At 35.5% G+C, this 127,167-nt stretch overlaps 1 protein-coding gene and 1 pseudogene across 4 annotated transcripts; one reads left to right on the forward strand and one right to left on the reverse strand.

Moving 5' to 3' along the window:
* Positions 1 to 6,842: 6,842 nt before the first annotated feature.
* Positions 6,843 to 9,121, forward strand: LOC130458138 (NADH dehydrogenase [ubiquinone] iron-sulfur protein 6, mitochondrial-like; annotated as a pseudogene).
* Positions 9,122 to 56,214: 47,093 nt separating this feature from the next.
* Positions 56,215 to 120,255, reverse strand: PGGT1B (protein geranylgeranyltransferase type I subunit beta). 4 transcript variants are annotated; one of them, XM_056825044.1, is made up of 10 exons: positions 118,389 to 119,726; positions 116,625 to 116,694; positions 114,530 to 114,648; positions 103,855 to 103,922; positions 98,469 to 98,620; positions 88,132 to 88,264; positions 70,243 to 70,288; positions 66,213 to 66,397; positions 64,997 to 65,105; positions 56,215 to 58,896 (listed from the first exon to the last, which is right to left on the reverse strand). In XM_056825044.1, the coding sequence occupies exons 2-10, from the start codon at positions 116,639 to 116,641 to the stop codon at positions 58,715 to 58,717; spliced, it is 1,011 nt and encodes a 336-aa protein (XP_056681022.1). In that variant the 5' UTR covers positions 116,642 to 116,694; positions 118,389 to 119,726; the 3' UTR covers positions 56,215 to 58,714. The 4 variants fall into 4 exon arrangements, with proteins under 4 accessions (XP_056681022.1, XP_001370206.1, XP_007486670.1 ...); XM_001370169.4 differs by lacking the exons at positions 116,625 to 116,694; positions 118,389 to 119,726 and adding an exon at positions 119,770 to 120,255; XM_007486608.3 differs by having other exon boundaries at positions 116,625 to 119,726.
* Positions 120,256 to 127,167: the final 6,912 nt, after the last annotated feature.

A 127,167-nucleotide genomic window follows, 5' to 3' on the forward strand; every position in this document is an offset into this window, starting at 1 on the left:
CAACAAGATCAGCACAATGACACCATAGACCTTCAGTTTGATAGGCAGCCTACTACTTCTCTCTTCCAGATTTTCCTTGGGAGCCTCCCAAACACTAAGCTATCTCTAACAATATATGTGGCAATCTCATCTTCTATGTGACATCCTGGAAAGTATACTGCCAAGGTAAGTGACCTTATCCACAACATTTCTTTATTTGCTATAACCAATGGTTCCATGTAGGATGGTACTCTATTTTCTTGGTATTCATTGTTAGGCCAAAATGAGTACAAGTGGCAGAGAATCAATCTATAGTCTGCTTTATCAGCCTCAGAGACTGCACTGAATGCACAATCGTCTATAAACAAAAAGTAGAGCACCAACTCCCTCCACTTTAGTCTTGACTTGTAGCCTTTTCAAGTTAAATAATTTCCCCTAAGTGTGGTAGTGACTTTCATGCCATTTTTGTTCTTCTTGAAGGTGTCCAACAACATTGCTGAAAACATCATACCATGGGAGTAAGCACATAGCCCTGCTTCACTCCACTGATGACTAGAAAAGTATGAGAGCTTTATCCATTATCCAGAACCCATGCAAGTATGCTGTCATGCATACAATGTTGATGAAATTCTCCAGGCAACCATATTTTAACATGATCTTCCACAAGCCTTCACAAATGACAGAATCAAAGGTCTTGATCAGATCAACAAACATTGTACATAGACTTCTCTTTAAATCACAATTTGCTCTTGGCCCAGGTGAGAATTCAGTGAGATTACAAAGCATTCTGGGGAAGTGGAGCAAGGACTTCTGGGGATTGAAGTCCTGGATTCAAGTCTCCATTTTTACAGTTCTTATCTGGAAATCGTGGATTTTTAATATAATGCTCCTGGAAGTATTCATTTTATGATTTCACCTGAAGGTGGCTGATAGATTCTTTCTATTTCTACTTTGTCTTCTGGGTCTGAAAGATATGGGCAGGTTTGGGTTTGTTGTTGGTTTTTTTAAGATTTCTTGAAATAGGATGCCTATGCTTTTTTCTTTTGGACATGGCTTTCAGGTAGTTTAATGATTCTTTTTTTTCCTCCTTTATGTTTTTCAGTACAATTGTTTTTGATATAACATACTTTACATGTTTTATTTTTCCAATCTTATAACATTATCTTGATGTTTCTCATAGGATGACTGACTTTAATTTGATCCATTCTAATTTTCAGGGAGTTTGCTGCTTAGGTAAAGTTTTGTACCTCTTGTGTCAAATAATCTCATTCTTTTTCTATTTTTCTTCTACCTTTCTCATTTAATTTATAAAAGCATTTTAAACTTTAAACTCTTGCTTCATCATCTCAAAGAAATGAATTCTAGCTAAATTTATGCCCAAGCTGTGCTTTTCGTTGTGGTTTTGCTTGTAGATATTTTGAGGTCATTCTCTTCATTTAGGTTTCGGACTAGAGCTTCCCTCTTAGCATAATAGATTTTTGTGGTAGAATTCCATTTTTAGGGGTGGTGGGGCTTATTATTCTAGCCTACTTCTTGACTTCAGGCTTTATGTTGGCATCAGGTTCTATACACATCTGTGGTAAATATCAGGACTAGTCTTGTTTTCTTGATGCATTTGAAGATCTAGAATATCAGGTATGATTCAAACTGTCAAGTTCTTTCAGAGTGCTCTGATCCAGAGCAAGTTTGATCTCTAATTCCTTGTCTGGTCTCTGCAAATACCTGACCTGGGTTTGGGTCTGAGCAACATTAGCTTGACCCACTTGGCCTATTTGGAGTTTCATTAGACTACTGCTAGATTCAGCAACTATCAGTCAACAGAAAAGCTCTGATCTGAGATTCTTGAACTGATTGCAGACTGGGCTAGAAGCTGGAACTGAGACCCTACTCCCATTCCTTGAGAATGAGCTACACAGTCGCTGTTGGTTTCCATTATATTTCCTAGGTCAATGATGGCAACCCTTTTAGAGATGGAGTGCTGGGCCCTGCCCCCACCCCACCCTGCCCAGACCAAGTGCCATGCCCTCCCACCCTCCAGAGACCATGTACTGTGCTTACCATACCCTAGGTACACCCCATCCACCCCTACTCCATAGGGGAGGGAGAAAGTATTCCCATTGCACTGCTGGATAGAGGGGTAGGTAAAGTGAGGGATATCCTCAGCTAGTGTAGAGTGGGGGAGGTGAGTTGCCCAAGCACTCTATTCCCCTCCAGCTTTGCCACCTGTGAGCTATCCACCTTACCCCCTATTTACTCCCACTGGACTGCTGGACAGAAGACTCAGTAATATGAAAAAATGTCATCAGACCTGGTGGAGAGGGGGAAGGGAGCAGCTCTGACCAAGTCCCTCTGCCTTTCTAATAATGAACTCTGGGGTTGGGGGCAGGGGAGGGAAGGAAGGGTAGTGAAGTGACTACAGAGAGTGCTCTATGTGCCATTTTGAGCATCTGTGCCATAGGTTCACCATCATCATCCTAGGGCCAAATGTTGGAGGGGGCTGCTCCCACTGTGCCTTGGGACATTTCTCCCATCACCCACCCCTCTGCTCAGTGGCCCAATGGGAATACTTCTTCTCTCCCTGTCTGAGGTAAAATGCTAGAGGAGCTCACATGTAGTGTGAGGGTTGCAGTTTGAGCACTCAAACTGTCCTAGGGCTTGTGAATGTTACTCATCCTAAAATGTCACCCCTAGGTTTAAGTCCCTTTTTCAATTTTCCCTGAAGCTTTATCCAGAGCTGTGTAATAAGTTTGCCAATTGGCACATGTTCTTACACCCTACACAGGTTTAGACCTTTCTTTTCTGCATCTGGGACCTCTCCTTGCTCCCTGTTGCACAGATTCTTTGTGTGCTAGAATTATTTATCTGGGACACTCGTGGCCAGTCCCTATCTCCAGTATGTGCAGACCTCTCTATTTTACCTAGAAAAAATTATTTGTTAATTTTTTTTGTCATGGATTTCCCACCCAGGCTTTGGTGCATTTTCCAGATCTGTTTGGACATGTGTATATATGGGGTAGGGAAATGGTTCTGTACTTTTTTCTGCAACTACTATTTTAACTCCACCTTACTCCAAGATTTTTTAATTTCAAATGACTTAGACATATATATATGTGTGTGTATATATGTGTATATATATAACTTCCTGATTTGGAAATGGTCTTCTACAAGTAAAGTATTAACACTTGAAGATGAAGATTTAGCTAAGGCAATATTAAGGAACTCAAAGGAAATTGAAATCCCTTGTCCCTCTGCCTTTTTTTTAAAACTATTCCTCTATAGTATTATTTTCAGTATATTTGCTCTATTTTTCTTTATTCCTCTCTCTCTTCTTCAGCTGTACTTTTGAACTTTTCTGTTATGGCCTCAGGAACTTCATAACAGTAACCTTATCATTCTGCAAAATTGTATGAACCTCCGAAATCATATCTCATCAATAACCTCTGACTCCTGGAGGCTTCTTATTGAAGGACAAAATAAAGAACTCCTCTCCAAACCCCCAGGTAAGGAAATTACCCAGGCCAGTCATCTCTTCATTTCTCCTCTGGTTTCATTCCTTTGGACTTCCTATCATGTCCCTTACTGGGTATATTCTTTGCCTCCTCACTTTTTGGCTTTATTCTGTATATTTTTTCCCTCCCCTTGAGAATTGACCTGTCTTTATTTTCTATATTTGCATTGTGAGTGTTTAGCATAGTGCTTGGTACATAGCAAGTGCCTAACAAATGTTTATAAACTGACTGGCTCCTCTTTCAACTCCATTCCTGACTCTAGACAACTTCTGGAGCAACCTTATCACCCTGGAAGATCCCATTGCCCTGAAGCCCCCTCTTTTGATTGGTGAGTTCTTCTAATAACCTCCATTCTAATGAATTGCCTAGGCCATACATGTATACTCCTTCAAATTCACCAGCTCCTGTCCTCTGATTTTGGTTCCCTTTTATGTATTGTCTCCCCACAGTTAATAAAATCCTTGAGAGTAGTCTTTCTTTTTTGCTTATATTTTTGTATTTGCAGTGCTTATCATAGTGTTTAGCACCTAGTAATCACTTAACAAATGCTTGATAATTTGACTTTCCTCTTCTAATTTAATTTCTACTCCTATCTACATGGGTGTAGCCCCCAGTAGTGAGAGTAGGCCCCAGTAAAATCAAAACCATGGTCTGGCCAGAATCACTCCTCACATGAGGCCCCCAAACCCTCCCTGATGTACTTGGTAAATGATTGGCTGTTCTGGACATCACAGGAAGTGACGAAAAGGAATGGTCTTTTAAAATGCCAAGAACTTCCTATGAAGACGTCTTTTGCCTAGAACTTGATCTTGAAGGACCTCCAGCTTGAGTCCTAGGACTGCTCTTGAACTTTTCCCTTAGAACTACCATGTGGAGTAAATAAAAAAGGCTGACTCCTTTTCTGGATTTTCTGAAGGACTGGCCTCAGGAGAGACCTACTCTATTGAGAGAGGCTTTGTGAATCCCCAGGACCTCAGCTCAAGGCTGAGATCCCTCAGGCTAAAGACTAATTAACCCTGCCTGAGTTGACAGGGGTTGGAACAAAATACTTAGTGTGTAGGTTAGATATCTTACCCTATCCTCTCTCTGATTTTCTTACTTTCACTCTTTCTATATTTTATAATTAAATTGCTAAAAAAATAATTTTGGAATTGATTAAAATTCCTGGGGACCCTACTCTTAAATAATCCAGTCCAACCTTTTATATTAACCCCTTACATTCTGGCCCTTACAGTACCTATTCAGATCCTTAGCAAATCTTTACAGTTTTAGATAGATAGAGTTATATAAAGTTATATGAAGTTCTGATCTATTCTCCCTCCCTTTCTATTCACTCTAAGAAGCTGTCTGCATAGTTCTTAGTCACCATAGGCCCTTCTGTAATCCCAATATACATCCTTCTCACCCTGGCTCAGTGACCCACGAAGCTACTTCTCAGAGTCAGATTCTGTCATAATAGTCCCCAACATGCTGTAAGTTTGCAGCCAGCAGATGCAGAAATTTTTCCAGTTAAGAAGTACTCTTCTCTTTCTGTTAGGCAGAAAGCATTGTGGGGGGGGTGGGGAGGGGGGGAGCAAGAAGAGCATTTTACAGCTAGGAGTAAAACTATGAGATCTATTTACACTGCCTTTAGAGTAGGTCCCTTTAGGAGATCAGAGGGCTGAAAACCAGAAAGGAGATTTAAAACTACTCATAGATAAGGCAGTCTCTCAGAAATGGCAGAATTCAAAATGACAAAAGTTTTTCTTTCACTCCCCTCTTCCAGAAGCAGCTAGCTATTCTACATTTCCTTTTTTTCTCCAGCCAGAAAAACCAGTCCTGCCCACAGTTAGTAATAATCAAAGAATATCTTCCAAAAGGTCTTAATGACTTTTCAGAGAATTGCTATGAGATTGCTCTTGAGCAAAAACAACAACAACAAAAAAAAAACAACCCCATAGTTTCTCAAAAGAAAACTGTAGAAGAAAAGTGTGTTTGTTTTAGGAAATCTATTGGAGCATGAAAAGTAATTTAGAACTAAAATTTATAAAATGTCATCCATGTTTAGAAAAAATTAATCCCCTCTTCTGACTAATTCTTGAAATGTAAAAAAGGCTGTTCAAATTATCCCAGACAATTCCAATTTTCTTATCCCATAAACATTCTTTTATTTTCTCTTCCTTCATTATTAACAAGCCTTCTTTTTTCCACAGATTTCTTTAGTAGGGCAGCTATGATTTGCAACAATTGATTATTATGCCAGGATGAAAAGAAGAATCTAGTCCATAATTTTATGTTCTATGTTGTCAAATTATGCATGAATAGATGCAGGATGTATATGTTCTGTCTGTGTTATCAGTCTATGTTCTATGTTCCATGACATGTCTACGTTGTCTATATGCTGTCTGTCTGTAATCACAATGGGAGGGTTACATTTTGGAAAAAATAAACCTCTCACTTCCTTTTCCATTTGTTCTAGAGGAATGGGGGAAAGAGACAGAGGCTGTTTGGGAAATTCAAGAAACAGCATTTTAATGGAATTTTGAATCTCCTAATCTCTAAGATAATTTAATTGGTTACACATAAAGGACAAATATACAAAATTGTCAAACATTTCTTCTCTCTCCTCCTCACTGGCCCTGAGGGGTAGAGGGCAGAGATGATAAAGACCAGAAAGGGATAATTTGATCCCACAATTACAAGATGCCAACAGAGAACAAAGGCAAAAATATATGTTCAGCACTTTTTCTTCCCTCCTTTCATAAGTAGAAAGAGAGGGAGAAGATATCAGAACTATATATATATATATATATATATATATATATATATATATATATATATATGTGTGTGTGTGTGTGTGTGTGTGTGTGTGTGTGTGTACATATATACATATATATATGTAACTTTAAAGATTTGCTGAGGATCTGAATAGGTACTGATGGTACAGTGTAAATTCATTTATTTGTGATAATTGGCTACCAGTTAAAAATAGAATTTCAGCTAAATTTAAGAATGTACAAAACTTTTAGTGAAAATAATTGTTTAGTATTTGCAATGTATAATAAGTACAGATTTGAAATAGTAGATTTACCAAAAATGCTTGTCAAAATGAATTTGAGAATTGTCAAAAAAAGAGTATAAAGTATATAAGAATTTCATATCAATTTATTAAAAGATGTGATATAATATGAAGATTTTACATGATCTAAATTTTGAGTAGACATATGAACATGTAAAATTGTTATTTTAAAACATGTACCATTATATTAAGCAACAGGTAAAAATACATTTAACATCAGGGTTTCAAAAATTGGAAGAAATTTGGATAGCAATGTATTTGATTAAGATACAAAAATTATTTTAAAAGCATGTGCAATGTATGAGAAGAAATTCATGATCAACATGAAATTTGTAAAAATGTAACTATATAGAACACTTGCCTGTAAAACTCATAGGGTACAGTGACCACTGAAGCATGTAAATGCTCAAGAAACTTGTGCCAACTAAAGCTCTGTAAAATGCAAAAACAAATAAAAAGTTAATATCAACTTTATAACATCTATAATATTGTTCAAAAAATACATTTATTCCTAATTCACCACACAATTGGAATGCAAATTTAAATTAAAAAGGGGAAACTGCAAATATTACTAATAAATAGTAAACAAATTTAAAATATCAAAAAGAATTGGTTCAAATGAAATATCTTAGAATCACTTGTGAAAATTAAAAGGAATTGTAGAGAAAAAGAGACATTTAATACAAAGAAAAATTGTTTAGAAATTTCCTAAGGTGTTCTAAATTTTCAAAACTTTCCAAAATTACTATTTTATTAAATTTCAAAGTTTAAAAATGATGATACATCCTATACAAAAATTTGGTTCAACTTAAGTGGTTATCCTTATTCCAAAAACAAAATTACAAAAATAAAAATTAACATCTATTGTGGCAGCTTAAAACTAAGCTTTAAGATACTAAATCTTAGTCAAATAATGCCTATTGTGTTGATTGTCTGACCATCCCCCAAAAGGTTATTTAAATTAGAACCGAGATACAAATGTAAACATTAAAGATATTAAGGAAAAAAGAAGTACAAATATTATTAATCTGCTATTGTGAAATGCCATTGAAGATTAATATGCATTAAAATGCAATTTGTTAATGAGTAATTATGGTAAAAATGAAGTATGTATGCAGCTATACCCATAAAGAAATTTTATTTTTCACCTGAATTGGATAGGGACAAATGTGATATGCAATCAGTGTAAATGAATAATACATTTGATTATAAAAATTTGATCAACCCAGAAATCACATAGGATTTGGAATAAAGATTATTGATTATAGACAATTAAATGACAAATTTATTAACCCCTTTCTTACAGTAAATGTAAAACCTAAGGTGTTAATTAGCAGCCTCATTGAATCTTGATATGGTATGAAAAATAATACTGCAACTGTAAGCAGTCACAAATATAGGATTTTTGACAAAATTGTATATTGAGTGTTACCAAAACATGTATTTTGTGCAAATATGATTCTGAAAAAAATGAAAATATGAGGGTCATCCCGGGGAAGATGGCAGCGTCTGTGGGTGGCGTTTGTGACCTTCGGCCGCCTTCTGGGCCGCAGCCTCAGGGCCGCCAGATGTTTAAGTGTACAGATGTCGCCCACGGGGAAGAAAATTACCCACACGGGCCAGGTTTATGATGAAGATGATTATAGGAGGATTCGCTTTGTTGGTCGCCAGAAAGAGGTAAATGAAAACTTTGCAATTGATTTGATAGCAGAGCAACCAGTGAGCCAAGTGGAAAGTCGAGTGATATCACGTGATGGTGGAGAGGAGGTCTGGGTCATCCAAAAGGGTATATAAACTTGGATAGAGACTAAAACTGGGACTTGTGGGTATTGTGGACTTCAGTTTAAACAACATCATCATCACTGAAACCAGTTATATTCTTTGGACCTTGTTTCTGCATGTAAGAATTTTGGTATTTAAAAAAAAATGTATTTAAGAATCACAAAACATAAGCCTTGTTTAAAATATATTCTATGAATAGAACATAATTGTTGAGTATAAGTTTAAAGTGACTTTTTCCCCATGAAATACAGCCCTTGAATTGCATTTTTTTTTATGAACTGATGGTCAAGTCTTTTATCACATTGGCTTGGTCTCTTTTAAGAAAAATCAAAAGCTTTCTGTTAGCAAATATTAAAATAAAGTTACTTTAATCTGTTTATATATTGAATTGTTGGTGATAGTTTAGTGATTATAAAGACAACCTTACATAGATTACAAAATGAACTGAACTCTAAGTCAGAAAACTGAATTTGCCTTTCAGTTTTGATACTAGCTTTATAGTCATAGATAAGTCACGTAATCTCTCAGAGTTTATCTGTAAAATTGAATGATTTTTTCTTGTGATATCAAATATGAACATTTCAATATTAAGAATCGAAAAGAGTTGTAATTAAACTATTATGTATAGTTTATATATGTTTATGCCTGGCACATAGTAGGTGCTTAATAAAAATATCGATTGATTGTATGTATTAAATTTAATGATAGTAAGAAAACTTCTGCTTGTCTTTGTCCCCTTTTGAACTTCTGATCTTTTCTGTATATCTTAAAATATAAAATGTTTTACTGATAATCTTTTTTTTTCTTGCATCATTAAGACAATTATTCAGTTTCTATCCCTACTAAGGGGAAGCCCTTCCTTGTGACAAAAAGCTGTAGCCAAACAAACATCAATATATTGGCCATATCTGAAAAAAATGTGTCTTCTTTTGTACCATTATTCCATCACTTGTTTCAAGATGCAAAGAAATAAAGAATGCTGCACAAATCTTTGTCATTCCTGTATAAATGCCATGCTAATTTTCTGTCTTATTTTAATTTTAGTAGATGTGTTGCTTAAATTGAGTACTAAAATGGAAATATTAATGCTTACACAGTTTATAACACTATTGACAATAAGAAGGTTCAATGGCTGAGATGGCGACGCAGCAAAGCTCTGTGGAGTGCTCAGGGCATGTTGGAGCACAAAAGACAACACGGCCATCCAGTGCAGCTGAGGAAGTCTCCAGACGTAACGATTTTTCGTGCCACTGGACCCAGGCTTCCAACGCCAAGAGAGTGGGACTGTCTCTGTGCATCGACTTTTCCACTTAAATCTCCTTCACGCACAAGTGTCTTTGTGCACACTCATCTACCATAGATGAAAACGCACAAAGACAGTCGTCAACCTCAGTTACCGAGAGGCTACTACTACTACTACTACTACTACTACTACTACTACTACTACTACTACTACTACTACTACTATCTAGGGTTGTTGTGAGAAAAGCATTTTGTAAACCTTCAAGTGTTATGTTAGTTTACTTAGACATTACTCTGAAAAGCATATATACATAAAATTTATATGCACAACTTCTTTTACCCACTATTATCAGTCACAATTTTTTTAAACCCTTTCCTTCCATTTTAGAATCAATACGTTGTGTTGCTTTCATGGCTGAAGAGCAGTAAGGGATATAGGTTAAGTGACTTGCCCAGGGTCACACAATCATTGTCTGAGGCCAGATTTGAACCCAGGACTTTCCTTTCTAGGCCTGGCTCAATCCACTGAGCCACCTAACTAACTGCCTCCTTATTGGTCAAAATTTGATGACAACATCATTTTAGCTGATGTGGAACTGGAGAGCCAGTCAATGGTACTGCCTAAGTCTATGATTTTTTTCAATATGTCTGTAACATATTCCAAGTAGTCTAGGGATGCTGAGAGACTGTACCCTCATGTAGTGAATAAGTATCAGACAGATCCTAAAATGAGCTATTATGACTCTAATATAGGCCCACCATCCATTGTTGTTGTTTTTTGTTTATTTTTTAATTAAATATTTAATTTTTTTCTAATATATATGTAAAAGTAACTGTTTTTAAAAATTTTGAATTCCAAATTCTTCCCTTCTTCCCTAACACGGCAAGCAATTTAATATATTGATTATACATGTACATCATGTAAAACATTTCCATATTAGTCAGGTTGTAAATGACAACAAAGGCAAAAACCCCCAAGCAAGAAAAATTATCTTGAAAAAGAAAATACACTTCAATGTGCATTTAGACTCCCATCAATTCTTTCTGTGGAGGTGGATAGCATAAGTCCTTCAGAATTGTCTTAAGTCATTGTATTGCTGAGAATAGCCAAGTCGTTCACAGTAGATTATATAGCACTGCAATTGCTTTGTATCATGTTCTGGTTCTGCACATTTCATTTTACATCAGTTCTTATAAGTCTTTGCAGGTTTTTCTTTTTTTTTAATTAATTTATTTGGTCAATTTGGAACATTTTCCCTTGGTTACAAGAATCACATTGTTTCCCTCCCTCCCCTCCTCCCACCCTTCCCTCAGCCAATGGGCAATTTCATTGGGTATTACTTGTGTCCTTGATCAAAACCTATTTCCATGTTGTTGGTGTTCTTTGCAGATTTTTCTGAGAGCATCCTGCTCATCATTTCTTTTAGCACAAAAGTATTCCATCACAATCATACACCACACCTGGTTTAGCCATTGATTGGACATCCCCATGGTTTTCAATTCTTTACTACCACAAAAGGAGCCACTACAAATATTTTTGTACACTCTACATGTGCTGACAGGTCATGAGAAAAGGATTATGGTGGGGACGGCTGGCTTGGAGATTTTATATGATAATTCAGTATTGCAGATGTCAAGATCCACTATTGGGGACCTATCTAGGCTTAACATAGGAGAACCTAATTCAGGTACTTTGTATGGTATTTGGGTGACTTGTGTGTATTCTATTAAAAGTGGAAAGGAGATTTCCCTATGTTGCAATGCTCATGGAATCTTGAAGCAGAAACTTGGGACATACTTTCCAAAACTAAGTTTAGATATTACTAAATATGAGCAGAAAACTAATTCAAGAGCTGTTAAATAGCATGATCACAGAGAGCTATCTTTTCTAGGTGGTCATTTTTCTTTCTTTCTTTTTTTATTCACAACACATTTCTCTGGAGTCATCCAAGCAGTGTACAAGTAGCTGCTTTAGAAGAGACCTTGACATTGAGGAAGGCATTGAGGCGTCTCAGTTTCAAGAAATTATAACTTAGGACCACCAAAGTACTAGGGATACTTTCAGTGAACTGTTGGATTTTGGGGAATTACTAGGAGTTGAAAGTAATTGAGGGTACCTTTTTTATTTTATGATATTCAGACCTCATTTCAAAGGCTACCCATGCAAGTGATATTAGGATCTGTAGAGATTTGTCTTACATACACAACATGAAATTTGATTGTTATTGTTTCTCCTTTTTTTAGAAGTATTTTATTTGGTATATTTGGGATATTCCCTGGCAACCAAAAATAATTTAGATTAGGTCACAAGTCTAAAATTATCCTTATAGAAGATAGTCAAAATATTTTGAATGTCATTTTTCATTGTTTTTGAGCTATTTAACATAAAGATCCAACAAGCTAGATAACTATATGAATTTTAAGACAACTCTTAAAATGAAAAGAATTGCTCATACTATCTTTAAGGCTGGAAATCATGGGATACCATTACTAATTCATTAACAGACACTAACTGGCCAAACAAATGCATTTTTAGAATATCTTGCTGCACTTTTGCACAGAAGTAGAGATTTAAATTTTTGTCAGAAGAAATCAGGTTTTGTCACTGTGGTTCTTATGTGTTAATGTGTTGATTTATGTCTTCAGTTCTTAACATTTTAAATGCTTTTATTCCCATTTTAAGTACTTGATTTTTAAAATACTCTGATCAAAAAATTATTTCATATCTTATGGAATATTGTAAGTTTTTTCTTAATTTCCATGTAACTAAATTCTTGCTTTGTTTGGTAGTTTTTTTTAAAGTAGACATTTGAGACATTTGTTAATTGAATTGTGTGTTTCAAAGAAGAAAAACCTAAATCTATCTAAAAGTAATATCAGGCAAAACTTGGAATTTACCAAAAGAAGAGTACCTTGTGACATTCAAACTACAGGGCCTAAAATTCTCTTATTCTCACTTTTTTTTTTCATAAAAAGGTAATATTCATGTAATTTTCTAAAAGCAAAAGAATCAGTAATTCATCCTTATAACTAATTACCATTACTTGAGTAAACTTCTGAATCATACCTCTCCCACAAAGTCACTGGTCTACCCCTTTTCCCAGGGAGCATATCTAAATGTAGGCAAGGTTGTGTGTGTGTGTGTGTGTGTGTGTGTGTGTGTGTGTGTTTGTGTGTGTAAATGATTTGTGGTGACAAAACTACAAGTTTTATATCAAAGAGATAAAAAGGAAAGAATCTGTACAAAAATATTTGTAGCTGCTTTTTTTGGTGGTAAAGAATTGGAAACTAGAGGGATATCCCTCAGTTGGTGAAGGGTGGAACAAACAGTGGTGTATGGTGGTGATGGAGTACTCTTGTGCTATAAGGAATGATGAACTGCTTGATTTCTGTAAGAATGGAAAGACCCACATGAACTGATGCAGAGTGAAATGAGCAGAACCAAGAGAATATTGCACACTGAAACTGAAACACTTTGGAACCATCAAATGTAATAGACTTTTCAGCTAGATTGTCCTGGATCATGCAATGATCCAGGACAATCTTGATGGACTTTAAAGAAAGAAAGTATCCACCTCAAGGGAAAGAAGTGTAGGAGTAGAAATGGAGAAGAAAAACATGATTTATCATTTGTTTATACAGGTATATGATTTGAAGGTTTGGTTTTAAAAGATTACTCTTTTACAAAAATGAATAATATGGAGAAATGTTTTGAGTGATAATACATGTATAACCCAGTAGAATTGCTTAACAGCTTCAGAAGAGGGGAGGGAGAGAACATGAATCCTGTAACCATGGAAAAATTCTTATAAATTATTTTTAAAATATTTTAAAAATAAAATTATACCCTGAAGAATAAAATTAAATTCCTTGTTTTAAAAAAATGGAAAATATGCATTTAAATGTAAACTATGTATAGAAGCAATTTGTTAGGAATCAATCATGTTTACTTATATAATTTGTATTGTACACCAAAAGTTTAAGGTAAATTGGTTATGACAGTGTATGAAAAATATTATATTATATATTAAGATAATGTTGATTCTCTTCCAAGTTACTGACCAGCCCCTGGACCAGCCATCATTAATCAAGATGATGTTAATGGAAATTTAACTCCCAGCAAAGTTGTTAATCCTTTTTTTCTGTATAAATTGGGAAGAATTGTCAGATAGTTTAAGCATTGTTAGTGAGTATTGAAACTTAGAAAAAACTGGAAAATTATTGGAAAGAATAGTTGGTTATCATGACTTACAAAATCAAAACTTTTCATTGTATATGTAAATCTTGAAAACTTCTCGCCTCCAATTAGGGAGATTTCTTGTTTAAGATAAAAGTCATTGGAATTGCAGCTAATATTAATTTTGAGTTTTGAATTCAGGTATAGCTGTCTGATAGATAATTGAACTATATCCACCATTCAAAAGGAAAGACATGACTGATTAATAACCCTGTCTCTTATATTAAGTCAAACAATGTTTAATTCTTTCCTTGCTTTTTTTCTCTCAAAACAAATTGTTATAATCTAAGCAAAGTGAAAATAAATGAAGCTCCAGAATTTTTAATGTGAATAGCAATCAAAAATGTTCCACCAGGCTGGCAGAGTCAAAATAGTGGCCTAGAAGGAGCAGAAGTTCAGACCTTTGAAAACCCTTCCTTATCAATCACAAGCTGAATGCTCCCAGGGGACTGAAAACCAAACTTAACAAGACAGAGCCAAGGAACCCTCCTGCTGGACTTAATTCAAAAGGTATGCCCCTGCAAAGCCAGAATCCGAGAACACTCGGGTTTAAGGGGAAGACAGAAGGAAGGTCCTAGGACCCATCGCCCCTCCCACCCAGAGCGCTGAGATTCCAGCAGCAGTGGGAACTTCTGGGCAGGCAAAGGTGCTGGTCTGAAGGGAAAAGTTTGAGAGTAGGACGGTGCCAAGTTCAGAGCATCCAACACAGACGGCGGGGAAGGAGCTAGAGAGGGAGCATAGACCTGGCAGCCTGACCAGAGCTTTGGAGATCCTCCATATTTGCTCCAGCCTTCCAGGAAGTTTAGGACTCAGAGCACACCCAGCCCAAGTAAGCTGAACATAATCCCATCAAAAGTCTCCAGAACTTAGGGAAGCCCAGGCTCCCCACCCATCCTCATTGACTGCTAGACTTTAAGCCAATCAAAAGCCTCCAGAGGAAAAGGAAGCTCAAACCCCCAGCAACCCTCCCCCAGATACTATACTGAGAGATCTTCTGTTAAAGCTCCAAGAGGGGAGACTGACAGAAGCCCCCAAAAAACAAACAAAAAAAAATGAGAGGAACAAGAGCACAGACAAATACGGGGAGTAAAGAAGGGGTAAATTTGAGCAAACAACAGAAAAAGAAGAAAGAAAGTACAATAGACAGCTTCTACTCAGCAAATGGAACAGAGTGGGAGAGATCAGCAAATGATAAATCAGAAATCCCAGCAAATTGGATACAGGCTGTGGAAGAATTCAAAACACAACTAAGAGAGGCTGAAGACAATTGGGAAAAGAACTTAAAAATTAAGATAAGTCATCTGGAAACAGAGGCACTTGAACTAAAACGAGAAAATAGTGTCTTGAAAGCCAACATCAACCAGCTAGAAAATGAGGTAAAGAAGATGAAAGATGAGGTAAAGGAGATGAAAGATGATCTTCAAAGAAAATCAGACCAGAAGGAAAAGGATGACCAAAAAGCCAGAGATGAAATCCAATCTTTAAGAACCAGAATACAACAACTGGAATTAAGTGACCTCACAAGGCAGCAGGACACTATAAAACAAAACAAAAAAATGAAAAAATTGAAGAAAATGTGAAGCATCTCATTCACAAAACAGATGATTTAGAAAATCATTCGAGAAGAGACAATTTAAGAATAATTGGACTACCAGAAGACCATGACAAAAGAAAAAGCCTGGACATAATACTACAGGAAATTATTCAGGAAAACTGTCCCAATATCCTAATCCCAATATTATACATACTATTCGACAGAATATGCCAAGAAGGGGTTCTACCAAATTCTTTTTATGACACAAACATGGTACTGATCCCAAAGCCAGGCAGGTTAAAAACAGAGAAAGAAAACTATAGGCCAATCTCCCTAATGAATATAGATGCAAAAATCTTAAATAGGATACTAGCAAAAAGACTCCAGCAAGTCATCACAAGGGTTATCCACTATGATCAGGTAGGATTCAAACCAAGAATGCAAGGATGGTTCAATATTAGGAAAACCATCCACATAATTGACCATATAAACAAGCAAACAGACAAAAATCACATGATTATCTCAATATATGCAGAAAAAGCCTTTGACAAAATACAACACCCATTCCTATTGAAAACACTAGAAAGTATAGGAATAGAAGAGCCTTTCCTAAAAATAATAAACAGTATATACCTAAAACCATCAGCAAACGTCATTTGCAATGGGGAAAAATTCGAAGCCTTCCCAATAAGATCAGGAGTCAAACAAGGATGCTCATTATCACCTTTATTATTTAATATTGTACTAAAAACACTAGCAGTAGCAATTAGAGAAGAAAAAGAAATTGAAGGTATTAAAATTGGCAATGAGGAGACCAAGTTGTCACTCTTTGCAGATGATATGATGATTTACTTAAAGAATCCCAGGGAATCAACCAAAAAGCTAATCAAAATAATCAACAACTTTAGCAAAGTTGCAGGATACAAAATAAACTCACATAAGTCATCAGCATTTCTATATATCTCCAACCCAGTTCAGCAGCAAGAATTAGAAAGAGAAATTCCATTTAAAGTCACCCGAGACAATATAAAAGACTTAGGAATCTATCTGCCGAGACAAACACAGGAACTATATGAACGTAACTACAAAACACTCTCCACACAATTAAAACTAGATCTAAACAATTGGAAAAACATTGATTTCTCATGGGTGGGACGAGCTAACATAATAAAAATGACCATCCTACCCAAACTTATCTATCTATTTAGTGCCATACCCATTGAACTGCCAAAAAACTATTTTACTGAATTAGAGAAAACCATAACAAAGTTCATTTGGAAGAATAAAGGATCAAGGACATCCAGGGAAATAATGAAAAAAAATACAAAGGAAGGTGACCTTGCAGTCCCAGACCTCAAACTATATTACAAAGCAGGAGTCATCAAAACAATTTGGTACTGGCTAAGAAACAGAAAGCAGGATCAGTGGAATAGACTTGGGGTTAATGACCTCAGCAAGACAGTCTATGACAAACCCAAAGATCCCAGCTTTTGAGATAAAAATCCAGTATTTGATAAAAACTGCTGGGAAAATTGGAAGACAGTGTGGGAAAGATTAGGTTTGGATCAACACCTCACACTCTACACCAAAATAAACTCAGAATGGGTGAATGACTTGAATATAAAGAAGAAAACTATAAGTAAATTTGGTGAACACAGAATAGTATACATGTCAGACCTTTGGGAAGGGAAAGATTTTAAAACCAACAAGACTTAGAAAGAGTCACAAAATGCAAAATAAATAATTTTGACTACATCAAATTAAAAATATTTTGTACAAACAAAACCAATGTAACTAAAATTAGAAGGAAAGCAACAAATCGGGAAACAATCTTCATAACAAAAACCTCTGACAAAGGTCTAATTACTCAAATCTATGAAGGGCTAAACCAGTTGTACAAAACATCAAGCCATTCTCCAATTGAAAAATGGGCAAGGGACATGAATAGGCAATTTTCAGTTAAAGAAATCAAGACTATTAATAAGCACATGAAAAAGGGTTCTAAATCTCTTATAATCAGAGAGATGCAAATCAAAACAACTCTGAGGTATCACCTCACACCTAGCAGATTGTTTAACATGACAGCGAAGGAGAGTAATGAATTCTGGAGGGGATGTGGCAAAGTAGGGACATTAATGCATTGCTGGTGGAGTTGTGAATTGATCCAACCATTCTGGAAGGCAATTTGGAACTATGCCCAAAGGGCGATAAAAGACTGTCTGCCCTTTGATCCAGTCATAGCACTGCTGGGTTTGTACCCCAAAGAGATAATAAGGAAAAAGACTTGTACAAGAATATTCATAGCTGTACTCTTTGTGGTGGCCAAAAGTTGGAAAATGAGGGGATGCCCTTCAATTGGGGAATGGCTGAATAAATTGTGGTATATGTTGGTGATGCAATACTATTGTGCTAAAGGAAATAATAAAGTGGAGGAATTCCATGGAGACTGGAACAACCTCCAAGAAGTGATACAGAATGAGAGGAGCAGAACCAGGAGAACATTGTACACAAAGACTGACACATTGTGGTACAAGAGAACATAATGAACTTCTCCAGTACTGGCTTTACAATGTCCCTGAACAATCTTCAGTGATGTATGGGGAAAAAAAAAACTATCCTCAAGCAGAAGACAAACTGAGGGAGTAAAAACACTGAGAAAAAGCAACTGCTTGACTACAGAGGTTGAGGGGACATGATCGAGGAGAGAAGCTAAATGAGCACCCTAATGCAAATACCAACAAGGAAATGGGATCAGAGCAAGGACACATGTGATACCCAGTGGAATCAGGCATCGGCTAGGGCAGGGGTGGCGGGGGTGTGGGGCGGGGGGAGGAAAAGTAAGTGATCTGTTTCCAATGAATGATGTATGAAAATGACCAAATAAAATAATGTTTTAAAAACTAAAAACAAATAAAATAAAATAAAAGGAAATTTTAAAAAATTGAGACAGAAAATGAAAGATGAGACAAAGAAGATGAAAGATGACTTCCAATAAAAATCAGATCAGAAGGAGAAGGATGACCAAAAAGCCAGGGGTGCAATTCCATTTTTAAAAACCAGAATACAACAATTAGTGGTAGTCTCTCGGTGACCGAGAATGATTATTGTCCTTGTGCAGTTTCATCTACGGTGTACCCTCATGTGACTTTGGAGTCCAAAGGCTGAGGCGCAAAGTTTGTGGCACATGGGGCATGGGACTCCAGTTGTTACGGGAGGTGCAGTTTTGACCTGGTGTCAGCGTTCACGCGCAGTGGCAAGATGTTGACGTTACTCATCTTCAAAGGTGGTGGCGGCATGGTTAATGTGGGTTCGCCAGCTGCTTCTGTCAGAGGCAGCAAGTTCTAGTTGCTTTGGTGTAATGCCAGCCCACTTCAAGTTTGACTTTAGCTGATCCTTGAATCTTTTCTTTGGTCGGCCTTGTTTCCTGAGTCCAGCTGACAGTTCACCATAGAATACCTGTCTTGGTATTTGCTGTGGGTCCATGTGGATGACGTGTCCAGATCATTGAAAGTGTTGACATTAGAAAGCTGCGTGCCGTTGATTGTAATGCACGGCTGGTTAGATGGCCTCCCTGGTGCAGGTTGGAACAACACCTCTGTTTTGCTGAGACTGATAATCAGGCCAAACAGTTTTGTTGCGGTGGAGAACCTGTCCACAATGATTTGAAGATGATTTTCTTGGTGGGCCATGAGAGCACAGTCATCTGCAAAGAGAGCTTCCAGGATGAGTTTCTCTGTTATCTTTGTTTTTGCAGTCAGGCGGCAAAGGTCAAATAGTGAGCCATCCAGTCGGTATTTGATGTAGACGCCCAGGTCTAGATCCATCACAGCATGTCGTAATACTTGGGTGAAAAATAGGTTGAATAGCAACGGAGCGAGGACACAGCCTTGTTTCACGCCATTGGAGATGATGAAGCAATCAGAAGTCTCTCCACCAGATAGGACTTCCCCTGTCATGTCGACATGAAAGAGCTGGATCAGTTTTATGAATTTTGCTGGGCAACCGAGTTTGCTGAGGATCACCCACAGTGCAGCCCTATTCACTGTGTTGAACGCCTTTGTCAGGTCTATGAAGACAATGTAGAGACTTAGGTTCTGCTCAAGGCATTTTTCCTGCATTTGCCTCACCATGAAGACCATGTCGATGGTGCTGCGATCTGGTCGGAAGCCACATTGTGATTCAGGCAGGTTCTGTTCTGAGACAGATGACAGGAGTCTGTTGAGTATAACAAGGGCGAGGATCTTTCCAGCAGTGGAGAGTAGTGAGATGCCTCTGTAGTTGTCACAGGCTGCTCGTGAGCCTTTGTTCTTGTATAGGGCCACGATGGAGGCATCTCTGAGTTCTGGGGGCATGTGTTCCTCTTCCCATATGCTAGTCAGCACTATGTGGAATGCCTGGAGCGCCTTTCCATTTAAGGCCTTGTATACCTCGGTTGGGATCCTGTCTTTACAGGGTGCCTTGCCTGCACTCATTTGTTTAATGGCTTTTTGGACTTCCTCTATTGAAGGAGGGACGTCAAGTTGTTCAATGGAGCAGTTTTGGGGGATCTGGTCAAGGGCGCTTTGGTCGACTGAAGAGGGTCAGTTGAGAAGCTGACTGAAGTGTTCTTTCCACTTGTTGCTGATGCCTTTTTTATCTTTTATGAGAGGGTCACCGTCAGAGGATAGCAAGGGAGTGGTGGTGGGTTTGAATGCCCCATAGACAGTCTTGAGGGCACTGAAAAATTGTTTGTAGTTTTTTGTATCAGCAAAATGCTGGATTTCTTCTGCCTTTTTTTCCCACCATCAGTCTTGCATCTTCCTGATAACACGCTACGCTGTGGCTTGGAGAGACTTGAATCTGTCCTTTTTAGGAGCAGAGTTTGGGTTATTTTGCCACTCCATAAAGGCTTTGTTCTTTTTTTTTCTCAATAGGCCTTCAATAGCAGTGTTGTTCTCGTCGAACCAGTCCTGGTGTTTGTGTTGTTTGGGGCCTAGGACTGCCTTTGATGTTTCCCTCACTGCGTCTTTGAACTGGTTCCATTTCTCGGTTGAGCTTCCAGTGAGTGGTCCCTTGGCAGACAGCTTGTCATCCAGGCAGGACTGGAATGTTTGCAAATAAGATGGATGTCTAAGACGACTCACATTGTAAAATGCGCGAACTGTCTGGGCGTGTTTTGGATGGTGAGGCGCAATGCGCATTTGAAGAGTCGCTCTAGCCAATCGGTGGTCTGTCCAGCATTCAGCTCCTCTCATGGCTCTGGTGATCTGTACATCCTGGATGTCTCACTGGCGTACAATGATGTAGTCAATGAGATGCCACTGTTTGATCGTGGGTGCATCCACGTTGTTTTATATTTGTTCGCCATTCTGAACACAGTGTTCATGATGGTGAATTCGAACTCTGAGCATTTGCTGAGTAGCAGTAGGCCGTTGTTGTTCATTTTGCCCACACCGTGTTTGCTGAGTACTCCTTTCCATCTTTCATGGTCCTGGCCAAAGCGGGCGTTGAAGAATCCCAGTAGTATCAGCTTGTCATTTGTGGGCACTGAGTGCAGGATGGCACTCAGGTCAGAGTAGAACTGCCCGATGGTCTCTGTGCTGGTCAGTGTTGGGGCATATGCGCTGATGATTGTGGCATACCGGTCTTTGCTGAGAGGCAAACGGATCTTCATGAGCCTCTCGCTGATGTCCTAGGCAAGTCTGGCAGCTGTTTCAGCAAACTGGTCTTGATAGCCAGGCCAACACCATGAATTCTGTCTTCATTTGTGGCTCTACCTTTCCAGAAGAAGGTGTATCCAGTGGTGGGTTCACTGAGTGATCCCTCTTCTGGTAAGCGTGTTTCACTTAAGGCTGCAATGTCGATGTTATATTGCGCCAGTTCTTTACCGATTAGAGCTGTTCTTCTCTCAGGTCTTGGGGTATTCTCTCTGTCAAGTAATGTTCTGATGTTCCATGCTCCTAGTAGGAGTTTCTTTGTATTTTGTTTCTTTTGATTTTGACCGCTTAAAGGGATGACCCACCAGCCACGGTGTGCTGACTGGGTGTTTGTAGGGCAGGCAATGTTTGGGACACCTTTTCTAGTCCCCTCCCTTGATTAGGGTGAGCCGTGCTCTCCTAGAGAGGGCTGCTCAGTCGCCCAGGATGCTGCTGAACATCCCTGTTGTCCACAGGTCCGAGCGACCACTGGTCCGTGGGCTGCCTACGTGCAGGATTGCGACTACAACTGCCAGTAGTCACCTCCACCTGTTGCGTCGCCACTCCCCCATCGCCATAGGTCTTGAAGAGGGTGGACGGGGTCAGGATAGATGAGTGTGCACAAAGATACTTGTGTGTGAAAGAGATTTCAGCGGAAAAGTCAATGAGACAGTCCCACTCTCTTGGCATTGGAAGTCTGGGTCCAGTGGCACGAAAAATCGTTATGTCTGGAGACTTCCTCAGCTGCATTGGATGGCCGTGTTGTCTTTTGTGCTCCAACACGTCCTAAGCACTCCACAGTGCTTTGCTGCGTCACCATCTCAGCCGTTGAAACTTCTAATTGGTTTCCTCCGCCTGTTCCGCCGAAGCAGTCTTCACATGTTGGATGAGCAAAGCCCTGGTTCACGAGGGGTCGATGACCCGATGGCTACCCTCACAAGGTTTAGCTGGCCTTTCGAAGCCATTGCCCGGGGTGTGGCCGCTGCCACATGCTAACAGCTACTGGGAGCCACAAGTGGGAGCTGGGTGTCAGGTGGGGGTCAGAGGCTGGGGAACTGCCCTAGAAGGGCATGACAAGCCCTCCATACCAGAGATACTACCCCTCTCTGAGCACCCCATACACCCCACAACAATTAGAAACAAGCAACTTCACAAGGCAACAGGAAACTATAAAGCAAAATCAAAAGAATGAAAAAATTTGAGAAAATTTGAAACATCCACAAAACAGAAGATTTAGAAAACAGGTCCAGGAGAGACAACTTAAGAATCATTGGTCTACCAGAAAATCATAACAAAAGAAAAAGCCTGGACATCATCATACAGGAAATTATACAAGAAAACTACCCCAACATTCTAGAACAAAAGGGGGAAAATAGAGATTGAAAGAATCCACAGATAGGCACTGTACTTAATCCCCAAATGACAATACCCAGGAATGTTATAGCCAAATTCAAGAACTATCAGACCAAGGAAAAAATATTATAAGTTGCCAAGAAGAAGTTATTCAGATACCAATGAACCACAGTGAGGATAACATGAGATCTGACTGCATCTACCCCAAAGGACTGAAAGGCATGGAATATGATATTCTGGAAAACAAGGGAACTAGGTCTACAACCAAGAATCAACTACCCAGCAAAACTGACTATATTCTTATGGGGGGAAAGTTTGGTCATTGAATAAAATAGAATGATTCCAAGCATTTGTAAAGAAATGACCAGACCTGAACAGAAAATTTGATACCCAAACATAGAACTCGAGAGAATCAACAAAAGGTAATTAAGAAAGGGAAGAAAAAAAACTTTTTTAAGGGACTCAATAAGTTAAAATGATATATAAAGTGATATGACATCCTTTCAAAATCTATGGGATGCAGCCAAGGAGAGAGGAGAAATTTCTGAGAGAAAACTCAGGGAGAAATTCATATCCTTGAGTTCATATATAAACAAATTAGAGAGGTCAGAGGTCAATGAACTGGACATGCAAATTAAAAAACTAGAAAGTAAACAAATTAAAAATCCTCAGATGAAGACTAAATTAGAGATCCTAAAAATCAAAACTGAAATTAATAAAATTGAAAGTCAAAGAACTATTAATTTAATAAATAAGACTAGAAGCTGGTACTTTGAAAAAACAAATGAAACAGACAAAGTACTGGTAAATCTAATTTTAAAAAAGGAAAGAAAACCAAATTGACAGTATCCACGATGAAAACAAAGACCTCACCTCTAATAAAGATGAAATTAAGGCAAACTATTATGCCCAATTGATATGGCAATAAATATGACAATCTAGGTGATATGGATGACTATTTGTGAAAACATAAATTGCCTAGATTAACAGAAGAAGAAATAGAATAGCTAAATAACCCCATATCAGAAAAAGAAATTGAACAGGACATCAAAGAATTCCCTAAGAAAAAGTCCCCAGGACCAGATGGATTCACAAATGAATTCTATCAAACATTCAAAGAATAACTAATTCCAATATTATACAAACTATTTGACAGAATAAACAACGAAGGAGTTCTACCAAATTCCTTTTACGACACAAATATGGTACTGATTCCAAAGCCAGGCAGGTCAAAAACAGAGAAAGAAAACTGCAGACTAATCTCCCTAATGAACATAAATGCAAAAATATTAAATTGAATATTAGCAAAAAGATTCCAGTAATTCATCACAAGGGTTATTCATTATGACCAGGTAGGATTTATACCAGGAATGCAAGGATAGTTCAATATTAGGAAAGCCATCCACATAATTCACCATTTTAACAAGCAAACCAACAAAAATCACATGACTATTTCAATAGATGCAGAAAAAGCCTTTGACAAAATACAACTCATTTGTATTGAAAACACTAGAAAGCATAGGAACAGAAAGGCGTTACCTAGAAAAAATAAACAGTATATATCTAAAACCATCATCAAACAACATCTGCAATGGGGATAAATTAGAAGTCATCCCAATGAGATCAGGAGTGAAACAAGGATGCCCATTATCACCTCTTTTATGCAATATTGTATTAGAAACACTGGCAGTCACAATTAGAGAAGAAAAAGAAATTGAAGGTATTAAAATAGGCAATGAGGAAACCAAGCTATCACTATTTGCAGATGATATGACGGGGTATTTAAAGAATCCTAGAGAATCAATTAAAAAGTTAGTAGAAATAATTAACAACTTTAGCAAAGTCGCAGGATACAAAATAAACCCACATAAGTCATCAGCATTTCTATATATTTCCAACACATCTCAGCAGCAAGAGTTAGAAAGAGAAATTCCATTTAAAATCACCCTAGACAATATAAAATACTTGGGAAATCTATCTGCCAAGACAAACACAGGAACTATATGAACTATATGAATACAACTACAAAATACTCTCCACACAATTAAAACTAGATCCAAACATTTGGAAATACATTGATTGTTCATGGGTAACTAACATAATAAAAATGACAATCCTACCCAAATTAATTTACTTATTTAGTGCCATACCCATTGAACTACCAAAAAACTTTTTTACTGAATTAGAAAAAAAAACAAAAACAGAACAAAGTTTATTTGCACTCTTTGTGATTGCAAAAAATTGGAAAATGAGGGGATGCCCTTCAATTGGGGAATGTCTGAACAAATTGTGGTATATGTTGGTGATGGAGTACTATTGTGTTCAAAGGAATAACATACTGGAGGAACTCCATGTGACTGGAATGACCTCCAGGAATTGATGCAGAGTGAGAGGAGCAGAACCAGGAGAACATTATACACACAGACTGATACACTGTGACATGATTGAATGTAATGGATTTCTCTACTTGCAGTAATGCAATAATCCAGGACAATTCTGAGGGACCTATGAGAAAGAACACTTTCTACATCCAGAGAAAGAACTGTGGGAGGAGATACACAGAAGAAAAACAATTGCTTGATCACATGGGTCTATGGGGGTATGATTGGGGATATAGACACTAAATGATCATCCTAGTGCAAATATTAATAATATGGAAGCCTCAGACACTTCCTAGCTGTGTGACCCTGGGCAAGTCACTTGACCCCCATTGCCTAGCCCTTACCACTCTTCTGCCTTGAAGCCAATACACAGTATTGACTCCAAGACGGAAGGTAAAGGTTTTAAAAAAATAAATAAATAAATAAAAATAATAATATGGAAATTTTTCTTGATCAATGACACATGTAAAACCCAGTGGAACTGCTTATTGGCTATGGGAGGTGTTAGGAGGAGGGAGCAAAAGAACATTAATCATGTAACCATGGAAAAATATTCCAAACCAATTAATTAAATACAATTTTTCAAATCTAAAAAAAATTAAATTTTAAAAAATTGTATGGGCCAGGGGCAAGACTTGAAGCCTAACCTCCTGGATATGGAAGGAAAAAAATGAGAACATGTGATGAGAGGAACATCACCCAATGTAGGATTACATACCACAACACAGTTACAAAATAGGGCTTCCTGGTTTCTTCCACATGTAAAAGACAATGTACTTCCCACTACTGTCCTCATCAATCTGGTTTTCATTAAAATAGAACTATAGGGGGCAGCTGGGTAGCTCAGTGGATTGAGAGCCAGATCTAGAGGTGGAGGTCCTAAATTAAAATCTGACCTTCCCTGCTGTGTGACCCTGGGCAAGTTACTTAACCCCCATTGCCTAGCCTTTAACACTCTTCTGCCTTGGAACCAATACACAGTACTGCTTCCAAAATGGAAGGGAAGGGCTTTTAAAAAAATAATAAAATAAATAAATAAAACTATAAAATTTAAAAAAAGATGTATGCTGTCTTCTGAGTGGGACTACCAAAGAGCATATATTCTCTCGATACCACATAGAATGTTTACAAAAATTTATCATATTCAGAGAAATGTTACAAACAAATATAAAAAAGATGAAAAGAGAATATATGTAATCCTTTATAGACTATATTACAGTAAAAATAGACATTGGTTTAGTAACTACAAACAAGGCAGAGATCCAAATGGCAACTTGACAATGAAATCTTAAATGAGTAATTCAAAGATCAAATCACAACAATAGTTATATGAAAAATTACATTGATGAAATGAATTAGGAAATTTTCTATGATTCAGTTAAAACAGTCATCTCTCAGATTAAAAAAATATTTTCTTACATATTATTAAGAAACTAGAAAAAAGAGGATTACTATAAGAAAACCAACAAATAAGTACAAAAGAATGTATTTCAACTAATGGAAGAAATAGATAAATTGGAGAAAAAAAACAGAAATTATAAGTATGAACTTCTGGTAGAGAAGCCAAGATAACAGAATACAGTCAAACAATTTCAAAGTAACATCTAAAGTTGAATTCCTGAGTGGCAGAGTCCACAGAGTGAGTCAATTTTCTTGCCCAAAACAATTTATGAGATTGGAAGGAGAGATCTGTGACATGGGAGATAGAGAGTGACCCAGAACCTATGTGGATACAAGAATGGAACTAGGTGTTGCTCACAGAAGTGGCAGAGGCTTAAGAAGCTCTCAAACTAGGGATGGTAAGGGAATCTGGCAACTGGTTAGAAAGAGACTACTGGAGACTCCTATGTTAGCACTGGATACAGGACTGAATGTTGTATGACAATCATTGCCTATACCCATTTGGGGACAACAGTTCAAGGGGGTAGAGTAATACTTTTGATATGACAAATCAGGGCCTCTGAGGAAGAAAGGCTTTCAGTCACAAGAGATCAACTACCCTGAGAAACAGTATTACTTATGATTTCAAGGGAGCAGGGATGCTGATGAGCAATATCACTTCTGGTCCCAAGGGAGCAGTAACCCCAATTGCAATTGAAAAGGATCAGCCGTTCTTCCTGGGCCAGACTAGAGCACAGAGCAGGAGACCAAACACCCCTCCCCAGATTACACTACCTTGGAAGCACTGAAAAACTTCCAAATTTCTAGAACAAACTCTGAAAACAGCAATGTTCACATCTGAGGAAGTACCACTCCACTCGTCCATACCAAGAACAGAGCCTAATTATAACATTCAGAGTCAAGAAATAGCTATAAAAATGAGCAAACCACACACACACACACACACACACACACACACACACACACACACACACACACAAAAGAACCTGAAAAAGCTACTGGGTAAGATCAAGACACAAACTCAAAAGAAGACAATGAAGCAAACATAGTTAAAACAAACAAAGCCTCAAATTAAAAAAAAAATGAATTGGACACAAGCCCAACAAGAATTCTGAGAAAAGTTAAAAATAATTTTCAAAATTAAATGAATGGTAGAGGGGGAAATAGGCAAAGAAATGATAGCATGGAAAGAAAAATATGAAAAGAGGTATTAAAAGAGGCACAAGGGAGCAGTTGGGTGCCTCAGTGGATGGAGAGCCAAACCTAGAGAAGGGAGGTCCTATGTTCAAATCTGACCCCAGACATTTCCTAGCTGAGTGACCCTGGACAAATCATTTAATCTCCATTTGCATAACCCTTACCACTCTTTTGCCTTAGAACCAATACACAGTATGGAAGGTAAGGGTTCAAAAAAAAGGCACAGAAAAGTACCAAAGAAAATAACACTGTAAAAAATTGAAAGGGTTAAATAAACAAAGAAGTAAAAAATAAAAAGCTCCCAGAGGGAAATAATTCATTTAAAATTAAAATGGGACAAGTGAAATCTAATTTAAAAAAAGATGAAAATGTGAAATATCTTGGAAAAAACAACTGACATGGAAAAGAGATCAGGTAGAGATAAGTTCAAAACTATTGGTCTACCTGATAGTCATTATAAAAAAAGAGAACCTAGACATCACATTTCAAGAAATTATGAAGTAAAACTACCCCAAATTTCTTAAATCTAGAAGGTAAAGTAGGAATTAAAGATTTTACTGATAACTTCCTGAAAGAGATCACCAAATTAAAACTCCTAGGAATATTAGAGTCAAATTTCAGAACTTCCAGGTCCAGGAGAAAATACCTCAAGTAACCAAAATGAAATAAATAATATAATGCAAAGGTACAGTCAGGATGGAATGAAATTTAGCAATTTGCATGTTAATAGAATAGAGGACTTGGAAAATGATATTCCAGAAAGTAAAAGAGGTGGGATTATGAGCAAGGATAAACTGCCCAGAAAAACTGAGTATAGCCCTTCAAAGAGGAAAAAAAAAGAGAGATCTTTAATAGAGGACTTTCAAGCATTCCTGAGGAAAAAGACCAGAACTAAATAGAAAATTTGACTTTCAAATATGACACCAAATAGAAACATAAAAAGATAAACATGAAAAAGTAGTCAAAAAGGTCTCAATAATATTAAACTATTAATATTTCTACATGGAAGGAGGATGTATATAACTTCTTAACTTTATAATTATTGGGGCAATGAGGTGGATCTTAAGTAGGTAGAGGGTATGTGAATCAGTAGATTATGTTGGGATGATGTAAAAAAAGAGGACAACTGAGAAAGGGAGGAAGCAGAAAAATGAAAAGGAGAGGAAGAGTGGGGTAAATTCTCTCACAAAAAAGAAGCACAAAAGAAACAGTTTTTAGAGTGGAAGAGGGAATGGTGGGGAGGTGGGCAACAATTATGTCTCACTTATCTAAATTAGTTCAAAGAGGGATATATATATACATGCATATATTATATATATATACTCAGTTGAATATAAAAATCTATTTTATCTTAGAGGGAAATAGAAAGCGATGGAGAAAGAGAATGTAAAATAAGAGAGGATGGATAAAGAAAGATGGTTTTCAGAATCAAAACAGACAATAAAAGAAAGAAAGAATAAAAAAGAGAGTGAGAAGAATGAAGAAAAGAAAATAGACAGTTATTAATCATAACTTTAAACATGAGTGGAAAGAACTCATCCATAAAACAGAAGCAGATAACAGAATGGATTAAAAATCAGATCCTGTTTACAAGAAATGCATATGAAGCACAGAGAGGCTGAAGCAAAATCTATTATGCTTAAATTATGCTGAATTTAAAAAGCCAGGGGTAGCAATAATTATCACAAACAAAGCAAAAGTAGAACTGGACCTAATTAAAAGAGCAAAAAAGGAAAATGACATCTTGCCAAAAGACACCATAGACAATGAAGTAATATGAATACTAAGTATATGCATCAAATGGGATGGATACAAATTCTTAAAGGAAATGTTAGATGAATAATAGGGCAAAATAGTCAGTAAACCTATACTAGTGGGACTTCAACTTTCCCCTCTTGGAGCTAGAAAAACCTAACCATAAAATAAACAAGAAAGAAATTAAGGAGATGGATAAAATCCTAAAAAAGTTCGATTTGGTAAACCTCTGGAGAAAATTGTACAGGAATAAAAAAGACTTTTTTTTTCTCAGATGTCCATGGCACCTTCACAAAAACTGACCTTGTATTAGGGCATAAAAACCTAAAAAAAATGCATATAAGTAAAAATATTAAGTGGTCTTCTTTGAGACCACAATACAATAAAAAGTACACATAAATGGTCATGGAAGCATAGGTTAAAAATTAATTAGAAACTAAACAATCTAATCCTAAAAAAATAAGTGGGTTAAAGAACAAATCATAAAATTATTAATAATTTTACAAAAAAGAATGACAATGGACAACATACTAAAATGTATGGAATACAGCTAAAGTAATATGTAAAGGAAATTTTTATATCTCAATGCTTACATTAGTAAAATAAAGAATGAACAGATCAATGAATTGGGCACCCAACCAAAAAAAAAAACTAGAAAAAGAGCAAATTAAAAATCCCTAATTAAACTCCAGATTTTAAATCTTGAAAATCAAAGGTGAGATTAATAAAACTGAAAGTAAGAAAACCATCAAATTAATAAATAAAACTAGGAGGTTTTTTACAAAACAAAAAAGTACTACAAAACAGATTAACCATTGGTCAATTTGATTAAAAGGATGAAAAAATAAAAACAAATTACCAATATAAAAAATGAATGAAGAGGAAATTAAAGCAATCATTAGGGGCTACTTTACAGTTATATACCAATAACTCTGACAATCTAAGGGAAATGAATGAATATTTATAATAATATAAATTACCCAGATTAATAGAAGAAGAAATAAAATACTTAAATAATCCCATCTTAGAAAAAGAAATTGAACAAGCCATCAATGAACTCCCTAGGGAAAAATTCCCAGGGTCAGATGGATTAAAAAATTAATTCTACCAAATCTTTAAAGAACAATTAATCCCAATAATATATAAACTATTTCAAAAAATAGACAAAAAGGAGTCCTACCAAATTCCTTTTATAACACAAGTTTTGTCTTAATACCCAAAATGAAAAGAGCAAAAACAGAAAAAGAAAACTATAATTTTCCTAAATAAATATTGATACAAAAAATGTAAATAAAATTCTTGCTAAAAATAATAGCAAAGAAATTACAGCAATATATGAGAAAGATCATATATTATAACCAGGTAAGATTTATACCAGGAACTCAGGGCTAGTTCAGTATTAGGAAAACCATCAGCATAATCATTCATAACAATAACAAAACTAACAAACACTGTATGATTATCTCAATAGTTACAGAATACAAAACACAACACCCATTCCTATTAAACACACACACACACACACACACACACACACAGACACACACACACACGAAAGCATAAGAATAAATGGAGCTATCTAAAACCACCAGCAAGCATTATCTGTAATGAGGTAAACCAGAAACTTTCCTAGTGAGATCAGATGTGAAACAATGATACCTATGATCACCATTATTATTCAATATTATACTAGAATTGCTAGCTGATAGCAAATAAGAGGGGGAAAAAGAAATTGAAGGAATTAAAATAGACAATGAAGAATAAAATATTAATCTTTTGCAGATATGTTGATATACTTAAAGAATCCTAGGGGAATCAACTAAAATTAGTTGAAATAATTAACAACCTTAAAGTTGTAGAGTATAAAATAAATATAAATCATTAGCACTTCTATATTCCCAACAAAACCCAGCAAAAAGAGATAGAAAAAGAAATTTGAGAATCTGTCTGCAAAGATAAATCGAGAAACAATATAAACCCAATTACAGAATGCTTTTCACACAAATAAAGTCAGTTCTAAACAATTGGAAAAATATTAATTGCTCATGCATGGGTAGGCCGAGCTAATATAATAAATGAAAATTCTATCTAAGTTAATTTACTTATTCAGTGCCATGCCAATCAAACTACCAAATAATAATTCTATGAAACTAGAAAAAATAATAACATCTGACAGAACAAAAGATAAAGAATGCAAGGGAATCAATGAAAAAAAATTGTGAAGGAAATTGACCTTGCAGTATCAGATCTCAAACTGTATTACAAAGCAGTAGTCATGAAAACAATCTGGTGCTAGATAATAAATTAGTGATTAAAATGAATAGATTAGTTACAAAACACATAGTAGTGAAAAATCATAATTGAATATTTGATAAATCCAAAGATCAAAAAATTGACAAGAATTCATTATTTAGCAAAAACTGCTAAGAAAAAAACAGGAAAACTGTATAGCAGAAACTAAGTATAGACCAATAATCATATCATATCGCAGGATAAAGTCAAACTGAGTATATGATTTAGACTTAAAGGGTGACACCATTAGCAAATTAGTGAAACACAGAATAGTTCATGTGTCAGATCTATGGATAAAGGGAGAATCTATGAGCAAACAAGAAATAGAGAGCATTAAAGGATATATAATGGATATTTTGATTATACTAAATTAAAAGGATATTGCACAAACAAAATCAATGCAACCAACATTTAAAGGAAAGCAGAAAGTTTGGGGAAATTTTTTACAGCAAGTATCTTTTATAAAGGTCTCATTTGTCAAATATATAGAGAATGAAGTCAAATTCATAAGAATACAAGTCATTCCCCAGATGACTGAGTTACTACGTCATACCTTTCAGATTGACTAATATAACAAAAAAGAAAAAAATGATAAATACTGGAGAGGATGTGGGAAAATTAGGACACTAATACACTATTGATGAAGCTGTGAACAGATATGACCATTCTGGAGAACAATTTTGAACCATGCCAAGAAAGTTATAAAACTGTGATTGCCCTTTAACAGAGTAATGCCACTTCTAGGTCTGGATCCTAAAGAGATTAAAGAAAGGGAGAAAGGATCCATTTATACAAAAAAAAATTTATATTAATTCTTCTTGTGGTATCAAAGAATTGGAAAACTGAGGATATCTATCAAATGGAAAATGGATAAATAAGTTATGGCATATGATAATATTGGGGTATTGTGCCATAAGAAATAACAAATAGGATGATTTCAGAAAAAAAACTAGAAAGATTTATATGAAGTTGAGTGGGTAGAACAATTAGAACATTGTACATAGTAAAAGCAGCATTGTACAATGATCAACCATAAATGACTTAACTATTATCAGCAATGCAAGAATCCAAGACAACTTCAAAAGATTAATGATGAAAAATGCTATCCATCACAGTGGAAGAAACTGATGGAATCTGAATACAGATCAAAGCATATCATTTTTCGCTTTATTTTCTGCAAGAATTTTTTCTTTTTTGTGTAATATGTCTGCTTTCACAACACAATAAATATGGAAATATGTATGTGCAATAGCACATGTATAATATATATTAGATTACTTGTCATCTCAGGGAGAGAGGAGAGAAGAAAGAGAGAAAAGAATTTGGATTGTAAAATGTCAGAAAACAAATGTTAAAATTGTTTTTCTATATGTAATTGTAGAGGAATACACTAAAATATTACTAGAGAAAAAATGTGCATGCCCTCAGATCCATCTATGTCATTCCTGGGTATATATCCCAAAGAAAAAAAATTTTTAAAGGAAAAGGACCTATTTGTACAAAAACATTTAGAGTAGCTCTTTTTGTTGTGGCAAAGAATTGGAAATCAATTCAATAGGAATTGATGTCCATCAATTGGGAAATGGTTGGACAAATTATTGTATATGTTGGTCATGGAATACTATTGTACTATAAGAAATGATAAGCAGAATGATTTCAGAAAAACCTGGAAAGACGTATATGACCTTATGCAAAATGAAGGGAGTAGAACCATTAGAACGTTGTACACAATTACAGCAATATTGTATGCTGAATGACTGTGAATGACTTAGTTATTCTTAGCAATCTTAATAATCTAAGGCAATTCCAAATGAAAAATAATAATAAATAATGATTCCAAATGAAAAATGTCATCTACCTCTAAAGAAAGAATCAGTGGTCTGAAATCAGATGTAAAGATACTATATTTCACTTTCTTTCTACATTTTTGAGTTATCTTCCACACAATTTCTAATATGGAAAAAAGTGTTTTACATTATTGCACATGTGAAAGATATAACAAATTGCTTACAATCTTAGGAAGGAGAGAAGACAGGGAGGATGGGAAGAAAGGAGAAAATTTGGAACTCAAATTTTTTTAAATGAATGTTTCTTTTACATGTAATTGTAGGAAAACAATACTTTCAGATTTAAAAAAAAATAATAGGAATAGGGACAGTATCTAAAAATTGCATTGGTATAGGCAATTCCTGGATGAGGAAGCTGCCTAGACCAGTGCAAGTTAGCACATTCTTTTCAAATTATGGTATTAATGGAGGTGCTGGGAGAACCAAGAAGTTAAATGTCTTACTTAGAAATTCATATTCAGTAATAAACCCAACCCTAAGCTTTCCTGGTGTTGAGGCTAGCTACCGTGCAGTCTAAAAGTCTGTTATGGAGATATTTCACAAGATGGCTTTAAAAAAGTAAAAAAAAAAAAGAAGTATTCTTTTGATAACTAACAGGGACAAATTCAAAGCAATTCTTTAAATCCTTCCTGGTAATCCACCAGCCTTATTTGATCTTGGTTTGGGCCAGAGAGATTCTTTGTCAAACCAGAAGTCATATTGAGTGTCTCAAGAGTATTAGGAACATACTTTTCTTTTCATCCTTTTATTTTTCTCAGGAAATCAGGATATAGCAGTTTACAACTGTTTGCTTGTTTTTTTTTCCTCAGTACCAACCTGACTTAAGAAGTCTGGCCATTTGTAGCTTATCTTTGTAAGGATCAAGAACCCTACAACCTTTATCAGAGCCTTTAACAGAGGCTAACACAACCAGAAATCCCTTTATATTTGGAAAATTTCTTCAACTTCTAGGAGGAAAATAAGGAATGATACCTTTTCCCAGATCAAGTGCAGCAACTCAGAACAATATTAGTATATTAAAATCCTGCCATAGTCTGAGAGAGGAATATATTGTTGCTTCTGAGAGTAGTGCCATTGGCAGGAACTCACTATGTTGGTATTCTACATATAACATTAAAGTTAGTTTTAATATATTGATGTTTCACTGTTTCAAGTAGTTTACTGAACTTATTGATGATAAAGTAATTCTACCTTGGTAGGTACAGTTGAACTGTTTCCTAAAGGGTACATTGTGAAACAATACACCAGTTCTTTCCAAAGAAATGATACATGAAGAGATACATAGCTTGTTACTAGATACCAAGGGATCTATATCAAATAACCAGTTCTCTTTTTAATGAGGTAGTCAATCACAATGTAGTCATCCCAGGCTTTCATTTTGGGAAACATTTCGTGAATGATGATGGAATATATTTTTACAATTCAGAAAAGTGGGATTGAGAGATATTACAATGGATTAATACAGCAGAAACCTTTAACATAAATTAATTTGTGCAATATTTTTAGGTTTTTTGATAGATCTTTTTCACATCCGTTTCTATGATTGGCCCTACATACAAACTTGCTGATTAGAAGACAGGGGATTGTGACAGCCACTTCCGTCAACACTCCTCTGTCCACTTCCCAGAACTAAGGCCCAGTTACCATGAAGCATCTCACCCAGTAGCTAAGGCCTGGTGTTTTATCAGATAGAAAAATCTTAAATGGATTGCTGCCATGAGAGGTCCTAGTCCCATGGGAGAATGAATAAAAGATAGTTTTATCATTTTATTAGATGTTGTCTTCCTCCCACAGAATATAAACCCTGGACATTAAGAAGCTTCCAGTACAGTACTTAAGATATAGGAGGCTTATTGATCATTTAACTTCCAGTTGCCACTCTGGTATTTTATTTTTACAAGATTTGTTGTTTCAAATTTGGCAGTGACTTTTATTAATTATGAGTCTCTTATAGGATTTTAGATGCAGACTTTGTCACTTGTCCATCCCCCTTTTGGCATGGTAGTGTAGTGGAAAGACAAGGGATTACATCTGCTTTCATACACAAGAATGTGGTACATAAAACCACGTTTTAAATTATGGACAGTATTGCATGGTTATTGTCCTTCACACTCAAAAAAGACTACAATGGCATGACCCTGCTGAGGTCATTCAGGGTCACAAGGGGATGAACAAACCAACTTGAGCTTGGAAGACTCTACCACAGTTAAGTACAAATAGCCTTTAAATGTACAGATTTCAAGTTTCTTCTGAGTTACTGCAATTCTGTTTTGCTCATAGAGCAGAGCACCTTTTTTGATGTGGGCACAGCATTCTGGATGAGCTTGTGGCAGTGTCTCCCATGTCTCATAATCCATTCCAAAGTTTTTCAGAGAGACCTTGAGAGTGTACTTGTATCAGTTCTTCTAAGTATGAGTGCCTGCCTTGAATGAGTTCTCTGTAAAATAATCATTTAGGCAAATGTCCATTTGGCATTCAGACAACATGGCTAGCCCATTTGAGTTGCACTATCTTGCAGAAGAGTTTAAGTGTTTGACAATTCAGCTCGAGAAAGGACCTGAGTCAGTACTGTAGATGCCTTTAGTGAGGATGAAAATAGTATTAAGGTCAGCTATTGCACTGGCAGTAAATTATTTAACTTGCGAAGACTACAAGCCAAGACTAAAGTGGAAGAACAGTTGGCACTTCATTTTTAATTTACAAATGATTATGCACTCAGTGCATCCTCTGAGGCTGAGATGCAAAAGTATGGATTGATTCTCTGCTGCTTGGGCTCATTTTGGCCTGACAACATTAAGAAAAGAGAGGTTCTTCACCAGTCAACACCACAAAATCCTGATGTGGAACAATGAGTTACAACAAATGAAGTAATTTTTAAATTTTGAATAGAGATTATGAAAGCAGCATAAAGTAGTGAACACTGAATCAGCAAAATCTGAGTTCAAAACCTGCCTTTGACACTAGCTGGTAAATTTTTATGGTCTTAGATAGATACTATTTATCATTCTAAGGAAAACTCCATTTATTCCAATGTTCTCAAGTGTTTTTTGTAGGAATGGGTGTTTTATTTTGTCAAAAGACTTTGTTTTATCTATTGAGATAATCATATTGTTTCTGTTGGTTTTGTTATTGATATGAACAACTATGCCATAATTTCCTTGTTAGTATTTTGTTTTAAATGTTTGCATAAAGTTATGGGATATGAAATAAATCCACATAAATCATCAACATTTCTATATATTACCAACAAAATTCAGCAGCAAGAGATAGAAAGGGAAATTACATTAAAATAAACTCTAGGCGATCTCAAATACCTGGGAATCTACTTCCCAAAACAAACACAGGAATTATATGAACACAATTACAAAACACTTTTCATACAAATAAAGTCAGATCTTAACAAGTAGAAAAATATTAATTGTTCATAGGCTGGTTGAGCTAATATAATGTATTTAGTGCCATACCAATCAAACTATGTAGGGTGTCCCTAATGGACTTCCCTGAGCAGCAGAGTCCCACAAGGGAAGGGGCTCACCTTTGTGATGGGACCCGAGGAGAGATAGGGAACCGAGAACCAGGGTGGAAATGAAAGACACGGACAAGTCAGTGTTTGAATAGGGCAGGCAACCCCTATGATTTTCCCCTTGGGAGGAAAATATGAGGATCAATCCAACACAAGGTAGAGGAGAAGATTAAGGTATAAAACGTAAGCTGACAAAGGCTATAGCCTAGGGAGAGGCTTTAGAGAGAGAGGGAGACAGAGAGATTGCTAGAGAAGATTGAAGATCCAAGAGGAAGTTCAAAGGAGTTGCCTTTGCTTTTATTGTTGAGGAAGCAAGAAGGTGTTTCCAATCACGTAGCAATCACATCACCGAGTATAGACAATTAAGATTGGGTGGCAACGTAGAGGGAACACTTTTGGGCGTGTAAATTGCAAACCACGCTTTCCCCAAGTACTCCAAGCCAAAATGTTAATGAGTTTGTCTTAGGCAACAGGCCACATGGCCAGGTCAAGATTACATTCACAAACATCCGAGTATAACCTTGTGTCTGAAGACACAGTAATCATACAATCATTTATATTTCATAGATGTGAATATGCTTGGGATGCTACAGACTACCAAATCATAATTATATAGAGATAGAAAAAATAATAAAATTCATCTGAAAGAATAAAAGGTCAAGAATATTAACAGAATTATTATTTTTTTAAAGCAAAGAAAAGTAGCCCAGCAGTACCAGATCTCAAACTGTATTATTATAAAGCAGTAATCATTAGAACAGTCTGGTACTGGCCAAGAAATCATGAAGGAGATTAGATACACAATATGCAGGTGTAAATGACCTTAGCAACCCAGTGTCTGATAAACCTAAAGACCCCTGATAAACCCAAAGACCCCCACTTTTGGGGTAAGAATTCACTATTTCACAAAAAACTGCTGGGAAAACTGGAAAACAACATGGCAGGAACTAGGTATAGACCAATATCTCATACCTATTAGAATTTATTGGTTGGACTTAATATTAAATTGGTAGTTGCCAGGGATTTAATTACTAAATCCCAAAATTAATTACTAAAGTAAATGGAATTTATGTAGTTTATTTACAATAGAGGGAAAATATTAAGGAATGAGAGAGAGAGAAAAAAAAAAAACTCCAGCTCCCTCTGAGCCAAGTAGAAATTCTAAGGCCCTAATCAGGGAAAGGAGTCTCAAAACAATGGGCCTTTCTAGGAGGTTCACACCTCCAGAAAGGCAATGAAACTAAGTCAGCCTTTACATTCACCATGGTGACGGTGACGGTCTAAAAGGAAAAGCAGTCTGAGGTCTCTCGCTCAAGTTCCTCCAGGAGTCTAGTTCCACAACCGAGTGTCTTCACTCCAAGTCTGAGTGTCTGTCTTCCAGTCTCTCCTCTGAATGACTCTTCTTCACTCCAAGCCCGAGAGACTGATGCTCCAGTCCAACTCTGAGTTAGAGTTTTTCCATCTATATCCCTCTTGCCTCTGTGGTCCTCTATTTAAAGACCTTTTTCTCTTGTGTCTCCTCCCCTAAATTCACATCTACCAATCACAGCAGATGCTCCTCTCCAGGACTGGCCACTCATTCACACACATGAGTCACAGACCTCCCACTCAATGTATGAAATGGGCGTTCACATCTTTTTTGGTTAGATCACACCTTTTGTAGTTCACACCTTTAGTGGTTAGTTACATTTTTGTAGATTAAAATGGGTAGATCTACTTCAAATACTAAGTTAATGCTTTTGGGGATTAAAATCTAAAAATGGACTGGGGATTACAATTCAATCTTCCCAATAAAGGAAGAGTTAAGTACCTTCATCGTTACAATCAGGGGAGAGCTACACCCAATCTTCACACACCCTATACCAAGATAAGATCAAAATGGGTATATGATTTAGATATGAAGAGTAATATCATAAGTAAATTAAGGGAACATAGAAATAGTTTATTTATTAGACCTATGGACAAGTAAAGAATTTATTCCCAAATAAGAGATAGAGGACATAACAAGATGTAAAATGAATAATTTTTATCATATTAAATTTAAAAGCTTTTGAATAAACAAGATAATGTAATCAAGATTGAAAGGAAAACAACAAACTGGAATAAAATTTTTATAACAAATTTTTCTGATAAAGGTCTAACTTCTCAAATTTATAGAGAACGAAGTCAAATTTGTAAGAATACAAGTCATTCCCCAATTATCAAATGGTGAAAGGATATGAACAAGCAATTTTCAGGTGAAGAAATCAAAGTTAGCATATGAACATGATGTGAATCATATTAAAAATCATATTAAAATGGCCTAAATCACTCTTAATTAGAGAAATATAAATTAAAACAATTCCGAGATACCAACTTATACCTATCAGGCTAGCCAATATGCCATTAAAGAAAAGTCATAAATGTTGGAGAGAATATGGCAAAATTGGGACACAAAATTGTTGGTGGAGTTGTGAACTGATCTAACCATTCTGGAGGGCAATTTGGAACTATGCCCAAATGGTCATAAAATTGTGCATACCCTTTGATCCTATACCACTACTGGCTCTATATATCAAATAGATCATAAAAAAGGGGAAAGGACCTACTTGTACAAAAATATTTATAGCAACTCTTTTTGTGGTGACACAGAATTGGAAATTGAGGGGATGTCTATCAATTGGGGAATAACTGAGCAAATTATTGTATATGTTGGTCATGGAATACTATTGTACTATAAGAAATTATAAACAGGATGATTTCAGGAAAAGTTGGAAAGATCTACATGAACTGATACAGAGTGAAATAAATAGAATCACTGTGAAATGGAACTCATGAAATAAGGAGAACATTGTAACAGCAATATTGTGGGATGATCAACAGTGAAAGACAGCTTCTCTCAATAATACAATGATCTGAGACAATTCTGAAGGAATTATAACAAAGAATGCTATCCTCTTAGCTTATTTATGGCTTTATTTTGGAGTTTTGGTTTTATATGAGTATTCTCTTACAACAATGACCAATATGGAAGTATGTTTTGCATAAGAATAAATGTATAATACAGATCAAATTGCTTACCATCTCCAAGAGGGGGGAAGGAAGGAAAAGGGGGAGATATTTAGGTTTTATAATGTTAGAAAATCTGGTGAAAATTTGTATTACATATAATTGGGAAAATAAAATATCATTGAATAAGATAAATAAATAGAATTTTATAGAATTTGGTCTATAGTTTTCTTTCTCTGTTTTTTGTTCTTCTTGGTTTAGGCATCAATACCATATTTGTGTCATGAAAGGAGTTTGATAGACTTCCTTCTTTTAAAATTTGGAACTATATAAATGTCAGTCATTACCACAAATTATATTTGTTGACTCTGAAATCTACAACAAATTGTGTTTTTTTTACTACTTTGCTCTGAAGAATAATTTTTTAAAATGCTTTTTTATGTTGTAAGAGTCTTTAAAGAACTAAGGAAGTTTTACAATTAAATCATCTTTTGAAAACATAAGTGTGAATACAAGCATAATTCTACTATCTTCAGAGGACCTGGATTCATTTCCTGTTTCTGGCATTTTTTGTAACCCTAGGCAAATCACTTACCATCCCTGGATCTCAATCGCTTTATCTACAGTGATGTTTTGGTTTAGTTGGTCTTTTCCAGGTCTAGAGATATGATCCTATCTGCCAGGCACTGTGTTCTAGGTGGTAGGGATACAAATATATGCATGAAGTATTCCCACGTTGTCCTTATAAATGGTTAGGTCCTGCTCAACAAATTTTTGCCTCACTCACTTAAGGAACACTTTATCTTATCCTATTAAGTAATTAACCATCAGTACAGTAGCTGACCTTGATGCTTTTTTCATCTTCATTGAAGGCATCTGATAACATCACTGAAAACATCATGCTAAAAAAGCATAGGAACAAACACAAAGTCCTTCTTCACTCCACTGAGGACTAGGAAAGGCATGAGAACATTGTCCATTATCCAAAACTAGTACAAACATGCCATCATAGGGCTGTTGTACAATATTGATGAGCTTCTCCAGGCAACCAGATTTTGCCATTATCTTCCACAAGGTCTCATGATTAATCAAATTGACTAATGCTATGTATTCTGCTTATTATTAAATTATTTAACTTGAAAAGGTTACAAAACAAGACTAATGTAGAAGGGTAGAAGGATAGTTGACACAAGACAATATTCTTAGATAATTATGCACTCAGTGCAGACTTTGAGACTGAGATGCAACAGAGGATGGATTGATTCTCTGCTACTTCTTCAAATTTTGGCCTGACAATAAATACCAAGAAACAAAGGTTCTCCACCAGCCAGCACCACACCATTAGATGGAGAAATTTTGAATGCTGTGGAACTCACTTACCTCAGTAGTATACTTTCCAGAGTTGTCACATAGATGATGAGGTTGACATACATCTTGCCAAAGCTAGATCAGTGTTTGAGAGGCTCAAAAAAAAAAGTTTGGGGGAGAAGTATTAGTTTGCATATCAAAAAGAAGGTTGACTGAGGTGTTGTGCTCACCTCATTATTGAATGCCTGTGAAACCTGGACAGTATACCAGCAACATGCCAGGAAACTCAATTGCTTCTATGTGAATGGTCTTAGGAAGATTCTGAAGATCTCCTGGCCAAATACTGAGGTCCTTTCCTGAGCTGAACTGCCAAGAACTTAAACTACTGCAGGGAGTACAACTCCAAATGGGCTGGCCATGTAGTTTGAATGCCAAATGCATGTTTGCTTAAAAGATTATTTGGTTTCTATTTTCCCCCTGAGAAGATATTTTTATTCTCTTTTGTAATTCCTCATGTGGTAGAGATAAGTCAATGAGATTTTACACATTTACTGATCCTAGAAGGACATTTGTTAGAAATACTTTGTAGTTTAAGCACTGATATTCAATTATGGAAAGAAGGGAGGATCTGGAAAGAAATCTATATTTAATGGAAGATGAGTAGTAAGAAAGGAAAATACTCCAATCATACAGAAATAATTTGGTCTTTGAATATTAGAACGAGTCATCAGAAAAACAGAATGGCAGATGTTTACCTTTACCTTTGACCTTTGTCCAAATTCCAGATTCAATCAGACAAAATGACTAAGCAACAAAGAATTATCTTTGTCTGAACCCTAGCACAGGGTAAGCTTTCCAGAAGAAACTGTCTTACTTACCCATTTTGTTCCCTTCTATGGAAACTTTTTTGAAGACAACAATTCTAGTCTTTTCATTATCTCCTGCTGTACAGTTCCATATTCAACCCTTCAACTTCATTTATGTAATAATGGTGATAATAGATAGCATTTATATAGTTCCTACTATCTGCAAGCACTGTGCTAAGTACTCTATAATACTCTCTTATTTGATTTTCACAAACCTGGGAAATAGGTGCTATTATTAGCTCCATTTTATAGTTAAGGAGATTGGGGCAACCTAAAATTAAGTGATTTGCTCAAGATCACACAGCTAACAAATGTCTGAGGCTGGACTGAACTTGTTTTCCTGTCACTGATATGGCTCATCCTATGCTTTTGGGATTTGTTTAAGTATGTTTGTGTTCCAAGACTTCCACCCACTTCTGTCACCTGAACTCTCAGCAGATAAATGACACTAAAAAAAGAGATGATATCCTCTAATTGTCCCTTGCACACAAAGGATCATGAGACTCTTCCATCTTACTTCCAAATGAAATTTTCCATATGTTGTTTCTCCCTTTAGAATGTGAGCTCTTTGAGAAAAGGGATTATCCATTTGTATACTGTATATGCATAATAAATGCTTAATTCATTCATTTATTTACTTTCTTCCCATAATCCTGTTGAAAAGATAAATTAAATCATCTTATTTTTACCTATCTATACCTCAATTTCTTGAACTATAAAATGAAATAAAACTATAATTATTCTACTTTCCTCCCAGGATTATTATGAGAAAAATATTTTTACAAATGTGAACTATTATTATTATCGTAAGTCAATTCTATGCTAAATATTTTTGATATGTAATACTATTAGTACTATGGAGCCAGACCAAGGAAGTGTAGTCTGAGAACCTTCTTGTGAATTAGTATTCACTGAAGAAAAGAGTTGGATTTTTTTGTCAAAGTCAATAAAGCTGGAAATAATGCTATTTCTTGTTTGCATATTTTTAGTACTTTATAATGTCTGGGCCTCACAAGTGCATTTACTGACCTAATCTAATCAATCAAATTACTCTGGTGAGACAAGAATAGGCCAATGGAAAGGTTTATGATTCCTGGCTTGTAAAGCATTTTAATTTTAGCATTAAGAAAATGATTATATGACTTGCCAAAGGTCAAAGCACATTAGTGATATAGTAGGGAGGAATGAAATCCTGTCTCAATGAATGTTCTTGCTATCACTGCTTATATAGCAAAGCTGCTTAGATGAATCCTATTTTTAATTTTATTTAATTTTTAATTTTTTTCCCCATGGTTACATAATTCTTGTTGTCTCCCTTACCTCTACCCTCCCCCCTCCCAGAGTTGACAAGCAATTCCACTGGATTATACATATAGTATCACACTGTTTCCATATCATTCATTATTGCAATAGTTATCTTTTGAAACCAAAACCCCCCAATCATTTATTCATATATTTTCTTCTGCATTTCTATTTCCATAGTTCCTTCTCCAGAGCGGGATAGCATTATTTTTTGTAAGTCTCTCAGAATTGTCCTGGATCATCACATTGCTTTTAGTAGTCAAGTCAATCATATTTGATCATCCCACAATATTTCAGTTACTGTGTATAATGTTCTCCTGGTTCTGCTTATTTTACTCTGCATCAGTTTATATAGATTGTTCCAGTTCTTAAAGAAATCTATTGAAATGAATCCTATTTTAAACTCTATTTTAAAACTATCTGCCAAAATGTCAGAATTTCCCAAGTTCCAAGTTTACTTGCTTAGTAAAATAATGAAAATAGAATAACGAAATTTCCCTCCACTAAAATACTATTCCAATGACATAGAATATTCTCAGGGGTGTCCTGGAGCCAGATCAAACTGAAAATACTACAAATTGGGCCTTGGTTTATTGTTTTGTTGACTGTCCAGACTTAACTGTTAGTAAAGCAGAGTAAGCTTAAATGTGTCAGCATCCTTTTAATTTTCCCTAGAGATGTTTGTTAAACATCTACCAGTACACTTGTGAATATTCTTTTTAAAAATATTTTTCCACTCAGTTACATTAAAAAACAATTTTAATCTTTATCTTAAATTTGAGCCTAATCTCACCCTCCATCCCTTCCTCCCCTCTCCCCCTCCCTTGTACAAACAAGTCCTTTTCCCTTTTTAAAAATCTTTTTTGGATAATTATAATTTGGGATAATTACACTTATAATGTTTTCTGTCTCTTGTTTGGTTATACTTTCTTCACTTAACCATAGATTTGACAAGTAGACTATTCCATGCTTCTCTAATTTGCTTAGCAATTTTTCTAAGCACTCTTTATGCCTAAATCATGAATCCATTTTGACCTTATCTTGGTAAAAGGTGTCAGATGCTCAATTGTTCACAATCTCTAACATACTTTCCCCCCTAGTTTTCCCAATAGTTTTTGTCAAATAGTAATTTATTGTCCCCAAAGCTGGGATCTTTGGGTTTCTCAAACATTGAATAACTATTGCCTTAGGTACTTTGTAGCTAATCTATTTTATTATGTTGATTCAGTCAATCCATAAGGAATTAATATTTTTCCAATTGGTTAGATCTGACTTTATTTGTGTGAAAAGTGTCTTATAATTGTGTTCATATAATTCCTGGATTTGCCTTGGCAGATACACTCCCAAGTATTTTATATACCTATAGTTAATTTAAGTGGAATTACTTTTTCTATCTCCTTTTGCTGGGCTCTTTTAGTAATATATGGAAATGCTGATGATTTATGTGGATTTATTTTATATACTGCAACTTTGCTAAAGTTATTAAAATTATTTCAAATAGTTTTTTAGTTAAATCTTTAGAATTCTCCAAGTATATCACTATATCATCTGCAAAGAATAATAGTTTTATTTCTTACTGCTTATTCTAATTCCTTTTCTTATCTTATTGTTATAATTAGCATTTCTAGTATAATATTGAAAAATAACAGTGAAATGGGTATCCTTATTGCACCCCTGATTTTACTGGGAAAGCATCTAGTATATCTCCATTATAGATAATTCTCCCTGATAGTTTTAGATATTGTGGGGTGCCACTCATGGACTTCCCTGACCAGCAGGGTTCCACAAGGGAAGGGGCTCATCTTTGTGATGGGACCCGAGGAGAGATAGGGAATCTGAGAACCAGGGTGAAGAATGACAGACACAGACAAATCAGTGTTTAAATAGGGTAGGCAAACCCTATGATATTTTCCTTGGAAGGAAAATAGGAGTTTTAAGGAACACAAGGTGGATGAGGAGGTTAAGGTAGAAAGTGCAGGCTGAGAGGGACTACAGCCTCAGGGAAGGAAAAGGTTTAGAGAGGGAGAGAGACAGAGAGATTGCTAGAGCAGATTGAAGATCCAAGAGGAAGTTCAAAAGGATCTATCATAAGGTTGCCTTTGCTTTTATTGATGAGGAAGCAAGGAGGTGTTTCCAATTATGTAGCAATCACATCACATAGCATAGACAATTAAGATTGGGCGGCAAGGTAGAGGGAATACCTTTGGGCGTGTAGATTGCAAACCGAGCTTTCCGGGGGGAATTGTGAGTCCAATCATGTTAATGAGTTTGTCCTAGGCAAAGGCCTCATGGACAGGTCAAGATTTCATTCACAAACATCCGGGTATAACCTTGTGTCTGAAGACACAGTAATCGTACAATCCTTTATATTTCATAGATGTGAATATGCTTGGAATGCTACAGATATATACTATTTATCATTTGAAGGAAAGCTCCAATAATTCCTATTTTTTTGTGTTTTTAATAGGAATAGATGTATTTTGTCAAAGGCTTTTTCTGCATTTATTAAGATAATCATATGATTTATTGGTTTTGTTATTGATGTAGTCAATGATGCTAAAGGATTTCCTAATATTGAACCAGGGATCATAGTATATATCATTAGCAAGATTGGTCTACAGTTTTCTTTCTGTTTGTAATCTTCCTGATTTTGGCCATATTTGTGCCTTCATCTCTTTTTCCAAATACAGTAATACCTCGGTTTTCATTGATAGACTATCATTGATTGTTTTTTTGTCAATTTTTCCACAAAAAATTTGTCTCCGTTTTCATGGGTTGCCTCAGGTTTCTTTGGCATGTCCACTTGACTATGAAGCTAATTTTGTGAAAACAAAGGCAACCTATGTGTTCTCCTGCTCAGTGTGAGCAAAAGCAAATGTCAAACTCTTTATATTCCTTTGTGGAAGAATGATGTATAAACCTTTAAAATATTTATCAGTAGTAGAGAGTTAGAAGGAGTATATATAAAGGGTATGGGAGTAAGCTGATTAGGATGACATGATATGTGAAAAAAGGAGTAAAAAAGAGGATTGTACTGAGAGAAAAGGGAAGAGAGAGTTGGAATGGGGCTTAACAATACAATATTTGCTTTATAAAAATAATTTGGTAGGATTCCTTCCCTTCCTATTTTACCAAATAGTTTATATAGTATGGGGATTTAAATGTTTGCTAGAATTCACTTGTGAATCCATCAGTATTTAACATATATGCACCAAATAGTTTAGCTTCCAAATTTTTAAAGGAGAAATTAAATGAGCTTCAGGAGGAAATAGACAATAAAACTATACTAGTGGGGGATCTCAACTTCCCCCTTTTGGATCTAGATAAATCAAACAAAAAAGCAAACAAAAAAAATTAAGGAAGTAAATGAAATTTTAGAAAACTTAGGACTAGTAGATCTCTGGAGAAAATTGAATGGGAATGGAAATGAATATGCCTTCTTTTCAGCAGTACATGGTGCCTACACAAAAACTGACCATGTATTAGGGCACAAAAACATCACAACCAAATAGAGAAAAGCAGAAATAATAAATGCATCATTTTGGGATCATAAGGCAATTAAAAGTATAATTAATAAGGGTCCATGTTAAGACAAATCAAAAATTGGAAATTTAAAAATCTAATTCTAAAAGAGGGGTGGGTCAAAAAAGAAATTATAGAAACAACAATTAAGGAGAATGACAATGAGGAGACAACATATCAACTTTATGGGATAAAGCCAAAGCAGTGCTTAGGCAAAAATGTATTTCTTCAAATACTTATAGAGAAAAAAACAGATTAAAGAATTGGGTATGCAATTAAAGAAAACTAGAAAAATTTAAGATCCAAAATTAAAGGTTAAATTGGAAATCCTAAAAACCAAAGGATAAATTAATAAAATTGAACGAGAACAATAGAAATAATAAATAAGACTAGCAGTTGGTTTTATAGGGGGGAAATAAAAATAGAAAGTACATTGGTTAATTTGATTTTTAAAAAGGGAAAAAGAGAGTAAAGCCAATATGGTGACTGAGCAGCAGCAAAAACTGAAACCACTCTGTCCAAACCAATCTAAAAAAAAAAAGCCTCAAAAAGACAGAAACAAAACAAAGGAAAGGAAAAACATCAAATAACCAAGAATAAAAAATGAAAAGAATGAATTCATCACCAATGAAGAGGAAATTAAAACAATCATTAGGAACTATTTTGCCTAATTATATGCCAATAAATCTGATAATCTAAGTGAAATGGATGAATATTTTCCCAGATTAACAAAAAAAAAAAAAGAAATGGAATGCTTAAATAATCCCAACTCAGAAAAAGAAACAGAACAACCCATCAATGAATTTCCTAAGGGGGGAGGGGAAATGTAACCATGATTAGAAGGGAAACAACAAACTGAGATAAAATTTTTATGATAAATTTCTCTGATAAAGTCTATTTTCTCAAATATATAGAGAACTAAGTCAAATTTATAAGAATACAAGTCATTCCCCAATTATTAAATGATGAAAGGATATGAACAAGCAATTTTCAGATTAAGAAATCAAAGATATCAATAATCATATAAAAATGCTCCAAATCATTCTTGATTAGAGAAATTCAAATTAAACTATTCTGAGGTGCCAACTCACACCTATCAAGTTGGCCAATATGTGAGGTAAGGAAAGTGATAAATGTTGTAGGGAATATGGCAAAATGGGACCTTAATGCATTGTTGGTGGAATTGTGAACTGATCTAACCATTCTGAAGGGCAATTTGGAACTATGCCCAAATGTCCATAAAACTGTAGATACCCTTGGACCCCTCAATAGTACTATTGAGTCTATATACTGAAGAAATCATAAAAAGGGGTGAGGGAGGAGGTCTTACTTGTACAAAAGCATTTATAGCTGCTCTTTTTGTGATGGCAAAAAATTGGAAATTGAGGGGATGTCCATCAACTGGGGAATGCCTGGACAAATTGTTATATATATATTGGTGATGAAACACCATTGTTTTAAGAAATTATAAACAGAATGATTTCAGAAAAAGCTGGAAAGATTTACATGAACTGATGCAGAGTGAAATAAGTAGAACCAGGAAAACATTCTACATAGTAACAGTAATATTGTGGGATGATCAAAGCCTACTCTCAGCCATACAACGATCTGGGACAATTCTAAAGGGACTTATGACAGAGAATGCTATCCATCTCCAGAGGAAAAAACTATTAGAGTCAGAAGCAGATCAAAGAATTTATGTTTCACATTAGTTTACTTAAGGTTTTATTGTGGGGTTTGGGTTTTATATGAGTATTCTCTTATAACAATGATTAATATGGGAATGTGTTTTGCAAGATAATACATGAATAAACTAGATGAAATTGCTAACCATCTCAGAGAAGAAAAAGAAGGGATGGAGACAATTTGGATCTTATAATTTCAGAAAACCTATTTTGAATATTACTATTTCAAATTTTTGGATACATTTCCCATTTTTTATTTTTTTTACCAAACTGCTGATTTTTCATTTTTCATTTGTTTTTGCATATTACTCTCATTTCCCCCTAATTTTTTGAAGTTCCTTTTGAGCTCCTCTATTAGATCTTTTGGAGCCTAAGAAAAATTTGTATTTTTCTTTGTTGTTTCACATGTAGCTATTTTGACAATACTGCCCTCTTATATGTCTGTGGTTTTGATTTTTTTTTAACCCTTAACTTCCACCTTAGAATCAATATTGATTCTAAGCCAGAAGAGCAATAAGGGCTAAGTAAAGTGACTTGCCCAGGGTCACACAGCTATGAAGTGTCTGAGGCCAGATTTGAATCTAGGACCTCCCATCTATGTGCTGTTTACCCTTATAGGTTTGTTTTTTTAATCTTCCTGTCACCATAGCAACTATCTTAAGTTTGATCCTTGTTTTTTATTCCTTTTTCCTAGTTTATTTTGTGATTTTTATTTTTATTTTTTTTGCTGTAATGTTGAGCTCTGCTTGTGGATTGCAGAGGGCATTCTTACATTTTTATTTACACCAGGTCTCTGTATATAGCTAATGACTTAAATAGGAGGGGGTCTCCCCATTGGTTTGCACTGGTGGGAAACTTCACTACTGAGGTATACCGAATCTCATTTGTGGATAGCTCTGCATGAAACTGAGGCCTCACTGAGGGAGCAATACCTCACCTGGCTCAATTGGTGGGTAGTCTGCACTTGTTGCTGATTCCTCAGGCTTTGCTCCCCCTCCTACCCCAGTGAGACAAACCTTTAGGGTTGTACAGAGGGGAATTTGGGAGGTCTTAAGAGGGTGTCTTCCCATTCCCCAATTGACAAATGGTCAAGATAAAGAAGTAATTTTTAAAGAAAGAAATCTAAGCTATCAAAAATCATATGAAAAAGTGTTCTAAAACACTCTTGATTAGAGAAATGTGAATTACAACTCTGAGGTACTACCTCACACCCAGTAGACTGGCCAATGTGAGAGTAAAGAAAAATGATAAATGTTGGAGGGGATGTGGTAAAATTGGGACACGAATACACTGCTGGTAACGTTGTGAATTAATCCAAATATTCTGGAGGGCAATTTGGAACTATATCCAAACTGCATACTCTTTGATCCAGTAAAACCTCTACTAGGTCTTTTTAAAAGGGGGGAAAGGTGGTGGGACCTACTTGTACAAAAATATTTATATCTGTTCTTTTTGTAGTGGCAAAGAATTGGGAATTGAGGGCATGTCCATCCATTGGGGAAGAGCTGAACAAATCATGGCATATGATAGTGATCGAATACTATTGTGCTATAAGGAATGATGATCAGGATGATTTCAGAAAAAGCTGGAAAGATCTGCATGAACTGATGCAGAGCAAAATAAGCAGAATCAGGAAAACACTATACACAGTAACAGATCAATCATGATAGACTTAGCTACTCTCAGTCATATAATGATCTGGGACAATTCTGAAGGACTTATGACAAAGGATGCCATCTACCTCCAAAGAAAGAATTGTTAGAATAGGAATACAGAATACAGAAAATCACACTATTTTGCACATTTGCTTTTATTTAGGGGTTTTGGTTTTATGTGAGTATTCTCTTACAACAAAAAATATAGAAATCTGTTCTGCATAATAATACATGTATAACCCAGATGAAATTGCTTATTATCTCCAGGAAGGGGAAGAGAAGAGAGTGAGGGAGATAGCTTGGATCTTATAACATCAGAAAACTTGTGCTGTTACTGCACGTAATTGGTAAAATAAAACATCTTTACCAAAAGGGGACCAAGGGTCTGTGTGGGTGTGTGTGTAGATTCCTTTCTCCCCTATCTTGGAAGTACTTGAATATTCTCAAAGATTATGCCCTGAAGAACAACTTCCTCCAGGTTGTCCTGTAGTTCTTTTAAGCTCAAAAGGTCTCAGGGTCAATGGATTGTTAAAGGCCTAATTAAATGACTATTTGCAAGGCAGCTAGGTGTTTCAGTAGAGCAGTTTATAGTTCCAGGAACTCATCTTCCTGGGTTGAGACACTTACTAGCTGTGTGACCCTGAGCAAGTCACTTAACCCCATTACCTCATTTTCTTCATCTGTAAAATGAGCTGGAGAAAGAAATAGCAAACCATTCCAGTATCTTTGCCAAGATAATTGAACAACAAAATTTACAAGGTATGTAATGCCATAGGACAACAAAATGTAGGGTACAAAGACAAAATGATTGTCCCAGTCCTCAAGAAGGTTCATATTCTATTGAGATCTAGCATTGTAAATTTATACATGAATTCAAGATAATGTGAGGAGGGAGCTTAAATAGCTGGTGAGAATGTAAAAAAAAAGGCTTTCCATAGAAGGCAGCCCTTGAACTGTCTTGAAAGAGAGTGTAATGAAAGAGAGTATGATGGGAGTATAGGGGGCAGCTGGGTGGCTCGGTGGATTGAGAGTCAGACCTAGAGATGGGAGGTCCTTAGTTCAAAGTGCCTCAGACACTTCCCAGCTGTGTGACCCTGGGCAAGTCACTTAACCCCCATTGCCTAGCCCTTACCACTCTTCTGCCTTGGAACCAATACACAGAATTGATTCCAAGCTGGAAGGTAAGGGTTTAAAAAAAAAAAAGGGATATACTCCAGGTTTCAAGAATAGCCTGTGCAAAAATGGGAGACACAATTTTGAGTTCAGGGAACATCTAATAGGCCAGTTTGGCTGTAATGTATAGTGAGTGCGTGAAGAAGAACAAAAATTAAATGTAGAGAAATAATGATTTGGGTTGCTAGTGGCAAGAAGGGCAAAGTAAAATAGGGCAAACCCCATTTTAAAATTCTGAATTTAAACACCAAGAATATTTCCAAATACATAGAATTCAAGACTTTATATGAAACTTCTCATCTTTAATTCATACCCCTTTTAAAAATATATATATAAATTCCATGTTACTTTCAAAACTGTCTACTTCTGTGCTTTCTTCTGAACTGCGTTTTTTTCTCTTTTGTTCACTGATTTTTAAAATTAGCGTTCCTCTACCATTCCCATTGAGCAAAGTTTAAAAATCTCCAAATTAAGATCCTTGTTACATAGCTACAGTTGAGCAAAACAGATTTCTATATTAGCCATGTCCAAAAATGTGTTTTAAGTTAATCACTTCTCTGTCAAGAGATAAGTGACATCTTTCATTTTCTTTCTTTTGTATTCATGGTTTGTCAGTAGTGATCAGATCTAGTCTTTCAATATGAGTTTTCCTGTTATTGCTTTGCAAAATACAGGATCTTCATTTCCTCTGAAGTTTGTAATTTCCCAAATTATTTTATCACAATAACATACACATATATATATGAAGCTAGGTGGTACAATGGATAATGCTGTGCCGGACTCATCTTCATAAGTTCAAATCTAGCCTCTGACATTGGCTGTGTGAACCTAGACAAGTCTCTTAACCCTGTGTGCCTTATTTCTTCATCTGTAAAAATTAGCTGGAGAAGGAAATGGCAAATTACTCAATGTGGGGCCATGAAGATTTGGACATAATTGAAGAATAAAATATCCATATGATATAATCTGTTTTTTACAAGCAGATGTTCCCCATTAAGAAGTTACTTCCTTATTTTTCAACTTTGGGCTACAATGAAAAACTGTTAAAAATATTTGTATACAAAGATCCTTTGATTTATTCAGTGTATCAGTCTACTAGAACAGATAAATTTGGGAATTTTCTGGTCATGATTCCCAATTGCTTTCCAGAATGATGGGGACCAATTCACCAGTTTTACCAAGTGCATACTAATGTAGCTGTTTTCTCACAGAACCACCATTTGTCCTTTTCCTCATTGCCAGTCAGATATAAACCTCAAGATTATTTTAATTTGCATTTAATTATTAGTAGAGTATATTTTCTAGCACACTGCTTAGCACATAGGTGCTATCTATATAAATGTTTATGCCTCCCCCCCAATATGACTGTTGATAGTATTTGTATCATCTTTATGTTGCTGTTGTTTGGAGATGTTTGCAAACCAAAATATGCTCCCTGTTTCTTTTTTGCAGGAATTCTTCAAAAATTTCTAATTTATTGATTGACCAATTTTCATTGACAATTAGGCTCAAGTTTGCAAGGCATGTTATTTTAGGCCACAGTTTGATTTTAAAATATATTAATCTGTTCTTTTTTAGTTGAAATGGTTCTCTTTATTATGACTATAAATGGTCATTTCGAATTTAAAATTTTTCTCATTTGAAAAAATACATCCTTTCAAAAATTATGATTTTTGTTGGTTTTACATAGATTTGTTAAATGTTACTCAATTTTTTACATTCACTTCCAATAACTACTTTGTGACTTGAATTAAGAAGAAACTCTTTTTACATGGGAATAATTAGGAGGACTACAGAGTACATGTGATTATTAAATGTGGATCAAAACACAGAAGTTACTAAAACAGAAAAACAAAGTATTTATCCAACTAATAACTAAGGTTTCTACTTAACCATCCCTTGCCCTACATTTTATTTTTTAAAAAACCCTTACCTCCCGTCTTGGAGTCAATACTGTGTATTGGCTCCAAGGCCGAAGAGTGGTAAGGGCTAGGCAATGGGGGTCAAGTGACTTGCCCAGGGTCACACAGCTGGGAAGTGTCTGAGGCCAGATTTTAACCCAGGACCTCCTGTCTCTAGGCCTGATCTCAATCCACTGAGCCACCCAGCTGCCCCCTTTGCCCTACATTTTAAAGGGGAGGTGTGATCCTGGATCTGGGATGTCAATTGTATAGAGAATTCATTAAGTAGAAATTCTACTGCCCTCCTTCCTATCTGTAACTCACAGCCTTGAGTTACCTGGGCACTGAGGTTAAATGACTTATTCATCATCTTACTCGTTATGTCAGAGACAAGATTTGGACCCAGAAGTTCTTGACTCAAAGGCAAGCTTCCTATTCACTGTGCCATACTGTCTCTTTTTACTTTTGAAAAAAAAATTAAGTTTCTATACTAATATTAATAAAAATAGACGATACTACTACTACCTGCCTAACTGTCAACCATTAATTTATCAAAATTAAAAAGTAAAATCTATATGCAATATGTTGTAGCAGAGAATTACAATCTATATCCTCTAAAGAAATCATGTAATTCATTAATATTTTGAGTGCTAAGAAAAAAGCCAAATATTAGTAATTGCTTAAAATTATAAATTATTTTCTCTGATTATTTTTAATAAACATCTTCACCCTCTCTGCAGACTTCAGTCTGAGAACATACTTCACCTTCTGCCTTGGAGCCAATACACAGTATTGACTTCAAGACGGAAGGTAAGGGTTTAAAAAAACAAAGAATTATATAAGTGATTTAAAACATGAGAAAAGTTCTACTAAAATCCTTCTATGGGTAACCATTCCTTTAAGGTTATATAAGTGGACATATGTACCCCCAGGTTCTACCAAACTAGAAAGGCTCCAAGAATGGGCTTAGAATCATCTGAGATGTATTAAGCAAATCCTTGATGAAAATATGAGAAGTAAACATGTAGAATTTCATAAATATTGAATGATAGCTTCAGTTAAATAACTGATTGAGAACACAGGATCTCACACTATATTTACCAACAACATAAAAGTATGTAATATATGTGTGTATTTAGCACCTTAAAAGCTTTCCCTTTAACAAAGTGTCTCTTATGCATATATTATGATAATCTAATAATCTCTAATAGATGCAATAACTGAAGATACAAAAAGTAGATTAAAGGTGGTGGAAATTACCAAAGGACACCCAAAAAATGAGTTGAATTTTCACCAAAATATTATATAAATATGAGATATTACTTTTGGTCAAGAAACAAAGAGTTCTGTAAATGGAAATCTAGCCCTAAATCCATCCATATTCTTATTGTTAATAATATATTTTAAAAATATGTTAGTCTTCTTTCTTCCTTTTCTAAGAGCAATAATATCATTAAATATCTCTTGATATAATTCTGAATGTCAATGAACATTTTGGAATAGAGGAGGTAAAACATTGAGGAGTTTCAGCTTTAACATAAATACACCAAATCCAAGATGACAGATTTAAAAGAAACGTTAGAAGTCATTAGTCAGACATCTTCATTTTACAGATAAAGAAAACAGGTCCAGAAAAGTTAAGTGGCTTGTCCAAGGTCACAAAGGGAAATAAGTAGCAATCTGGGATCTGAGCCCAAGTCCTATGACTGCAAATCAAACATTCTTTCTGGTAAACCAAAAACAAAATTAACTTGTAAGTTATTTGGAATTCAGAAATAGTATTTCCATAGAAAATATAGGTTGGGTTTCTTGGGTAGCTCTCACCAAAGCCTATTTAGTCATAATTTAGTTGAATTTTAATATTAATAACATTATAAAAACTAATATTTCCTTTAACATTATGTGTCACCAAGAAGATCTCTTCTGATTTAGTTCTTGAGATAAGAATACACCTCTTGGACATATAGGAGACTCAATGGATTAAAAGTCAGGTCTGGAGACAGGAAGTCCTGGGTTCAAATCTGACCTCAGATACTTCCTAGCTGAATGACTGTGGGAAAATCACTTAATCCCAATTGTTCTTATTGTTCTTCCTGGCTTACAAAAAACATATAATATGATTATAAGATGGCAGGTAATAATTATAAAAAAAGAATACACTTTACTCTTTCTTCCATAAATCAATAGGAGTTGGACCTCAGTAGCTCCAGTGACATTAGGAAGGAAGAGTGAAAAGCATGGAAAGTACAAGAATCCCTAGCAGCTATACTTCTGGACAGGATGATAGCTAGAGTCAAAGAGAAAGTTTCAAAGTAGAAAAAAGCAAGGAAGCTGGAATGGAAATTAATAGTTCTAGAAAATAATACAGCATCCCCATAAACAAGGGTGGTGGGATATGGAGGAAAGAGTAGGAAATTTCCAGTAAGACTTCTAGCAACAGTGGTAGTAGAGGTAAGAAAAGGAAAGGAAAAAAGAAGGAAATTCCTAGTGAGAACAGTAGGGAGTGGGTAGTAAGGGTAAAAGTGGAGCTAGGCTAGCCTTTGGTAGCAATGGCTGGAAATAATTTCTTAAAAGGGGCCAGGATTCATAGTAGTAATAATGGCTATAAGAAAAAGGTAGTAAGATATCCCTGTGTGAAACATGTGAAAAGTACTATAAATCAGGGCTTATCTGTACTTTAAAAAATAAAATAAGAAGCAATTGGAGAGAGTTGTAAGTTTTGTGCTTTCTTTAAAAATTTTGAAAACTTAAATCTCTGGTGGTAGAGAAACCGGTTTTATCATCACTATCTCTTCTAAATGTGGAATGCCTAAAAAATGCAGTTAATAATTGCAAGTCTATTTGAAGTTTTATTATATTAGCCTTTTTCTCTTCCCTCCCTATTATTTCACCACTTGTAAAGATCAAAGTGTGTATACATACATACATACATACATACACACACACAAACACACACACACACACACACACACACACACCCCCTATAACTTTATCATAATACTTTTCTTATAAAACCAACTAGAAAAAATTAGAAGTGGTTTCTATAGAATTACTTTTAGTCAAATAGTGCTCCTTTAATACATTGTTATGGAAAGTCAATATTGATGGGTCCAATAACAAAAGCAAAATTACAAAAAAAGTCATTAACAACATAAGAAATCACCACAGCTTATATTTCTAATCAAGTATAATGGGAGAATTTAAAGAGCTTTCTGAAAACCTTAAGAATTAGGCTCTTTCATCATAGAAATCTCTCAATTTTTGTCTAAGAATATTGTCAGAAGTAAAAAAAGAGAAGTTATTTTATGCGTTTTCACTAAATTTAGGAATTTTCTCCCAACTCTACCTACATACACTGAAATTAATGACTGATGTAGAAAAGCATTAGTAGATCTTGAATATTTAACTGTGATTTACCAGCAAATGCCTTAAACAGAATTTAAATGAAAGAGTTTTCTAAGAAAATAGAATCAAGTTTTACTGTTGCCATTCCTTTTCTTGACCATTTCAGGGTTTTTATTTTCCCAATTCAAAATAAAAAAGAAAATGTGATTAAGTTTTGAAAATAAGTGTGAAGGTAATAACCCAGAATTTGCTTTTTCATACAATACCATTTCTTTATATTTATAGCATGCTTTTCTGAAGGCTATTATTTAAAAGTTAATTTTGATGCCAAGTTGAGAAAACAAAATGATCAAACACTACCTGAGCATGATAAAGTAATTCTGTTTAAATAATAGTTACCCATGCAGGATATCCCCAAAGTCTTAGTGCAGTTTTAAGATGTAATAGCTTAAAACTGCACTAAGACCCTGCAAATAAAAAATATAACAGTCTGATCACATGCAGGAAAAAAATATAAGGCTTTCTAAAATATACCCTACTTTCCTAAATTCCAGTAACTAGGAAACCATTTATATAGGAAGAGGGAGTCTTACCCAATCTTAAATCTGTTTTCCTATCTTTGGGTATAGAAGAAACAAAAACTAAAGAAAAAGTGATCACCAAATAAAGATGCCAAATTATGACAGTATCTTCCTTAAAAAACAAAAAAAAAAATAACCATTTTATCAATCAACATAATTCTTAACCATCTCAAGCTCCACAGCCTCTGTGCCCTATTTCATTCTTTTCCAAAAAGCTTCATTAGCAAAAAATACAGATCATATACACACATGTACAGATGCATGTACATATACATAAATGTGTGTATTTACTAATAATAGCATTCATATTGTATCTAAGGTTTGCCAACCACTTTACAAATACTATCTCATCTTATCTTCCCTACAATCCTGTGAGTTGGATGCTATTATAATCCCCATTTTACAAATGAGGAAAGTGAGGCAGACAATAGTTAAATGACTTCCACAATCATAAGAGTTAAGTGTTGGAGGTTGGATTTGAACTCAAGTCTTCCCAATTCCAAGTCCAGTTCTGTATCCACCATGCCAGGAGCCAATGTTTATATTATAGAAAAAGTAGTTTTCAACTTCTTATGTAATGAATTAAACCAGGGAAGTACCATTTGCTGGTCCCAAATAGATTAAAGGAAAAAAAATCAATGAAAACCCAAGTGGCCAAAAATATCACAACCATAAAATTTTGAATTTCAAGTATGGCATTGTTATATATTATCAAAACTAATATCTAGTTACTTTAAAATCTTATTTTTCTAAGAAGATTATTCCATTTTCCTAGTAAGGCAAAAGGGAACAAATATTTTGAAACTAAAACCAAAATAACTGGGAACTCTTCCACATTCTGCACCTTACCTTAACAAAACTGCCTAAAGAAATTATGCTTAGTAGAAATCCCTCTCATACTGCACGTGGTTCAATTTCTATTACCCTCTTACTCTACTATGGTTCAAGTAAAAACTTCATAATTATGGTATTTTAACAATAATCTCTAAAGCTCTCACAATAATTAATGAGCCTACTTTTTGTTGGTGCAAAACTGTTACTGAATTTTTTTAAGTAGAACCTATCATTTTTAAGTAAAACACCAACTTAAAGACAGAGTAGAATACCCCATTTAAGAAATTCAGTAACAACTCTGCTTTCAAAGAATAATTCTCAGAAACATCATATAATTCCAAACCTATCTACTACAGATAAATTAAATTTTGCAAAAGGCCATTACGTAGTTTCTGGAAGGATGTTGGTGTTATATGAAGTGTAAACTTGTTTTGAAGATACTTTTTGATTAATGCACTTTGACATGGTTTGTATTGAAAACTTCTTTAAAAAATTAACAAATACACATATAATTCATTTGCCTCAAGGGATTTCTAAGAAATATAAGACACTTGAAGCATCAGATTCTACAGTGACAAGCATCAACACAAATGAAACATTCTTGAATAACAGTGCAAAGGGCTAAGTTCAAAACTACATTCCAAAGTACACCAGCATAAGATGTGATTGTATGACTCTATCCCTTAAAAAAAAATAGAGCACACTTGGTTATGCATGGCTTTTAGCCTTAGTCTAAATAATATGTTATTAATTATTGACCTTATTTCCCTCCCACAAACTCCAAATCAGTCACGTAGAAATATACATATTCTCTGAACATTGTTTAGAGTCCTTGGTTTTCCAGCTCTGATGGAGATCTTGAAGGCGTTCAGAAGTCCGTGTGCTTATATTAAGGGCAGGATGAACTTTGCAAATTCCACTTTCCTCCATCAGTGACAGACCACAGATTCCAAAGTATGCATGCAAAGCATCTAAAAATAAAACATTCATATTATGATGATTATTTATTTTGGCATATATTATAAGACTTTTAAAGTGAACACTTTACTATTCTATGTTTACCATGCTTTGATTCAGTTCAGTAAATGTGTACTACCCTTCAACTGTGTGCAAGGCAATTGAATAAAGTACTTTGACCTAAATGCAAATATTCTAGATAGGTAGATAAGACAGGTACACAAATAAAATAAAAAATAGAATATGAAGTTTAATGATATAGGTACAGAGAGACAGAATTTCTAATTTGGGGATTAGCAATAGAGAAGAGAAACAAAAGAAAATAACAATGAGGAGGAAACATCTGAAATGGGTCTTAAAAGATAGCCGAGATATCAATAAGTAGGAGGAAAATGGGGTAAGGGTGGGATGTGCAGATTTCAAGGACAGAGAGAAGAAAAGGCAAATATGGCCTGAATTTAGACTATTTGCAAATAGTGTCGATGTCCAGGAACATAAAATCCACATATGAAGCAAAGAGAGATAAAATAATTTTGTTAACCATTAAGCCTTTTAAAAAGTATTTCTTTTAAAATTTCAAATGGACTTCTGGTCAAGATGGCGGCTTAGAAGCAGCAAAAATTCAGACCTCTGAAAACCCTTCCTTACTGATCACAAACTGAATGCTCCTAGGGGACTGAAATTCAAACTTAACAACAGAGGACAGAGCCGGGGAACCCTCCTTCTGGACTCAAATCAAAAGGTACACCCCCCAAAAGCCGGAATCTTAGAACACTCGGGTCTAAGGGGAAGTCAGGAGAAAGGTTCCAGGACCCCTCCCCCAAACCCAGAGCACTGAGCCCCCAGCAGCAACGGGAACCTCAGGGCCGGCAAAGATGCTGTTCTGAAGGGTGCACCTTGAAAGCAACCTGGGCCAGGCTCAGGGTGGCCAACACAGACGGCAGGGAAGCAGCCTGAAAAGAACGGGGGGAGCCTGTAGCCCTGTGGCTGGGTCCTTCCATCAGAGGCTCACCGGATGTTTTTGCCTCAGGGCACATCCAGGCCAACCCAGTTGAACCTAATCCCAACAGGAGCCCTCAGAGCTCAGGGAGGCCAGGACCCCTACCCCTCTAGAGTGCAGGGCCTCCTGAAAGGACAGGAACCTCAGGGCAGGCAAAGGCACTGGGGTACCTTGCAGACAGTGCTGTGCCAGGCTCAGAGCATGGAAGTAAGGCAGTGGAAAAGCAGCTGGAGAGAACTGAGAGCAGTAACACCCGAAACTCCGGCAGGCAGGGGAGGGCAGACCCTGGGCTTCCCCAGGAAGACAGCGCAGCTGCGGAGAACGGACAATTTGCCTGGGGCTAAAGCCTCGGATCATCAGAAGTATACACTGAGAGCCAGCCCTCCGCACTCCTTCTGACTGGAAAGGGGAGGAAAAACCATAGAGATGGCAAACAGTGCAGAGGTGCAACAGCCTCCAAACAACAAGAAAAGCAAGAAGAAGGGGGTGACTTTGGACACATTTTATGAAGCAAAAATGCAAAATACAGAGGAGATAGAAGAGGAAACAAAAACAAATGCTCCAAAACCTTCCATAAGAAATAGAAATTCTCCACAAGCTCTTGAAGAATTTAAATTAGAAATTATCAAAGAGATGGAAGCCTTCTGGCAGGAAAAAATGGGAAACAATGCAAAAGGAACTCAGCAATCTGAGGGACCAAAATATGCAAATGCAAAAATATGCAAAATGCAAATGCAAAAACGGCTCAAAGCCTCAAAAAACAGGTTAGACAAAACTGAAAAGGAAAACCAGTCTTTAAAGGTCAGAATCAGGCAACTGGAAGACAATGATCTTGCAAAAGAGCAAGAATTAATAAAGCAAAGTCAAAAGACTAAAGAATTAGAAGATAACATAAAATATCTCACTGACAAGGTGAGAGACCTGAAAAACTGAGGAAAGAGAGACAATCTGAAAATCACTGGTCTACCAGAAAAGCCAGAAATAAACAGTAATCTTGATATCATAATACATGATATCATCAAAGAAAACTATCCAGAGATTCTAGAAAAAGGGGACAAAATATGCATTGAAAGAGTTCACACAACACCCTCTACACTAAATGCCCAAAAGACAACTCCCAGGAATGTAATTGCCAAATTCCAAAGCTTCCAAACAAAAGAAAAAATCTTACAAGAAGCCAAAAAAAAGACAACTTATATATAAAAGAACACCAATCAGGGTCACACAGGACCTAGCAATTTCCACTCTGAACGACCGTAAGGCATGGAACATGATATTCAGAAAAGTAAGAGAGCTGGGTCTTCAACCAAGAATCAACTATCCATCAAAACTGACTATATACTTCCAGGGGAAAGTATGGGCATTCAACAAAATACCAGATTTCCAAGTGTTTGTAAAGAAAAGATCAGAGCTCTGTGGAAAGTTTGACATCCAAACACAAAGAGCAAGAGGAACATGAAAAGGTAAATATAAAGGAAAGGGAAAAGGAGAAAAATGTTATCTTTTTCTTTTATTCAAACTCTCTTCTATAAGAACTACATTTATATCAAATTATATATATGAATATGTGGGGAAAATGTAATGTGTAACTCTCAAAAATTGTATGGATCATTAGAGTAGTAAGAAGAATCAGCACAGGGAAAGTTTGGGGCATCAAGATGATATGTAGAAAGGGGGGGATAGAAAGAAAAAGGGAGGGAGGAATCGTTGATGGTACTGAGATATACTCCAAGAAATAGAAAAAAAACTAAATAGAATAATCTTTCTCACACAAAGATACACATGGGAAGGGGAGGGAAAGAATTATCCTATAAGAAGGAGAGGAAGAGAGTTTTTACTTAAACCTTACTGTGAAATCAACTGAGAGGGAAGAGCATATTGATCCATTGGGATCTTGAATTTTATCTTATCCAACAGGGTAAAGGAGAAGGAAAAACCAAGGGGGGCAGGAAGGGAAGGGAACACAAAAAGGGAGGGAAGGAGAGGGGGGAGGGGAAGGGAACAAAAAGGAAGGAGCTAGAAAGGGAAACATATCAAGGGAGGGGACTAGGGGGACTGATTTAAAGTAAATCACTGGCTTAAAAAGTTATAGCTAAAGAAGAAAGGTCAGAATTGGGGGAGGATATCAAAATGCCAGGGAGTCCACAAGTGACAATCATAACTTTGAAAGTGAATGGGATGAACTCACCCATAAAGCATAGATGAATATCAGAATGGATTAGAATCCAAAACCCTACCATATGTCGTCTTCAAGAAACACACATGAGGCGGCTAGACATTCACAAGGTCAGAATTAAAGGATGGAGTAAGACCTTCTGGGCCTCAACTGATAGAAAGAAGGTAGGAGTTGCAATCATGATATCTGACAAAGCCAAAGCAAAAATAGACCTGATTAAAAGGGAGAGGGAAGGCAAATATATTTTGTTAAAAGGGACTATATAGACAATGAGGAAATACCACTAAACAACATGTATGCAACAAATGGCATAGTACCCAAATTTCTAATGGAGAAACTAGGAGAATTGAAGGAGGAAACAGACAGTAAAACCATATTAGTGGGATATCTGAACCAACCACTATCAAATTTAGATAAATCAAATCAAAAAATAAATGAGAAAGACGTAAAAGAAGTGAATGAAATATTAGAAAAATTAGAATTAATAGACATATGGAGAAAAATAAATAGGGACAAAAAGGAATACACCTTCTTCTCAGCACCACATGGCACATTCACAAAGATTGACCATACACTAGGTCACATGGCATACAAATGCAGAAAAGTAGAAATAATAAATGCAGTGTTTTCAGATTATAAAGCAATAAAAATAATAATCAGTAAGGGTACATGGAGAGCCAAATCAAAAATTAATTGGAAATTAAATAATATGATATTCCAAAATCAGTTAGTTAGAGAACAAATCATAGAAACAATTAATAATTTCATCGAGGAAAATGACAATGGTGAGACATCCTTTCAAACCTTATGGGATGCAGCCAAAGCACTACTCAGAGGAAAATTCATATCCATGAGAGCATATATTAACAAATTAGGGAGGGAAGAGATCAATGAACTGGAAATGTAAATAAAAAAACTTGAAAGCAAACAAATTAAAAACCCCCAGAAGAAAACCAAACTAGAGATCCTAAAAACTAAGGGAGAAATTAATAAAATTGAAAGTGATAGAACTATTGAACTAATAAATAAGACTAGAAGCTGGTACTTTGAAAAAAACAAACAAAATAGACAAAGTACTGGTCAATCTAATTAAAAAAAGTAAAGAAGACAAGCAAATTGACAGCATCAAAGATGAAAAGGGGGACATCACCTCCAATGAAGAGGAAATTAAGGCAATCATTAAAAACTACTTTGCCCAATTATATGGCAATAAATATACCAATCTAGGCGATATGGATGAATATTTACAAAAATATTAATTACCTAGACTAACAGAAGAAGAAATAGAATTCTTAAATAATCCCATAACAGAAAAAGAAATCCAACAGGCCATCAAACAACTTCCTAAGAAAAAATCCCCAGGGAATGATGGATTCACAAGTGAATTCTATCAAACATTCAAAGAACAGCTAATCCCAATACTATACAAACTATTTGACATAATAAGCAAAGAGGGAGTTCTACCAAATTCCTCTCATGACACAAACATGGTACTGATTCCGAAGCCAGGCAGGTCAAAAACAGAGAAAGAAAACTATATACCAATCTCCCTAATGAATAGATGCAAATATCTTAAATAGGATACTAGCAAAAAGACTCCAGCAAGTGATCAGGATCAGGAATCCGACTATGATCAAGTCGGATTCATACCAGGAATGTAGGGCTGGTTCAATATTAGGAAAACCATACACATAATTGACCATATCAACAAGCAAACCAACAAAAATCACATGATTATTTCAATAGACACAGAAAAGGTCTTTGATGAAATACAACACCCATTCCTATTAAAGACACTAGAAAGTATGCCATTAGCCAAAAGCAGGCCCATAGTTCCCATTGAAATACTAATTAGTTTATTGTTTTAAATTTTAGTTTATTGATTTAAATTTACTTGTTCTTTATTTTAAATATTGTATTTGTTCCCTTTTTGTTTTTTTACTTTAAAATAAGATATGTGTAGTGTGCATAGGGATTTGTTCATAGTTGTTTTTTTTATAGTCTGGCATTCCAAAGGTCTGAAAGACAGTGAATTGGCCCCTGTGTAAAGAATTTGGGGACCCCAGCTTTAGAATCTGGAACCAACTTACCTTTCCAAAATTATTATATATTATTCCCCTTCCAGCAAACTTGTCCTCTTACTATTCTTCACATCTAATACTTTGTCTACTCTGTGTCTACTCTGTGTCTTTGTAGTGGTTGTCCTATATATCTAGAAGGTATATCCTTTTCTAATTCAATTCAAGTACCACCTTTTTTTTTTCTGATCTCCCTTCTCCTTGCTATTAGTACAAAAGTTATTACATATAATTATTTTGAATACACACATGCGTTGTTCTTCTCTCCCTATGCCCCCATAGAATATAAACTTGTTAAGGGCAGGGATTATTTCATTGCTATCTTTGTACACCAACTGACCAACACATTGTTGGTACCTAATAAATGCTTGTTAATTCATAATCCAGGTACACTAAATACAGATATGGCTCATTTAACAGAACTCTTATTAATTCAAGAGAAAAGTTGGGGGGAAAAAAAAGGAGATGGGTTATCTTAGATGAAAAGTTATAATAACCATCAAGCTAGTAGTAGAGCTGGGTACTACAGGTCAGACCAATAAAAGCTACCATCAGATTGTGAGCTCTTTGAAAGTAAGGACTGTTTTTTGCATTTATTCACATCCTCATTATGCAGTAATTATGTGGCCCATAGTAGGCATTTAATAAATGCTAGCTAACTGACAAGATGAGTTGTCCTAAACAAAAAATCATTTAACATTTATTTCATTAGTTATATTAATATTTATCTCTGCATTTTCTGAAAAATTATAATTATTCTTAAATTCTTTATTATTTTAAAAAATTTTATAATGCTTAAATTTCTTGAAAATTTTAAGGAAAATGCCCCAATTAAAAAATAATAATTAAGAATAATTTACCTGGGTGACTATCTGGCCACTTGGCAAATCCACCTACAAGGCGATCTTGTGTTGATAAGATATAATTTCTGTTTTTCTCAAAGTTTGTATATTGGAATATTTTCAGTAGCTGAAATAAAATTATAGAAAAGACATTTACTAATAAACAATAGTTTTAATAAATTATTCTGGTACAAAATTCACATTTTTACTATTTAAAAGTTTCTTCCATTTTTGTGGCTCTAAAAAATTCTGAGGGGCCAGAAGTGAAATTACAATAGATTTTTTTCAAGGAATCAGCTCTACTCTTATTAATTAAGCCATGTTTAATCCTCATGTCTTACCTGTTCATTAACTTAACTGTTATTAATATTTAGATTTAAAACAAAACTTCAAAACTCCTTTTATATCAAACCAAATAAGAAGTTTTATTTGTTTTTAATAGCATGTTTACCTACCTAAATTTGTCACTTGTAAATTTAAATTATAACTACGCTATAAACTACACAATAAACTTATATGAATTTAAAGGTTCATCTTTTTAAATCAAAATTGATATCTTACCTAACAGAGAAACTAAAGTAAGAGGAGGGGGAAGGGTATCAATAAAAACTGGTATTCAAAATGAGTATATTTTAGGCAAGTGTAAAAGGATATATTTAGGAAAAAAATAACCCAAATTGTAGTAAGACTTAAGCACTAAATTCTGACAATTAGTAGATACCCCTTGACAATCTTGGAAGCAATATAGGAAATAATACTTCATAGAAATTCTTAGAAGCAATGTAAGATAATACTTTATACAAAGAGTAATAAATTTATGAAAAATGTTATCCAAAAGATGCCAAACTAATAATAACATAAATATTAATAGGTTCAAGAAATTTATGGATATACTAATTCATAAACAAATCTATAATATATCATTAAAGCAAGATAAGTTAGGCCCTTAAAGGTTGATAGGAGGCAAAAATGCTCTCTCATTACCTTCACAGGTACAAGTATAAATACTTGGCTGATTGTCACAGTTTGTTAGAACTATATTTCTAATAGTAAATTATTCTTTTTTTTTTTGCTTAGTTTGGACTGAGGCTCATTATCATAATTCTTGAATTTCAGTATCCTTATTATATACTGAGATATATTACATACTGAGAAAAGGCACGTGCTAAGAATCAAGAAAAACCTTTTCATATTAAGTTTTTCATTTTATTATTTTTTTTCATTCCTGTCTTACCTTTAAAGTTGCTCCCACCCAAAAAGAATAGCAGGTATCTACAGGCTTATTGGGTCGTCCATGATAACCAGTCTGTTGCCTCATTATACACCATCTCTTTATCCTGTTTAATTCTTTTTCAGAAAAAACTTCTTCTAATTTATCCATCAGACATAATGATGCAATGCCACAAAAAGTTGATCCTCCTGTTAATCATAACCAATCAACACTTTAAGCCTCAAAATAATTAATTATGAAATGTTAATAAAATGACTAGAGAAAAGGCCAGGCAATTCAAGAGAACCGACTAAAGATCAAATTAAATATAATTGTGAAAGTCATTATACTAGGTCAGAAATCTGTAATATTAATTTGAACATAGTGATCAAAGAATTTTAGAGCTGAAAGGAAATTCAAGATAAATTAAGAAAACTGAGGCCCAGAGAGTAAGGGAATTTGTTCAGGATCACACACCTAGTTAAGGGAGAAGAACTGAGGCATATATACTAGCCCATCCAACACTTGTGGCTGCTGCAGTTTTCATTTCTTAACTTGCTGCCCTTTGGCAAAGTCCCAATAGTTAGAAGAATTCAAATATAAGAACAGCCTCAAAAGCTCAAGAAGAAGGAAAGGAATTAGTTATGAAGGATTGTGAAGCTTCAGGGACAAAAAAAATTGGATGAGAGAGGGGCCTAAGCATAGTGTTAATAAAAATTAATAATGGTATAGGTATCCAGTTGAAGGAATAAAAGGTGAAAAAGAAATCCAAGTGAGAAGGCATTGTGGAGTACTATTCCCATCAAAAGATCCTCCTCTAGTTTCTTCATAACTAGCCTACACTTTTTCACCCAAGGGCTGAAATGATTTGCAGAAAAGAGTAAAACAGATCAAGATGAAGACCAGACCCAATTACCACTAGCACAATGAGGTAAACAGATCTGTCTAAACAGATTGAGTGCTGGGAGAAAGGCTTTTTTAAAAGCATCAGGTTGCATAGTTGCCTGCTGGGAGCTAAGACAGCATAATAAAGGATGCTCAGTTCACCTAAACTCTCCAAATACACAATAATAGAAAATAAAGTGCCTCAAAACAAAGAGTATTAGAGACATATCTCCCAGGGGTAAACAAAGAGAGTAACCCAGTAAATACAGCAGAGGGGGAACTGGCAGAATTCAGTTCAGCTCAAAGTGCTTCCATGTGGCCTGAGGCAATGAAACAGCAGAGCAGGAAATAACTCAACAAGCTGCCAACAGAACTGAGACAATAAAACAGTAGATGGGAAGTAGCCCAAAGCAAGAGCAGAGAGAGGTAACAGTGTAATACCAGCCCTACATGCTTCCACATGGCCTAAGGCAACAAAATAGCAGAATAGAAGAATAACCTATGCACAGGAGCCAAAGGGGAACCAGCAGCCAAATCCAGCTGGACAAAACAGCTGCAAACCTCCCCACAAGAAGCCAGCTGGGCCTCCACACTTGAAGGGCATAATGGAGAAGAGAAAAAAAGAGAAGGGGGGGGTAAATTATCACACCTAAAGAAGTGGCTAAAAGTTGATACATCAGAGAAGATGGGGGGTGTGGCAGGCAATGCCTGAACTTTCCTTTTATCAGAATTAGCTCAAAATGGGAAAACACCCACACTCAGCCAGCTATAGAGACCTAACTTACCCTATAGAAATAGCAGAAGGGGAAAGGGAATAAGAAAGGGAGGTGGGGGGAGTATAACAGAATAAAAAGGAAGAAGAATTGGGAGAGGCAGTGATCGGAAGCAAAACATTTATGAACTGGGGAAGACCAAAAGGAAAAGGATAACCATAACTGTGAATGTGAATGGGATGAACTTAACCATAAAACAGAAAAGCAGATTAAAAACCCAAATCCCACAATATGCTGTCTACAAGAACACTTTTCAAGTAGGGAAAAACACAGAGTAAAACTAAGGGGCTGGAGCAGAATCTATTATGCCGCAGCAAAAGTAAAAAAAGTAATCATAATCTCAGACAAAGCAAAAGGAAAAACTGATCTAAAAGATCAAAAGAGATAAAATGGAATTACATCTTGATAAAAAGCACCATAGACAAAGAAACAATATCAATATTAAACATGCACCAAATAGAATAGACTCAAATTAATGAAGAAGTTATAAGAAACACAGGAAGAAATAGACAGTAAAACTGTATTAGATGGGGATTTAATCTTCTCCTCCCAAAAGGAGATAGATCCAGCCAAAAAATAAATAGGAAAGAAGTTAAAGAGGTGAATAGAACCTAACAAAAATTTGATATAATAGACCTCTGGAGAAAACTTAATGAGACTAGAAAGGAATATATCTTTCTCTCAGCAGTAAATAGTACCTTCACAAAATTGACCATACCTCACAACCACCAAAAAGCACCATTTTCTTTCAGTCTCCCAAGTTTATAACCATGGTGTTATCACTGAGATGTTCCACACATTATATAGCCAATCAGTTGTCACATCTTCTCTTATAATACCTCTCATATATGTTTCTGCTCTTCACTCACAGGCTGTCATCAACTCTTAAAGGAATTACTCCAAAAGCCTTTTTGTTTTAACTCTTTCCCCACTGCCATACACACTGCTGCCAAAGTGATTTTCCTGATCATGTGTGTCACTTCCCAATACAAAAAACTCTACAACACAATGCCAAAAAAAAAAAAGCCTCTAGGATAAACTATAAACTCTTCCTCGGTTTAGTTTTTAAAGCCCATCACAACTTGGCCCCAACCTAACTTCCTAGCTTGATTTTACATTACTTCTTATCCTATACTTTATTATAACCAAACTGGCCACCTCTCTGTTCATCACACACAAGAAACCACACTTTATAGTGGTCATTCCTCAATTCCTGGAATATACTCCTTCCTCATCTCTGTCTCATAAAATCCCTCTCTTTCTTCAAAATATAACTCAAGTACTATGGAACCTTTCCTGATCCCATCCACTCCCTTTGCTAATGTTCTCCAATCCAAACTACCTTGTACTTAAAATACTTTGTATTTATCTGAACTTACTATCTTTATGTTTATTCTATTCTATATATCTTTATATACATACTTGCTTTCTCCCTGTTAGAATGTAACTTCTTGAAAGTAGAATGGTTTAATCATTAATATTTTTATCCCCAGCTGTTAGCATAAATACCTATAAATTATTGACTGTCAGATTTTAAGTTAAATCACATTTTCAGTATGAATTACAACACATCCATGCCAGGGACAATATAACCTGAGGGAAGCTTATTCTAACTACAGATGAAACTTTTTTTAAAATGTATAAATAGCTCCTTTGAGCTTTATAACTAGAAATAACTTCCCAAGTTAAAACCCAACACGCTTTAATTAGCAAATATAACAAAACTTTTGAGAAGCATATACTCTTACTTTGCAACATAACTCAAAAAGTAAAAGACAAAAAATGTTTTGTTTTCAGCCATGCTGGAAATGTACATAAGGGTCCTTAAGTATTTTTTCATCAAGATTAAGAAAACAGAATAATATTAAAGGATTTTCTTTCCTTTTTGGTTACACCGTTAATTTTTTGGCATTAAAAAGCGATCTCAAAGTATTTATATTTAAATATCAGAATTACAAATTGGAAGGAAACTTAAAATGTCACATAACCACTCAAAGCAGGGATTCTCTCAACAACATCCTTCACAAGTAGTCTAACCACTGGAGTAGCTCCAGTGACTGGGAAATATGTCAGTAAGAACTGAGACATGAACATGTTTGGTTGTCAATTAAATAAAGTCAGTGCTTGAAAAGTGGTTTTCAATTGTCATAGGGAGGTGGAGGAGGAAGCAAAAAGGAGGTAAAGCAGAAATTATGCCAAAAAGAAAAATGATGTAATGGAAAAGTAGTTTATGTCAATATCTAGAATTAAGTTCTGTGGTACATCCCATGAAAGGGCTCAAAATCCCAACATTTTTAAATCTGTTTGCATCTATTTCTCCAGGTTTCCTGCAGCATTACTCTCTTACAGGAGGAAACCCCCAATCCCACATTGTTAATCCGTTAAAGATATCTTACCATGAGATTCTAGTCCAGCTCCCTGTGCCAGTCCATTATCATAAGACTAAAAAGAAAAAATAATGTTGTTTATTGTGAAGCACAAGTTATTAAGTTATACGGTTTAGTTAATAAGTTGTAAGACTTAATGGATAGAGAATCAGACATGAAATCATGAAGTTTAGCTTCCCATACAAACTGGTTATATGACTGTGGTACAGTCACTCTCTCATTGTCTCCTATAACTCTAAGACCATATAGAACTGACCATCTACACCAGCAGAGGGAATTTCCTCCCTGGGATTATTTTATACCAGTAAAATTACAAGCTTGGACAAGACAAAATATAAGAACACTTTTTTAACATTACCAATAGACAAAATTAGGTATTAGTTTATCTTCTACAATTATTTGCCTTTGCAATTCTAAAAATAAACTACTTTTCCTTACAAATGGGGGTAATGTAGGAGGCATGGGTGGGTACCTGACTTTGTTTTGCTCCATTAACCAGTGGCAAATTGAAAAAAAGAGACTTTTCAGTGACTAAACTATGTGGGTCCAATTTTCTTTTTTAAAAATCCATTCTTGCCTCACCATCCAATTGTTAATTCTATTACCTTATGATCTGTTTGCATAGTTTACTGACAACAATGTTTTATCAGCATACCCAATATCTCACAATGGTCAAGAAAGTATTTTGAAAAACAATAAAGTTCTACATAAGCATGTACTATAATTGTTAGTTAAATGTTAAAATAACTTTTACAAAATATATATGCTATTATAACCTAAGTTTGGTGTTTTCAAAGCTTAATAACAGTCAGTGATAGATGAACATTTGCATAAATTTAAAAATGAACAAAAATTCAACAATAAGTCATACTAATAAAGTCAAATAAAATAGAACATCTTTGTAAAACAAAAGCCAAAACTCATAATTCTCCACCCCACCCCCCTTATTATCAAAGGTATCGCACACAGTAAGGACAGTGTTAAGAACAACAGATTTGGAGTCAGAGGATCTGAGTTGAAATCTCAGGTTTTGTTATTTATGACCTGTGTGACCTCAGGCAGTCACTTAGTGTCTCTACACTTAACTGACCCCTGAGGTCCATTCCAGCTTTAAATCTATGTTGTTATGAAAGTAACACCACCAACTCACAAAATAAGTCATTCTCTTCTTAACTTAGGTATGTTATAGTTAAATAAAAATATTCATAAAGACAAAATTAGCACCAATAAAGTATTTCTTTGTAGGAGTCAATCTCTATTCCATAAACCTCTATTAAAAAGCTCAAGAAAAAAATTTAAGACTCTCTGATTCAGATTTATTGCCGGATAAAAACCATAATGAAATAGCAAAGGATTAGACTTAGAACTAGAAGGGACCATATAGATATCTTCTAGTACAGCCCCCCCCCTCATTTTATAGAGGAAAATGAGGTTGAGAGAGTTCAAGTGAAATGATGGAGCTAGGATCTAAACCTAGGGGCAAGAGAATCCAAATCCAGTGCTCTTTACACTATACTAAAATATCATTGAATTTATTTACATTTTGTAAGCACAATTAAAAGTTTAAAAGCACAAATTGTTTTTTGGTCACAAAAGACTGATGAGAACAGACAGTATGTAACTTTTTATGATTTCCAGATGAGATTTGGTTATTTCACAAATTCACGGAATTTGAAGGCTAGAAGAGACCTTATAATCCAATCCTCTAATTTTTTTTTGAAGAAACAAAAGCATAGAAAATTTGCCTAAAGTCATATAATTTCTAGGTTCTGGTCCCTTCTTTGATATAGCACTGTATAGCTAATCCAGTACTTTCTAATATATATAATAGTACTGTAAACCTTAAAATTTCCCAGACCCTACTTTATAAGATTGGATTAAGACCATTCCCCATTTGGGCAGTGAACTCTACTTAAAGCAGGAATGTGAGAATTCTACTTTACCTACTTGGGTCTGCCCTAGGGGATAACTCTTTTCTGAACAATGAGAAGTACTTAAACCCATACTTTTCTTAAGCTAAGTACCTATAAAGGTCAAGCAACTTGTGAATTTACAAGGAACAAAGAACTGGAAAACTTACTCAGAGCTTTCCTGGTGTGAATTACTCAAAAATCCACACCTTCTTAGATGTGGACTAAGAATGGGCAGTCCTTTAGAAACACCTACAGTGATTGGTAGATGTAAGGACTTAGGGGAGGTAACATAGGAGATTTTGCCCTTAAAAATAAGAGCTCAGAGAAGAGCTGGAGGTGATTCTGAGGGAGCTCATTTTGAGAAGACTCATTCTGAGGAAACTGATTCTGAAACATTCAGATGGAGGAGGGAGCTGGTGAAAGTAGCTGAGATGCTGCTGGCCTGGTGTCATTAGAAATCCTTACTTACAGATCTTATGGTGAGTTATAAAAAACTGACTGATTTCTCTTTTAAGACTCAGGTCTAGGCCATATTAGCTTTGAGGCCCTTCATACTTATTCCTTTTTTACTCTCTCTCTCTTTCTTTGATTACTCATTGTATTGTTAATTAAAATCTCTATAAAACCCAATTGACTTGGGTATTTGAATAATTGGGAATATTTCCCTGGCGACCACCTTATATTTAATTTTAAACCCAAGACACTGTAGTGAAATATATTTCTGCGGTCAAACTTACTCACCCTCTCTTATGTCTATCACAATTTATATCTTCCACTATTTTAACCACTACAGTTTAAGACCTCAACCATTTTAAATCTCACAGTGCTACACACACACACACACACACACACACACACACACAGACCAGTAAGCATGTTCCAGGGTGTAAAAATCTTAGTTTGAATTACCTCATAATTTGAATTATATCAAATATAAATCTTTCTTTATAAAATTTTAAATCTGTCTTCCTTGTAGACAAGAAACGATTAACAATTTAATTGTCTTCATAAAAACTCTCTTCATATGCCTTTAACAGTCAAACCACCTCTACTGGCTAATTCACTTTCTTTTCTAACACTTACTATCACTCTTGTGGATTCTTTATAGATACTGTTTTCAAAATATCATACCTCTGAATTATCTTTATAGTTGTATAGTTTCAAATTTTATTCACCACATTCATGGATTTAGTTAAAAACAAATACTCCTACATACCAACTCCCTATACTTTCTAAACTTTACTCTGAAATGTTAAATCTTTTTTTCGTCCAAATCATCCATTTTATTGATGTAGAACAATTAAAGGGAATAAAACCCCTCTAACAAAGCATATTACATCTGCTTTGCATTTTTTAATCTCAAGAGTGCCTTTGACACTGAAAGTTTAAGTGATTTGTCCAGTGTCAGTCAATATATGTCAAGGAATCATTTTTTTCTGAACTCCAAGGATAATTCTCAAATAAATCAAAATATCTCTAGGGCCTTAAAAGCACATAAAAACCTCATGCTTGGGAAATAATGTATTTGGCAAAGTATAACTTTTTTTTCCTCCTAGTTTTACTCAACATTAAAAAAGGAAAAGGAAATTTGAAATGAAAATAGATTTCTTTCTTAATAGAACCATATAGGATTTTCAGTAAACTGCTAAAACTAGAACTAAAGAGAAAACATGCACGCACACAGACACACACCCCCTACTGTTCTCCTTAAGAGTATAACACTGTTTTGTTAATAATGCCTATAGGTTCTTGCTTTGCAAGGAACCAGCCAAAAAATAAAATGACAATCTAACCAATGAAATTTATTTTTAAAACAGCAAGACCTTTAAAAACAATTATAAATCTATAAAAATTTAATAAAGGCAAAAAAGGGGCAGATAAAAAATAACTGATTCATGATTTTAGGAAGGACAGTAAAGGCATAATGGATAAGTTAGCCTTGGAGCCAAGAAGACCTGATTTCAATTTCCACCTCTGATACATAATGGCTATATTACCCTGGATAAGTCATTTAAATCAATCAATCAACAATTGTCAAATATCTACTATGTTTCAGACACTGTGCCGAGCAATGGGGATATAAAAAGAGGCAAAAGACATTATCTGCCCTGAAAGAGCTTACAATCTAATGACTGAGACAACATGCAAATAAGTATATACAAAGCAAACTATATATATGGTAAATAGGAATTCATTAACAGTGGGAAGAAATTAGAAATAAGATTGATTGGGGAAGGATCTCTGTAGAAAGCAGGATTTTAGGTGTGTGTAATTAGAATCTGTTACCCTATAAACTACAATTCTCAGCACCCCACTTTCCTCACGTTATGTGCTAACATAGGGAGGATATAAATTTGGTGTGGCCCCACCTCTTGCTATCTTCTCTTCCTGATGCAGTTTTGGTGGAGTGGGGCTTTTAAACAGGCAAAGAGAGTTTGATCACATGGTCTTATTTTGATAGATAATTACCTTTTTTATTTCTTTACTTCCAGTGATTATTAATAAACTTTATAAAATAGAACACTTGAGTACTGGACATCAATTTAAATCCTACATTTATGGTGAACAGAAGTGGGGTTTAGAAACTTTAATTAAAAAAAACATGTTTCTCCTGCCCTCCCCCTCTGGGGAACTCCAACTGCTGCTTCTTCTGCCTCCCTCCCTAATTGCCTGGATGGTCCTTGCTGAGCCTGCCGCTCCTCAAGTTGGGGGGTTCTTACAGGAGCTTTCCACAGGGCTGGTAGAGTATGAATCCCTGTTTCTCTCACATTGCAAACAGCTGAAAAATTTGGAATCCCAGGTGTTTAAGGTGTTTAAGGCAACCCCCTCATCCACCCTCCTTGCCCCTCCCCACAGATCTCAAGCCTGTGGTAGCTAGGACTTGAAAGGCTTTCTAGATTAGCAGCTGCCTACCCCCATTTATTTCCCAGGTTGATTTTAAACTACCCCAAGGGGGCTTCCATGCTCCAGGCTGTGGGGGTGGCCCCTGGAATTTTTTGCCCCTAGGGGAGGGAAAAGGTTACTCTTCCAAAGAGGAAGTAGAATTGCAAGCATGGCCCAGTTTCCTGCCTATCTTAAGCAACTCCCATTTTGGAAGAGCATTACAGAGTTCACCCAACTCAAAGTTTTGGAGTATCTTCTCTTACTACTGTTACTGGGTGCACTGGTCCTTGGAATTAGCTTGAGTAATCCTGAGATTCAGGGGACAGATTCATCTCCCTACACCCCCTAATCATTTGGACCTGCCCAGTCTCTGCAACACATCCAAAATGGGATTCATCCACAGTATGCTCAGTGTGGGTATGGGGAACTGCAGAGGTGTAACCAAAGGAATCAAGCTAGATGATGATACTGGGGAGGGGAAGAAACCTTAAGAGTCTGAAGGTGAATTTTTAAGCCTTTTCAGACTCCATTGTTAACTCCTTCAGTTTTCTTCCCTCCAAATACTGAAGAAGTCTCTGTATCAGGATTGAAGAATGGACTCTTGAATTCAGTGCCTGTATCCTGTCACATATACTGTATTTGCTGATTGTTTGCTTTAAGATTTAATTTTGTTTGTTAAGTTCACATATTGACCTAATCGAATATGTTCTGTTACCCTATGTCACTTTCTGTTACTGTTTTGGCCATTCGCTATATGTTCTGTTACATTGTCTTTATTTGTACCTCCCCATATGACAGGACTGAAGAAAATACCATTGTAAAAGTCCACAATCAACTTGCACAAATCCTTTTCCATGGCATGCTGGGTTTGTCACCAGATCCATCAAGGTCACATGTTGCCTAAACAGCCTTTTGGGTCTTTTTGCCTTTGTTAATTGCCACATAGATGATGATGGATGGACTCTATCAAACTGGTACAACTTGTATACGACCTTTGGAAAATTTAATGAGCAAAAAAATCTCAACTGATTTTAAGGGACCTTCAGAAGTTATTTTTAGATATCAAATAGCACCACTACCTCTGACTGATCATTTGACTACCTTTGAGTTGTGTGTAACAAGAAGTAAGAGTTCATTTAATGGCTGAAGTGAAGTGCTATAGCACTATTATATTCCCCATCTTCACATTTATAAAAATGTAATGGATGAGACATCTGAAGTAATTTTCAGTATTGTAGCCCTCGCCTCCACATTGCAATAGATGGGATAGAAAAAGAAATGCCTTTTGTGGCTGTTACAGTCTCATGCCAGAGGAGGGAGGTTCATCCGGAGGTGGTAAAGATTTTTCTAGAGGGCATGGTATCCCTGAATGGCCCAGGAGAGGGAGTATTTCACATGAAGCTTAGTAGCTTCTTAATGGTTTTTTATATTTGTAATTCTTTAGCTTACTCTACCTTTCCACCAGAATGACCTAGATTCTTGGTGACATTTTGGACCCAAAAGGTTTTCATCAGCAGTACAAAGGTTTTTGTTTTTTCTAGGCTCTTCTGCCAAATTTTGGAATGATGGAAGTAATAGACTTTGTTAAAAAATATCTCATTTGCTAGATTTGGAGAACTTGTGACAAGTATCCATGAGCTTCAGTGACTATACTCATGTGAATCCTAATGATATAGGGGGTTTGTTTTGTATTGTCATTTAAATGTGCTCTTATGATTTTGGGGATTTGGGTACTTCTTGAATGTGCATTAGCTGTTCTACTTCTTTTTATAAAGCTATTACCTGGTTAAAAAAAATTATGTACAATCACACTGTGGGTCATGGCCAAGTTAAAAAAGAAATGGATCTCATTTTTGGGTGAGAAACCTTGGTATTCTACCTCTACCCGGCAAACATAGCATGTCACTGATTGTGAACTATATATTTTTTATTTAAATTTATTGTTTTTTTCCTTGTATGTGCAATAGAGTATGAGTTTTCTTTTTTTCCTCTCATTTTTTTTTTACTTGAAGCACATGTTATATGTTTTTTATTTAGCACTAAAGTAAGTTTAAACTATCCTTTTGCTCAAATATTAATGCATACCCAAAAGCTTTAGACTATGGAAACCTGCCATTGATTAATAAATGTTATAGGACTTTGATTAATGATTGTGTCTGATTTCAGGAGAAGGCATCACAAAAGAGCCACTATGCAGTGCCAGGGAAGGACAAAGTAATATGCATAGTGCCTACAAGCACAAGGTCAAGGGGACCAACCAAGCCCAGTGGGATTGACGAGATTCTGCACCAAGACAAAGGACTTGTTGGAGGTTGCAGCTATTTGACATATGTCAGACACAGGTCTTTCCCGTGCCACATTGTGACAAGTACCTAAGTTTGACTACCATTTTGACTCTCCTATCCCAGAGAGCAAAGGTAAAATCAGGACAGGAAATGCTATTTCCCATCTACTACGAAAATCTAGTCCCTTTTCTGTCTTTCACAAGTGTGGCAATTTTCTGTAGTCCTGGCTGTTGATTGGGGTAAGTCCATATTGCTACAATGGTCCTACAGGCTTGTGGGACATAAATCACTTTAATCGGGCCATGACTCAAGGGCCTATTATTGGTTTATTTTTCCTTACTTAGAATTTTTACACATAAGACTTTGATATTTAATATTTCATCCAAAAGTTACCTTTTTCTCATTTATTTGTTTTTTTTTTCTTTTGACAACTGATTCATATACCTCATAACTTAGCCATGTATTCCTGGGCAATCCAAGTGTTTAGCAACATCCTCCTCAGGGAAGATTGTATAATTGTCATAAAATTCTAGTTTTATAAAAAATTTTGTCTGAAAATAAACTTAAGATAAGAAATTTGCTACCTCCCTGAATCAAGAAAGTGAACTATTTGGAGATGGCGCAATGAAGATGCCTGCAGAAACCACACACTGCACCAAAAGATCCAGAATGAACTTTGGGATGTAGTGAAATTGAACTGTGAGAGGTTGAACGCATTTATTTTGAATGTAAACTCTTATGCCAAAGGGGACTGCCCCCAAATTGGCTTTCTGTCAATGTGCCTAGCAAACAATCACTTTGCTCTTTCCCTCTTCTATTTCCCTCTTATTTATAACTATTGTCACTTCCTCTTAGAAAGTGCAATATTGTATGCACCTTTAGCTAGAAAATCTTTAGAGGTATGAGTTATGTTTAAATGGTCCATTGGGGGAGACTAGTCTCCCAAAGGGTCAAAAGGAGATTGTGTAATTAGAATCTGTTACCCTAAAAACAACAATTCCTAGCACCCCACTCTCCTTACGTTAGCTCACATAGGGAGGATATGAATTTGGTGTAGCCCCACCTCTCACTCTCTTCTCTATCTGATGCAGCTTTGGTGGATTGCGGCTTTTAAACAGGCAAGGAGAGCTTGGTCACATGGTCTTACTTTGCTAATTACCTTTTTATTCCTATACTTCTAATGATTATTAATAATCATTATATTATTAATAAACTTTGCAAAATATAACACTTGGAGTACTGGACATTAATTTAAATCCTACAGTTGGGACTTAAAGGAAGCCAGGGAAGTCAAAAGTGGTAGCAATCTAAGAAAATAAGCTGAAGATACTCTGTCCTGAAAGTCTAGGTTTTTTCCTACTCATGATTTTATAAGGGAGAAGGAAGGAAAAAAATAATATCAATCTAAAAATATTATTATTTAAGAACTATTAAAGAATATTTAATTTCCCCCAAAAAAAATATCAAGGTTAAATCTTATTAAAGATCAGAGGAGTTAAAGCTGAAAAAGGTCATCTAGTTAAAACTCCTCTATTTATAAATAAGGAAAGTAGAATTAAGAGAGGTTAAAAGATTTGCCAGGGGCAGCTGGGTGGCTCAGTGGATTGAGAGTCAGGCCTAGAGATGGGAGGTGCTAAGTTCAAATCTGGCCTTAGACACTTCCCACTAACCCTAACCCTGGGCAAGTCACTTAAACCCCATTGCCTAGCCCTTACCACTCTTCTGCCTTGGAGCCAATACACAGTATTGGCTCCAAGACAGAAGGTAAGGGTTTAAAAAAAAGATTTGCCAAATGTTACACTCCAAGCCTCCCTTCAATACTTACAAGCAAGTCACCTACCTTCTACAAGACTCAGTTTCTTCCTTTGTAAAATGAGATAATACCTATAGTGCCTATCTCACAAAGTTGTTATGAAGTTTAATGGGATACTGTGAAAGAGAATTCATTACTCTATTATCTATTCTGAGTTAACACTAACTTAAGTACCTCACTAGTGTAAAGGGTAAATTTAAGGTACATTGACAAAAGCCAAATAGGGGGCAGTCCCCTTTTGGCATAAGAGTATACATTCAAATAAATGTTCCATGAAACTTCAGTTCAATCAACCACACTCAAAGTTCATTCAGGATCTTCTTGATATAGCATAGGTTTTCCGCATCTTTCTGTAACAGTTCATTCTCTGGATGATAGGAGTTAGCAAGCTTCTTTGATTAAAGATCTTTCTCGAACAAAAATTTCAAAATCTTGAATTTTTATTAAAATGCAATTCACCCCCCCCTTGAAGTGGATGTTAAGAAACACCCAGTTCAGCTCAGGATACAATGTTGAGTTATGGGGCTGTATGAGTCAATTATCAAAATAAGAGGGAAAAAAAACAAAGAAAAAATGGAAGAAAAAAAATTCAAAATCAGAATCAAAATATCAAAATCTCTGTATATAAAATGTTGAGTAACCAAGAATAAATTCATAATAGGCTCTTGTATTAGAGTCCAATAAATTTTTAGCAGACCCTTGTATTAGGTTCCAATTTAAAGTAATTTCTATCCCACAAGTCTGTAGGACAGAATGCAGTAATATTTCACTTACCATTTGCAGCCAAGACTATAGGAAGTTGCCATACTATAAGAGAGGAAAAGTACTAGATTTTTGTATGTGATAGGGAAGTGTCATTCCCTGGTCTGATTTTTTTTGTCATTCTCAAGGATATGGGGAGCCAGGATGATAGCCAAACTTTGGTACTTGTCTGTGAGTATTTCACAAAGAGTGTGGATAGGGAAGTCCTACGACTTAACATATATCGAGTGTTGCAACCTTGAGTCTCACACTAGGTTCAAGTCCTTTTGTAATGGCTTAGAAGTGTATCAATCCTACCTGGATTCTTTCTTTTTACCTGTGTGCTCTTTTTGGCACTATTCAGGTTAAATCTATCCTCCTTTTTGATCCCATTTCCTAGAATCAGACACAAATATTAATCACAGTCCCATAGTATTTTATCAATAAATGGCAGGTTCCCACAGGCTTTTGGGTATGCATTAATATTATAGCATGTATATATATATATATACATATATATATATGTATATATATATATACACACACTTTAAATTTATATTACTGCTGAATAAAAAAATTAATATTGATTGTATGTACCTTAAGTATAAGAAATGAACAAAAAAAGGAAAAATCAAATATTCTAATCAAAATAGAAGAAAAGCAATAATAAAATTAATGAAAAAAATTCAGGGATTCAATGTGTTCCCAAAAAACAGTATCCAATTGTCTATGGATTATTATCTCCAATGCATGTGATAGGATATAGTCAATCAATCTCAATAGGAGATGATCTCTTTACATGTGAGCAATGAATCCAAGAGTCCTTCTCTCCAATCTTTATAGATATTGGAGTAGTTAACAATATTTGGAATGGCCCTTCCCAGGAAGGATGAGTTGCTCCAGTACACTGGAAATTCTTTATATACACCTTGTCTCCTGGTTTCAGGTCATGAAGTAAGTTCTGTAATTCCTGTATATAGGAAACAATAGTAGTATCTCCCCCTAATAGTGATGTATATGCAGGGGAGAAAGGCTTAGCCTGTGTAGGTTAATGTCCAAAAAGCATCTTGAATGGTGAGATGTGTAGGTCTCCTCTAGGCCTACTTCTAAGATAAAATAGGGCCAGAGGGAGAATTTCAGGCCATTTTAAATGGGTGTCAGTGCATAATTTGCCAATCATAGTTTTAAGTTCTTTATTCATTCTTTCAATTTGGCCTGAGCTCTGAGGATGATATGGAACATGGAATTTGGGGGTTATCCCTAAGCAAGAATATATCTGATTTAGGACAGAATCAGTTAAAATGACTTCCTCTATCTGAATCAATACGTGCTGGCAGGCCAAAGCAAGGAATCTCTTTTAAAAGCACCTTAGCAACAAAAGCCACTGTGGTTCAGGCTGCAGGAAATGCTTCTGGCCATTTGGCCAATTGATCTACTATAACTAGACAATTTATGTCAGGCCTTCGGCATTGTTATGTAATCTATCTGTAGGTGCTCAAAAGGTGTGTATGCCTGAGGACACCCACCAAAAGCTTTGCCATAAAAGGCATATTAACTATATGCTTGGTAGGTAGAGCAGGCTGTACACACTTTAGAGGCTATAGTAGTTATACCAGGAGCTATCCATACTCTCTTAACAGATTCCATGATGCCCTAGGTACCAAAGTGACCATTTTTATGAATAGATTGGCAAATTTGGTGATAGAAACTTCTAGGGAGCAGGGGTTTTCCTTCAGATGACACCCATACTCCATTAATCTGTTTTGCTTTAAATTTTTGCTTCCATTTTTCCACTTCCTTTTCATTATAGGAAAGTGATAAATTTAAGTCATCAGTGGTTAATGTTAAAATTAATTCAGGTCCTTCTATGGCTGCTAACTTTGCAGCAGTATCTGCTCGGTCATTTCCTCTAGAGACAGACAGGGTCAGTGCCATCTATATGGGCAGAGCAATGAACTACAGCTAGAGCTTCAGGCAGCTGGAGAACAGAAAGAAATTCATTCATAATGTCTGCATTAGCTATAGATTTTTGAGCTGAGGTTAAAAATCCCCTCTGGAGCAATAGTATCTGGACTGAGTGACAAATGCCAAAAGCATATCTAAAATCTGTATAAATTGTTGCCTTTTTATCCTTAGCAATTATACAGGCGTGTTTCAGGGCTGAGTTCTGCACCTTGAGCACTAATATTAGAGGGCAGTGAAGCTGACCACTCAGTGGCAAATTCTGTGACTATAGCAGCTCCAGTGTAGCATATGCCATCCCTCATAAAAGAGGAACCTTCAGTAAATAAGACCAGATCTGGATTGTCTAAGGGAGTATCCAAGAGATTATCTCAAGGCTTTCTGCCATGGACACTACTGTTTCACAACTGTGTAATGGTTTTCCTGAAGTTGGTAAATCTGGAAGCAAGGTGGCAGGGTTAAGGGTTGTACAGCATAACAGAGTAATATCTTTGTTGTTTAACAAAGTTATTTCATATCTTGTAATTCACTGATCAGAGAATGCCTGTATTCTATGCCTTAGCAACAATGCTTCTACCTCATGTGGGCACATAATTATTAATGGGCATCCCAATACTAGATCAACAGTTTTTGTCACTAGTAAGGCTGTAGTGGCTACTCCTCTAAGACATGGTGGTGCTCCTGATGCTACTGGGTCCAGTTGGGCAAAATAATAAGCAATTGGACACTGAAAAGGTCCCAAAGTCTGAGTTAAAACACTTGAAGCTATCCCTCTCCGCTCATGTACATACAAAGTAAATGGCTTGTTGTAATCTGGGATGCCTAGAGCGGGGGCAGACAGGATAGCCTGTTTAAATCTGATATAGCTGACAGGTGTTCTGACTCTAATTTAAGTGGTTCAGGGACCAAATCCCTCATTAGTGTTATAAGGGGCTTAGTAATTTCCCCATAGTAAGGAATCCATTGTCTATAAAACCCTGTTGCTCCTAAAATTGCTCTCAACTGTTTCTTAGTGGTAGGAGTGCTTAAGTTTTGAATATTTTCAATTCATTTGGGAGAAATAGAGCAGGCATCCGCAGTCAGGATGAACCCCAAATATTCTACTTTAGGGAGACACCACTGAACTTTATTCTTCAAAATCTTATGCTCTCTTTTGTGTAATTCCAAAAGAAAGTGTTTACTATCTTCCTGACATGCTTCTGCATCTGTTGAAGTCAAGAGTAGATCATCTACATAGTTGATTAATTTGCTGTTTTTAAATGTTATATTATCTGTGCCTTGGCTCAAAATTTGTGCAAATAAACTCAGGCTTTCCACATAACCCTGGGGCAGACGACTCCATGTATCTTGGAACACTTCCAGGTGAAAGCAAAGATATGCCTGGAATCCTTATGAATGGGTATGGAAAAGAAGGCTGAGCACAAGTCCACTACTGTAAAGTATGTCCCTGTGCTAGGAATAGAAGAAATGATCATATGTATGTTGGAAACTACGGAGTGTCTCTTTATAACGTGATTGTTCACAGCCCTCAAATCCTGTATGAATCTATAAAGGTACTTGCCATCGGGCCTTATTTTTGGTTTTTTAACGGGTAGGATGGGTGTGTTGCATTCAGATTTAAAAAGGATTATTATTCCCTGATCAATTAAGGAATTTATTACTGGGGTAATACCCTAAATTGCCTCTTTTGAGAGAGGATACTGAGGAATGGAAGGAGGTGGACTAGATTTAAGTTTTTATCTGCACAGAAACAGCCAACTTAAGTAAGCCTACAATAGAGGAAGATGTGGCACAAAAAGACTCTGGTATATCTGCAGGTATTGCAAAGGTGGGATGCTCTTTCCCCTCCTGACTCTCTGAAAGAATTATAGGGAGTAATTTTAAAGATTCCTCAGGTACTTCCATCTGGGAACCATCTGGGGGAGCAAGTTATTGTGGTTCTGAGTTTGCATAGAAGGTCCCTCCCCAGCAAATTTAAAGAGGAGTCAAGCATCAAGAGGAAAGAATGTTGTACTTCTAAGGGTCCTACAGACACCATCCTAGAGGAAAGCTTTTTAACTCTTTGGGTTATCCCTGACATTCCCATTACATTCTCTGAGCCAATAGAATAGCAATGTAAATCAGGTGTACTCTTTAATACAGACCCAGAAGCTCCAATGTCCAAAAGACAATCATAATAGGTGTTACCCACCTTTAAGGTAGCATGAGGATCATTAGTATGGGGGGGCAATGGATAGAGACAATGGGTAGTACGACATCGGGGTCTGGAAAACCAAAGGTTGTATCCTCTGATTCCTGTGCCCCAGCCCCCCCCCCACACACACACACCTTCATAGTATTTGGGAAGTTCCTTGGGCAATCCCCTGAGGGACCCCCCTCCGAGGGGCATTATTACCCCGAGTATTTTTTTGGACGAGCACCACTTAAGTTATATTGTTGTGGAGTCATTTGGTTTGAGTTATCATTTTCAATACCTATTCCTGTAGTTTTCATTCCTAAAGTTGTGGTTTCCATTATCATTACTATATTATTCTATAATCATTATTTCTGCAGTTGTTATTAAACTGCATATTCTTTCTGACTGCCTTGAATAAATTTCTACACTCTATCATTCTGGGGCCCTTCTCATAGAATTGGCAGGTAATGGATTGATAATTAGATTCTTGGAGAGGGGCAAGTGCCATTGGCTGAGTATCATGCCCTTTTTCCAGTTTAGCAATCTTAGTTGTTAAATATGTCAATCAGTTCTCAATTTTCTCCATTAGATCATTAGTCTCTTCCTCCTTTTGTTTCCCTTTGAAACATATAGAGCGGTTTTTCATAATTCTTCAAGATCCATCTGAGGCCACCTTGGGCAATGAGTTCTAAAATAATCCCTAATCACTTTGCAAGAGATTGACAAAATGCCTTCTAATTTGTCTTATGCAATTATCTTTAGAAAGGTCAAAATCTAGGTATCGACCCCCAAACTCAATTATTCTGTCCATGAATCTGGCGGGTGTTTCTTCCTCATCTTGCTTAATTCTTTCAAATTCTGTTCACTTATCCATGCTGTCAGCATACTCTCTCATGGCAGTTAAGATGGTCTCCCTACAATGGTATAGTTGTAAATAATCCTCAGAGTTGATATAGTCCCATTTGGGATCCTGAGATGACCAGTGTGCTGCATTGCACCCCCAGGCTTTATTGACATGAGAAAATATTTTATTTTTCTCACGTTCAATTAAAAAAGCCTGGAGCAAGTTTTCAATGTCTTTGTAAGATGGATTATACTGAAAAAATATGTCTGTCATATTTTTCGTTACCATAAAGGGGTCTTGTTCATATGTAGGAACATTTCATGTGAATTCACTTATTTCTTGGGGAGTAAATGGTATATTGAGCCTTAGAGTCAGCACATTTCCGTTGAGTCCTATTTCAGGTACTTCTCTTAGAGGAAAAAGGTGTCTAGTTAAATTTGGTACCTGTGAGTCAGTTTGACTAGAAAGAGTTTCTTTAGAAGGATGAGATTTCCTTGGGCTGGAATTGGTTTCTGGTTAGGAGAAGGAACTGGAGAAACTGGTGTTTCAGAAGCTGGGGTTTCAGGAGAAGGATCTAAGTTCAGCCAAGATTTGCAAACCACAAGAGAAGCAGTCCAACAGCTGAGCTGTAGGAGAGGTGTTTTGCATCTCCATTTCGGGGGAAAGAATTTCCTCATTTAGAGGTTCAGAAGCAGGTTTGTAAGGGTCAGACATGTTTTTGGTGGGGTCAGGATTTGCCAATTGATCCTGTAAGAAGTATTTTAAATTATCCAATTGGTTTTTCACTTTTTCCTTCATTTTGGCTTCAAAATTTTTCAAGGTAGCATTTCTTGTCACAGTATTTAGGAGTATAACAATGAAATTACCTAAGAACATAAGAAATGGGAGGTATTCTGAAATCTTTAATGTCCCTAATTTATCAAAAGTCATACAAATTTCATTGAATGTAGTATTCGTTTATATATATATATATATATATATATATATATATATATATTTTTTTTTTTTTTTAATTATTTACAATTTTGGTTTTAGGTGTCTCTACTGGCAAGGGGTTAAAGTTGAGTGAAAACAAAAAGATTTGGGTGTAGTGTACTTTTTTTTTTAAAGTCTTTTAATCCAATCAAGCCCCTAGGCAAAAGGAGACAGAAAGCAAAGCCTTTTGCCTGAGGCTAAGGCTGAGTTTTTGTTTGATTTGGGAGGGGTCACAAGCTTCCTCTATTTCCCTTTCAGGGTAAAACCATTTCTCTCTTTGAGAAAAGTCTCAAAAGCTTTTTCTAGCTGGCTTCACCAGACTTTTTTATTTCTCACTTAATTTTAAAACTAGAGACAGGTTGGGAGCAGGACAAGGCCAAAACTTCCTCCAGGTTTTTCTCACCCCTAATTAAAGAGTAATCTAGGCAGTATTGTCAGTGAGGATTGGCTAATTGAGTTGTTTATTCCCTAAGGGAAGGGAAATTTGGAAACAATTTCCCTGGCTAAGGCCACTTAAGGCCCTGCCACTTTTAGGTTTAAAAAAAAAAAAACAGCTGTGTCAATTCAAATTAAGGAGAAAAGAGAAAAAAAATGTTTTATACTCACCTGATCTCGCAGCTGTGTTTTGAACTGCTGAGTTAGATGCTTAAAAGACTGACTTGAGGAGGTAATAAAGAGAGAAAGGAAAGGAAGGTTTCACAAAAATTTGAGGGTCCCGGTCACAACCTTCATGGATTAGCCAGATTGTAAGGGGTAAATTTAGGGGTTTTTTTTAACTGAATATAAATTCAGTTGGTCGCCAGGGATTAATTCAAATCCCAATAAAAATACTCGTCAGTTTGGGAATTTTATGGTGGTTTAATTAATATAGAGGGAAGGAATTATGAAGAAGAGGGAGAGAAAGAGGTATAAGAATTTTCTGGCCTAGCCTAAGCTAAGGGAAGTTCAGAGACCTCAGCCATGAGGCCTCCTGTGAGATGAGGGGCCTCCTAAGAGGATAGCATTTAGTAAAGGTAAAGGAAAAAAAGTAATTAGCCTAAACTCCAAGAGAGCTCAGGGAAGATCCCTCACCTGACCCATGCAAAGATGCCAAAATGTTGCCAGGAGCCAAACCGCTAGTCAAAGCAAATGACTCCGAGAGAGCTAGTCTCTGAGAGAGAGACCCGAGCTCAACTCCTCTGCCGCCCAAAGAGAACAGCAAGAAGAAGTGACGTGAAGATATAGACTTTTTTATATCACCTCCTGCATCTCACATGTACCAATGGTAGCTTAAGCTTGACTTAAGACAGCGCAGCAGGTCTGTCAGTTGTTTCTGATTTGTCATTTGCTAGCACATGGCTATCATAGGCCATCCTTCTCAACACTTAATACTTAAGAAGGGGTGTATACATTCCTGATTGCTAGACTAAGCAGGGTGGAGTAAATCTAAAATTCACACTAGATTATGAAGAAAGGATTAATTCTCCTTTGTTTACCTTTTCAATGAACTAGGTGGGAGAGCTTGCAAACCACGTAAGTGAATTCACACCCTCAGAAACTCAATCAGCTAGGACGAGTATTCCCCTCTCCAGAAGGTGAATTTTAGAAAATTTACACCCTGAAATAAGAACTTAAGCTTCAGAAGGTGAGAAATTGATCCCACAGACACTGCCCCCTAGGCAGTGCTAGACAATTTGGAACCTGTGACTGGTCCCTATGAAGAGGGGCAAGGACAAAAATTCATCATAAAAGTAAGCCCCAAATTCCCTCAGAGGCGATTGTCTTTGAGAAGATAGTCTGAAGAGATTGCCTTCTGGAGATAGTCTTCTAACTGGGGAAAGTCTTAAGAGAGAGACTTGCTGGAAACTGTAGCTTGGAATTCAGTTTCAACTTAAGACTGACTCTTGGACTACATCATCGGGTGAGTGAAAGGCTGACTCCTTTCCTAGTTTCCTAAGAGACTAGCTTCCATTTTGGAGGGGGCTCTGGGGTTCCTCACCACCAACCTTCCTGGTTGAGAGCTAATTAATCTCTGCCTGGATTAAGCAGACCCATAGTAAACATTTAAGTGGATAGGACAGATGACCTCTCTAACCTCTTCATATTTCTCTACTTTATTGTTTCCTCTCCATTATGTAAATATTTGTAAATAAATTTCTGACTCGAGATATAATATTGGCAACCATCTAATTTCATAAAATTATTGTACAACAATTAATTTTCACCTTTACAATACTGTAGGTAAAGAAATTTATAAAATTTATTATATAATGCCAATTGTTTCTATTAAATAGCAGAAAAAATAATTCTCCTTTAGCAAAACTTACCATACTTCTTCTAATATAGTCTATGGCTTTCTTCATGTCCATGCCTGACCAATTATTGAGCATATAGCAAATACAGGAAGCACAATAGACAAACCTCATGTCATTCTCACTACCTTCAGGTACAGCACAAAAACTGAAAGAAATAAAAGATTTTGTTCTTAGTAATGTATTGGTAATTACTACTTGCATCTTACTCCTCCTTTCATTAAAAAGGAATATTTTACTCCCTTTAAATAACAATATAGGGAGAGATTAGGTTTGGATCAACATCTCACACCCTACACCAAGAAAAACTCAGAATGGGTGAATGACCTGAATATAAAGAAGGAAACTATAAGCAAATTAGGTGAACACAGAATAGTACACTTCAGATCTTTGGGAAAGGAAAGACTTTAAAACCAACCAAGAGCTAGAAAAAAAATCACAAAATGTAAAATCAGTAATTTTGATTACATCAAATTAAAGTTTTTGTACAAATAAAAGCAATGCAACAAATATTAGAAGGGAAGCAAAAAATTGGGAAACAATCTTTGTAACAAAAACTTCTGACAAAGGTCTAATTACTCAAATTTATAAAGAGCTAAACCAATTGTACCAAAAAATCAATCCATTCTCCAATTGATAAATGGGCATGGGACATGAATAGGCAATTTTCAGCTAAAGAAATCAAAAACTATTAATAAGCACATGAAACAGTGTTCTAAATCTCTTATAATCAGAGAAATGCAAATCAAAACAACTCTGAGGTATCACCTCACACCCAGCAGATTGACTAACATGACAGCAAAGGAAAGTAATGAATGCTGGAGGGGATGTGGCAAAGTCAGGACATTAATGCATTGCTGGTGGAGTTGTGAATTGATCCAACCATTCTGGAGGGCAATTTGGAACTATGCCCAAAGGGCACTAAATGACTGTCTCCCCTTTGATCCAGTCATACCACTGCTGGGTTTGTACCCCAAAGAGATAATAAGGAAAAAGACTTGTACAATAATATTCATAGCTGTACTCTTTGTGGTGGCCAAAAATTGGAAAATGAGGGGATGCCCTGCAATTGGGGAATGGCTGAACAAATTGTGGTATATGTTGGTGATGGAATACTATTGTGCTCAAAGGAATAATAAAGTGGAGGAATTCCATGGAGACTGGAACAACCTCCAGGAATTGATGCAGAATGAAAGGAGCAGAACCAGGAAACATTGTACACAGAGACTGAAACACTATGGTACAATCAAATGTAATGGACTTCTCCATTAGTGGCAATGTAGTTATCCTGAACAACTTGGAGGAATCTACGAGAAAAACCACTATCCACATTCAGAGGAAAAACTGTGGGAGTAGAAACACAGAAGAAAAACAACTGCTTGACTACATGGGTCAAGGGGATATGGCTGGGGAGGTAGACTCTAAATGAACATAGGAATGCAAACACCAACAACATGGAAATAGGTTCTGATCAAGGACACAAGTAATACCCAATGAAATTGAGTGTCAGCTGTGGGAAGGGTGGGTGGAGGGGAGGGAGGGAAATAATGTGATTATTGTAACCAAGGAATAATGTTTTAAATTGACTAAATAAATTAATTCAAAAATAAATAAATAACAATCTATTTAGTTTACACTATTGCCTTTGCTAAATTTACCAAATCTTTACTGAGCAATAACATCATTATTCCACATTATAGCACAAACTAGCCAAATACAACATTGAACAACATAAAATAATAATTTTATCATCACTGTTCTACATTACAACATAACCTAGGAAAAGAATACTAGACTTTTCAAGAGACCTAAAAGAACACTGTTACTTATTAATTGTATAATCAGGAGCAAATCCCTTATCCTTTTCAATTTGTTTTCACATCAACAAAATAGTACACTCCCATTGATAGGAAGCAGCACAGTATAAGGCTGGGGAGTCAGGAAGATCTAGGTCCAAATTCCACTTTGAATACGTAATAGCTGTATAAATAGAGGCCCTATTTAACAACCACCACTACTACTTGGATTTGTATTACTACTTAACAGTCTATTGTGCTATTTTATTATGACTCAGTTCCTATGTGGCTTTACTTGCTGCTACTTATACTATCTCCATTCTTAATACCACCTCTGAGGAACAGTTTTATCGGTTCCTATTCAATCCATGAATAGCTGTGGAATAATTTCAGTATTATAGAAGTAGTAATCATAAAAGAGTGGCATAGATATCAATGTTTTTATGGAATTGATAAGAAAATTGCTCTTGGAAAAATTACAGTAGAAAGGGTAATGAATACAGGTAAAATCACCTGAGGTGCTACAAAGTAAACTAGACCAATACCCCAGAATAAGATAAATGTCTCTCAGGTGTAACTACATAATCAGGAGGTTTTATGGGATATATTTTTGGGAGTATCTTAGATCTTGACTTCTCATTTATATACAAGCAATGGAATATATTAAGTTTAATAATTTAAAACGACTACATAATACAAGGGAAGACAAGATGTAAGCATGTAATATTTTCCATACTAACTATGGGCTACTTTGTCTTCTGTTATTTCTAAATTAATACCTATATTTGAATAAATATATTTTTCTATACAGAGAGAGATTACTCTAAAAGTTTCAAAGAAAACTCCTATCGCACACATTTATTAGTAGCAACAGCATTAGCTAATTTGCAAAAACATTCTTATTCTTTGCTTGGCTTTTTATCTTATTCTTGCCCACTTCATCTTGTCCTGCCAACAATCCTTAGTAATAGGTTTAAACAAATCGAAAGAATGAAGTTACTATCATTCTTCAATTTTGAACATTATGGAAATTCTGGCATATTTTTCTTTCATCAGAGAAGTCCTAAGAAGGGATACACTGAGTTGGAGGATAAAAAATTGAAGATTTTCTATTCAGCAAAAAATATATTATGAGAATACTATGTATAAGGAATTGTTAGGGCTAAGCAACCATAATCTGCTATCTATCACATAAGGATATTAATGCAGATTTATCATGAGTAGAAGTTATCAGTCAATAAATATTAAGTGCTTACTATGTTGCCAGGCACTGTGTTAAATGCTGGAAACAAAAAGAACATAGTACTAGTGCTGGTATACTAAAAGAGGCAAAAGATAGTCCCTGCCTTCAAGGAGTTCACAATCTAATGGGAAAAGACAATACACAAAAAAGAAGCTGAAAAATAGGAAGTTGGGGAAGGCAGTCAGAGAAGTCCTAAAGTAGTACAGCCAGGTGAGAAATGAGACATTCTGAGTTGAGCTCCTTCCTTAAATGGAAGTTTAGAGTTCATGCTGTCACTTTCAGTCAGCGTGTCAGTGATGAGGTAGGGTACCAAAGTCAGGTGCATGAAGTTTTTGATGCAGGATGATGGGAAATTTCACCATTAATGATTTCCCTGGGGCATGGTGAAAAAGTCAGAAAAGTTCCAAAGTAGTACAACTAGGCAAGAAATTAATATATGTAAATCAGTTATTCAAAAGTAGTTATAAAGCTTACTGAATTATCTATACTCTCCCACCCAAACATCTTTATCTTAAAAAATGATTGGCTGGGAATGGGTTATGCTCTGTGACTATGGAACAAGAGACCTGACAGAGCCATAAAGACACTTTGGGCCAACTGAGGAAAAGCAGCAAAAAAGACAGGCCTGAACACTTTGGCAAGGCCATGTTTCTAGAGAACCACAGCCCTTTGTTAGGAGCCAAGGTTAACTCCAAGATAATAAGTTAAGTCATTCCTCAAAGGGGCCCCAGTAGTCTGGCCAGACTCCTCAGACAAGCAATACCTGCAAGGCTTTGCACTATTTTAGGCAAAAGACCTAAAAAGCTGTATCTTCATAGAGACATGTATACAAAAGCTAAAAACCTTTGTATTCTGTGTATGACCAAATTTGTACCTGCTGTTACCCTCTCCTCACTCCATTGGCTCATTCTGATATAACGCTTATGAGTCCTGATTGGCTTTCAATGATGTGATGCTTTTGTAAAATCACATATATATTGGACCTATATGCTCAATAAAATTGAAAACTGTTGCTTGAAGGCCTCGTTATCTCCTCAAGTCCATATATTCGGAATCTTGTTCATTCTACTGTCTGTCTTTGTTTCTCTGTTGTGTCTGTCTTCTTTGGTTTCTCTGGGCTAGATCTTGGAGAAGCCAGCCATTTTGTCCCTTTGGGCTGACTTATCAGTAGCAGCCCACAACAAAGGCTCTTGAGTGTTATTGGGGCACATAAGACCTTGGCCTCATTAACAATAGTATAACTTGCCTAGGCTGAAACTGAAATCTTAGAATTTACTCTCTCCCTCCAACAAACTGAGGAGTAATATTGAGTAGAAAACCTTTCCTAATGCCCTCCCAAACTACCTCATATTTAAGTAATTTGCTTACATTTGTATTTATTCACTTCCATTTTTTTGCTATACACAATTGTTTCCCCCCATTCAAATATAAGTTTCTACTGAGTAAGGATTCTTCATTCTTTGTACTCAGGTCTTAACACAGTGCCTGAGATATAGTAGGTACTTAATAAATGTTTATTTCTATGGAATATTTTTCATATAAAATAAGAATGTGTTTGCAAATAAACTATCTACTGTGAACTCAACTCTATATGAGATGCTAAGAGGCACCTAAGGCTTTCCTTTTCTTCCTCTATTACTCTGTGATCTCATCAGCTTCTATGGATTTAATTAATATCTCCATGCTGATGATTTTCAAATCTACCAATCCTGAAATGGCTGACCTCCAATCTCACATGTCCAGACATCTGAACTAGCTGTATAGATATCTTAAACTCAACATATCCAAAACTGAAATCACTTTCTCTCCCCCTAAAGCTCTCCCTCTACCTCCTACTTTTCTTATTACTATAGAGGGCAACACCATCCTTCCAAATCCTTCAAGCTCACAAATTAGGAGTCATTTTATAGTCTTCACAATCTCTCACCCCTCATATTCAATTTATTGCCAAGGCCTGTTGACTTCACCTTTGTAACATCTCTCAAATATGCCCCCTTTTCTCCTCTGACATTCCTACCACCTTGGTACAGGACTTCATCACCTCACACTTGGACTACTACAATAGCCTGCTGGTGAGCCAGCCTACCTCGAGTCTTTCCCCTCTCCAAGCTACCCTATTCCCATTCAGACACCAAAGTGATTTTCTTCACCCCACTCAAAAAACTCCAGTGGCTCCCTATAGCATCCAGAATTCAAAGTTTAAAACTCCTGTTTGGGATTCAAAGCTCTTTATAACCTGATCACTTCCTACCTTTCCAGATTTCTTACACTTTAATCTTCATTGAATACTCTTTATTCCAGTGACAGTGGTCTCCTGGCTATTCCATGAACAAGACTCTTCACCTCTTGACTCTAGGCATTTTCTTTGTCTGCCTGCAATACCTGGAATGCTCTCCCTCCGCATCTCACTTGCTGGCTACCCTGGCTTCCTTTAAGTCTCAACAAAAATCCCATCTTCTACAAGAAGTCTTTCCAAATTCCTCTTAATTCCAGAACCTATCCTATTTTCCTTTTTATTTTTTTTATTTATCCTGTAATACAGCTTGTTTGTACATAGTTGTTTATTGTTTCCTCCATTAGACTATAAGCTCCTTAAAGGTAGGAACTGTCTTGTGCCTCTTTTTAGATACCTACAACTAGCAAAATGCCTGAAACACTGTAAATGTTCACACAAAGAAAGAGTTTAACAAATATTTATTTGACTGACTTGCTTTTTAAGAATCAGTGAGTAATTTATATGCTTTTTGACCTGTTAGTTCATGAATATATTAAAGTTTTTTGATAACTATAATTCAAAATTATTGGTTTCCTTAATATCCCTATTTATTTTATTAAAAAATATTCTAAGAAGGGGTCTGCAGACTTTACCACTAGGGTTCCATGACACAAAAAAGGTTAAGAAACCCTCCCTGTACCAGATAAAATTGGATAATTTTCTTGTACTATTAACATGAAAAGACTCTATCCTAAATAACTAGAGATTAATTTAAAAAAATACACATTAAAACAACTCTAAGGTTTCACCATATACCCCAATTGCCCCAAGATAGCAATTTGGTAAAACATGCAATAATCAATGTCCAAGGGACTCTGCAAAGATAGGCACATTCATTAATACATTTTGTGAACTGTGAATGAACTCTTCTACAAAAGAATTTGGAACTACGATACAAAAAGGACTAAATACCATAACTGGGCTTAAGGAGGACAAAGATAAAGGTAAAGGTCCTATTCGCTCTAAAATATTTATAGCTATACATTTTTATGGCAGGAAAAAAACTGAAAACAAAGTAGATGCTAACCAATTTGGGAATAGATGGATTGTTATATAAACTTAATGGACTATTATGGTGCCATAAAAGATAAAAAATGAGGAATTCACAAAAATTTGGCAAGACATATATAAAGAATTACAAAGCAAAATAAGCACAATGACCACAGTAACATAAAAGACAAACAACACTCAAACTGCAAATTGGACTAACCATTCTGGAAAGGAATTTGGAACTAGATCTACAAAGTCACTATTCTGACTATACTCCTTGATCCAGAAATACTACTATTGGCCCATTCCTCAGAGATCAAAATTGAAAAAACAAAAACAAAAAGAAGCACAGGTACAAAAATATTTATAGTAGTTCTTTTTACAGTAGTCCCAAACTGTAAGCTAAGGGGATACCCACCTCTTGGGGAATAGTTAAGTTAATTTAAATATAATAAAATACTACTGATCCATAATAAATACAAAATGGACAGTCAAAGAGTAAACTGGGAAAATCTTTTTGAATTGAAGTAGAACAACTTACATAAGGACAATATTAAAAAAAATTTTTTTTGAAAGTCTATAGAGCTTTGCTATAACAATGATAAACCATGATGATGAGAGGGCTGAAGATGAAGCACAAAACCCTAACAGAGAGGTGAAGGGCTTAAAATAAAGAATGAGACAAGCATTCTTGGATATGGTCAATGTGGTCATTTGTTTTGCTAGAATATGCATATGACAGTTTTATTTTTATTTTTTAATGGAGGGAGATGGAAAGTGGCATAAAAAAATGCATTATCATATTTTTTAAAAGGAAAACAATACTAAAAACATTCTAACTCAAACCGACAGAGCAACCAATTTCAATCTCAGAGGATTGATGAAAATATCCCTCTTCTTAAGACATAAATGGCTAAAATGTTGGTTTACATGGTTTAACTATATTTCTTATATGGTTATATATATTAACTATATAGTCTCTCTCTCTCTCTCTCTCTCTCTCCATATATATATATATATATATATATAAAAAACAGGGTAAAAATGATGAAAAATAGAAATATAAAAAGTTTTATGGAAAGAATGCATTTAAAACATATTTGAACAACATTTGGAAATAGAGAAATGAAAACCAAATGTTTTCCCATGACATTTTAAAATGAAAAGAAATTATTAAATTGGAATTTGAATGTCCAAAGCCATTGGAGAACCATTTCATGGAATTCTAGTACCTTCATTTCCTCTACTGTAGATGGTAATTAAAGATTCTTGAGAAATGATTTCAGGGAAGGTAGGAACAATTAAGTTCCCATCCAAAGTCCTGTGAAAGAGAATTCTTTACTCTATTATCTATCCTGAGTTAACACTAACTTAAGTACCTCACTAGATTGTGGAGACAGGATTAACTCTCCTTTGACTACCTTTTGATTGAATCAACACAAGCTTGAACTAGGTGGAAGAGCTTGCAAACCACTTAGTAAATTCATGCCCTATTTAGTGCTAGGTGAGAAGACAGCAAGATACTTGGAAGAGCTCCACCCGTTTTTAAATCAGTCAGAAATCTGTAAGAGTTCAAGACCTCAGAAACTGTTCAATCAGGAAACTGAAAACCCTAGGCAGTGCTAGACAATTTTGGAAACTGTGACTGGCCCTTCTGAAGAGGAGCAGGGACAAGGAGTCACCATAAAAGCAAGCCCTGAACTTACTCTGGGAGATGGTCTTTGAGAACATAGCCTAAAGAAATTGTCTTCTGGAGATAATCTTCTAACTGGGGAGAATCTTCAGAGTGAGCTTGCTAGTGTAAACCTCAAATTTCCTTAGACTTATAATTGTTGAAAATTTCACCATTGGGATATTTCATACTTGGAAAATTTCTTACTGATAGTCTATTGGAATGGGAACTCCATTGGCATGGGAGGTTCCTTCTCTTCCCTTCTTAAGATTACTTTAGGACAGAAACCCTTTGCTGAACAATGGAAAGGACTTTGACCTATGCTTAAGCATAGAACAGGAATTTCTTTGAGTCTTGATTGATTTAGAATTGATACAATGGAGATACTTGGAATAAATCTCCACCCTATTCAGTCCTAATAGGATTGAGTAAGGGCTGCAGCCTAGATCAAAATTTAATTATTCCAATCTCTACCATACTCAAGTTAACAGGATTTAGAAAGGGCTGGAACAAAGGAGTATAGATTTAATCATTTGAAAATATGACCTTCAACAGACATGTGCAAAAGCCAGAAACCTCTGGGCGGTCCTGGGTTAAGGGAGAGCCTCCATTGACAGGGAAATTGATGAAGAGTGATTGGTAGATGTGAGGACTGAGGGGAGGCAACTTGGATGGTTTCCTTAAAGATAGGAGGGTCTGGAGACTCGAGGAGGGATTGAGTTTTTGGTCTGTGTGGTTGCTGGGCTCTGAGGAAGCTTGCTCTGAAGGAAGCTGAAGGTGGGGGCCTCTGAGACTGTTTCTCCATTTTGGACACGTGAGTGAAAGGGACTGATCTCTTTTCTTTGCCCCAGCTATCTAAGGGCTTGGGCCTTTTGGCCCAGCCTAAACAGAAGGGGTATTTAAGCCCTATTCCCTTCTCTCCCCTTTCTCTCTCTATATATATCTCTAATTCCTTTCTTGCTGCTATTGTAATTAAACTCCAAAAAAGGCTGACGGCTGACTTGAGTTTTTCATTTAGGAATTACATAGCTGATTCCTTGGCGACCTTAAATTAATATATATCAGTCTTTTAAAGTGATTCCCTTGTAACACTAGAGACTGCGGCTTGGATCATGGGCTTGGAGCTCAGCTTCAACTTAAGACTCATTACTCCTGAACTACTTCTTTGGGTGAGTGAAAGGCTGACTACTTTCCTAGTTTCCTAAGAGACTAGCTTCCATTTTGGAGGAGGCTCTGGGGTTACTCAATACCAGCCTTCCTGGTTGAGATAGGATAGACAACTTCTCTATCCCCCTCACATTTCTTTTTATTGCTTTCTCTTCATTTGTAAATAAATTTCTGACTTATGATATGATAAATATTGGCAACCACATAATTTCATAAAATTATTATCCCATTTTGATCCTAACAGTCCCCACCCTAGGACCCAATAGGTAATTAGGAAATCCTCAAGAGCAAGATGGCCTAAAAACAATGCTTTCTTTAAAAAAAAAGTCATTTAACTACTCCACTTTAATTTCTTCACCTATAAGAGGGTTTGATTAGATTAAACCTATGGTTGTTTGTAGTTTGAAAAAGTATAATATATTAGTCACAAAAGGCTTTCTTTATTTGGGAATAGCCTGTGGATAGTCAAATCTTAGAACTGTTTTCTGCAGAAAGTAAATGAAACCGTCAGAGTTTTTGCTATCAAATCGGTCTTGATAATACTATCAAAACCTTAATTCTATAACATACCAATCAATCTAATTTACTCCCCCCTTTCTACTTAAAGAAAGTTCTAGAATACATTATAGTATGTTTAAATTCATACTACTGTAATTTATTTCTGTATTTAGGTTTACTTTTTCCTACTTCACTACTAGATGTCTTTACTATACTGGTTTCCCTAGCATTTTAATAATAATAATAATAATAATTTTAGCATTTACAAAATGCTTTATGGTTTACAAAGCACTGTGTTTGCTGTATTCTCTAAAAATTGTTTATTTGTATTTTATACAAAATTTTATACTACTATCCACAGTAGACTCTTAATAAATGCCTGACATGCCAATAAGAAATTATCCACATATTTTCGTTCTGAAGAAAAATATGATTTATTTAGGTACTATTCTCTCTTGTTTGGACTAACAAGAAGACTTATTACTAATTATTACCACTAAGAGAATCAACATTTTGAATCATGAAAGGAATTAAAGAGTTAATTTTCTTTATTAGGAATTCAAGCATAGCTTGTCATTCATACCAACCTTTAGTTGGCTCAAATGAGTTTATAATGCTAAAAAAGGTTTGTTATGCTCGCTATTTCAGTTTTGTTCAAATTTGTTCAAATCAAGTAACTTATCTTTAAAACTGACAAAGAATTCATCATACCTTCCATCTTCCAGCTGAAGCGCTCTCAATCCTGCTAAGCAGGCTTCTTTATTTACTCTGCTTAAATCATCTCCAAGAATAACTAAGCATGAGAGTCCGGTATAAGTCATTGCTATATGTCCACTGTCATAAGGATGAGCTATGCCAAGATCCTAAATTTAAGATAATACAATAATAATTAGGAAATTGGTTGTCATGTATCAATAAACAATTCAAAGTAAGATAGCTAGTTAATAATCACATTAAATTTAACTTGCTAATACTTTATAGGTAAAATGCATCTTATGGGAAATCTAAGAAAAACCATAATTCTCTCATTCAAACAATAGCAATTACATGTATTCCAATATAAATTTTAAATTTATTCTGCTTAAAGTTCAATTATATTTCCTGTGATTCATTAGAATAAGAATTTATTAAAACTATAGTTAAATTGGGTTCTTTTTCTTCTGAATGAAAATGACTATACAATTAACTATTTTTTTCTAAATTTCTAATTCTAAATTTCTAAATGTTTCTAAAGTAACAAGTATTTATTCTATGAAAATCTAGTCCCTTATAATTTAATAACCTGGAAATGAGAAAAGTATTTATTCAGTATCATATGCTCCATTTACCAATTAATTTAATAATTAATGTCTGATTCCATTAAGTAATCAGATACAACACAAAGGAACAGAATAAACTGGGTTTTTTTATGTTTTTTTTATTTTTTTTTATTTTAGACAATTTGCCAAAGTATCAGCTGAATCCTGTCCCCTTAAAGTCTTAAAAGCAAAAGGCTAAAAAAGCCCAGACAAAACCATCTATTGAGGAAAAGCCATCTCTACTTTTCAATTAAGAACTGGGGAAAAAAACTCCTGGGAAAATCAGAAATAAATCTTCAATAATGTAAGTTTATGGGGCAGCTGGATGGCTCAGTGGACAGTAAGCCAGACCTAGAGATCAGAGATCTTGGCTTCAAATATGATCTCAGATACCTTTCTAGTTAATGACCCTAGGAGCAAGTCACTTAACCCCAATTTCCTAGCCTTTACAACTATTCTTCCTTGGAACCAATTTAGTACTGATTCTAAGACAGAAGGCATGGATTTTGAAAAAAAGAAGAAAAGCTGTCTGCATCAACATCTTAGATCATATCCCACAATAAGTTCCAAATGGATATTTTATCTAGATAAAAGACCATAAAATAAGGAAATTACAGGAAAATATAAGGCTATACCTTGCATAACTATAGCTGAAGGGAGAATTCTGAACAAGAGACAGATAGCAAGATGAGCCAAATGAGTATATAATTTAGATATAAAGACTGACATAAACAAATGAGAAGAATATAGAAGAAACTGCCTGGCAGATCTAAGGATAGGGAAAGTTCACAAACAAAAGAAAAGATGGAGAGGTTTACCAGGGGTGGGGAGCAAAAGGGGAGGGTGCTTCCAGTTACATAAAATTAAAAAGTTTTTGCCCAAGCAAAACCAATGTAGCTAAAATTAGAAGTGAGAAATAAAAGACAAATAAATGGCTGGTACTTAATAAATGTTTTTATTGATTGTAGCAAGTTTCTCTGATAAAAGTCTAATTTCTAAGATATAAAGGGAAGTAAATCAAATTTACAAGAATAAGCATAATTCTTCAAATGATAAATGTTCAAAGGATATGCAAAGGCAGATATCTGAGGAAGAAATTAATGATAACTAGAGAAATACAAATTTAAAAAATTTTGAAGTACCAATTTTCATCCATCAGATTGGCTAGTTAACAAAAAATGAAAATCACAAGTAGTAGCCATTCTGGAAAGCAATTTGGAACTAAGCTCAAAAAGTTTAAAAACTGTGCATACCCTCTGACTCATTGATACCAATAGAAGGTCTATATCCCAAAGCTATTGAAGAAAAAGAATACATAGGCTACTACATACAAAAATATTTATAGCACCTCTTCATGAGAGCAAACAATTGGTAACTGCCAGGTTGCCCATCAATTGGGAAACAATTGAACAAATTATGGAATATGAATGTGACAGAATACAATTGTGCTAATTATGAACTAATGCAAAGTAAAGTGAGCAGGGCAAGGAGAACAATTTATATGATAACAGCAATATAAAAGTAAAGACAAACAACTGGATCAACACAACAATCACCCATAGCTCCAAAGGACTCAAATATGAAATTATGGGTAGAGAATAAGAATGAACTCAAATGCAGCATGAGGAATTTTTTTTACTTGACTAATGAAGGAATTTATTTTGCACAACTATATATATTATTAATGGATTTTATGGGGTGGAGAAGGAAAGAGAATTCAAACCAAAAATAAAATAAAGTTGAAAAACAAAATTAGGTGATCAGAATAAAAGGTATAATTTCAATTATATAAAATTGAAAAACTTACACAAATCAAATCAGTGCTACTAGAATTAGAAATAACACAATAAAATGGGGGAAATCACTGCACCTAATGTCTAATAAAAACCTTGATATTTGAGTCTTATTGTAACAAATATATGACAAAAGTAAGGTCACAAATAGGCATTTTTCAAAAGAAGCTATCAGCAACCACATAAAAGAATATTCTGAATCACTAATAAAAGGAATGAAAAGTAAGATAACTGAAGTTTCATTCACCTCATACCCTAACTGGAAAAATAAACCAAGATGAAAACTGAAAATGTAGGAAAACATATGTATTAATTAATGCACTGCTGGAGGTACAGGTCATTGGCCCAGTTGTTCTGCAAAGCCATTTGGAATTTTACTAAAGATGCAACTAAAACTGTACTGTTATCCTCGTTAGTATATGACTACAATGCAAAAGTAACTCAGTAGATAAAGCTCTAGACCTGGGATCAGAAAGATTAGAAAGACCTGGGTTTAAATCTGGTCTCAAGACACTAGGTGATTCTAAGCAAATCATTTAATTTCTGTTTACCTTAATCTACTCGAGAAGGAAATGGCAAACCACTCCAGTATCTTTGCATTAAAATTCCATCAACCAAAGGGTCACAGAATCAGACACAAATGAACAAAACTAGACATAAACCAAGGAGGTTAAAAAAAGGAGGGTGGGGGTAGTTCCCATGACAATACAAAAATATTTCTGGTACTTTTTGGAGTAGCAAAGAACTAGAAGCAAAACTTGTAACCTAGAAACAATAAGTGAATATTTTCTGTGGTACATGAAGGTAATGAAATATTACTGAATGAAATACTACATCATCATAAATGACTACAGCTAAGTCCCAATTAGTACAAATAATGAATCACATGAAGTAGTTGCACTATTTATGGCAACTGATTCCAGCCCAATGGAATATGCAGTGCAATTTGATACGGCCAATTTATTGATTTATTTTTGTTAACTTCTTGTTTATTACAAGGGTGGGGAGGAGAATAACTAGAATAACTAGAAAGCAACATGATAGAGACAACTCTATTATTTGCAAGCCTTATTTTTCACAGAAAACTGGTTCAGTTGATATGGAAATAAAGCATGCCAAAATTAAGCAAGAATAAGTTTGGTAGAAATCACCACATTGTATTATTACACTGTTTCAAATGAGCCACCCAAATCATTTTAGGAGAGCTTCTATCTCATGAAGTCTATATTCAGCTTTTAATTTTGACTTTTGAAACTAGATTATAAGCCCATCTCGTGAGTTGATGCATCTAGGTGAAATTCAACAAGTTTCCTTTGAAAAATATTGAAATGAGTTGTTAATGTAGTATATACAATACTGGTAGCTCATATCTTTTTCCTAGTTGTCTTTTTTGACTTAAAATTATAAGAAGTTACTAGAATAAAAATCAGGAACACCTTAACTTCTTATTTTCTTTAAAGCCATAATTGAGAGAAACCTTAGGATATGGCAGACTCATAGTACCTTACAAAAACCCTTTGTTATAGGGGAAATATGCCCAGAATGAAGTAGGAGCATCTGAGAACATAAAAGGAAATCAAAACAATTATAGCAGTTGCTCTACGACAGGGGTCTCCAAACTGAGGCCCCCTGAGGCCATTTATCCAGCCCCCACTGCAATTTCAGAAAGGGCACCTCTCTCATTGGTGGTCAATGAGAGGAGCACTGTATGTGGTGGAGCCACGAAGCGCAATGTCGCTCACATACAGTACTTCTGGTGACATAATCCTTTATGTGGCACCTTGTTCCGAGATTATGTGGCTGCACAATGGAAGATGTCAGCATGGTGGGTGGTGATCTGGGGGAGGGGATGCCACGCTGTGTATACTGCTGCCTGGTATAGTGGTGGCAGTCATGGGCCTGTGCAAGGTGTGACAGGCCCATCCCAGCCAGTGCTGCAGCCTCCACTATCCCAGACAGTGGTACACAGATTTGTTCATAGTTTTTTTTATAGTCCGGCCCTCCAATGGTCTGAGGGACAGTGAACTGGTCCCCTGTGTAAAAAGTCTGGGGACCCTTGCTCTACGATAGCCATAAAGGGATGATTGAATAGTTATTAACTTTCAAATTCCTCTTGTATTATCCTGTAATGCAAAACCAAAAACATTGGTTTTGTTCTTTTTCTTTTATTTCTGTCTTATCCCCAAATTATTGTAATTTCCCTGTAGAAGTTGCAATATTGTATGTACCTCTAGTTAAAGATCTTTAGATTTGGTTGTGTGTACTGATTCCATGGGGAAACTAGGCATAAAACTCTGAGAGGTTTCTACAAGCTCATTTTCCACTGAAATCACAGAAGGGATTGTATAATTTTAATTTTGTACTCCAGGACTCAATTTCCCAGAATCTCACTTTCATTCTCACATTATGTCCTTAAGTTTTGGAGATAAGTTTCTGTAACTCCGCCCTCTCTCTCTGCTCTCCAGCGAACGTAGTTGGGAAAACTTCTCTTTACTTAGGTTTTTTTATGATTATTAATAAATCTTATAAAACATAATACTTGGAGTTATTGGATATCAATTTTAATCTTACACTCTATAATCTGATCCCATCTAGACGCCTAAAATATTACCCAAAATGACTTGACACTGTTTCCCTTACTCTTCTTCCTATAACTGAACAGTTATTTAGACATGTAAAAAATCATTGTTTACAAAAACACTGATAGAGAATTTTTTTTTCACTAAATAGCAGAAAGGGTAAATAACCACTCTCTATAAGTACTGTTAACTAATAATATCTTTGCTGGATTGTATTTACAAGGGAATAAGGAACAAAAGAAAAATCAGAAATAACCAGGTTCCAATGCGTTCCAGAAAATAATTCAGCTTTTATTGTATTAATATAACATATTAATAGATATAATCTGGTTCTAGCTAGCAAAGGATAGTTTTACAAGTTTCTCAACTTTCTTTGCACCATGTACTACTGTCCCTTTTTATCCCCCCAGCACAAAGCTAAACTAACCTTAGATGGATTGAATGGAATACCCAGGTATGAAGAGCCTCGGAAACCACAGCGATTTAAATTTGATCCTAGAAAGTAAACATACACATTTACTTAAATTAAAATGAAAACCTTATTTTTGCTAAGTAGCAAAATACAGTGAAATATGCAATCAGGGAAAAAATAGCTATCAAATGAGATGTATATGGATAGATACTTATATAATTTTTTTGTCTTACAGCTTCCATTTCAGTGGCATAGGGAAGTTCTGCAAATCCCTCATATCAATGCAGATCATCAACTACTACTTAAGAGACTTGGAGAGTTGCCACAGGCACTTAGATGTTAAATGTCTTGCCCAAAGATACATAACCAGTCAGTATATATCAGATGTGATAACCAAATAAAGTCTTAACTCTTAAGCTGGTTCTTTAGTCACCAAAACATGCTGGTCTGACATCTTTACAGATACTTTCAGAAAACATATATTCTTTTCATTTAAGCTTTTCTAATGTGAGGTTAGTATTAGCCATACAGTCCCTAGAAAAGTTGGAGAGCCCTCAGAGGAAGGCAATCATAATAGTGAAAGGCCTTGGGGCCATGCTATATGAGAACTGTAAAAGAAAGTAGAAATATTGAACTTTGAATAGAGAAACTCTGGAGGGAAGAACAGTAATTGTCTTCAAGTATCTGAAGGAGTAGTATATAGAAGACTGATGAGACTTCTCTTCCTTGGCCCCAAGGGCAAAACTAGGTGATAGTTACATCTTTTTCTAACAATAAGAGCTGTCTAAAAATAGAATGAGATGACTTTAGAGGCACTGGGTTCCCTTCTCACTAGAAGTCTATATGGTAAAGATGCATGATTACTTGTCTGGCAAGTTAAGAGGTTAAGAGGCTCAGGTATGAATTGGCCTTTGAAATCCTTTTTAACTCTGATATTTTGTGAAGTTGACAGTTAAAAACTAACATGCTTAACATAAAATACTCAACCTTATATATTCACTCATTAAAATTTCTATTAAAAATGTCATAAACATCACCCAGAAGTGAGAACTTTATTATTAACCTGTGTTAAAAGAGAAGATAGAAGGGACGGCTATAGCACAAAGAAACAAATTGGCAAGTGAGAAGAGAAAATTCAGAAGGGTCTATATATTGTTTTTAAAATAAGATAACATGAAATTTGGCTTTCCAGCTACGCTGGTTGGCATATTCACCCACACTGTGAAATCAAAGAATTCAGATTAAATCCAAATTAGCATTTTTCCTAAGATACTTTCCTCTCCCCATACCCTGAAAAGTTTTTCCTGGCAAATAATGTTTTATTATTGCCCAAATTTCTTCTTTAAAAGAAAGTTAACATTTTCTTAGGCTCTCTTCTTTGCCTGGGAATTTTACAAAAATACCTGTTAGTCCTTGTCAGGCCATTCATTTTCTTTTCTGTTCTGCTTTTCCTCATTTTGTTCCATGCCTCTGTATGATTAATTTTTAGTTTAACTAAAGAGTTTTTTTAAACTGATTCCAACTAAATATTGGCATTCATAAGTTCCAAGTAAATAGATTCTTCTAGTTTCATTACCCAGACACCTGTCAAAACATGTTTAGTAGCAATAAAAGATTTCATTTCATCAAATACCTTGGTAATGTAGGAAATAGAATACTGGAATTGGGGGCTCAGGAAGACATAAATTCAAAGCCTGCTTCACAGATGTACTTAGCTGAGTGACCCTATTAAGTCATGTCTCAGCCTCAGTTTCCTCACCTGTAAAAATGAATAAAAACAGTACCCACCTACCTCAAAGGGTTGTTTGAGGGATCTGACTATATGTAAGGCATAATATATGCAAAACCTAAAATGCTACATAAATGTTAATTATCATGACAGTGTTCACTCAATTAAAACATTTTTATATATCTACTTACATCAAAAAACTCAGCTATAGAAAAGAAGGAAAAGAGGAAATAAAGAAAAAATTTTTTTAAAAAAGGAAATCTCTGTCCTGAGAAATTTTTGCAATTTTTAACAGAGTTCACATTTTACTTAAAATTTTCCCAAAGAGAGATTAATTCCATTCAATTGAACTCAACAAGTATTTATTAAATTTCTGATATTTGCAAAATCTGACATTAAAAAACAAAAAGTTATTTAAAGGAATTTTGTATATTCTCCTGCGAATAAGGATTGTTCTTAATGTATGTATGGTCTGGGACATAATAAGCATTATGTATTAGCTATTGTGAAACACAATCCCTTCTAATGCTATCATCAAGGATGCAACATTACAAAAATTTTAAAAAGCAGTAAAGAATGTCATCAAAGAAATCTAAGATTGGAAAGGCAGACTGCATCATGTGATTAGAATGAGGTAGTGTCATTTGAAAAGCCATGTAACATAAGAGATAGATTCCCTGATATGAGTTCATAGAAGACAATTTTAATACTAGATGGGAAAGCATAAATGTGATGTGACCTTTATCAATGAAGAGACTACCTCACAACAATGAGATCACAGATCCACTTGACCTTAAGCAAAACACTATGATAGGTAGGCCAGGTAGGGTTAATATAAATCTTATGAAAAACAATGGGATTTACTCCAATTTAAAATGCCAATTTAATCATAACAATACAACAGTTTTACTCTTCAGAAATTTAACTGTTCAAATACCTAGAAAAGTGGAAAATGGCCTTTATTTTTCTTTTTTTCTTTATATCTGGTGAAGAGGACTGGTATGTTAATCATTACTGCAAACTACACAAGTTCAAGGAAATTATCTCCCAACTTAAGTACAAGGGTACCATCTACTATTCCAGTTGAAGTCATTACAGAAAAATTCAATCAGGTTACTCCAGATTAAAATTTTACTGTTAGCCATTAGGCAAGTCATTTAACTCTATTAACCTTACTTAACCTCTTCAAGCAGCTCTAGAATACTGCTTTTACTCTTTGGAATTGAGTTGTATTGCATGTAATTAGAATTGAGAGTTATCTTCATCAATAATACCACAAGTCTGAACCAAAAAATAAAAACAAATTAAAGTACTGGTCAAAATAATTCTTTTCAGCCTTGTGCACTTGCTTGATTTCTAACTTTTTTTAAGTGGCTTTCATTAAGCAAAATCATACAATTTTTAATAGTGTTCTGAGTACAGTTATTCAATGCATGTCAGGCAGTCACTATCAATACTTTTCATAAGAACCTATTTTTATGTTAAAATCAACAAAAAGCACTGTAATTACTTAATGGACTTTCTTAATATTTTAATAGTATCTAACAAGAGCTGCCACATTTTCAAGTAAAATTAGGGTAATATGAAGATGTCCATTATCACTATTATTACTGGATATAATTCTAGAAATCCAAGTTATAACAATAAATCAAGATTAACTGATAAAATAAGTATAGACAAAAAGGAAATATAGCTTTTTGAAGATAAAATGGTTTACTAAAAGGACCTAGAGATTCTAGCAAAAATTAACAAAACCAATTAATAACTTCACTAAGTAATAGAACAAAAACAATACCCACAAAAACCATTATCCTTTCTGTATATTACCAACAAAATTCATATTAAAAAAAAATTCTATTCAGAAAATATAAAGTAACTAGTCCACTTACCAAGCTACAATAGGAATTATATGGTAACTTCAAAGCACTCTTTATAGAAATAACAATTTAAGTAACTGAAGGTAGTAATTGCTTATAGTTGAGCTTTGCCAATATAATAAAAATAATAATATCTATTAAAATATCTCTTGGTCTCAATTCCTTCATCTGTAAACGAAAAGATCTCCAAATGTCTTCCGATTTCAAATTCTATAAATTTAAATTCTATATTATTATATGCATGTGATTACAAAGAAAGGAGGAAGGGAAGAAAAAGATACCTGAAAAGTTACTAATAACTTCTTTACTATTAAATATTTTCATTCATCTTTTAGCTAACTCTAAGCTTGGCTGATTTTTCCATATTTCAATATGCAAGAGAATTCAGAGTACTCCTAAATATCTTCTCTACTTTTTCCTTCCCACAAGCCTACTTATGTTCCCTAAGACCATTCTCTATGTCACAAAGGAATGTCAACTTACAACTCCTGTCCAAAAATTCTGGGACAAGTCAATGAGGGAACAAGCTCTGGATGGTTAGAATTTAGATTAAGGCTCAATTGCACAGCTAAAAGGTTGATAAAGCATAATATTATTTTAGATATTTGACGTTTTTCATATTAAGGAAGGTTTCATTTATTCCAATATCTTCTAATGTTTGTATCAAGAATGGGTATTGATTTTGTAAAATGCTTTTTCTGCATCTACTGAAATAATCATGGTTTCTATTGGTTTTATTACTGATATGGTCAATTATGCTGCTACTGAATCATTCCTGGTATAAAATCTACCTGGTCAAAATGTATAATTCCTCTGATATGTGTAATTAGAATATGTTACCCTAAAAAGCTACAATTCCCAGCACTCCACTTTCCTCACCTTAGTGCCAACTTAGGGAGGATATAAATTTGGTGTAGCCCTACCTCTCGCTCTCTCGTCTTCCTATGGGGGCTTTGGTGGAGTATAATTCTTGGAGTGTTGGAAATTAATTTAAATCTTACAGATATAATGCTATAATCTCCTTGTAAGTGTTTTTTTCATTGTGGAGATTGGTCTATAGTTTTATAGTCCCGGTTTTAGCTTTGTGTTTAGGTATCAGTCCCATATGTGTGTCATAAAAAGAGCTGGAATGGATTCCCTCTTCCCCTATTTTTCCAAACAGTTTACACAGTACTGGAGTTAGATGTTCTTTGAATGTTTGATAGAGTTTACTTGTGAATCTATCCAAACCTGGCTCCTTTTTTCAATTTCTTTATCTGTGATCAGATTAAGTGTTCTATTTCCTCTTTTATTAATCTGGGTGGTTTATATTTTTTTAACAATCCATCTATTTCACTTAGATTGTTAGATTTATTGGCAAATTGTTGAGTAATATTACTTCCAATAACTGCTTTAATTTTCTTCTTCAGTGGTTTCAATTTCATTTCACTTTCATTTTTGATACTGTTAATTTGGTTTTCTTCTTTCTTTTTTAAAAATCAAGTTAACCAATAGTTTGCTTATTTTATTTATTTCTTCATAAAACCAACTACTTGTCTTATTTATTAGTTCTTTGGTTTTCTTACTTTCAATTTTATTAATCTTTCCCTTGAATTTCAGGATTTTCAACTTGGTGTTTAATTGGGAATTTTTAATTTGTTCATTTTCTATTTTTTTTAAGTTGCATTCCCAATTCATAATCTGGTCTTTGTCTATTTTACTGATTTAGAGAGATGAATTTTCCCCTAAATACTGCTTTCGCTACACTCCATAATGTGTTTTCAATGTATTGTTTCCTGTCTTTTTTTTTTAATGAAATTGTTAATTGTTTCTCTATATTATTTTTTTTTTAATCCTTACCTTCTGTCTTGGAACCAATTGGTTCCAAGGCAGAAGAGTGGTAAGGGCTAGGCAATGGGGGTCAAATGACTTGCCCTAGGTCACACAGCTGAGAAGTGTCTGTGGCCAGATTTGAACCCAGGACCTCCCATCTCTAGGCCTGGCTCTAAATCCACTGAGCTACCCAGCTGCCCCGGTCTCTATACTATTTTAAAGACTTACATAATCACATTTATAAGAAGTTTCACAGAGGAATTCTTCTGACGTCTACAAATACAAATTAAATTAAACTAAGCTTATACATATCCAAAGATCCAAGGTTTATGCAGAATAAAAGAATGCTAAAATTCATTCTTTTTTTCTAACTGGTACTATCTTCTAGATATCTTTAATATCTATTGATATTAGAATTAATAAGTGAATTGGTTCCAAGGCAGAAGAGCAGTTAGGGCTAGGTACACCTCAAAAGGTCAATCTTTGCTTTTATAAAATTCGTTGTACTTGCTCTAGAATTCTTTGATATTTAAATTAAGGAGACAAGGAATTAAAGAGTACTTTGCAAAAGCATGGCTTTAGGAGGTAGTAATCAGAGCACAGTATGAAAGTTGCAAAAAAAAAAGTTTAAGAAGCCAGATATAACAAAAATTTCCTAACAAATTGAAAGTATCCCAAAATGGAATGAAATGCCATGAGAAACTGATTTTCCCCCGAAACTACTACTTTAGTCAATAAGCATCTATTAAATGCCTACTACATGCCAGATATTGTGATAAGCATTGGTGACAGAAATACAAAAAAATACAAAAAACAGCTCTTGCTTTAGAGATCACAGTGAAAAGAAGAAACAGTATGTAAAAGATATATGCAGAACAGATTGGCACAAAAGTTCCTATAGAAGATTATGGTTAAGACTTGGAAAAAAAGTTGGAGAAGCCTACAGACAATAGATTAGAGAAAGAATTCCAAAAATAGGGAGATAGTCAGTGGGGGAAAAAATGTCTACAGTCCGAAGATGGAACAAGGAAATCTCTGTCCCATGATCTTAGTGGAGAAGTGAGGGGAGATGAATAAGGTTTTCTTGGAAAGAGGAAAAGGCCAGATTATGAAGTGTTTTAAATACCAGAGGATTTTATATTTGATTCTGAGGGTGACAGGAGATTGTTAGTTTATGAAATGGGGCTGGGATGACATGGACATATCTAAGTTTTAAGAAAATCAATTTGGCAAAGGAGGGGAAGATGAATTAAGGGTGAAAAGATTTGAGGAGGGAGACCAATCAGAAGGATAATGCAGTAGTCCAGGCGTGAGATGAGAGATGAGATGAGATGAGATGAGATGAGATGAGATGAGATGAGATGAGATGAGATGAGATGAGATGAGATGAGATGAGATGAGATGAGATGAGATGAGAGACAGAGACAGAGACAGAGACAGAGACAGAGAGACAGAGAGACAGAGAGACAGACTTTACTATGGAGGGAATGAGAAAGTAAGGAGCAGGATCGAAGTTCATGGACTCTCAAAGACAGTGGGAGGTGGGACAATGAATTCAGTTTTTGAGATGTTGGTCTTAAGATATCTATGGGTCATTCAAGTCCAATAAGCAGCTGGAGATATAAGGACTGGAGAGTTATTTACACACACACACACACACACACACACACACACACACACACACACACACACACACAGAAAAGGGAATCATCAGTAAAGAAATTGAATCCATGGGAGCTGATGAGATCACCAAGTGAAATAATAAAGAGGGGGAAAAGGGGCCCAGAACACAGCCCCAAAGAACATCCATGGTTAGTGGGCCTAATCCAGATGAAAATCTAGCAAGAGACTGAAAAGAAGCAGACAGATTAGGGGAGAAGCAGGAGAGTAGAATTTCAATAAACTAGAGAGAAATGACTATCAATGAAAAATGAGTACAAAGACTTCAGAGAAGTGCAAGAATATTTTTCATATATTATATTAATTCCTGTACATTAGGGAGAATTACTGTGTATTCCTACTTCTGGGATCTGGGTCAGAGATACTATCCAGTCTGCTGCTTTTTGTATATATTTTTTTGTCCTTAGGAATCCCCAGGAAGGTCTTTCTTTTTAACAGAATTTGGTCAATAAATGAACAAGGATGGTGGGGAAGGACCACCTTTAATTAGCTGTTGGATGTCTTGGGATGTTCAAAGGGGCTAAATAATGAAATTATGAATTCCTAAAAATCATTTAAGCTGCCTGACTCAGCTAGGGTCATCCTGGTCACCAGAAAGTCATGAAAACCCATATCATTTTATTGATTATACTGGCCTAACGAATAAACTTGATGTTAAACAATAAACATATTTTTTTCTAAAAATCGGTCTTGAGATAACTTTAATCATAACAGAAGTCAAGAAAGATGAGAATTAGGAAAATTTATTAGATATGTCAATTAAGAGATCACCATTTGTAACCTGGAGAGCATGATAAGATAGAAAGCCAGCTAGCAGAGAATCAAGAGAGAAAAAGATGCAGAGAACTGGGAATAGAAACACAGAAGAAAAACATATGATTCATCACATGGTTTGATGGGGATATGATTGGGGATTTTGGCTTTAAATGATCACTCTATTGCAAATATGAATAATATGGAAATAGGTTTTGAACAATGATACATGTATAACCCAGTGGAATTGTTCATCAGCCCTGGGGGGCAGAGGGGGTAAGGAAAAGGAAAGGGAAACAACATGAATCATGTAACCATGGAAAAATCTTCTAAATAAATAAATAGCTTCTTTTAAAAAGGGTGTGGAAGTACCAATTATATATATCCTTCTGAAGAAAGTTAGTCACAAAAGGAAGGAAGGATATAGAATGAGAGCAGGATAGATGAATAAAATAAGAGATTGTTAAGGATGGGAGAGACATGGGAAGGGAAAGCTAAAAAAGCATTTACAGAGTATACCAGGTACTGTATTAAATGCCTTTAAAAATTTTTTTTATCTTATTTGATTCTCACAACAACCCTAGAGGGTAAGTGCTTCCATTTTATCACCATTTTACAGTTGAGGAAATGAAGGCAAACAGAGGTTAAGTGAATAGCTCAGGGTCATAGAGATAGTATCTGAGCCTGAACCTTGTTAAATTATATACATGCATTTATATATATTTAATTTAACAAGTAGTAAAAGTACTACTTACTCTATTTGTATCTCTTTCTGGATTTTTCTTCTGTGTATTAAAGTACACATATTATAAATAAAACTGATTTTTTTCTTATCACTATCCATTAAGCTACCCTCCACCCAAAAGTCCTCCCTTATAACAAAATATTCATAATATTCAAAATATTCAAAGTATATCAACACATTGGTCATGTCTGCAAATGTCTATTTTATTGGACATCCCCAATCTACTGCCTCTTTGTTGAGAGGTAAGAGATATGCTGCAAAATTGAGGTTTACTATTTCCTTCTTTGATCAGTTTCTGAAGCCTTTCTCTTTCATTATATTTTTTGTTACCATATAAACTGTTCTCCTGGTTTTGCTCATTTTGGTTATGTCAGTATGTGCAAGTCTTTCTACTTTTCTCTAAATCGGTCATACTGGTCATCTTATGCTGCAATAGTATCCCATTATAATTCTATACTATAATTTGTTCAACCATTGTCCAAATGATAGGTACCTATTTTGTTTCCAGATCTTTGCTACTATATAAAGTGGTGGTCTAAATATTCTTGTATATGTGAGTCCTAATACTTCATTAGATCAAAGGATATAGTTTAGTTAAGTGTTTTTTGGCTGTTTCCAAATTTTTTTCCAGAATGGCTGAACCAATCCATAGCTTCACCAAAGTATATTAATGTACCTGTTCCCCTACAACTCCAAAAATTTTCCCCCCAATCAAACAGAAAGTATCCTTTATGTACAGATAAAATATGGAGCATCTGAGGTCCCTTCCAACTGTAAGATTCTGTGATCATATGATCTTAGGCAAACACTTCAATTAGGTATGTTGGGGTACCAACAAAAGCTCCAAAAGCAACTATTTGACTAACCCAAAATTATGAGATTTGAATAGTTCACCTATAAATAAAGGTGAGCACTCTTGTCTAACTCCAGGATCTTACCTTTAGGATTTCTATAAACATTTGCTATTTTAACATACAATCCCACCCGGAAAGTTGAGGAAATTTTGATGTATTAAATGCAACCACAAAGGCAAAACATCCATTTACTTTATAATACTATTATCTTATCATCCCTTATCCCAATTCCAAGTAAAAGAAATATATATATGTAAAGTTTTTATTTGCTTAGCAATACCCCTGATGAAGTCCCATCTTACATGAGCAAAGAAATTTTGCTTCGGTCAAGAGACCATGCCAATAAGCAAGGTCAATAAAAAAGCTGAAAGATCTTTTCACCAACAAGGGTGCTACCAAGTCCAAAGTGGAGAGTGAAAACTGATGATGAGAGAGAGGGCTCCAAAAGCCAGTCCCTGAGAAAATGAAATGGCATATAACAGGGCAGCTCCATCATAACTTTTTACTTGGTTAGTTATTTGCAGAGCCTGTACCCCTTGCAAGTATTACAAAAGAAAAATGGCAACAATTACCTATAAGTATATATACGGTGTTATTTCTATTTTATGAGGAGCATAGTATTTTGTTGCTGAATAGATCTCAAAGGTAGGAAGATGACCTCAATTTATCTTGGAAGGGCTTGGCATAATGCTTGCCTGAAACTCAGGTGCCAATGAATTAAACTTTCACCACCCAAAACCATAACAGTAGCATCACCTTTCAACACATTTCATTAACACACAAAAGTACTTTCCTTTAAACTCATTTTATGGTCATAGTGGTTCTATAAGGTTGGAACAGCTAGTTTATTCCCATTTTATATAAGAATAGCATATTGGTTCCAAATTTAGTTAAATCATAAAATCCCTGAGAGAATTTTGTACCTCCTCATATGCTTAACAGCATGCTCTGCATATAGAAAAATGATTAAAGAATGTTTTGTATCTTTTACAAAAACCTCATTTTAATGAACTATTTTTACCTCATGAAAGGAATAATTATGGTAATTAATGTAAAATAAAATATACAGAATAGTCCTTAGTTGCTTCCAAGTGAGTATATTTCAAGGGAAATGAGCAAAATGACAAAAAATTCTGAAAATTCAAAAAGAATTTGCAAAACTACAGACTAATCCAAGAGCCAAAAGCACTCAATATTAAATAAAATATATCAAAAATAAAGATGCTAAAAACTCACTCACTGTCTTCTGTGGGAAGAACCTGCAGGGAGTAAATCCATTCTATGATATCATCTTTGTTCACCACATCTAATGAATCCAACATATCCAGCCCAGAGAGTGCAAAAAATGCAATTGTCAACCTAGAATGTATAGGGAAAAGGGTAAAATTCCACCATAACTATCAAACCATTGAACTCCATATGATCATAGATAAAGATGAGCACATTCTAATTTTGTAATAACTTTAATACTCCAACTTTGTTCAATCCAAAAAAAAAATATTTCCTTCCTCTATTAATCATATAGTGAATAAACATAACAGAGCATGAGGGAAAACCAAGGTACATGAGAGTAAGACATGAGTTTAAAAATGCAGGAGTTCAAAAATAAAAATCTATATAGTCTAATAAAAGGAAAAAATATAATACTTAATCACCAATACTAAACAAGAAGTTACAAAATATACTGAACTCAATTTTCATCCAATCAGCCAAAAATGCTCTTTTAGGGGAATGTTTACTTCTTCAAATAAAAATTAGCCAGAATAAGTCACTTTCAGTATTCATATAAACAACATCAAGAAGGTATTTTCTCATAAAATATGTTTACATAGTATAAATTGAATAATATAAATTGCAAATTATTTTTAAATGATTTGGAGCAAAGAACAGAAACATTCGATGAATTCTGAAAAAAAAACAAAAACTTGAGATTCATCAGATTTGGGCATTGTCTCTGAATAGATTAAAAATATTTTTATTTTCCCAAATTCAATGATCAATAAGTATTTCAAACAGTTGTCTTTCTTTGTACAGGGCTTAAAATAGCTAACTATATCCTACTACAGATACAATTAATATTAAGTATTATATGATGGAAAACTTCATTTTAGAATTTTAAGAATTTCTATACATTTCATTTGAGCATAAAAATTTATATTTCCTTATACATTTTTTGATATTCTCGTATAAGACCCTTATTTTTCTAGTTTCAAAAATAAAAGATTGACTAGATGGTTTAGGGTTCCTTCATCTAAAATACAGAAAACTAATATATGTGAAAGTAAACATGTAGCATTTCTATTGACAATTTTAAAAAATAGGATCATACAATCATAGATCAACCTTCTTATTTTGCAGGTGAGGAAACTGAGGTGCACGGTTAAGTGACTTGCCTATGGATACACAGGTAGTATTGGAGGAAAGAGATTTTTAAAATATAGGAAAGAAGGAAACAAAAGAAAAACAAACTCAAACAGTTGAGGGCAGTAATCATTTACTAAAATCAATACTTTTTGTTCTACAGTCATGAATAAAAACCCTTACCAGTGAAAAGAGAGAAGTAGCAGACAACAGAAAGGTATAAAAATTCATTCCCGAATTTTGGGAATTATTTACCCTGGTCAATTCCAAGACTTAGCCTTCAAATGAACAAGAGACTACACTTCTTCCTGTTTCTCAGTCAAGATTTGATGAATCAAAATACATAAAAAATAAGGTCTATAAGTTTAAAAGGTAAATTAAAATTACCTTCTGTAGCAATTTAAAGGTCCAATAACAAACAGTTGTTTATGAAGTATTAGTGACATTACAACCATTCACAAACTCTAATCCATCCATCTAAACTTTAACAAGGTATTATTTTATGCAAATGATTCTCTTTTCCTTCCCATGCAATAAATGCTGAATCATGATCAACAATAAGGAAAAAAACAGTAACTGGCAAAATTGATGATTATACTTTTTGGAAGACATCTCAAAAACTAGTTCTTACATATATATGTGTGTATAAATCTACTCAATTTAGTAAAGTTAAAGAGTATTTTTACACTTTACTCCATACCTCCTGTATGTCAATCAATAGCTGACCTCATCTGGCATATATATTATAAATGCTAAAATGCCTCCCTAATTTAACTGCAGTTATAGCCTGAATAGCTTGCTTCTCTGTCATTATGTCCTAATATGCATTTATAGTAACACGGGAATTTTTAGCCACAAGATAAATAAGATTATGGAAGATACGGGCAATTCAATGTTCTACCTCATCTTCCCATTATCAGAATTCAAAAACAGTAAAAATATTATTACATAGTAAAATAAAAAATATAACTTACAGATCTCTCTTGACCATTCACAGAAGAAACTCAGCTCAATACTATGACTTCAATGGGTATGTTGTTTTCACTTAAAATTGCATTACATGACATTTCAATTAAACAATACATTTATGGTGTTAGCAGAACAGGAAATCAAAAGGAATTCATATTAGTTTAAGACATCTCAGATTAGTAGAAGCAAAAAAAAAGCTAACAATAACCCATCTACATTTTAATAATTTCTTTCTTCTTAGAAACTGATTTCTAAATTCCAAAGTAACTACCAAGGGGAGAGAATATTATTTGCTAAACTAAAACAAAGGCATAAAGTAACATGAAAAAAAAATCACACAAATGAGACATCATCAAATTTAGTTTGAGGCTCTCCCTGGAGAGAAACAAAGTCATTTCATTTGTGCCAGCAAAAACACATGAACATAGGAGATTGCTGTACTGGTGAGATCTCTGACCACTGGCACCTGAGGGTACTTAGGATAGGACATGATTACTCTCTGGTCAACTTACAATGGTCAATTAACAATGTTCCTTAAAAACCCTTGTTTCCTTTAAGATCAATCACAGGCTTCTCAATTACCATAATCTATTTATTTACTCTTCTACTACACCTAGATACACACTGGGATGATCACACTCTGGACCTTGCTTCACCTACTATGTGCCAGGCACTATGCCAAAGTAGTGGGGATACAAAAAGAACAAAGGCAGTCCCTGCCCTCAAGGAGCTTATTAACAAACCCCAAACTCTTTCACTTTCTTAATCAAGAATTTATCATAATATTCTATCATTCCATCTATCATGCCTTTCTCCTAATTTTTCCTTTACCTTCACAGCAACTTCCCATCCTTCTGCTCCACAGTTCTTTCCCATGCCATTATCACTGCCTCTGGCTACCCTCTCCTTACTCTTCAATCTTAACTTGATAGTGGACCTATTAAACTATCTTATGCTCTCAAATGCCTTGTGTCCTATCCCCTGCCAAACCCCAATCCTGGATTACTCTCACAATTAGCCACAACTGCTCTTATCATTTGTTGATTAAAATAGCTGAACGAAGTCATGAATCCAAGCTGACTGGATCCACTAAACATTTGCTACCCAATTTCACCCAAGTGTTCACTATAGCAAGGAAATAACTTTACTTCTCCCTGATTTTCCCCATCTCATTCCATCAGTATCAAACCATCTCTTTTCTCAGAACTCTCACAGCTCTCTTTCCTCAAATTGAGCTGTGAACCTCAGAGCCTCATCTCAAACAACCACTACTATGAATTATTGCAATAGCTTCTTAACTTGAGACTGATTTCTCTGCCTTCCCATACTAATCCATTCTCTAAACTCCAGTGGCTCCTTATTATTTTTAGGATTAAATGCAAACTTCACTGTATTTTAAGTCTTTTTACAACTTAATCCTGTGAGGTGAAACTGTCCATAGTATTGGATATGGAGTCAGGAACACCCAAGTTCAAATTCCACCTCAGACATTTATTAGCTGTGTGACCTTGGGTCAAGTCTCTTAACCTTTCCCAGACACAATTTTCTCATGTTTAAAATGAGGTTGTTTTTTCTTTTTAACCCTTACCTTCCATCTTGGAATCAATACTGTGTATTGGTTCCAAGGCAGAAGAGTGGTAAGGGCTAGGCAATGGGGGTCAAGTGACTTGCCCAGGGTCACACAGCTAGGAAGTGTCTGAGGCCACATTTGAACCTAGAACCTCCCCTCTCTAGGCCTGGCTCAAAATAAGGTTATTAATAGGACTTACCTCCCAGGGTTGAGAGAATCAAATGTAATAAATTATACAGGACTTTGCAAAACCAAGAAGAGCCTTCCCCAAACAACTTTGTATTGATTTTGTGTATTTACATTCTGCATGCTTATTTTATATCTCCTAATCTTTGAACAAAGTATATACTAGAAATATACAACAGAAAGTAAGGCACTTTTGTATTTATATATTTTATCTGGGGTTCTCTTTCTTTTCTCCCTCTATACTATTTCATTCAGTGATCCCATCAGCTCCTCTGGTTTTAATTATTCTCTCTATGCAGATGACTCTCGGATCTACTTTAGCCCTAACCTCTGTCCAGTTCTCCAGGCTCACATTTCCAACTGTCTTTCTGACTTCCTAAACTCCGCATGTCCAAAACTGAACTCATCTTTCCCATCAACCTGTCCTTCCCCTCCCCCTATAACAAATCACCCAGACAAAATAGGGATGTCATCCTCAAGTCCTTTCAACCGCCACATTTTATTAAGTCCTGTCGTTTCTGTCTTCTAATATCTCTCTTATACACCTCCTCTCAACTGAGTGCAGAAGCAGGTCTACTTCACTCACGCCTCAATTATTTTAATAATTCTGCTTGTTGGCCTCCCTGCTTCTCCACTCCTAAACATCCTCCACTCGGCAACAAAACTTTTCTTCCTAAAGGGAAAGTCGGACTTTCTACTCAATTACTATTCTGACCACTCCAGCTGTCTCCAATATCAAATATAAAAACCTCTCTTTGGTTTTAAAATCCTTTTAAACCTGGCCCCTTCCTACTTTTCCAGTCTTAACGTACTCGGGGATCCTGGGAAACTGGCCTGGCAAAGCTTTGCCCCCGGCCCTCCAGTTCTGAGCGCTATCATCATTGGCTGGCCACGCGCTCTGCGTTCCGGGAGCCGCTCCCTCACCGCAAGATCCCAGTTTCCTTAAAGTCCCAGCTAAAGTCCCACTTCCTGCAAGAAGCCTGATCCGCTCCCTCTTAATTCTAGTTCGCTCCCTCTGCTGATTATTTTGTTTGCAAGTCGTCTCCCCATCAGTAGTCGGCTCCTTGAGAGCAGGAACTGTTTTTGCCTTTCTTTGTGTCCTCAGCGCTTATCAGTGTCCAGCTCAGATCAGGCATTTAATAATTATCGACTGGACTGAATCCCTCCAAACCTGGCCAGTTCTGACACATTAAAAAATGGCAATTAAAAAATGCTTGTAAGTTGATTGCCTGAGGTCGCGTCGAGAAGACGTATAAGAAATGAGATCTGAACACAGGTCCAAAAACCTCTTTCCATTGCACGACACCACGGGCTCCACAGCGCCATCCCAGAGCACGCAGAGACCTGGGGAAATGCTAATCGCAGCCTCCAAGACTCCCTCAGGCAGTAATTACCTGCTCGTTTCGAGGGAAGAATAGCGCTCAGGCAAGACTTGGAGACAGCGCTGGAAGAATCGGACATGCCTATCCCTTAAGAAATCTAGGCGCTCCACATCTCCGTCAACCAAGGTCAACCGCTCCCCCTCCGCCGCCATCTTGCTCCGGATGTCGTACCACACCTTTCACCGGAAGTTTTTCAACCTCGAAAAAGGAGGTCCCGCCTCCCGTCGCCGAGAAAGTGCCCTTGCCCCAGAAACACTAGCCGAGGAATTTCATTGGTTTCCTTCGTACAGAGGAAATTTAAAAACTCTCCGGGGGTCCTCCACTTAGTGACCGAGAACCTTAGAGCTGGATGTGAGTTCTGTTATAGAACTTCTTTAGCAGCACGCCACCCGCGAATCGTGACGAATTAAAAAATGTCAACAACTATAGCCTTTGATTTAAGTTAACCACAAAAATTGCTTGATGAAAACTCGGTTTCATCTCACTTGGGTACTTCCTCGTTTACAGACGTGCTCTGCAAATTCTTCCCTCCCCTTCCAGCCCGGTTCCTGTCCCTCCCCCTCCCTTTCCAGTTACTGACCCTACAATTCAGAGCACTGAGGGCATGAAAGGAGGTGGGAAGTAACTTGTCCATGACCACGCAGATTTAGTCAGCGATTCTACAAAACAAAGAACACACGTACTACAGAAACTTTCTCTAAAAAGTCTCCCCTTACAATCCTAAAAGGCTTCTGACGGGGAATGCTATTCACCTCCAGAGAAAGAACTGTTGGAGTTGTCTTTCACATCCATGTATTTATGGTATTATTTTGGGGTTTTAGTTATGTATGAGTGTGCTCTTACTATAGTGACCAACATGGAAGTATGTTTTGCATAATAAAAATAAAATTTTTAAGTGTCCCCTTGACTTGTAAGTTAATGGAAAGGCTCAATGGTGAGGGCACCGAGCCTGGAGTCGGGAAGACCCGAATACAAATTCGAACCCAGACACTTTCCCACATGTATTACCTAGGGTAAATCAACCTGTTGTCTTAATCCGCAAAAGAAGGAAATGATTTAACACTCCAGTACTTTTGCCAAGAAAACCTTTAACTAACTGCCTTTCCCTCCTCACCAGCATTACCTTCTCAATACCCAGTATTCATTGAGGTCAGCAGTATTCTCCATCCCCATTCTTCTTGTCAAAATGATTTTACTAAGCCACAGTTCTGACCATACCACAGCTCCATATCACACCAAAACCTTCAATTACTAGCCATTGTTTCTAGGCCCAAAATACAAAGTCCTTAGTCTAGAATTTAAAGCCTTCCACAAACCGGTTGTCAGCTGCATTACTTATACCACTCCATTTTCTGAACTCTCTTGTAGCCAAGTAGAACTATTTCTAAATTGGAGACTCCCATTTCTTGCCTCTTTGGCTTCCTCTATTTCTTGATTGCTCTCCCTCCTCATCTTTACTTCTGAATATCCTTGTTTTCCTTCAAGAAATAGTTATTTCACCACCACTTTTAAGATACCCCTCATTCACATTTTCTCCTGTTTTCCATGTACTATACTTGTTTCCATTGTTCACACCTTCCACCCCACATCAGAAAATTCCCTGAGAACAAGTATCCGTTACATTTTTGTCCTTTCTCCAACATCTTAACACTACCTTGGATGCTGAATTGAATTTTACTTTTCTGTGCCATGACTGTCTCTCTCCCTCCTTGACATTCCAATCTCTTTTATATTGGCTCAAATCCCCTAAAATACAAATATCCCCCCAAAGCACTATGGTCACCTTCTCTGACTTGGAAATAACCTCCATTCTCACAATTCTCTCTATACAAATGACTCTTGAATCTATATATCAATCTTTTCCCTGAGCTCCTATAGCCTGTAATTCCAGCTAACTGCTGACAGAAAAAAAAAAAAGTTGGCCTATGTATCCCTAAAATCTCTTTCTACTCCAACTCTTGATTCTATTCCCTTCATCTGGATGTTCCAAGAGTAATCTATAACTCAAAATGTTCAAAATCTGATGCTCTTCTTAACTTCTTTATATCTTATGGTATTCTGTCATAGAAACTTCTTTGAATCTTCCTTCTCTCTCCCCTTATACTCACATCCAAACAGCTACAAATTCTGTTACTAATACAATTCAATCCCCTCCACTCTTTACCCTTATCTTCTAATTGTCAGAAGTCCGTCTTTTCCTATTGACATGATTTTAAGTTTCTGACTCTATTGCACTCAACCTACAAATATGCCTTATTTTATAGTTTCTATCTCCACAGCTAGATGGGGCAGTGGATCCAATGCCAGACTAAGAGTCAGTCAGGAATACAAATTCAAAGTTCAAATCTAATCTCTAACACTTACTAGCTATGTGACCCTGGACAAATCACTTAACCTCATTTGCCTAAATTTCCCATCTGTAAAATGAGCTGGAGAAATGGCAAATCATCCCAGTATCTTTGCTAAGAAAACACCAAATGTAGCCACAAAAAGTAGGACATGACTAAAACAACTGAATAACAAAACTCTCCACAAAATTTCTCAAATGTCCCCTTTATTCACCTCTTGCATTTTGACTAAAAAAATTTCCTGATTTGTCTCCTTGACTGTCTCCCTCCACTCCAATTCTTCCTCCCACAGTGGCCAAAATGATTTTCCTAAAGTTGGGATCATAGAATTTCAGAATTGTAAAGGACTCCAGCAAGCAACTAGCTCAACCTATATGTGAAGTAATCTCCACTATGATATAGCAGATAAGTGGTCATGAAGTTTACACTGTTTCTCAAGGCAAGCCATCCCAGCTATGGGAATTTTTCTTGACATTGACCTACAATTGCCACTTTGCAACTTCCACTCATTCATGACTCTGCCCTTCAAGTTTAATTCTTCTGCCAGTGAAATATCAAGCCTTTCTTCAGCCACTAGGTTAAATCTTCAATTAATCTTCATATGAGAAATATTCAAGCCCTTTCATTATCCTGGTTGCCCTCCTCTGGATACTCTTCAGCTAATCAATGTTGGTCTTAAACTGTGGTACCCAGAACTGAACACTACTCCAGATAGTTTGACAAGGACAGTGAAAGTACCACTTCCCTTTTCCTGGAAACCATGCCTCTCTTTATGTAGATTGTGATCACAATGGCTTTTTGGGGGGTTGTTACATCACACTCATATTGAGCTAACAACTATAAAATCCCTGAATCTTTTTTATAACAACTGCTAACTACTTACTAACTGCACTTCCTATATCTTATATCTGCAACGTTGATTATTAGTGACCAAGTATGTCTTTTCATTATCCCTTGTGAATTTAATATTTTTCAATAATTTTTATTACAGTGCAGAAAGGTAACAAACCTGGTAGAAAAGCTTTCTGAACTTAAGCTGTATGTTAAAAAAAAAAGTCCTCTATTCAAAATTTAGTGGAGACTCCTAGAATTTGTGCTTCATCTTTGACAACTCAGGTTGTACCATTGAATTAGTTAACACATTTTAAAATGATATTTTATCATCTCTCAGGGTAGCAAGAGATTTTTTTAAAAGGAGAAAGTCCTCAAATGACCAAATGTATTTTCTTATGACAGTTGAATCCTCAGAACACTATCTTCAGCATCTGTATAACTTTCCAAACTTATTTATCAACCTGTTGCATTGTATCTTTCCCAGGAAGAGATTCTGTCTAAAATTTTTCTGATTGCCTTATTGATACTGTTGTGGCCTGAAATATCAATATCAATCCCCTCTTCTGAATATCAATCCCCTCTTCTCCCCACATACCTAAATTTTTTGGCTTTCTTTTATGCATTTTCCCCTATTAGAATGTAAGTGGGCAAAGATTGTCTTTCTTTCAATTTGTATATATATTCTCAGCACTTAGCAAAATGCCTGGTACATGGTTGATGGGTGTTCAAGGAGGACTAGTACCTCCGGTGAAAGGGCTTTCCAAGCCTTTTTCAGAGCTCTTCATTCACAGTTGGTGTCCACTGCCAACTCTCACCTGTGGCTCCAAGAACCTGTAGCATATGCAGTGGTCACACCTCAGTAAACTATGTGGGCAGATGGACTAAACTTCAAACCATTGGCAAATTAGTGAAATGTCTACCCTAAGCATACGAAGTCTTCTCCTAGTGGAATGGGCAGATGGGAACAATTTTTTCCAAATGTTGTGGAGCTAGATCAGGCATCAAAGACTCCAAGGCTATCAGCAATCATCATGACTATCTTACCACTGGACTTCATTGGCTCTGGAAGGAGTGAGGCTGATGACCTGGCCTAACTTAAACCCAATTCATGTACCCTGTGATGTCTTGGTCCTCTTCAAAAAACTAAGGACACACAACGAACTTGTGATGTCTTGGTCCTCTTCAAAAAACTAAGGACACACAACGAATGCACGGTAAGCATTTAACAAATACTTGTTGATTTGACTTGGATCAGAAACTGGATCAGAGTTTGATACAAGTTCATTATCATTTCCTTCAAGAATTAACTTTTTTTAAACCCTTACCTTCTGTCTTGGAATCAATACTGTGTATTGGCTCCAAGGCAGAAGAGTGGCAAGGGCTAGGCAACAGGGGTTAAGTGACTTGCCCAAGATCAGCTGGGAAGTGTCTCAGGCCAGATTTGAACCTAGGACCTCCTATCTTTGGGCCTAGCTTTCAATTAACTGAGCTACCCAGCTGCCCCCACCAAGAATTAATTTTTGAGGATCAAGATGTGACACAAACAATACTGTGTCTTGTGTGTGTGAACGTGTATGTATGTGTATGTTTACATGTACTCTTCAAATGTATATTTTAACAAAGAAGATTCTGATTTCAATAACTAAACCTTTTTCTTCAATAACAATATTGATAATAAAGTGAGTATACACACTCCTTTTATACCAAAAATCTTTGATCATATTTTGCACATAATTATAGATTGTGTGATCTGTTACAAGTTCCTTCCAATTTCCAAGACACGTGTGATGAGCTGTTTTCTGTTCTTTCCAAAGACACTAAGCTCAAAATTGATTAAGTTAAGGAATCCTTTCCTTCTGAGAGTTATCAACATTTTCTGGGAAACCAACAGTCTGGCTGCTTAAAATGGTCTTTGTTTGAATGGACCAAAGAGAGTTAATTTTCACCTTCTTAGATTCATACAGTGCTGAAGACAGTCAAGATTTTTTCCTGGACCTGGTCATCCTTTATCCAGCTTTCTGTCAAATGACCATGTTATAGAAGTCTGAAAATGCCACCTCTACTACTCAATAAATAATTGATCAAATGAGATAACATAAATAAAGCACTTTGCAAACCTAAAAAGCACTATATAAGTGCTGGTTGTGGATAAGAATGGAAGCTACTCAAGGAATAGGATCAATTTCTTTTACAGTGCCTGGAATATAGCTGTTTAATAAGTGTTAATTAAGAGAAATTAATAATCAAGACAAAAATTATAATTTAGCAAGAGGCAAGATATTCTTTACCCTAAAGGGAACCTTACATCAAAGGTTAACTACAGACAACCAAGCAATAAATTACTGTGTTGGCTCTATGTTGAATGGATTCCTAATTGCAAAAATGTCTTCCTGGGGAACATAAGAGTATAGGGTCTCAAAGTCTTGAGAATTTCCTCACTGAAAAAAAGGGAAAGGTAGCTGAGAATTCTTCAGGCTTTCCATTCTTGTCCACTAACTCTCAACAAGGAGAAAGGCTAAAAAGGAGGATTGGAACAATTTTAAAGAAAGCCAATAACTGGGGGCAGCTGGGTAGCTCAGTGGATTGAGAGCCAGGCCTAGAGATGGGAGGTCTTGGTTTCAAATCTGACCTCAGACACTTCCCAGCTGTGTGACCCTGGGCAAGTCACTTGACCCCCATTGCCTAGCCCTTACCACTCTTCTGCCTTGGAGCCAATACACAATATTGATTCCAAGATGGAAGGTAAGGGTTTAAAAAAAAAAGCCAGTAACAGGCAAAGCAACAGTACAAAGATATTATGTCAGACATTAAACAAATTTTATAGATTTAATTAGAAGTGACCTAGAAGCCATCAAATTTAACCTCTTAATTTTACAGATAAGGAAACTGAGCCTGAGGGAGATTAAATCACTTGCCCAGGGTCACATAGGTAGTAAATATTTATGTATAATTTGAACTCAGGTCTTCTTGACTGTAAACCTAGCACTCTATCCACTATGGAACTTACTCATAAATGGCCACTATCTCAAATAATTCTTCAAGGAAGACTTTTTAAAATATAATGAGTGACTATCAAAGACTTTTGAGCATGCAATCTGATCTGCCTGATGCCAAACAGGTTTCTTAGAGAACCTGTTTCCAGGAATGTATCATGGAGAGTCCTGACTTCCCTTTGAAAGAACATGCAGCAAGTAAATCCTTATTGTGTCCAGTCCCCAATCACAAAGTGATGAAAAGCCTTTTATTTGGAAGAAGAGATAGAACTGAATGTACATATGAAAGGGTTAGAGTAAGTTCTATTGTTATCCCCAAATCTCCTGGCCAGGAGGAAAGAAAGAAAAATAGCTATTTTGTAAGTCTATGCTTTTAACATGTTCCAGTTCCAACTCAGCAGCCCGTTAAAAGATTTTTTTTTTTTAAATCACAAAGTAGAAGATAGTAAGGGTCTACTTGTATATACTCTGAAGTGGAAGACAAGGTACTCCATTACACAGTGTGTTTGTTGGTACTGAGCAGGAGTGACTGTACATGCTCAAAGTACTAGGCCCTACCCTCCCATTTGCCAGGCTTCTGTTACACTAACAATGAATATAAAACAAATATTAAAACTTTATTTCATAATAATTCCATCTATTTAAGATATTCAGGATATTAAGTAGTTACCAATAGTAGAGCTAGAAGGGGCCATACAGGTTGCTGAGTCTAGTTCCCTCATTTCATAAATGAGGTAACTAAAGCCTAGGAATATTAAATGACTTACCCAGGCTCATACAGAATATAAGTGGCAAAACTAGATTTTGAACATAGCAATAGTTCCAATTTTGCCTTCTTTCATCTCTATGTTGCTTCTTAACTTTAATGCCTTACTTTGCCATTTCCTAAATTTGTTAACTAAGTTATGAGAAAGAACCTTATCCACATCCAAATAAAGAACTGTGGAAGTAGAAACACAGAAGAAAAACATTTGCTTGATCACATGATTTGATGGGGATATGGGATATAAAATAGGGAAATAGGTCTTGATTAATAATGATACATGTAAAACCCAATGGAATTGCTCATTGGCTACAGGAGGAAGAGGGAAAAGGGGAGGGAAAGAACACGAATCATGTAACCATAGAAAAATATTCTAAATTAATCAATTAAGTAAATAAATTTTTAAAAAATAAATTAGTTAAGTACATAAGCTAGCATCTATTTTAATGTAGTAAAATTGTTCAATACTCAT

Source organism: Monodelphis domestica, chromosome 3, assembly GCF_027887165.1.
Source record: "Monodelphis domestica isolate mMonDom1 chromosome 3, mMonDom1.pri, whole genome shotgun sequence".
In the NCBI taxonomy this organism is placed as follows: domain Eukaryota; kingdom Metazoa; phylum Chordata; class Mammalia; order Didelphimorphia; family Didelphidae; genus Monodelphis; species Monodelphis domestica.

Coding starts and splice junctions, on each gene's coding strand:
- PGGT1B (XM_001370169.4), bottom strand. CDS start 119,909: ATGGCGGCGGAGGGGGAGCGGTTGACCTTGGTTGACGGAGATGTGGAG. Junction 114,649..119,769: donor TCTTCCCTCGAAACGAGCAG/GTAATTACTGCC, acceptor TATACATTCTAG/GTTGACAATTGCATTTTTTG. Junction 88,265..98,468: donor CTTCAGCTGGAAGATGGAAG/GTATGATGAATT, acceptor TATTTCTTTCAG/TTTTTGTGCTGTACCTGAAG.